Source organism: Ornithodoros turicata, chromosome 1, assembly GCF_037126465.1.
Source record: "Ornithodoros turicata isolate Travis chromosome 1, ASM3712646v1, whole genome shotgun sequence".
In the NCBI taxonomy this organism is placed as follows: Eukaryota; Metazoa; Arthropoda; class Arachnida; order Ixodida; family Argasidae; genus Ornithodoros; species Ornithodoros turicata.
The window spans coordinates 187,192,586-187,336,764 of NC_088201.1; the positions used below are offsets into that span (position 1 = coordinate 187,192,586).

Sequence of the window (144,179 nt, forward strand, 5' to 3'; positions counted from 1 at the left end):
GAGAAATGTCCCCCGTCTTCAATTTAAGGTCCTTAGTGGTACCTGGTGGTGGTTCCTGGTAGTGGTACCTCTACCCACTCTTCACTGATAATTATTACTGATTTTAGTATATTGAATTCCGTTCAGATTCTACTCAATGGCATTACCTCTGGAGCTTTTCGAGCAGCAAGGACTTGTCTCTGAAGCGTCAGCCCACTTCTCATAGCTTTGGTGCAGTGTTTGTTCAAAGGCTGTAGACAAACTGAAGACAAGTGCTCACATAAAGAATTACAATGTAGGCTGACAGCACCTGTTTTTTTTTTTTTTTTGACTCTAGAAACTAAAGCAACAAAATGCTGAGACCAGTATAGGGGAGAAAAGGGGGCAAAAGTCAAGGCCACTGACTCATTTTGGGACTTTTTGGTGCAAAGATGGGCCGATATTGAAGTAATTTGACCAGGGTTCTGTCCGACTTTGCAGGGAAAACCCTATCCTACTTCCAAGGTAGGGAGGTGTTCGACATAGAGAATTTCGTCCCCATGTAGTTTCAATGGGAGCCTGCCCGTGCAATGAAATCATGGGGAGTTGTCCGAGGTAGGGAGGTGTCTGACTTTGGAGGTTTTACTGTACTATAGAGCATTCTACATCATGTAATCTAACAGTTGTTCACGTTTGGATATTTTAACCATGGAATTTACCCTGCATGCACCATACCATGTTCAAACACGAACAACTGCTAGAGAGCAGCATGTACTGTTTCCGTATAGCACTTATGGCTTGCGTCCTGTGATCGGAAACAGTGGTGTCTTTTTTCTGCTACAACCAGTAAACTACAGTAAAGATTTAGAAATACTGTGTCATACCATAAAGCACTATGGGAAATGGCAGTTTGAAAAACTGGAGAAGACTGTCATTAGAATTGGGGATATGTTCTACGGTGAAATTTTTTACAGTGTGTGCTGTACCACGTAATGCACTGCAGGCCTACCACAGTATGGTAACGCTCTGCATACTGATTTGCTCAAAAAAGGAATGTGTGCATTTCTTGTACTAACTTCCCCTTATGCAAGGTTGTAGAAAAATGTTTTCAGCTAATGGGGAGGGAGAGGACATCATTCTGGAGTCTCGTTGACCTACAATGTGTCGTGTGTGAAGGTCATTTTGAAGAGTGTAGGTGGTACAAGACTGTGTTCCCACATTCTTGGCAGTGTTGACTAATAACCATAATAAAGTAGAGGGTACATTTGTTGCTTCATATATTTGTGTCATGGCAAAGTATGTAGAGATACATCTGTCTCAACATGCAGATGACAAAACTACTTTTTATGCCTAAACTATGACAAACAGTTGTCTGTTCAGCACCACTAATCATGTGCCAGCCTCCATGACATGTCTGTGACATTCCAAAGTGATTAACATGTCCCATAGATGTGTGCAATGCTGAAGATGACTGTGTACCTTCTATGGATTCTTGATTCAAGAAAAGTACTGTGTGATTTGCTAACAGCGCCTGGCTGTACCTTCACAATTCTACATAAAAATATGTAAAGTTTGCCAAAGGAAACATCATGAAGGTCCATAGCGAAAAACCCTGAGACGAGGGATAGGAAGGGACATACACAATGTCTCAACATAGCGTGTTTATGTCCCTTCTTGTATCTCCTCTTCAGGTCTCGCCATCATGGACACTATCACCAGCTCGCTTGCTGTTGAACCGTTCTTTCAACGATAAGGGTCACTTTCATGGACTGGATGGCAGCCAACACGCTGTTAATAAAAAGAATGGAAGGAGCTCAATATGATCCTTAGGCTGTGCGTGGTCATTGCTTTCTGACAAATGGTGACTTAGAATTTCAGGACAGTGCCTGCAGTGGTAGTATTCTTGTGTTCTCACCCTTGACGCCCATTGTGTGTCATCGGTCACCTGTAATCTGCTAATATGCACATAGCTAAAACAAAGTATATTTGTATTTCTTTGAATACAGTTGGTACAGCACATTGTTTTTACATGTTCTTTGGAAAATATAAATAAAAAATTATCTACTCTGCAAGTCTCCTGTCAGCTCTACAGAGCAGCTTCGAATTTCACTAGAAGCCACGTGTGAAACCTAGACCAAACTAGTGGTGATGGTCCATATAGGTAATAGATAGATACTATTATTATTATTAGATCATAGGTCAGGCTTAGGTCCTGGTTGGTAGCAACGCATTTGAATCTTATTAAAAATTGGTGCAGGAGGTGACCAACATCACTAAATACACCAACTGACACTCACAAATTTTGTGGTGTTATACTTTTGAAACAACATTAATACGCTGCAGTGGTCTTTTCTCCTTTGTTCCTTTTAACCTAGAAATATTAGGTCTTCGGCATCACCAGCCTTAGTTGCTGAGCATGCAGTTATTTACGTTGAGCACTGCAGTTTCATATTTGTTTCTCTGGACAAGCAAGCCCGCTTCCCCATTTTGATAAGAGTCTTTCAGCTTTGACAGGGCATTTGTTGACAAGGAAAACATTTGGACTATTGTGTATTTTGCTATGAAGTGCACCGTACAAGGCAGAGGACACCATCAACCATTTCTACCAAGGTTATTAAATTTGTGATAAAGTACATATACCTTTTGTCACTGACTAATTTGGTGGCAAAGTTACTTGAGTGGCAGTTGTGCAATTTTAAGCACATGTTTAAAAAAAATAGGATATGGGAAGTGCTGACTGGTTGAACATGTGGAGTACCCAATATAATAATTGGGGGTTTACGTCGCGAGACAACTGAGTGTGGAATACGCAGCACAGTGTAATGTTCCTTATTCTGGCAATGTTAGCATGGTTCAAGAAGTGGGAAATGTTGCACTACCCTTAATAACATCTGTTGGGCCCAGCAAACAGGATACACATACCCTGATCTGAAGACACTATGCCTAACTCAAAAGCAATATGAGATCGACCCGTACGTGGTTATTTGCGAAACTTTTATGAATGAAATATTTGATATCCTGTGCAGAATAGGAAGGCTGTGAAGCACAGACGCTCTCAACAACGCCGCATGAACTGCGAGCAGGGAACGCTGATCACGGCCCCATCCTGAGGCAGAAAGATGTTGAATTGCAGGGAGCCGTCGCTGCATTTTAGTTTCAAGGTGGCGAGCCCAGCGCAAATCCGAGTCGAGTACCACGCCAAGCAAGCGGTGGAAGCGTACCGGCTCAAGCTTCTTTGCACCAACCCAAAGAGGGAAATTGGTCATAGCTTTGCGCGTGAAAGGGAGCACGACACACTTTTCGGGTTAAAGGTCCATCCCAAGGTTGCCTGAGGTACGTATGTACATTATTTAAAGCGAGCTGCAGGCGGCGCTGTATGGCTGGGCATGATTTTCCTAGTGTCCAAAGGGCGACGTGATCTGCATACACGGAAAACGACACTTTGCGAGGAATTACTGATTGTAGGCCGGCCGGACGTACGAACAGCGACAGTTCGGTCCGTAAGGAAGTCTTGGAGCCAGATGAAGAGCCGACCGGTCGAAACACAACGTGCGTTCCCTGACGAAATGGCTAGATTTCGTCGCCGCCGAAGCTCCATGGATCCAGTTCTCGACCTAGTCTCTATACAGTCCAACATGCTCGTGCCCATCGACGGATCGTCCTATCGGTTTTCCTCGACATCAAGCGCCCATATGATACCGTCTCGCACTTTTGTGTGCTGCACGCCTTGAAGTAAAGATATTAAAACACTCAATACCAAAATTCGCGGTCAGCCCGCCCGCCCGCCCCCCCCCCCCCCTCCGCCGTCGCGCTCCTTCACTATGCTCAGCCGCTAAGCAGGAAGTGGCCTTGCAGGATGTGACTTCAATGTTAATGCCAATTAACAGCAAAACAGAATACACATTTAAATATGTCATCATCTAATGCAGAAGAACACCATGCAAAGGACCCTTGAGACATGAAAGGCGCTAGCAGAATATAAACTTTGTGCACCCTGGCCAAATGAATTTTAATGCATTGTGCCTACGGGGATTCCGTCGATTTTTTGCGCAGGTCCCATGTTTAGACTACGATTTTTCGACAAAGACAGTCAAATTGGTGGAGTGTGATCGCCTATTTTTAGTCAGTACGTCCTCCAGGCCCCATGCCAACCACGGCACGGCGTGTGAGTGCTAATGATGCACCCAGGGCCTTCAAAGTTGCGATTCAGACAGTGTTCCCCTGCTAGGCGCTCGACAGACTAACTCCCACTATAATCGTACTACGCATGCGCTGAGACTGTACGGCCCGTCTGAAGGAGTTCGAAAGGTGGACGGTCGTTTTTTCCGGAACTCCAAAGGGTTGACTCAGCTTTGCTTTCGGTGAGTAATACACAAAATTACACCATTTTGTATTTTATATCGCTTTTAAATACATCTTGATCAATTTATCCATTTCGAGGGTCGCTTTGGAAGGGATGTTGTCAAACGCGACCTCTCATGGTGCAACATGAGAACAAGACACGGGGTTCAAACCCTGTGATCTTACTTTCACACATACATATTACAAAATCAGCTGACATCTTTAAAATTGTTGTTGCATCAAATCCGTATCAGTCCCGGAGTGTATGAAATTAGCCATTTTGCCATTTCGAGTGCCGTCTTGGAGGTGATTTCTCAAACGCGACCTCTCAGGATGCAACAGGGGATCAAGGTACGGGGTTCAAACCCCTGGATGTTATTTTCAGATATACATATTTCAAAATCAGCTTGATATCAAATGATATTAAGCTCCAAATTTGATGAAATTGGCCATTATGGTCATTTCGAGTGCCGTTTTGGAGGCGATTTCGTCAAACGCGACATCTCAGTGTGCAACAGGGAAAGAAGGTACAGGGTTCAAACCGCGAAATCTGGATTTCAGGTATGCATTATCTAAAATGAGCTGAAGACATTTTAAATATTATTTTCATATCAGATCATGTTAAGCTACAAGTTTGATTATTTTTCCTTCGCGAGTGTCGTGTCCTCAAACGTGACCTCTCCATGTGCAGGGGGGAACAGACACAGAAAGGGCACGTTTTAAAGGGCTCCATCTGCTGCCGAACGTTGCAGCAGCTTCTGTTACAATCCCAGTACAGGCCGTTCATAGTATCTTTTTGGCACCATGATACAAGTCACTTGAGCCACTATTGTAAAGGTCCCTCCAGTCGCTTTGTCCAAATTTTACGGCAGTCTCCGATATAATCACAGGAGAAGCGCTTAACACAAGTATTTGTGTGTGTGTAATATGTCTTTGGTACCATGATGAAAGAGGATTTCGCCCGTTTTAAAGGTCAGATATGCCGATTTTGAAGTGCCGCAGAACTGAGCGATACTCGCGCTGTGTGTTCATTACCGAACACTGAATATGTGTGCGAAATATCTTGCTCCAACTGTTCGTAGTTTTTTAGAAAACAGTTTTTTTAGTTCCCACGCCCGGCCGTCAGACCGTCGGCAAACCCTGCGCACGGGCGCACCGACGTCGCTGCTCTCGGTTTATCTGTCTTTGGCTTGGCATGGACTCTTGGCTTGGCCGCTTGGCTTCTTTCGTTTCGTCCTCTGTGCATCGTACATAAGCGAACAGCTGTTATGTTGTTGCTAAGCCGGAAACAAAGCATGTGAATATTTTTTTTTTGGCACGGTGTCGTTTGGAAAGTGCACTTCCTTGTTCTGACCTTGCCTTTTATGGGCTGGAGCGATATGATACGTAATATGCCACGGCGAAGTTGTCGAAGATACGACGGTGCTACGCTGTTAGAACAATTCATCGTAGCATTCAAGTGTTACCTATTATAAGCTGCCAAAAGTGCGAAGCTCTTGGCTGACAGTGGTGCCTGCTAATTTCCACTGCAAGGATTTCGTCCACGAACGTTATCATAGGTTACGCGCGTCTCCAGAGGCACTTTGGAATCTCGGCACGAAATCGTCTGATGAAAATCTCAGGTGCCCGACGCACAACGTTTTGAACGTGTCACGGAGGATCAAGGCAAAAAACGAGAGCCAAAAAGGTAAGTCGAGGTTCAGATATAAAAAATAGCAAGTTTAATGAATCGATTGTGTAGCTGTCGTACTGCGCTTACTCTGATATAACCACGATTAGCAACACAATAGTATTGATAATCTAACTTCTGAATTACCACAGGTGCACGCTGAAGGCGGAAATGAAGCATGATCTGGCTTGTATCTGGTGCATCAAGAAATGGCTGACACGTTAGTTGCAGTCTACCTCCACCAACAGGTATGACAATGTGATGTTATAATTTGAGTATTCATCTATGTTCAACTTTTCGTGTGCACTCGCATGCAGACATCTTGACACCACTTTGAAATCTGCCCTCAAAGTTACAACCTGTGCTTTCAGGGTGGAAAACAAAGGTCGCCATCCCGATTAGCTGCTATCTCCCAGTTCAAGCACTTTTGCTGTCTGGACACTGGTTCCTGTGGACGGGGTGTTACAAGCTTCACTGTCTGATATAAAAGGTACGTTACATTAGTTCAGTTAATTTGTCTTTTGCACATTTTTGTTACTGTTAGCTGGATTACTGTTGGACATACAATCTTTTGCCACACCGAAGCCGATGTCGCCTCTGATAACGTTTTAGAATTTTCAGTGTCATCAACGTCCATTGAGGAAGGTGCCTTTACTATCTGTGAATCTTTAATTGAAGAATAGCCCAGAATTCATGTTAACATTGTCTACTCTTATTAATTCACTGTCTGTGTTCTGATAGCTAAGAAAAATGGAAACTATTTATTTGTCACAACTTCACACTGGATGTGGTACTGGCTTGACATGTAAGTTAAAATACCTGGATTCTACAATAATTGTGTTCAACTTGGTGCATTACCGTGGGCAATGCCACATTCACTACATTTTTAGTGGGTCTGGTGCACAAATACTGTGTGCATACTGCATACATACATACTGTTCGATAGGCAAAAATACCTGAGCAGTGCTGTGTAGTCTTTTTACCCAAAGTCCATACTCTTACTGCAAAGTCACAGTACGGAGAACAGCAATGTGCAGGTATGCTGCGATAGAGATTCACAGCAGAAAGAAGACTGTTCAGAGCATCTAAATTTTAATGAGACGAGACGTTCGTGCACAAGGCTGCTCTTGTTAATGTCTAACATGAAGTTACAAAATCCCGGAATATATAAAACGTGTTGTAATGTAGAGAGCGAGGGTTGGTACAGACATAAAAATAATTATACAATCATATATAATAAAATAAAAAGGGGGTACAACTCCCCCCTCAACTCGACTCGACAACTCAATAACTCTACTTATTCTCTACCTTACAACATGTCATATATTCTGGAATTTTGTAACTTGATGTGAGACCTGAAGAAGCACAGCCTTCTGTGCGAAAGTCTTCTTTCTGTTGTGCACAATCATTATACAGTAAATACGAATATCCATTTCTTGTCATTAAATGCTTTTTCTTCTTTTTTTTTCTGCAGTGATGAGCATCCATAAGGACACATGCCAGAAAGGGAGTCTCTTCGGGATGACAAACCCTCATCACCTCATGAGGACACAATGGTTGACGAATGGTTCTCAAGCACATCGAAAGTTCAACAAATAATTCATGAAAAAGCCAGTCAGTGCTAGCACCAGGAATTGAACGTGGACCGTCCTGCTACCAGTCACAGATGTTACATTTCAGGCGCTCATTGGCTTTTGGTGAATTACTTGTTGACTTTGTCCCAAGGTGGAGCTCGCCACAGCTCATTTGCTTATCTGTTGATGTTGTGGCGTGTGTTGCGTTTTTCTCTTTGTGTTCCAGACTCAGAACGGTTAATTTGGATCAGGTGAGGTACGTTTCATTTAGACATGAAAAACATAAAGTGGTGTTTCTCAACACAACTTAGCAGTGGCCTTCATGCATTACTGCTACGGCCATTAAGCGTGAATGGAAAGCTGCACATTATGCATGATGTAAAACCCCCAAGACTAGGGAACACGAAGGGACAGACACAGACACGTCCCTTTGTGTTCCCTAGTCTCGGGGTTTTACATGTGCATCATCTTCACCAGCTCGCTTGCTTCCTAGCCATTTTTTCTGCACATTATGTTCACTCTACTTTTATCGTGTGCTATATAATCTTGTTCAAGTTCTGTGAAACGACGTGTAATGCTATAAAAAAATTCAGTACACTGCTTATGTGGGTTGAATGGTAGCGCATGAATGCAGGAAGGAAACTGTCATGTTATGCCAAGTGTTTACGTATTGTACATTTTACTAATTTTATTGGTTAGCTTTTGCCGGCGTATCATGTCAAGCCATGTTATATTAATTTGGAACATGTTCTTCTTAGTAGCCAGAGCAGCTGATACACAGTGAGAACACAGCCCATGTGTGTTTGTCTTTTCCACAGCAGCCCTTGGGTTTCCTCCCTGATGGCTACACATGTCAGGGATAGGTTTCAGAACCGGTAGCTCCCGCCAAGTGTGAATTCCTTTTCAGGGGATCATCACACTGGCAGATGAACCATATGGTTTAAATTATTTGCAGGACAGGAATTGCGTAGCTTCACACAAATAGTACTACTACGACGTAAGAGTGGTTTCAAATCTAGCTTTTTTTGTGTTCCTGACATTATTGCACAAGATGTAGTATCCACTATGATTCTTTATATGGGGGGTATGTACAGTGCAATCAACAGATGCTATTTACAAATCTGTGGTTTCTACTGTGTTGAAATGGGGTAGTTTGTATCTGAGAGCCATAGTGAAACACAGGGAGCCAAGGGCAGACTTTTGATGCCCTCGAGAAACATGGCAACACATTGCAGGGACTCTGGATGCTGATTAAATTTCCAGAACACACAGCTCAAGGCAGCGGTTAAATAACAAGTGGTTTGAGAAATCCAAGACAGTTGCATGTGTAAGCAGTCCACTGTTGGATTAGCTTCTCTCCGAGATACGTTATCTCAAAGGGAACGCACGGGCACACTCAGAATGATACTAGGGCTGCCTGTGAAATAGAATGAGGAGAGGGGGAGATATATAACCCTTTTTTCTTGTCTGTTATTCTATTGGTTAAATTGTCATTTGCTTAACAGCATATATGTGTATATTCCATAGTCTGCTAATAAATATATCAGTTTGGAGCTAGCTGTCGCACTGTAGATGTCTCATCCTGCCATTGGCTGCTTGTGTTTCACTATGGCCATGCTTGCTATTGCAAAAACAGAAAACGAAAAAGACAATAGAAAAACACGAAAAGAACGACCTAAAAAGCTGCCTGTTCTAGTGCTCACATGGAGGAAATGCAATGAGGTAACATGTTCCATTCATGAACTGTGCATAGTAGTACATATCACAACAGCAACCGATTATTCAGATTTTTCTTGAAGTACTTTGTTTTTTGGAGCTTTGTTTGCACAGTCTATTATTGGAGCTTTATGTGATTCCCCTCTTGAGATACTTTAAGATTGCTGGTGCTGTGCAGTTTGTTAATTTTGAAACTATGCTGTGCTGAGGTACAAAAACATAATTGTCATATCTACATTTGAGCACATAGGAATAATTTGTAAGTACTTTCCTTGTTGACATTAATATTTGCACCAGGTCACAACATTGTTGATTGATGGAAAATGTAAATAAATATATTTATTTGCTTGCCAAACATTGCACAAATGTCTTCTTTTCTAGTGAGATATTCCCTGTTTACCAGACATAAATGCGGAAAAGTTAAAGATGCACAATGATGGTAGAGTCTAGCGTTGCTTTTTGCCACTGCACATATATTCACTGTTATTCGTGTGCACATGTAGGAATAGGAAGGTAGAGCATGTGCTTAAAAAATTTCGTATGCAGCCACACATATGGTTCAGAAGATTAATTAGATGATGTCCAAGCATATATAATTGTACTTTATGTGCAATGGGTATGCTAACGGATTGCTTCCATGAAGCCTTTTCATTTATTTTTATAAGTTTTATTTTTTATTCCATATCAATTTTATATTACTTATTGTATACTTATTTTTTTATAAATCTTATAAATTAAAAAAATCAAGTTACGCGGACCCTGTAGGAGTACCCTTTGCAAATGGTTTGGTAACGTGTCTCTAACTGTAAAGGTAAGAGGCAATCGAGAATGCTGCAGAGAAGGTTGCAACTTACATATTGCTTATCATGTCCTACATGCAAAGCGATTTGTACGATAATTCCTGAGCACGGAATTAATTCTAAGGCTGGCCAGTGATGTCACCCAGGACGACAAGTCACATAATTGCCTCTAACACTTTTACACCCCATGGGCTGCATTGTGAATTGAAAGAGCACTCTACAGAAGGATAAGGTGCACTTGATTTCTAGGATTTATGCTATGCCCTAACTCTTCAGACACCACATTTCTAAAAACACCATTTCTAAGAGGCAGTATGTGCTCTGGTACTTCTTTTGCGTCTGCATAGTGTGCAACCACATGGCTACTGGAGCTTTCGTGTGCATGTTTTTGTGCGACGGTGCTCATTACAAACAATATCCAGATGTTAGACATAAAATGCAGTAGTTTGTAGCGTACCACACAACGCAGCGTGACATGGGAGTGTGTGATTCAAAGAAAGCTTCTGGAAAATGCACAGAATCTCACAAAAAGTTTAAAATGTGATTTGTATTTCGTTTTACGTCTCTCATCGTTACATACCATCGTCGACGCTGTTGCACATTGATAAATCGTACGTAAAACTTGTGCCATAGCAGTATGCGGTTTCTCAAATACATAGCACAATTTTTTCCTGCAGGAATAAAACGCTGTCGGCATTTTCTTGCTAACACGGCTGTCGAAACGTCAGTCTCTACAATGGGCAAGTGCTGTAAAGGGGCTAACGCAGACGCGACTTGATACAAATTGTACGTGCTCACAAAACACAATCGACGAATTCCAGTCACAACATCGCACAGAGGTTGGTTCGCGAATGAGTTCACTGCTGCTGCACTGTTTACTTATCGCGGAACGGTGGAACCCGGCTGTCCGCCATCTTCAAGCACAGATACGTGAAGCCGTGACAAGCCGTAGCTGAAATCCACTGACAAGTACGAAAGCGCGTACACGTCACAATGCCCGTTCGGGTGCATCTACGTCATAAAAATGGCTGCGCCCATGTGTGTTTCGGAATGAATTATCTATTTTTTTTACATGGTACTGTACCGAACTGAGAGAATGAAGGTGCATTTTGGGGAGAGCTGGATGTGGGCTTTCAGAATATGACAACCGTTTCGACTATTTGGGATATCGGCATAGCTGACCTTTAAAGGGCTCTGCTGCAGTCTTTTATGGAGTTTGCGGTCGCGTCCGTTACAATTCCAGTAGAAGGGCAATAGCATAAGCCGTTGCGAATACGTATATGACTTTGCAACTATAATACAGGGGGTATTGACTGTTTTAAAGGGCTCTGCTGCCGCATTTTCCGTATTTTGCGGTAGAAGGGCATAGCACAGGCCATTGATGAGATATTTTAGGCAGCATGATTCAAGGGGTCTCGCCCATTTCGAAAGGCTATGCTGCATCCTTTTCGGATATTTGCGGTCGCCTGTGTTATGATCTCTCTAGAATGGCATAGTAAAGGTTGTTGATAATAAGTTTGTTTGGTTGTTTGTAACCAAAAAAGAGAGGAGAAATTCAACTCGTTTTCCGACTTGTTCTGCTACTCCTAACATAAATAATAAGTCTTTGACAGCATGACACGAGGGGTTTTGTTTTTAAAGAGGGCACTACTGCCACATTTTTCGAATTTCGCGATCGTCTGTGTTACAACCCCAGCAGAATAGCATTGCACAAGCCACTAGCGACTTTCTTCCGCTACATTATACAGGGAGTGTCGCCCGTTTTAAAGGTCTTGCTGCCGCCGTATCCGATTATTGCGGCCCCCTTTTGCGCAATCCAAGTAGAAAGGCATAGCATATAAGTCGTCATGAATATGCCTTTGGTACCATGATACAAGAAGTTTCGTACGTTTTATAGGACTCTGGTTGGCTTTGGCATCTTGTGGGTTGAAGTTCAGTTTTCTATTTTTGTTTCAGATTGTAGACTGAGCAAAAACTCATACACAGGTTTTAAAATGAAATAACTTTTATTTGTCCTTTCGGTGCAGGACGCTTCAAGTTCAATTCTCGTTAGGGTAACTGCAACCCTTGCTGACTAGCTTAACATCTCCGCTTGTTTTGCCCAATCTTTTAAGTTCCTGTTTGAAGGCTGTCTGGCAGCACTTGAAACCCTCGCTTTCGACTTGAGCATGGCTGTGCTTCCAGAGTTCAACGTCTGAAAAACATTGATATCATATTGATATCATACCACCGATACCAGAGACATGTAGAACAAACAACAAAATGATGACTGAGGAGCTTCATATCGCCAGGGGTGACACTCTACCCCAATGAGGTCCATAGTGCAGCATCAATACAGTATATAAACAAAGGGCGTCGAGGTGCCAATTTTTCTTTATCATATTACTATCGCCGCCATCATCGGCGTCTCTGGAATGACCACAACATAAATCGTTGAAGCTGCATTCACGCTTTTAGAACATGACAGCTCGTGCTCCCAAGCATAATGCTTGCACGTGAGGTTGCATGTATCACACCCGGATTTGGCATAACGTGACATAACTGCGGCTCGTAGGTTTTGACGCATCGGCAAAAAATGGGAGGAGTCTAGCACTCGCAAGTGAATAAAATAAGTATCTAAAGAGATTGAAACATTTATTTTACTGAAAAAAAGAAGCTTTCGGACGGAGTTCGTCCTTCATCAGGTGCGATACATTGAACACTTGGTAGAGATATTTATACTAATGTACATCAGGGAAAGGGGACAAAGAAGGTGGTGAGGAGGAAATACAAATTATTATTAGAGAGGACTGAGGGCGCGAAAAAGAAAATACAAAAGAAAGCGATGTACAGTTGGAGCGTTACCGGAGACAAAAACCGTTGAGAGATCTCAGGTGAGCGAACATCAGAGATCTCACCTGAGATCTCTCAACGGTTTTTGTCTCCGGTAACGCTCCTACTGTACATCGCTTTCTTTTGTATTTTCTTTTTCGCGCCCTCAGTCCTCTCTAATAATAATTTGTATTTCCTCCTCACTGCCTTCTTTGTCCCCTTTCTCTGATGTACATTAGTATAAACATCTCTACCAAGTGTTCGATGTATCGCACCTGATGAAGGACGGACTCCGTCCGAAAGCTTGTTTTTTCAGTAAAATAAATGTTTCAATCTCTATAAATGCTTGTTTTGACGCTCATTCAATGCGCCCACCTGTGATCTTCGTGGCTGATGGGTCTACTACACGAAAACTAATAATGCGTAAGTAAATGCTAATAATGTTGTAAGTGATGTGTTAACTGAAATAACCCTTTTATTGCACCTTAGAGATTTATATTTGGCCAGTGCAGAACATTTAAAACTGGTCTTAGAAAAGGTGAACAAAATGTAATAATTAACAGGCAAAAAATGCTAGAAGTTTATCACTCGCACGTGAATAATATCAGTATTTAAAGAGATTGAAACGTTTATTTTACTGATAAACAAACTTTCGGACGGAGTCCGTCTGGGAGCTTCTTTTTCAGCAAAATAAATGTTTCAATCTCTTTAAATACTTATAACATGTAACAATATACGATGCTTTACATAGCTCAATGGACCATTTCCATGTACGCGTCGCTCTTGGCGGCGAAATGACGAAGTAACACCACATGGACGTAGCGTGCATTTTCTGAGGCTATAGGCCTCTTGCACAACGTTTGAGCAACGTTGCGCAACGTTTGAACGTATCCGAACCATATCCTTCAGCGCCAGATACGGCCGAAAGCGCGCAACTTGGTAGCATACCCGCGCTTATACTGCAGCTGACGAAAACGAGAGGCGCTAGTTAAGTACGTCTAGAGATTAGAAATTAGAATTGACAGCGACGTGACACTAACCAAGCGGAAATGCGTCTTGCAAGTGAAAGACAGCGTCTGCTACAGCGTGTCTTTGGAAGTAAGTACCATATCCTCAAATCATTTGCATAAAAACGGGCGTGATCAGTGAATAACCGCTTAGTAACTCCTAAATCCGTATTCCGTTAGGATATAGCGCACCCCTCTCTCTGTTGCACGTACGTAATGCAAACTCCTTAGGCACTCGTGACCTGCGACTCCGACCACTGCATGAGCGTTCGCAGAATTTTTTAAGATGGGACAAAGCGTGCACCCCTATTTTTCCCTCGAAATGGATGCTGTGCACTGGGCGGGTGTAAAGAGGTTCATATTACGGCATCAGCTAACAATCATGGCTACGTACGTCAAGATCCACAATTTTCGCAAGTGATGCGCCGCAGCACCCGTACGTTTGGGAAGTTGCCTTCAATTGATGAGTAATATTTGAGTTTCACAAATAGTACCGCTGAGACTTTTCTTTAGATATTGCTAAGAAGACGCTTTATCAAATGACACGTTTATCACGCTTCTATCCCGATCTCATCGTACGTAATTTTTCGGTACAAAATATGAATTTTGTCGGATTTTCACAACTTCCCGATTTTTTTGCTGCGGTTTACAGTGCACCAGAGGGACTGAGTTTTTCTTGTGTGTGTGTGTGTTTAAACTACAATGCGGGCGGTATTCGCCAAAAAAATTTTGAGGTAAAGTCGCAGATTTTTATATTGTAAAAAAATGTAAACTTACACAAAATGTTTGCAAATATCGTGCATACCACACGCGCCGAGAACGTCGAGCCTAATGTTGAAAATTGTTTACGTACGGTAAAACGATCTCTCCCCCTATCTAAGAAGACACTTTCTAACATTGCTTAAGCCTTACATAGGTAGTATAATCTCTGCTGAACACGACACAGGTTTTGGCTAGACACTTCAGCTTTGGAGGGCTCTGCATACGATAAAGCTCGATAACGTCAGAAAAGAACAGCGCCTTCTTGCTTTCTGCGTGAGAAGGAGTCATAAAAACAATTCACAGGAAATGGTAGGAGTTTAAGCGGCATCATTTGGCTTCGAATAGCCCGATGGAGTAAGGTCTTTTTATTTTATTCATCCCATGGTTGTGTACTTCAGTAAAGGAAATAGCCAAAGGAGACTGCGGTCTGAAAATAAAATAAAAGAACAGGATAATTACTTACGTGGTCCGCCGATACGATCTCCAGAAAGAAGGCCAACATTACACTGCCGGTAGTCGGTGTAAACCAATGTGGTATTGGTTGCTCCAAATACTGTTAACGTCAGCAGACGAAACATACTTTATAATTACGTACAATACATCAAATGGTGATATGCGATGTTGCAAAAGAAAAGGTAGGCATAACTGAAGTAAGGCAGACATCGGAAAAGCTAGACGTCGCCAGGATTTGAACCAGGTTTCTCTCGATTACCGGCCGAGCACCTTGACTAATGGTTCCGTTTACATGGGCGGGCTAGAAGCGTACCGAGTCGGAGAGCAGCGAGATTGAAGCCGGAACTATATAGATTACATGGGTTCATGCAGGAGCCGCTCCTAGCATTGATAGCGATGATGATCCGGTATGACGAAGCGGCGTTCGCGCATCCGCATTTCGTGCCGCTAAATTCAAACCTTGAAAAAGGCTGTCTCTCGTGTAACAGCGTTTAGACTGCTGGGTTGCCCCCGAGTACACTTTTTTCCGCTAGTGCTGTCATGGCATTCCTTCGGAAAGACAGCCTGGACGTTCAAGTATCAGTACCATGAGTCGAGTACAGAAAACAGCAATCGGAATTCGTACTGCGCGCCAACTGCGGAGCGCCACGTGACACTTCCCATGATGCAACGCGCGCAGAAATCCGTAGAGCGCCACCTACTGGGGACGCAATAGGAGCGCTCCGAGGTGTTTACATGAGTTCTCCAAGGGAATCGTACCGACTCGATCCACCCCTCTGAAGCGGACCAAGTTGAATCGCATTTGGGAGCGCTCCGAAGCGTTTATATGAGCGCACCGGGCCGTTAACCCGGTTCGGTTCGCTTCTAAGCGGTCTCATGCAACCGGGGTGTATGACTGCCTTACTTTTGGAGCGCCTGACCTCTTACGATTGATCGTGCTAAACAATCAATTTTATAAAGTTGGTCTCGATATCGCGACCACTAAACGCTTAATAGTCCGCAGAGGAACGTGCTGGAGATAACTATTGTGTGAGAGGGGCAAAATGATGAACATCGGACAAGGCATATTTCCACACTTAGATAGCTGAGTACTTGTGTTACACGTTGAAGAGGATTTTTCTTGTAAGCCGCGCCATTTTTTTTTGTTCCTTGCTTTATTTTCTCTTCGAAAATTGGCACTGCATCAACGAATTTCAATATGTCCTTTTTAGACGTAATATTGTTTGAGGAGTGAATGTCAGTCTTGATGAGCCTGTGAAATTAAATTCCTTAACTAATAAAGCTGCGTTCGTTGGTGCTTAAAGTTGGACAGTTTTAGAGTAGCACGTTGAGGTATGTAATTCGCGTTAATGGACGCCGCCGCAAGCTCCTATGGTGAAATATGAAAGGGGCAAAAACTGATGTGGGTAAAACCGCGAAAACGGTAAGGGGCGAAACACAAAGCCTGAGCGCAAATTTTGAACTCTTTATTCACATCAGCGCGGATCAAACGATAAGCCAGCTCGCTGTCGTCCAATGAAATCGACGCTATCGCGCACCTGTCCCCGCCCTGAGGACAAGAAAAGCCTCGTGGATTCCATAAAAAAACATGCTTTCGTCTGCGTTGTCCCGCTATGCACATCGTCTTCCGCTCGCTGTGCCGCAGACTTAAATGGGGAATTTAATTGACGGAGAAAATATTGCCCCACGACAGCGGTAGGCCAATTGCCTACTCCTGTTGCACCCGTAACCCGTGTCAAACGTATTCGCTTCCACAATGGAATGCTACTTGCCGTCGGTAGTAGCGAAGCACGCCTTGCATAGTGAACATCGCTGCAATTCTGGTCCCTTTTCAAGGAATGAATGGACCACGCCGTGTGTATGGGGACGTCGCCGCTCCAGGATTCCTCAGAATCACTACCTACTACAGGTCGTAGTACTCGTTTGTTAGTACTAACAAAAATGCCGGCGCTGCTAGTGAAACCAACGCAAATAAAATCTCTGACATCACCGCGCTCATCAGTCGCGCACATACCTATTTTGTCTAGGTCGCGTTCTGCTCGTTTTCTCCATGGGATTCGCTCCATACTCAAAAAGTATTGCCCCTAGGAGTAGTTGTTTTGTAGGAGTAGGAGTAGAATGTTTTGCCTCTCCTCACCTAATGGATGGAACGCTACATGTCTGGTTCTGTCAACTGTTTAATTTTTGTATCTTCCCGGAGAAAAAAAAAAAAAACTCGACCCAGCTTGGTCAACGGAATTCGCAACCAGTTTTACCGGCTCGCTACTCCTCAATGTGGGGGACACCCCGGCTTTGTGCTGATTCCTCGGTGCTTGTGGTGATAGTTTGATGATCAAAATTAGAACAAAAAAGTTATAATAATCAATAGTTCGTGTCTTTACGTCACGAGACAACCGCGACGCTACACTGAAGAAAAACAAAACAAATGATATCCACTCTGTTCGGCAGCACAGAGCGAGGGTGCACCACCCATCGCCCATCTCGTCATCACCTGACACATATGTCTGTGTTTGTGACACAGCGAGTGTGGCACGAAAACGGAACACCGCCGGTTGGATGGCGTCTGCTAAAGCTGCGCGGTCTGCCTGACGCTTGCAGATTTTACGTATCCTTCGGACGCGTTTGTTCTCTCTCCTTTCGTTCTCCACTGCACACGTTCGCTGCGGTTATCATTTTTTTTTCGCACTACAGGCCTCGGGGCAATACTTACAACGTGCTCGTTTAATCCACAAACGCAACTCACTTTCATCACTTAAGGAAATCAAATTTGAAAGCTGGTTAGGACAGGAGCATGTAGGCCACATCGCAACATGGTATGTGCAATGCAATCTTGTGGCTAAGCAACCGTCAAATATGAGGCATACGCCTCCAGCGGGATATTTTAACCCACGTGCCTTTCCACGGAAGAGAAGCAACATCCTACATCGCAAACTACGAACCCCGCTTCTGGTGCACTGGCTTGTGGCTTCCGCCGAGAGCGATATGTCTCAGATATATCTTCGTAGAATACTTTTCGACTCCTTGACACACAAGCGAATGCATATTTCCGTTTTATTTTTTCCCCTCCGTATGAGATTTTCCTCACAGTGGCACTGAAGGTAGGAGTGTAGGTAGTCGCCTTGGGTGCAGGAGGCCAGATCCTCGCTACGTGGCCTTGATGGACAGATATTACTGTCCCTTTGTTTTATTTATTTATTTATTTTTGCTTTTCTCAATCTGTATCAGGCTTGAAGAACTTACCTTCATCTTCGTCAATTATGTGTGGCCCTTGACCAAAAACTGACCCCTCGTTCATTTCCCTGCAGAGCAATCGCCGAAAATTGGTAACACGAGGACGAATCGCCAAGTTGGCCTTTCAAATCGGATGTTCAAAATACAGGATTGTTTATTCGTTAGAGATTTTTTTTTATGAAAAAAAAAACTACCAGAGCAAAATAAATGCCGTTTGAGGGTTATACGACCAGGCAAACACAATGTATGACAGCGTATACAACTGCTGGACGACTAATTAGCTAAAATTCATTGATTAAATTCCAGTACTTGCAAACGCCGTCCAACGGGATGTTTGCTGGTTCGTATAACTCACCTGCTAAAGTGTTTTTTTTTTATGTTGCTCTGCTAGTTTTAAATATATTGCTATGCCTGCTATTTTAGTAGATACAAAATTCTGTAACGAATTAGCAAGAAAACACCCTGTATAAAAAGCAGATCGGGAAAATGCGCATTCCTTCAGAAACGAGTGTGTCATTAATCAGGAGCACTAAAATTATATCTTACTTACACACTGTAGGTGGGGGGGGGGGGGGGGGATATGTTTATTAAGAAAAAAAGAAAGGTAAGGAAAACGCACTGTATTGTTGGATTTCCTTACGGTATCAACTCCGAAACAGAAATAGAGAAATAAAAGATAGACGAAGATCGCTTTATTGACACTTGGGTTCGCCTTCGTTACTTTAATATGAGTCTTAAGAATTTAAAATTCAATCCCTTTGTCAGACCCACAACGGCGAACTCATTCGGCATACCACCACCTCAAATACAATGGCCGTTGTACATGAATGTTCCGTATCGAGTTTTTTGCCTCTGTCCCCGCGGATGCCATCCGGAGAGGCTGCTGCTTTTCTAAGGCTCTAGACTAACATTCGTTGCAATAGTTGATATGCAAACGTGCACGCGAATACCAGATCCCGTGACGGTAAAGTATCGCACCTGGCGATGAAACTCTCCATTCCTCATTATGAAAATAAAGTTGTTGAAGGGCATTTCTCTGTTGTTTATTTATTTATTTTAGTGAGAGAGAGAGAGTAGCTTTCTTCTGTTCGGTGGTCAAGGGCCATCGGGCAGAGAATGGCCTAGCTGTGGCGCCATGTTTGAGACCCCTGCTCTACACGTTACTAACCATGTAGCATCGAATACTTCTCGGTACCGAAGCCGTTTTGTGAAAGTATCCAAAACATGGTCGTTCGGAAAATTAGAATATACAGATTATTCAAAGAAAATATACGAGCCCTACACTTTTTTTTTTCGGATGGATCCTACAACCAAGCGGGCACCGTGTCGGTGACCATATGTAGCTGAACGTCTAACTAAGGAGAGGTGCATTAATGATCTCTTAAATTACACGTTTTCGGAGGAATGCGATATAGCTGAATTAGAGCCAGTCATTATTTACATTGACACCCTTCTTTAAATATCCCGAAACGAACATGTACTTTGAGGAACCAGTTGGTAAATTTCGCTAAGTGAATGAGCTGAAGCCTAAACACGATGTTCCCAAGCTCAAAATGACCGTCAGTCGTTCGCGTCTGAGGATCACTTGTTTTGTAGCGGTGCAGGTGATCGGAGTAGGCGTTAATCTGATGACCAGATAGATCGTTTCCCGGGCCTGATAAGCCAGAGGTCATGTGGTTTTTGTGCTCGAGGAGTGTGTAGTTTTGGTTTCTACTTCCTAGTTACCTCTGGGATACCAGATGTGATACAGATGAAAAAATGGCTAGGAAGCAAGCAAGCTGGTGACGTTGCGTAAATGATCGTCCGAGAGAGCATTCACTAAAAGTAAAAAAATAAAGCTCCAAACTACGAAATTGCCAAGCATTTGGAGGAATGCTTAGATTGCTTCCCTCTATGGGATGAAACAATTGCAAAGGCTTCTGGAGTGGACCCTCACAGAAGGCATTTGAGAGAGACCCTTTGCCTAACCTCTTGTGGGAACTGTGTCAGCAACCCATCCGAAATTCTCGGTCCAGCCTTGAGCAGAGTTCTCATTACGCCGAACTGACCTCATATTTTGTCCTCAAGTGGTTGTTTCTTTTCCCTCTGTTTGTGTATATATTTCTTGTATGTGAAGTAAAATTTTCAGTATGATTGAGTTTTCGTGTTTTGTCCCTTCGTGTTCCCAAGTCTCGGGGTTTTACATTATGCGTAATACAGATGTTTGGGCTCTATGTTGGAGGAGCCGAACACTTAGGCATTGTGACGTTTGGGAGATATATTGTTCCCAACATGAAAACGGAATGGAGTAGATGATATTTCTAATGCAGGGGCCACACCTGTTCTCAGGGAAAGGTAACGGTAATGGTAACGGAAACAGAAACGATATATTACCGAAATTGGGGTGGTAACGATAATGGAAACGGAAACGCATACCACTGTCATCCATTACCGGAAACAGAAAAGGAAACGAAAATTATCATCCGGCATTGAATTCGGGTAATGGCTATTCCTGTTGTGCGATGACATTTGAGTGACTTTTGATTTTATTTTGGTATTTTGATGACTTCATTCCCTGTAATGCTCTAAGTACTCCACGAGAGCATGGAAAGAATGCGCAATATTGGATCTCGAGAATAGAAGTGATCTCGAGGGTGCATCCCTCGCTTACTTACTCGTCCCAGTCCTCATAACTCAATGACACCAACACATGAGACTTACGAAACATAGGCTCCACGCACTCTACCCCACCATAGCACGAGGATGAAAGCATTCGATTTTTATTTATTTTCTACTTCTTTTTGGCTATGACAGTATTACTACTGCGAGCGTCCGCCTATGAATGCGACATTGGATGAAGGTCACGCCCATCTTGAGCTGCTGGACTCTGAAAGACTGAAGACTGTGGACATGTTACAACGTTAAAAAGAAAGAAAAATCTTGCAAGATGTGCGCATCCCAACGACGTAAAATTACTTGTGTCACATGTACGCGTGACACCGAAGCAGCACTTCGGCAAAACAGGGTGCTCACAGACCTGGACAGGCTGTCCTCCCGCAGCTCTCCAACAGCCGTTCCATTACCGGAAACGGTAACGGAAACGAAATTGAAAAGCTGGCATCAGAAACGGATAACAGTAACGAAAATGGAAACTGTCACGAAAATACGTCCGTTACCCTTCCCTGCCTGGTCTGTCATTATCTTGACAGTCTTGGTTAGTTTGTGGGATTATACCGCTGTGACCATTCCGGCGAGTTTGAAAGCACAGAGAAAAACATTTTCAAATGAAAAGGACGCAGCTACTTTTCTCAGAAAACCCATGAGAATATGGAATTCTCACTACCCGATTCCTTGAAGTGACAGAGGCCAACTAATTCAAAGAAGAACACTTCTTGCCAACATTTGAATCTTTGATAGAAGAAAACCAGTGGAATACGATTCTCGATCTGAAACTTTAGGCTTCGGTTAGAGAGCTGTACACGTGACTTTCTGAGAGCGTCTTTTGGAGCTGATTTAACGACGGAATCTGTTAAAATCTTCGAGTAAAGTATTTGCTGGTGAGGTCAACAGGAGGCTGTTCGGGACAATTGGAGTGAAAGATTGGAGTGAACGGTCAAAGAATTACACCTTGCCATTGTAAGGAAGTTCCTAAAGTGAACTGCAAGCCCTGGTTGTGTTGCTAAAAGACGGAGACAATTTTTGTGCTCGTCTTATGTGCAAAGAGTGACCTTTACTTGGGAAATTTCCGAGCTCAGTTCGGAAAAAATTCCAGAAATAAACTAACGTTACATGACATTCACGTCAGGAGGTGTCAAAAACCTAGTAAGGACAAATGCCGTTGACCGCATGATTCTAGGTGGTGTAGGTTTTCTATTATAACTCACTGACACCTTCTCCGGGACACCATGTAGATCCGATCGCTAAATTCAGCAAGAAACGTGCACAGATGAACCTCCTTTAAAGATGCAGGAAGGTGTCCACGGTGAGACCTCAGTCATTCTGAAACTTCACGGCACCCTGTTCCAGGATCACATTCTCCACGATGCTGCGGAATGGATAGCTAGCTTTGTACGTTTTGACAGGAAAGAAAATCTGGAGATGGAAGTGAGGCTCTTGTTTGATCTGGTTTCACGAAGGATGACTTATTCTGGGAGGCAAGGATCCCGATGGCATCCTCTCGGAGGGCTTGAGCGGCATCCGAACGCTGCAGGAGGTTCTTGACGGCTTGCATTGCTTGCAGTTCACTCAGGAGCTTCAGGGCAATGACAAGCTACAGTTCCTCAATCTTTCATTCCAACTGTCCCAAACAGGCACCTGTTTGTCTTACCAGAAAATAACTAAAAAGTCGTCACAATGCCTAAATATTCGGCTCCTCCAACGCAGAGGTAAAGTTCCAGCTCAGTCAGATGAAACTTTGTAGTGGATGAGGCAATCGATCAGATTAGATTACATACCTTTCAGACTAAAAGACCTCCCATAGACCAATCCACATGCACTCCTCTCTACCACAAGCCCCTGTTGTACGCCGACATCCCTTTAAGCTTGGTCGCAGGATTGTGGGGGCGACCTTCATATATCGATCCTCCAACGACGTGAGTGAGAGGTCAGTCAACTGTCACAGCTAGAGGTCGCATTCGTTGCCCATGATTTTGCTGACTACAGTTGTTCTGTCGGGTCGCCACAAGTAAAGGCACGGAGAACACGGAAGCAGTTGAGTGTGTTTAAAAGTAATCAAGGGAAGAGGACCCACAATATCTAAATGAACTCGCGCGAAGCGTGCTTCTGGTGCCGGAAAGGTTGAGATGGGGCTGGACGTGTGACGATGAATTTTAGAGCGCTGGTACGCGTCACATGTGCGAGCCCAGTGCCTGACGTCTCTGTTCATTAATGGCCAGAAGAATCTTGACGTGGTGAGTCGTTGGGAAGTTCTGATGCCAGGGTGGGAAAGGTTGTGGATGCTGTGAAAGATGTCCTTTCGAAAGGCTAGAGGGGTGAATGGTCGGGCTTTTCCTATCGATGTTTCGCACACAAGGGTAGTGTTGGAATCTGGAAGAGTGATGCTCTGGAAGGTCAACGTTTCTGGACTACTTGAAATTTGGACGGGTTCTTGGTCATCTTTTTGAGCTTCAGAAATGGCGTTGTAGTCGGTGCGAGCCGGTGGCGTTGAGTTTACAGCGTGTATCCTAGAAAGACAGTCGGCGACGTCGTTGTTATTGCCTTTCACGTACTGAATGTCGGAGGTGAATTCAAGTATGAACGACATCTGCCGGGGTTCTCTAGATGTGTGGGATCCGGACTGGGCCTTCACCGATCTCAGAGCAAGTGTCAGTGGTTTATGATCAGTGAAAACGGTGAATTCGCGTCCTTCGAGGAAGTGACTGAAATGGCGAATTGAAGAATATACTGCAAGGAGTTCTCGTCCGAATGTACTGTAGTTGCGTTCTGTCGGACTCAGCTTGCGAGAAAAGAAAGAGATGGGCTGCCACTCGTCGTTGATGCGCTGTTGGAGGACGGCGCCGATGGCGGTGTCTGACGCATCCGTCATAAGAGATGTTGGCGCGTCCGGCTGTGGATAGGCTAGCAGAGTTGCGTTGGCGAGATGGCGTTTGATATCCTCAAAGGCAGCGTTCTCTCGATCGCCCCACTCCAACGGTCCAATTTTGTCGTTTTTATGCTTTTTGCTGAGAAGCTTGTGAAGAGGCTCGATGGTTTCGGCGCAGTTGGGAACGTATCGGCGATAGTAATTGACAAGTCCCAAGAACTCCCTCAGGCGACGTTTCGTCGTTGGAGCTGGAAAGTCCGTGATTGCCTGAACCTTCGTTGGTAGTGATCGAATTCCGTTGCTGTCGATTTTGTGTCCGAGAAAGTCTAGTGATGACACTATTCGCACTTCGCCGTGTTGGTGACTATGCCGAATTATTCCAATTTTGCGAACAAAGCATTTAGGTGTTCCTCATGCTCTTCAGGTGACGCACTTGCAACAAGAATGTCGTCAATGTACGCGTGGCTGTAGTCCATACCGCAGACGACGTGATCGATGAAGCGCTGAAACGTTTGCGCGGCGTTTCGCAATCCGAAAGGCATACGAACGAATTCGAACAGTCCGAATGGTGTGGTGACTGCCGTCCGCGGTATGTCATCGGGGTGGACGGGTATCTGGTGGTACGCCCGCTTCAGATCTATCCGTGAAAAGATGGTCGCTCCACGGAGTGATGCGGTCAGGTCTTGTATGTGCGGTATGGGATAGCGGTCTGGGACCGTAACTCGGTTAAGAGCACGATAGTGCCCGCACGGCCGCCAATCACCTGAAGTAGCCTTGGGCACCATGTGCAGCGGCGAAGCCCAGGGGCTCGAAGATGGTCGGATGATGCCTAGCTGCAGCATGTGCTCAAATTCGCGCCGGGCGATCTGCAGCTTTTCAGGTGACAGCCGACGGGGTCGTGCAAATGTTGGCGGTCCGTTGGTCTCGATATGGTGGCTGATATCGTGGCTGACAGGTAGCTCAGTGTTTACAGGACGGGTGAGAGACGGGTACTTTTCCAAGATGTTGGAAAACGTGTTTGAAAGGCCGGGACGGATGGTGGTGAGATTCAGTGAAAGAAGGCGTGATAGCGTGTCAGGAGTAGTCATAGATGTCACTGAATCTAGAAGTCGATTTTGGCGAATGTCCACTAGTAGTCCAAAATAGCGTAGAAAGTCCACTCCGATGATGGCGTAGGGAATATCAGCAACGACAAATATCCATCGGAATGTTCGTCGCAGGCCAATGTCCAAGGTAAGGGCACGCTCACCGTACGTGTGAATCGCGGAGCCTTTCACAGCGTAGAGTTTAGGTGCAGCCGGTTTGCCACGGCGATCCGTTGTTGACGCCGGGATGATGCTCACTTGTGCACCTGTGTCGACGAGGAACTGCTGTTTGGTGACGCCATCCGTTACATAGAAGAGTCTGTGGCGGGTGGGTGGGTGACCAGCTTCGCTTACCGCCGTTAGCTGCTGGCCGTCCCGTTTCCCGCTCTCGAGCACAGTGGTTGGCACTGTCTGGCATTGTCACCAAATGTTTGGTGATACCAGCAAAGTGCATTACCATTGTTGCTCGGCGCTGGAGACTGTCGTCGGGCTGGCGCTGGTCGGCGTGAAGCTGATCGGCTGCGGCCTCGCTGTGTTGGGCCGAGCGACTGCACCATCTTGACCAAGTTGTTCATCTCGGTGCAGAGGTCATCGATGGCGTGGCTGTCCCGTGCGGCTAACGTGTCTTTGAGGTCTATGATGTCCCTCCGGAGTTCCGTGATAGCCGGGGGTTCGTATTGGGATCCGACGGCAGCGATGACTGGGGAGCCAACGTCCATGATATTGTCGTCCATGTTGGCGATGTCCGACAACGTCGTGCTCTTCGCTGACGCCAGTATCATACGAACGCTGGCTGGGAGGCGCTGAAGGAAAAGCTCCCGCAATAGAGTCTCATCAATGGTGCTGGCCTTTTCTCCGAGCAGTTGTTGCAGACGACGGAGAAGTTGAGTAGGTCTCCAATCGCCCAGCTCCTTCAACGGTCGGAGGCCCACTGGCCTGTACAGCTTTTCAGCCGCAGAGTGCGGCAAGGGAAAAAGGGAAGCGAGAGGAAGGAAAGAGAGGACGGGAGCGCAGTGTTCTCTGAGAAGGAGAAAAGAGAAAGTAAAGATAAAGAAAACCGTTGTACATCTGGCAGTGCGACTGTACTTGGCGAGTCGCTACACTTCGTCCAAATGCATCGGTCGCTAATCGAACGTTGTTCGTATTTGTCGTACTTGTCTTTTATCTCTTGTCTGTTATGTTATCTGAGAACATCTGTTCCTTTCAGTGACCTGATATCGTAGCCGTTTTCAGAACAAAAATCCGTTCGTCCGCAAAAAAAAATTGTTAAGGAACACCTTTTTTTTCTTTATTTTGTTCACTGCGCCTCTTCGGAGACCCGTCTTTCCTTTGCCCCATTGTGAGAGGGTGAAACACATCCTCGCCCTCTTGCGTCCTGGAAAAATATTAACTGAAAATGCAACACAAGATAAGGGCAGTTCCGATAGCGTCACCCGATACATGTGTTTTTGTTTTGTTTCTGCAAGTTAAAGCTCATCTTCGACGCATGAGGCGGCACTGTGGCGGCAGTGGTGGCACTGTGGCGGCCCGTGTGTGATGACGAAGACGTGCCTCTGCTGCCACGCGCTACGGCGCTGGCACGGCAGCTCTACCGGCACCGTCCTAGCGTGAGGCCACGACCATCTGCCCGCTGGGACATTCCATCATCGCCGGTCAGGACTCATGTAGAGGGATACCACCTCCTCTACATTTGGTGACCCGAACAACGAGCACCATGTTCGGCGTAATTCGGCCCAATACCATCCGAAATTCCTGCAAGCCCACCTCTGAAGTCATCTCCGAAGGTGCGGTGCATCGTTCAACCGAGGAACCGCTAGGCGACGACGCCAATCCACCGCGGCTCTACTCATCGCAACGCCCGGCCGCGAAACACCGTGGTTGTACCCATCTACCCAGCTCACGTCGCAATGGTCCCACACTCCACGTCACGTCGCCACACGCTTCGTGATGGCACTCCTCGGGCTTCCACCAGCGGCACCTTCCCGAGCATCACGCTCCTGTACCGGTCGCGGTACGCCCCTGTCGACCGCCCCACACGCATCTGCTACGCTTGCGGTCCAAGAACCCTGCCCGCCTCGCCTTCCCACCAGGCTTCCATACAAGACACTGGCAGCTCGTCCAGATGCGGTCAAGAGGCTCCGGGACCAACGTTCCACCGGGGACACGCACGGAGGCCACAGTGAGTTTTACTCCCGGTCTCCCCGTGCTTCACGATGGTCCTCCCCGCAGTCTCCTTGGCGACAACACTACGAGCCCAGCGCTCACGAACCGGTCGCGGTTCTGTCGCCCCTCTCTGAATTACTTCGGCATACCTGCCCTCACACCGCCCCTGGAACCCGCCCGGTCAGCGCTTGCCCGCACCAACCATTCTGCTGCTACTGCGATTTCTGAACAAGTCGTCCCTGTTCCACGTGTCGCCCGTCTTCCTCCTCTTCATGTATCGACGCGGACCCCAACCGCTAGCTCTACACCGCGCCGCGTCTGAGGGGGGGAGTGATGTGGCGGCCCGTGTGTGATGACGAAGACGTGCCTCTGCTGCCACGCGCTACGGCGCTGGCACGGCAGCTCTACCGGCACCGTCCTAGCGTGAGGCCACGACCATCTGCCCGCTGGGACATTCCATCATCGCCGGTCACGACTCATGTAGAGGGATACCACCTCCTCTACACCTTCACCATCTCACACTGGTGGTGAAGGAAAGACGCGTCTACGAAGATGCGCAATGAACAGAATAAGGAAAAAAATAGTGTAACTTCTCGAATTTTTTGCGGACGATCTACCGAACGGATTTTTCTTTCTACCGGAGAACGGCTACGGTATCAGGAAACCGAAAGGAAGAGATGTTCTTATTGGGACAACTTCGCAGCTTTTATAATAAAAAAGCTAATTAACGATTTTTAGGGAATTAGTCATTTGACGGTCGAGCAACATATGGCCAAGAACGTCCGCCGGCCCAGATTTGATAGAAATGAAAACAGTTTGTCTATAGCCCTTATAGTTTTTTTTAAATGAAAAATGTGTATTGCCTAAAACACCTGTATAAATTATGGTTGTCTGTGTATTCGGACATATCTGTGTTTGGGACTTGTATATGTGCGTGTCCCTTACTGTTCGGGGGGTTCTCGGAGGTTTACGTCATGGATAATAATAACGAGTCACGATGGACTAACTTCCCACTTTGACTCAATTTTCACTCCCTTCTCCGTCAGTTATTTCGTCGTTCTTCCTGCATTTGTCAACTAAGTCTCTGACTAGAAATAGATATCCCCTTCTTCTCCAAATTTTAATCAAGAAGTTACATGCGACATCACCCTCTTTCTCATATGGAGACCATTCTTTCATAAAGGTGTGCATACAGTGCACACCCACTTAGATGTTGCACTGTCGTGGCTACGTTTGCTTCGGTTTTACACTAAGGCTCTTTGTTGACGGTATTAACTCTTAGGGAAGAACATACGTAGATTCGCATGTGACCTTCTGGCACGCTAATTTCGTTGAATACATATTCCGTCGGTTACTGCGTAGGAAGCTTACTAATGAACGCTGCCGACACTAATCTGATATGGCGGCTGAGTGAAGATCGCATGCTTTCTCTGCGTACTTCTGCAGACTTCTGTATGACTATTTTTATTGCAGAAAGAAATAACTGCACACCCTCCCCCTTTTTTACTATTATCACGCTTCCATTCCTGTTTTTCCTTACCTTTCATACATGAAGTGATCAAGCATGTACTAGGATGCAGCCGTGGTGTCGGCTTGCTCGTAGGTGCATACCGTACCGACATGCCAACTACATCAGGAATCTTGTGTACGATACCAAATGAGGTGCAGGTGAACACGTTTCACGGTGTCATAATGAAACCTGTAACTGTTGTCAAGGGTACTCCTGGAATACGGAGTGAAGTGGAGCTCCCTCTAAGAACGTGTAAGTTTTACTCCTAAAGGGAGTGTTCCGAAGAACAAGCTACTTACTCCCATCAAATAATCATGATATCACTTTTCTCTTGAGAGGTAGGTGCGCCGTGTACTCGACGCCAAACAGGATTCCTTCGAACATTAGTTTTTGTTCTGTATTTCGTGTTGATTTCATTTTTGACACCTGTGACACTCCACCAATGACTACCGTACATCTGTTGTACTCACCATGTACCGTTTTCCTTGTACCCGAACTCGTAGGAAGCGGGGAACTTTGTGCCGTTCATTGGAGGAATCACATACAAACAGGATTTTTCATCTTGATGTGTCGTATTCAACAGATAATACTTGCCGCCGCCGGGTCCGACAATGCTCTAAATTAGAGAGCGAGGACAGTAGTCAGTGAATGCATCTGAAACACAACCCTTTGCTAGGTTCAAGTAACACAGTCGTAATGTGCACTGAGTAAGCGAGAATGTGCAACGGCAGCTCATCCACGGCAATGTATTGAAACTAGAAGACACTGATTAATTTTGCAATTTTCAAAGTTGAATTAAAAAACTATATTTTTCTCAATTAAAAATTGTTCAATCTTGCTTAATGACGGCAAAATATTCCAGAAGGTCATTGCCGAAGGTTCTACGATCGTCCGGCGAGTACATCGCTAGCTAAAATTTTTTATGACTTTACATGGAACACCCTGTATCTGTACAGCTCAGCTCTCTGGAAACATCACACAGACGAGGCGAATCAGTGCGCACCCCTTGATGCGGAGGAGACCAATCATGGAGCGGCCGGAGGGGGCCTGTAGCCTTGGCGACCGACCGACAGGCGGGCGGGTGGGTCGGAATGCTAGGGGACGTGGTCTTCACTGTGATCGGCTAGCGGAATGTTGTTTCTGGTTAGCGTCGAGCGTGTTCGTACAGCCAGGAGCGTAACACCGTGTTTCACGCAACATGGTTACGTCAGGACTCACACGGGTAAGCGAAAGTCAGCGTATTTACTGAGGACTTTTCACTTAGTATATTGCGATGCGAACGCCAAGCAGACTACCTCGGAGAGAATCGCCTGCGTTGCGCTCCCATTCGTGTGTCTCGCTTACGTCATCATCGTGTTGGCTGCAGATGGAATGCGAACCTTTATAACTCGTTTATTTAATATGTAAACAGTTTTCGGAAGAGAAATGTGGCCAAATTGACTCTGATGCGGTGACGAACATTACCCTATCAGTGTTATACATACGTTCCCGGATGCAATAGTCCCTTTAATCCGAAGCGCCTCATTTTCTTTCCCCCATGGTTCAAACAGATGCCACGTTTCCTTTATCTCGATCAAGTGGTGTTTTCTTCGCTTTACACATTAGCGTTGCGTGAATGCACAATGCGTACCGACATTGCAAAGAGAAAAATAGGCAATCATTTGAAAATTAAAAAGGGCAGAATTTATTTTAAACCATAACCTATTTCACTGAAATGCCTGTGAAATAAGATCACGCTAGACAGGTAGGAAACTTACTTTCTCGGCGTCATAGGGACCTGTCTGACAAGTGTTTACTGCACCATGGACGATGCCGACCAAGCAGAAGCCGATGAGGAAAACAATCATTTGAAGCATTTTGAGAGCTGTTGCTGGTCGCTGATAGTAAAACCTGGGAGAGTCACAATTTATACCGACTAAATTAATTTGGAAATATTTACTGTTCCGCGATAATTTACTCGCAGCTCATTTTCTGTGGAATGAAAATTAGTTAATCTCACAAAATCTTCCGCACGATCGAAGCATACAAAAAAAAGAAAAAAACACACATGACGTTGTGGGAATGTGCGGGAATGGTTGGTTGGAATGAAACCCCAGATGAGGTAATCTGGTTTACTACTTTATTGTCTATCTCCAGAAGACTTGCGTCTCTAAAATGGTTTTTGGCTGGGCAGTCTTAACCCCATTTTTCAGAGTCTGGATCTTATTAAATGATTAATCGTACGTTCTTACATTTATCTTCCTTGTGTGTGAAAAATGTCATGTATTCAATCCCGTTATGCTTGCAAGTGTGGAATATCACCGTGTCAAAATCAATGATTAGCTAATCACAGAAATAATACTGCCATTGATTTATCTGCAACTTACAGTTGTGTAGTAACTGCCAACCATTTTCGGGCAATAATTTAGTGATATGTCGGGTCCCTGATACACAAAATCGCCTTCTTAGATAGTCACTTGTCATCCGGAATACAGCAAATTTTGTTCAGAGGCAGTGTCTCTATTGTTTTCATTCACGGTTTTGTTTAGTTCTGTTCACTGTTCACTTTGTTTTCATTCAGCTTTGATTTCAGCTTTCGTTGCCCTTGTTTCCTTATCGTCCTTTAGTTGTGTCCTTCCCCGAGTCAGTTAACTTTTCTTCCCCACACGTCGTTGTGTGTATATTTCTGTAAACGTGTTACAGCTGTGAGTCGTTTATGTCCGGTCGTCGTCATTTCGTGTGGCAAGACTCGGGACTTTTCAGTGGCGTCTTATGTTGCATATGAAGCGTACGCCAGGAATATGAGGTGTGTAATATGGGGAGAGAGTCACGGAGTCACTCATGACCACAGCTCTCTCGCTACGTAAATGGGCGGATAATATCATAATATATAATAATTGTAACCTATCACCCTCTTTTTCGGTGGTTATCGTGACGTTTTATGTTGTCAGGTTTCTCTTGGAATAGAAAGCATATCGATATGTCCACAACCCTGGTCATCTCACTCTCTCATGGTGCCATATACCGCCCATTGGCATCCCTCGGACGGCACGCTCTGGATTCTGGGTACATTCCTACAATCCTACTAATCAAGAGTGAAATATGTGAAATGGACGTCGTGGGAAGGCCATTGTGAATTCTTAGTGGACCTGTTTCGTACCTGTTTTGTTTGTACGTATCTGTTGCATAATTAATGCAGGAATCATAGTCGTCCTCTCCATCAGCGTCGTTGTCGCATTATTGGTCTAGAGGAGACAATATGAAGTTGCGCGACAATATGAATATCTTGACGTGCATGCACCAACGCGAGACTGCACATCGCAGTCTGCGGTATGCCAAAAAGCGTTTAACTTGCAGTTAGCATTACACATTCCATAAGAAAATGACAAAATATTTCAGAATAGTATAACAAAGGGGGTAGTTCGCCTTTCACCATTTCAACCTCAGTGCATGAAAGAACATTTACATATATGACGGTGGTTGACATCTAGCCAAACCAGCACACATCTTCATCCAAAGGGTAATACAAAGAGACCTATGGTTATACACGGTTAAGTATACGGCTACAACATGGAACACGGTACGGTATATAAGATTATACGGTCATGTATGTGAGTTGTGACTTACCTGCGATCTATCGAATACGGTACTAATGCAGAATGCTGGCTCCTTTTATACCCCACTGGCTGCAGCTATTGACCTTTCAGGTTCATGTCTGCTGCAATCAACCTTTCAGTTTTCTCTCTGTTGTAAAGTTGTAAACAACCTTTCACTTTCCTGTCTGTTGTAATCAACATTTCAGCTTTTAACCTTTCAGTTTCCTCTGTATAGCTACCGTGGTTGTGAAATATGCTTCTGAAATGTATCTGAGTGGCAGGTACTGCTAACAGAATTTTAAAGTATCTCAACGATAGCTGCAAGTACCCCGCAGGAGAAAATACGCTGATGCACTTACAGATACTGCAGAAGATGTACACAGTACTTTTAGAGTTACTTTATTCATTAAGTTGACTAGGTTAATTTAGCGATATACTATTGGCTGCATTAGTTGCATTAATAAAGCAGATTACCTTGGTTGAAACGATGTGATAAGACATAATGTTTTTTTTCTTTTTCTTTTCTTTCTTGTGGATTTTGCACACACCAGAGAAATAAACTATTTTTATTCCAACAAAATAGACTAAACAAACACCAGGCAGCATACTAACAATAATAGGGACTACTCAGTATCTAGGTGCACAGACTCGGCGTCTGCTTGGGAGGCCCCAGGACAACAGATATGTTCTCCATCCCAGCAGCGGCGACAAGGGAGGCTGTCCACGTCAATTGGAGACGGAAGTACGCTTTGCATTTAGGCACGCCACCTTACATGGCACCTACTCCACTATATTCGTCGCACTGAAAAGGACTGCCCAGCGTCTGCTTTTAGCAGTGCCATTGCCTGCTTGAAAATTTCCTTCCCCACTGTGTTGAAAAATGCTGATATGTCTTCATACTAAACGGATGAGCGTGCTAACATGCTAGCGCGTTAATCCGTCTAGTAGCTTATGCATAAGCTCGGCATATAAGCCTGGTATGGCTCAAAACAGTGGAAGACATACCGGTACACCCGGTTGCTGCGTCATGCAGACAGGCTGGGACAAGATGTTCGGACGCGTTTCGAAAAAGCTTTAAAAGTTTCCATACACACAAGCTGCAAATTATACGGCACACATGTTACGAGATGTAGCCAAGGAATGTCGGGGCCCGTGCATTTTGAATACCGTATACCGCTGTCGCTAGGCGTAGTTATGCCGTCTCCCGGCTTTTGGAGTATTTTTGCTGCTTCATTGAGCTTCGGTCAAAGTGAAGTACCGTGCTTTATTATCTTAGGTACAGAGTATGTACTGTCACTTAACTAAATTTGTTTCCGTTTCGTTTTCGAACATAGCGTTCCAACACATGTTAGGGCATGAAACGAGAAGAGCTGCTCGTGTGCTAGGTCTAGGACGTCGGTATACGGCATTGAAAATCCACGAGATCCGTATTCTTCGGCACAAGTTAGCCGTAAAATTTACAGCTTGTGTCTCTGGAAACATCCGTAATAACTACGTTGGTGTGCCAAATTTCATTTTTATTGGACATGCATACCATTTTTAATGCGCTGTCGAAATGTGTCCGAAGCTCTTAGTCCGCCCTGTATAAGACGCAGTATCGTGCTAGTATAACCGTTGCATAGCACCATAGTATGGCTCATACCAGTGAACGACATACTGGCACACCCGATTGATGTGTCATGCATACAAGATGGGGCAAGATAATCTGTCGTATTTCGAAAAAGCATTAAAAATTGTATGCATGTTTAATAACAATGACATTTTATACCTCACAATATATTATTACAATAAAATATATGATGACAATCTATTGACATTCCCATACATGACAGATGACTGATATTCGTTACGTCAGCAAATGACGCACTCGTACGCCGGCCGGCCGAGCCTGCTTGCAAGAATATATAACCACTTATTGTAATTTAAAAATTAATTTTCGTGTTTTTCAAAAATTCGATCTATAATTAACTGGCGGAGAAAGAATGAGCAAACTTCGTAACGCGACTTTTATACTTCCTTATTTAAGGCCGACATTTGGCAGGAGCTTTCGTGTGCGGCGGAGTTTGCTGGGTGCTGTCAGGTGTCAGGGTATACGAGCGATCTAATATATTTTATTGGCGTGCTACATTGAAAGAACACAAGAGTGCTGTTGAGAACGCTGCGGCATATGAAGTATATGACACTGCAGCGGAATATAAAGAGATTGACGGGTGGGTCAATTAGAAATGCTATGATTAATTCAAAACAATATTACGCTGAATTATCTGAATGTGCAACACATTATTGAAACCTGGGCAATAATGCAATCCATGATAAGTCATACCAATATAGCACCCAATTCAATCACAAGATACTGCATATCGAACCCTCACACACGTTGTGTTTATCATAAGAAGACCTGATGATGAAGGCCTCAGCGCCATAGAAGTTCTTCTCTCCACTTTCCACCCGATATTCTCGGCACATCAGCTGTCATCTCACTTCTAAGGTGTCCTGTGTTCCTGTCCAAATCCAATGTGCAGCAATGGGTTCCCGCGTATCCCCGAACTACACAAATCTATTTATGTGTCAGTGCGAAAGGAGATCTTTAGACTCATTCCTCGTAAAACCACTAGCATTGCTCAGGTACATTGATGATATTCTTGTTATCTGGCCTGCTAACGAATCTTCATTACTTTCCATTCTTGACCATTTCAACTCTCTACACAATTGCATCAAGTTTACCTGCAATTACTCTAATACATCAGCCACCTTCTTAGACGTCACTGTTTCCATTAAGTGTGGTTAACCGCTGCGGATCTATAAAAGAAGCTCACCAACAGACGACAATATCTCCATTCCAACAGCAACCACCAGAACACCCAAAAACGAAATATTCCTGTTGTCCAGCTCACACGTCTCAAATGCATGTGTTCCAACACTGGAGATTTTCTTAAACATGCGAACGAAATGGGTAACGATTTAAAGGAACCGTAATTATCCCAGTAGCCTCGTAGATAATGCCCTTCGTTTCTCAAGCTATTTCCCTTGACAGAGATACGCTGCTTTCCCGTAAACCTAGGAAGTTGCCTACCAATAATAACTTCTCCTTTATTACACCTTACAACGAATCACTCAGTAACGTGACATTGTCTTTAAACGTCACCTCAACTCACTGCACGCTGACGAAAAACTCAGACTTTCCCTCATGCTCTTGGGGTTACATTCCGTAGGACACGCAATATGTGGACTTACTCACCTCCTCCGGTTGCGGTCAGCTTATTTCTGGCTGCACACCTTACAACAGCAGTCGCTGTCACACCTGCCATTTTATTCTACCATCCACCATTGTCTCCAGCTCCGTTAATCTTTTCCGCTTCAAAATTAGGCAAGCCTTACACTGCAATTCCTCTAATCTTTGCTATCTAATTGTACACGTAACATGAAAAACAGTTAAGAGCAAGTAAGATTTATTTGAACAAGAACTTTCGTGCACTAGACGTGGTTGATTCCCTGATCGCGGGCTCCTTGACAGTGTTTCTCTTTTTTTCCCCTTTCCGACCTATCTAATTGCGTGTAAACTATGCAACAAGCAATACATAAGCGAAACACGCAACATCATTCGTGAAAGATCCTATGGTCATAAATGAGACATTCTTCATAATCGTCCGACCCCAATTGCTATACATTTCAACCTACCGGGACATTCCCTAAACTCTCAGTTAACTATCGGCACGTTAAAATCCGGCTACGACAATGACATCAAACGAAAAACCGATAATCTTATGTTGAATTCCAATGGCAGATTCAGAGCGTCTCCGGAGCAAGTTTTGTTGCTCCGCCGAGAGCAAGTCTGTTCGGCCTCCCTGTCCCGCACTCCTTCCTGCTGTCCTCTCTCCATCTGTCCACATCTGTACGCCGCTCACAGCCACAGTTGCTTCGCGGCGCTAACACGGAATCAAAAAAAAAAGTCTGTTCGATTGACAGATTGGGAAAAGTTCTGTAGTCTTCCAATGGGAGCTTCGGAGTGGCATTCGAGCCAAGGTCACTCCAGGGAGCAACCCAGACTGCTCCGCCAAAATAGACAGATTCAACCGGAACTCTATGTGACGTGTCGCTTGTGCTTCCTGTTTCCTGTCTCTGCTTCGCCAACATGACCGCCTCGCAACGCGTCTTCGCCGTGACTAGTCTTTCGCGTCGTACTTTGGCGATTTTTTTTCATGAAGGAAGCGATAAGAATTACAATGGCAACGTCAGGAGATTAGAAGGACCTTTATGTTGCAAAACATGGCGTTATAATGGAACCTGAGTATCTTCATGTTCTTCTTCTTCTTCCTCCTCTGCCTCTCGCCGTCATCCACCAAGGGAGACTGGCCAGGGCCAAACTCCAAGATGGGCGCGTAGATTCGGATCACTTGCTCTAGGCCTAATCAAGCCGCTCCATTGCCGAGTCTGCCACTTGCTCCAACTCTGCCATTGCAATTCAACATTACTTTATTTCTAAATTCGCGACGCTGCGACCACACCGGATAAACTTTCTTAGAGGCCCTTTACAGTCCTTCAAACTGTAGCTTGCATATCTGCTCTCCCCCCCCCCCCCCCCCAACATAAACACATAGCCGTTTTCTGTTTCGTCTTCCCCTTTTTTCGATATTTCCCACCTTTTGGTCACTGCATCAGCGATGTACTCTTATTTATTTTTCTCCTTTCATTCCCTACATTTCTGATATAACTGCTCCGTACCAACCCCGCATGGTCAACATATTGATGAAACGCCAGGTGGGTTACGTGTCCTCATTTCCACACCCTTGAGTGCTCCTTTTCCTGCATGTCACCCGTGAATGAATTTTGTACGAAATACTGACCTCGCCACCGTGGCCATTGATGTATTATGCTACAGTGTATTGTAACTTGTATTGTAATGTCAACTCACCTCGTGTCGTCTCTGCCGGTACCGCCGACTTTCATAAGCCTTCCGAACCTTCTGGAAATAAGAGATCAGGTCCCCCCTCAAGCCCTCCGAGCCCATTTTCATGCTCTGGTAGGCGAGAAGTTTTCTACGTTTACGGCAGCATATACCGATGGCGCATCCCGAAACGACAAGTCCGCCTCAGCATTCGTCATACCATCCGAAGGCGTAGTGCACGGACAAGGCCTTTCACATCCAACCTCCTCAACCGCTGCGGAACTATATGCCACCCTTTTCTTTCTACAACACATCGCTTTAGTCCCTATAAAAGTGATACCACTTGAAAGGCAATAGAATGATCAATATATGGTATTTTTTTCGAGAAAATATAGCGTGGGGTTTTCGATAAATCGATCGGTGAAGCCGGCGTATTTTTCGAGGGTGATCCCGGTTGGCAACCTCATACCGCCTTAACTTTATCATTCACAATCTTTAACAGCATATCGTTAGAAAGAGCACTTAATGCGCTATCTTTCAGTATAAAATCACTTCGGTGTAATGTCCACTTCTCTGACAGGAAGGGTACAAAATTCCCGCAAAAACGCGCTCTACGGCGTTTTTGCGATTTTTTCTCAAGCGAACGGGCGGCAGTAGGTATCGGGCTATGCCACAGAGTTACAGTCCGGTACGTAGAGATCGGGTAGAAAATTTCGTCCCCGTCAGTTGTACGTAGAGCGCATAGGGTTGTCTCGAACTTCGGCCCGAGTGCTCCGTTATGCACTCCGATGAGGCACCGTCGTGCGCGCTTCAATTTTTTTCCCGGCATCCGCGATTTGAAGTCCGAAATTTGCGCCAATGTTCACCACAAATATGTGGCTTTCACGCAAAAAAATATGTAACGAAATCGAATGACCTTGACGGACGGCCTTGCCTGAATTGAGATGAAATCACCCCGGTATCAGTTTCCCTTGAGGATGACCCAAACAAAAAGGTGACGTGGGCCGCGCTCACTCCACGACACTTGATATGGTCACCACCTTAAAATGGCGTTGAAAAGCCACCTCTTGTGTGTCTTGGGACGTACGTAGACCCCACATCATTATCATTCTCTGTCTGGGGGATACTAGATATATACTAATTCTGAGCGCGAAGGTTGTGTGTCACTGCTCATTCAGGACTATTACGATAGTAACGAAAATCTGCAACCAAGTTACAGGACGGGGATACCCGACGTTTCGGAGCCAGTTCGGCTCCTTCCTCAGGGGTGACTGTAGTGGCCGTTGGCAGCAGCGTTCTTGCCGTGGTTCGAATTTCGTGATGCGCCGGATTGTTTTTCAGTCACGTGACGGAGGCCGTTGACGTATACGCTGGGTAACGCTCCAGCAGATCGGTTAAGGTTTCCAGGTGTGGATTGTATATGCCAGGACTCTACAAACATTCTTTTGATTTGATTACCCTCAAGGTCGATTATGCAGGCGTTGTGAAAGTCGATAGGATGGTCTCGAACTTGACAGTGTTCAGCGAGAGCGCTTCGTTCGATGTCCGACTTCCGTACATCATTCTTATGTTGCCGTAGCCTTTCGGGGAAGTTCTTTGTCTCGCCGATATATGATGCGCTGCATTTGTTGCATGGAATTTTATAGACTACACCTTGTGCTTTTTCTTTCGGTGGGCGATCTTTCGGCCGCGGTATATAGTGTCCGATTGTTGAGACGGGTTTGTGAGACACATGTATTCCTTCCTTCGCTAGTATACGTGTCAGAGACTCGCTGATTCCCTTCACATATGGCATGGTGATTCGTCTAGTCTGACAGGTCTGGTCGTCAGTGTGACGTGGTCGGTTTCGGAGACCGCGAGCTTGACGACGGGCGACTCTCTGAACAAAGCTACTTGTGTATCCGTTCTTTTTTAAATCGGAAGTGATTGCTGCTTCTTCTTTTTTCCTGTCTTTCTCCGACAAACAAATCTTCTTAGCTCTCGAAAAAAGGGACGAAACCACCGAAGCCTTGTGACACGTAGGGTGATTGGAATCAAACCTTAGATATCGTCCCGTATGAGTGGGCTTCCTGTACACGGTGAACTTTAGGTCACTTCCTTCTCTCTTTACGAGTACATCGAGAAAAGGCAAAACGTTGTCCCTCTCGAGTTCCACGGTAAACTGGATGGATGGCTCGATGCGGTTTAGGCGTGCCAAAAACTCGTCAAAATCGGAATTCTTCAAAATACAGAAGCAATCGTCTACGTACCGTAAGAAAGTTTTCGGTTTAATATCGGGGGATTGCAGGGCCCTTTCTTCAATTGATTCCATCACCAAGTTCGCTGCGGTTACAGATATTGACGCACCCATTGCTGTTCCGGTAGTCTGCTTGTAGTACTCTCCGTTGAATGAGAAGTACGTTCCGCTGAGGCAGAAATCTAGGAGGCGGCACACTTCGTGAACACTGAGGTTGGTTCTAGTCGCCAGGTCGTTGTCCCTCTCAAGTGCCATCCTGGCAGCGTCCACTGCCAGTGGGACCGGCACGTTCGTGAAGAGAGACACAACGTCAAACGAAACGAGGCACTCGTCAGCGCTGATGGTGAGTGGTGAGACGCGCTCCACGAAGTGGGCAGAGTTTCGTACATGAGTTGGGGTGTTTCCGGTGAGCGGGGATAAAACCTTGTGTAGGTAGCAGGATAACGCCCGAAGAGGGGACGATCTGAAGTCTACAATGGGGCGAAGTGGGATACCGGGCTTGTGGATCTTAGGGAGACCATAGAAACCAGGCGCGTTACCGTTCCTGCAGATAAGTCGTAAATAGAGGGCTCTTGCATCTGGGTATTTCTTGAATATATCAGCAAGAATCTTATTAAGCTTAGTCTGAATCTGCGATGTCGGGTCTTTTTTGAGATTTTCATACGTACTGTTGTCAAGGAGGTCTCGGATTTTGCCATCGTAGTCCTGCCGGTCTAGGACGACCGTTGAGTTTCCCTTGTCAGCAGGCAGAATGACAATCTTCGAGTCTTCCTGGAGGCTTCGAAGTGCTTTATGCTCTTCCCTGGTTATGTTGTGACATTGCTGTTTTTGGATTTTTGACATAATTCCAATCGCTTTCAGTCTTACTTGTTCTTGAATGCTGCAATCCAGGTGTCTTATACCGTGTTCGACAGCTGCGACCATCTTTGCCAGAGGTGGTCGTGCCGTTGTAAGGTTGAAGCCGTGACCTTTCGCCAGCACACTTGTCTCGATGGGTGAGAGCTGTCTCGAAGAGATGTTTTTTACACATCCGGCGACGTCGGCGCTGGGCTGCGTCCTGTCTGCCTTCGTTAGCGACGTAAGTTTTCGGTCCTGAGATATCCGCTGTTTTTTTGCCACAGTGTAGGCACAAGTCCTGGCAAACCTGTCCAGCGAATGAAATAAGTCTGGGATGCGATGTTCGAGTTGCCGACGAATGAAAAAGAGATCAAGAACTTTTCTTCTCAATGTTGACCTGCACTCGTGGATCCGGGCAATTACCAAACGGCGTTCGGCTTGTGCCAAGATATTCTGTCCCTCCGCAGTGTGGACGAGACGTTTGATGCGTAGGCTTCGGGGGATCAAGTCCATGTCTCGGCAGTTGGTCGTAAATTGGAGGTGGGTTTTGAAGATTGAAATACTGCGAATCACATTGACGTAACGCGTCGCCAACTTTGCTGTTTCTTGGCCGTAGTCAAGGCGTAAAGACTTGAAAGTGAACATATTCGACACAAGCGTGTCTGGTTGGGTGAGAACTATGATAGTAACGAAAATCTCCAACCAAGTTACAGGACGGGGATACCCGACGTTTCGGAGCCAGTTCGGCTCCTTCCTCAGGGGTGACTGTAGTGGCCGTTGGCAGCAGCGTTCTTGCCGTGGTTCGAATTTCGTGATGCGTCTGATTGTTTTTCAGTCACGTGACGGAGGCCGTTGACGTATACGCTGGGTAACGCTCCAACAGATCGGTTAAGGTTTCCAGGTGTGGATTGTATATGCCAGGAGTCTACAAACATTCTTTTGATTTGATTACCCTCAAGGTCGATTATGCAGGCGTTTTGAAAGTCGATAGGATGGTCTCGAACTTGACAGTGTTCAGCGAGAGCGCTTCGTTCGATGTCCGACTTCCGTACATCATTCTTATGTTGCCGTAGCCTTTCGGGGAAGTTCTTTGTCTCGCCGATATATGATGCGCTGCATTTGTTGCATGGAATTTTATAGACTACACCTTGTGCTTTTTCTTTCGGTGGGCGATCTTTCGGCCGCGGTATATTGTGTCCGATTGTTGAGACGGGTTTGTGAGACACACGTATTCCTTCCTTCGCTAGTATACGTGTCAGAGACTCGCTGATTCCCTTCACATATGGCATGGTGATTCGTCTAGTCTGACAGGTCTGGTCGTCAGTGTGACGTGGTCGGTTTCGGAGGCCGCGAGCCTGACGACGGGCGACTCTCTGAACAAAGCTACTTGTGTATCCGTTCTTTTTTAAATCGGAAGTGATTGCTGCTTCTTCTTTTTTCCTGTCTTTCTCCGACAAACAAATCTTCTTAGCTCTCGAAAAAAGGGACGAAACCACCGAAGCCTTGTGACACGTAGGGTGATTGGAATCAAACCTTAGATATCGTCCCGTATGAGTGGGCTTCCTGTACACGGTGAACTTTAGGTCACTTCCTTCTCTCTTTACGAGTACATCGAGAAAAGGCAAAACGTTGTCCCTCTCGAGTTCCACGGTAAACTGGATGGATGGCTCGATGCGGCTTAGGCGTGCCAAAAACTCGTCAACATCGGAATTCTTCAAAATACAGAAGCAATCGTCTACGTACCGTAAGAAAGTTTTCGGTTTAATATCGGGGGATTGCAGGGCCCTTTCTTCAATTGATTCCATCACCAAGTTCGCTGCGGTTACAGATATTGACGCACCCATTGCTGTTCCGGTAGTCTGCTTGTAGTACTCTCCGTTGAATGAGAAGTATGTTCCGCTGAGGCAGAAATCTAGGAGGCGGCACACTTCGTGAACACTGAGGTTGGTTCTAGTCGCCAGGTCGTTGTCCCTCTCAAGTGCCATCCTGGCAGCGTCCACTGCCAGTGGGACCGGCACGTTCGTGAAGAGAGACACAACGTCAAACGAAACGAGGCACTCGTCAGCGCTGATGGTGAGTGGTGAGACGCGCTCCACGAAGTAGGCAGAGTTTCGTACATGAGTTGGGGTGTTTCCGGTGAGCGGCGATAAAACCTTGTGTAGGTAGCAGGATAACGCCCGAAGAGGGGACGATCTGAAGTCTACAATGGGGCGAAGTGGGATACCGGGCTTGTGGATCTTAGGGAGACCATAGAAACCAGGCGCGTTACAGTTCCTGCAGATAAGTCGTAAATAGAGGGCTCTTGCATCTGGGTATTTCTTGAATATATCAGCAAGTATCTTACTAAGCTTAGTCTGAATCTGCGATGTCGGGTCTTTTTTGAGATTTTCATACGTACTGTTGTCAAGGAGGTCTCGGATTTTGCCATCGTAGTCCTGCCGGTCTAGGACGACCGTTGAGTTTCCCTTGTCAGCAGGCAGAATGACAATCTTCGAGTCGTCCTGGAGGCTTCGAAGTGCTTTATGCTCTTCCCTGGTTATATTGTGACATCGCTGTTTTTGGATTTTTGACATAATTCCAATCGCTTTCAGTCTTACTTGTTCTTGAATGCTGGAATCCAGGTGTCTTATACCGTCTTCGACAGCTGCGACCAATAAGTGGTTTACAAAACGTGACACCAACTGCACATAGCGACAAGAAAGTTGAGGAACTTAGGAAGTGTTTTGGCGGCGATTTAGACAAGGGGGCGCATTCCCTCCTAAGCCTTCAACTCAACGTAGCGCGTATTTTACTCGCCCTGCCGGTGTCGCGTGCTTTCCGCGCCCCGCAAGTGGGTTAACCTGAATCCCCAGCCAGTGGGAGTTTTACACAAATTGGGGGAATGGCAATATCCCCACCTTGTAGGGAGTGCACAGGTAAAAGGTTAAGGGGTGTCGAAAAAAATATTTCTGGGGTGTGGGGGGTGCAGGGGGCTCTGGATATATCACTGGTCCTCGACTTCTCATACTTTATGGTCCGAAACAGTCATTCTGAAGTAACAGTAATTCCTGGGAAATAGCATACCTGTTAGGATTAGCGTTATCACGAACCGCATTTTATGCATCATAGGGGCACACACTGAATGATCCCAGACGTCCTCTTATCAAAACATTTATTGTCTTCATCAAGTATGGCATTCAGTCAGTCATTCAGTCAGTCATTCTTGCTCAGATGTCTCCTCCAGTATCGCCCTTTCTCATTCATTTCATTTTACTAGCATGCTCCACTCCCCCGCCGGTACCGGCACAACCAATGCAACAAGCTCCATCCGAAATCAGAGCTAACCTCGCGGTGGACACATGTTGTAAAAGGACCTTTACTGGAGATGCTTTCTGCCATTCGTGCACTTCGCTGGCACATTTCCGAACGGGTAGAATACTATGCTCCATCATTCCGCGATGGATGAGCAGACGCACGACCATGGGTGGGACGAGACAGCGCGCTTAATTAATTGTTATTTTGGTTTCATCACTGATCATCCTTCTAAACTTCGAAGCCAATGAAATCAACCTTACGTCTTGAAGAGAAAATCTCATGCGTGACTTTAAAAGAGAGATTAAAAAAAACGCAGCAGTGTAACCAGTTTTAAGATTGCAAGTACAGTCAGCCAGACCAGACGAACTAAGTGAAACAATATGTGGGTTACGGCTACGGTTACGGCAACAGTTATGTGGGTTGCGGCATATCTGCACGTGTCCGATCGCAGCTGGTTCTAATGCAGAATACTGGCTGGTTTCATACCTGGCTAACTGTAGCTATTGACCTTTCGTTTACATGCCTGTTCTCGTTAACCTTTCAGTTTTCTGCGTGTTCTCATTAAACTTTCACGTCCCCACCTGCTCTCATTAACATTTCAGTTCCCTGCCTGCAGCTATTCTCGTTTCACTTTCCTCTCTGCAGCTGTTAACCTTTCGGACTGCGGACAATGGCTATAGAGACTGCACGCTAAGAGTGGAACAGTGTTGGAATACTAAGATAGCCAATATTGGCTCACTACACTGGGCACAATATAGCACTAGGATTTTCTCAAATCGTTCATTAATACATAGTAAAAATCAAGTGAGAGCTGAAGTGAGCCTCTCCAGGAATATGCGTCTATCTTTTTCTTGAAGTAGCGTCTCCATGTTAGCGAATTATTCCACGGTAATCGGTGGGATATTGAATCTATGCTGATAGATTCAGCCCCAGATTTATTCCCACTGTGTAATGGGAAAGTCCATGATAGATATCGAGCTGAATTTGTCGAAGGTTCTTCAGCCCATCAGGGACTTCTCCTTGCACCCGCTTCACTTCAGCCAGGTGTCTCAAGATGTGATGTTCAACGAGACGTAACCGCAAACCGCTTAGAACACAAACAGGACCTTTCTGGAGCCTGTCGCGTCGTCACCGTCCGCGGGCCGCCACAAGTTTCTGCAAGACAATTCACCAGTAATAATAATAATAATAATACTAATAATAATAATAATCTTTATTAACATGCCAAAGAACAACCAAAGCCTTGGTATTGGCTTTGCTTACCAAGACTTTGGCAGACAATACAGTACTTCCAAATATATGTACATATGTATATATATATATATATCTATATATACTCATGGAACGATGCGGCAGCACCAGAGGACACGTGTTTCGCCGTGTTTGCGGCTCGTCAACCCTGGGTAGCTCCGCATCGTTCCGAATTGGCAAACCAGGGGTCACTCAGCGAGCTGGTTTGCCAATTCGGAACGATGCGCGGCTACCCAGGGCTGACGAGCCGCAAACACGGCGAAACACGTGTCCTCTGGTGCTGCCGCATCGTTCCATGAGTATCTGTTTCTCTGCGTGCAGCCATAGAAGCCATGTTAATCTGTAAGTTTGAATTTCAAACACGTATAGTATCATTTATTTGTTTCTTTAATGGCTTTTTTTCCTGCATTATGTATATATATATACATAATGCAGGAATATATATATATATATATAAAGGTATTCAATAAAGATCAGAAGTGGAGACGGTGCTTCTACAGGACAAGGAATAAAAGGGGAACTTTATTAAAAACTAAGAGGGAGTATTCGACGTTTCGACAGCAGCGCTGTCTTCAACAGGAATGGGATCTTATGGTGACGCAAGACAATTGCAAAGAATGAGAGGGGAATATGTACAAGGGGAGAGGGCAGCACACGTGCTTTGTCAAACAAAGGTAAAAGGGTACAATGAATCACAGGCAGTCATATTCTTCGCCGGAGGGCAATGATTTCATGGGGTGACCAACCGGGGAGTCTGAAAGAGATACAAAAGAGTGTATGTATTTTGAGAGAATCAGGAATTTAGGTTGCGAACTGTTGAGAGGACGCCGGGGTCTTCGTTAATCTGGCTTTTAAATTTGTAGATCAGGAACGATTCTCTTTGTTCTCTAAGGCGTTGGGATGGAAAACCCGATTGCAGAACGAAAATGGCTATGTCGTTAATTGAGTGGCCGGGTTTACTAAAATGTCGAGACACTGGCAGATTAGGTTTCTTTGATACGTCGGACCTGTGGTTGTTGAATCGGATTCTGAAGGATGTAGCTGTTTGACCGATATATTGGGCCTTGCACTCATTGCATTGAAGGAGATAAAGGACGTTAGAAGAGTTACAGTTACAGTTAGTTCTAACGTCCTTTATCTCCTTCAATGCAATGAGTGCAAGGCCCAATATATCGGTCAAACAGCTACATCCTTCAGAATCCGATTCAACAACCACAGGTCCGACGTATCAAAGAAACCTAATCTGCCAGTGTCTCGACATTTTAGTAAACCCGGCCACTCAATTAACGACATAGCCATTTTCGTTCTGCAATCGGGTTTTCCATCCCAACGCCTTAGAGAACAAAGAGAATCGTTCCTGATCTACAAATTTAAAAGCCAGATTAACGAAGACCCCGGCGTCCTCTCAACAGTTCGCAACCTAAATTCCTGATTCTCTCAAAATACATACACTCTTTTGTATCTCTTTCAGACTCCCCGGTTGGTCACCCCATGAAATCATTGCCCTCCGGCGAAGAATATGACTGCCTGTGATTCATTGTACCCTTTTACCTTTGTTTGACAAAGCACGTGTGCTGCCCTCTCCCCTTGTACATATTCCCCTCTCATTCTTTGCAATTGTCTTGCGTCACCATAAGATCCCATTCCTGTTGAAGACAGCGCTGCTGTCGAAACGTCGAATACTCCCTCTTAGTTTTTAATAAAGTTCCCCTTTTATTCCTTGTCCTGTAGAAGCACCGTCTCCACTTCTGATCTTTATTGAATACCTTTATTTTTCGTGGTCAACCGCATTCGTTTATTTCAACTTATATATATATATATATATACATAATATCGGCTTGCTCATAACAATGAGCAAGCCGATATGAATGAGTGCTGACCCTTCCGACGCCACTCGCTCAAACGTCGCCCACCTACGCATTGCTGATGAAGGCCCAATAAGGCCGAAACAGCTGTCCAATGCTGGTGTTGCGACGTTTGAGACTTATAAACATATGTTCAACCTGCAGCCAAAGAGCCTCTGCTAATTTTCTTCCCTTAATACTTTACTGGCTTCGCACTGGGCTTTCAGAGGTGAGTTTCTCACCCTGACGGGAGGAGATCACGTTCCATGTGACCTTCCGACGCCACTCGCTCAAACGTCGCCCACCTACGCATTGCTGATGAAGGCCCAATAAGGCCGGAACAGCTGTCCAATGCTGGTGTGTCGACGTTTGGGACTTATAAACATATATATATATATATATATATATATATAGAATGTCAGACGGCTACGAAGTTGAATAAAAGTGAAATAATAAGACTTGGACTGCAGATTACAGGAACGTTAACAAAAACTAATTTATTTAATGGGCCATTTAACACATAGATTTAAAAAAGAATGGTGGACGTTTCGACAGTGGCACTGTCTTCGTCAGGACAAAAGAGGTACAAGGGTTGCATATTGCTTAAATAGGTTTCCTGGGTGTCGTCACAATCGGTGCAAGTATGCCACGTGGCAGTTGTCTAGTCATATTCTGGAACATTCCGCAAGGTCAAGTCCGGGTGGTGATGTCATCTTTCTTGGGGAGCCAGCTCAGGGTGAGCTGTACTGAGGCCATAGCTGAAAAGGAAAAAAAGGAAAATAAAAGGAAAAAAATGGGGAAGTATATCCCATCTAGACAACCAGATTCCTTACCGTTGAAAGTACACCGGGATCTTCGTTAATGATTGATTGGAATTTGTAAATGAGGTAAGACTCGCGTTGTTCCCTGCCTCTATCGGAGCTAAAGTTTGATTGAAGAATAAAAAGGGCAACGTCATTTATTGAATGACCAGGCTGGTTGAAATGACGAGAAACAGGAATATTTGACTTTTTATTAACGTCCTACCGGTGGTTGTTGAACCTGATCCGAAAATATGTTTTGGTTTGACCTACGTATTGTGCTTGACACGCGTTGCACTGAATGGCATAAACGACGTTGGATGAATTGCAGTCAAAGTCACCATGAATTTTGACGAAGAAATTAGAATTTGTGCTGTTAAGCACGTGGGCACTTCGCATTAGTTTGCATATTTGACATCTGCGGCCATTGCACGGGTGGCAGCCTGCCGTCGGACTTGTTGGTCGGTTGACTTTGGAGCTGACTAGATTATCGTGGAGGTTTTGCGAGCGCCTGTAAGTCACACGTGGCGGTTCCGGGAAGATTTGTCGCATGCGCTCTGACTGACAAAGAATACGGTGGTGGCGATTAAGTATACTGTTCATGTTGGAAACATTATTGTTGAATGTTACAACGAGGTTGACGGAACCATTGTCTGATTTGCGGTTGCGGTTTTGGAACAGAGCTTTGCGATCTGCCCTGCGGGCTTTCCTTATTGCGTCCTCAACTAAACTGGGTGGGAATTGGCGACTGATGAATGTTTGCTTGAGTTGGTTCAAATTTCTATCCAGATCACAGTCGCGTCATTCTGGACCCACAGCCAACGCCACGGCGAATGTTAAAATAGTATTGTAGACAAGTACTTCAAGTTGAATGGTCGGTTACGCAATTGTAGCGCGACGTCAGCAGTGTGTCAGTCAAAGTTTAATTGTTCTTAACAGTTGAAATGGTTCATCATCTTGCGAGATCTGTCAGTCAGTCCGGTCGTGCCTTCGTAATCACGCTGTACAATGACACTGGCGTCCAGGTTTCGAGCGATAGATCTCGCGCAAATTGAGGTAAGTTGAAATGATTTTTACCGTAAAATTTTAAAACGACGAAATATACGAATAAATTTTCTATCGTTTGAAGTCAAGATCCCTTATGTGGACTGCTTGACGGGCAACAATTCGTGGACTTACATAATACGTCGTGCCGTCCGCAATAAGCGTAGCACGTCAGTGGCGGGCGACGAGGCTAGAACCAGGTGTATTTCCAATCTCCTGACCAAGTTTCATCAACCTACAGCAAGAAGCGAGCGAGAAATGACAGTTCAGCGTACTCAGAATTTTCGTTGAGAACGCGTGGAATACGCACTGCGGAAGTCACCTTGGCGCGCATTTTTCGCGGCCGACCGTGATACTGCTCGCTTGCATTTTACTTCCATGTTCATTGATGTTTCGGGTGGGTCCGCCCGTAACAGCTGACGATGCAAAATACGAAGTTATTGCCAAACAGACGAAGTGCATGTTTGTTGTTCAAGCTCACTCTGCACGGTCATCCTCAAAGAGTGTTTGGATTGCGTGCAAAGCAGTGTCAAAGTGTGTATCTTCGTAAGCCGGCCTACTAAAGACCGCTAGTGCCTCCCCATGGCGGCAAAAGGTTCGAGGAATTTGGGACGTCACATTCGGACAAAGTTCCGTCTCATTACTTCTGCTCCGCGACGACGAAAAACGAAGAACACGGCATGCATGGCGGAAGAGAAGCACTGCTCTGAGGAAGCTGGCGCATTCACGTGACCGGGACCCAACCGTATTTGGCAAGCGCATCGACGGCGTTGACGACGCAGCTCTAGAGCTCTCCGAGTGGGAGGAAAGAGCTCCAAATGAACCAGTCGAGTGCAGTGAGAATGGTCTGTTTCGACCAGTCAAAGCTGAAACGTTGCTCCAGAGTGTTCTAGAGCAATTGGAAGCAATCAATCGAAGACACCCTTAAAAAGCCAAAGCAGAGCATTAACCTGATTTCTTTGTGTTCTATAATGCCGTTTAAGTGCCTCGTCTGTCTGTTTTTACGTAGGAGCTTGCCAAATATCATTTCCCGCGACTTGCGCTAGAAGAGCATTTAATAGCCAGTGGTCTTGTCTATGGTGTTTTCCCCCCTGAAATACAGTAATCTTAGGAGAGCGATAAGACCCCTGAACAAGGTCAACCATCTTATCATAACCTTTGATTTGGGTGTTACTTCTGTCAAAATATTCCACTCGAAGACATTCATTGACTTAACAACAATCCTGCCATCAACGTTTTTGAACGAATGGAATCTGAAGCTGTAGAGTGCTTCGAAAGAGAGATCACAGATATAAACACGAATTAATGGTCCGCTATTTTTTGAGAGATGACAGAACAGTTCACAATCTCTGCACCTTACGTTGATGAGATCGATGCAAGAAGTCGTGGCGTGTGTTAGGCAGGATTCCTCTCTTGGAATCTCTTGAAATAAAGCTTCAACACCAAAATCGGCTAACACATTAAGATAGCCCGTATCAATAGAACAATTGGAATCCAAAATAGCAATCTTAAGGTCACCAAATAAAACCAAAGGTGTGGTACAGCGTCGCTGAACAAAACATATTTCTCAATTGAGACAAGAACTAATGTTTGTAATATTAACACACAGGTAATGTTGATAATAATAATAATACATAACAAATTTGTTTGACAGAACAATGCACAAGCCTAACAGCCCAAAAAGGCAACAATTGGTTCCGTGAACAACAAATGGTGACTCGCACAAGATACGTTTTAAGGGGCTGCGGAAGCAAATTAGCTTGGACTTTGCAGTGGTTAACAACAATGCAATTATCGTAGAACCAATCCATGACAGAACAGGTTATGCACAGCGGAAGTCTAACAGCCTCGTTACAGCCTCGTTGCTACCAAACTGGTATCATCAGCATACTGAAAAATTTGCTTGAGTTTGACACAGCTACTTTTATGTTAAATACGAGAGTTGCGAGACATCAGGCTTGCTGCATTCTCTTACGTATGGCCATTGAGCTACTCAGGCTTTTGCCACTGGACAACGTTTGGTATCGATTGGAAAGGTAGCACTTGAACCGATTTTAAAAAGTGTCATGGATGCCGGTACGGTACACATTTATTAAAATGCGCCCATAATATATCGCATCAAATGCTTTCGTCAAATTGAGAAATAAAGCCAATGCCACAAGATTCCCATCAGCACAAATTTAGGTCTAATAGATCCTCAAGCGATTGCTTTTCACAAAACAGTATTCTGTTTCAGGCAGCCAGCTGAACCTTTCCAAGAAACCAGTAGCAACTGTGAAAACATAGTTTCCTATAACTAACGAAAGAGTTGGCAGGATTGATACAGGACGGTAATTGTGTAGGCAACCTCGTGTGCCATCTTTCTGCAGAGCACGAATAAAGGCCTCTCAAAGGTGAGTGGAATGCAACCGCTTTTGAAAGTGCTGTGATATCAAGTAGTAAGCCCTCTAAGGAGTCGGAATTATATTTGAGATCACGTAATCTAATCTCGTGTACAGGAGGATATGTGCTATCTTTAAAACTAGGCATTTATTTATAATATAGATATTTATAGATACACAATAGACCATAGGTCTTCCTCATTCATGGTGAGGAAGCTAGGCGGAGGCGATACTCTTATGGCTGCCATAACAGACAATTGGGTGGCCGGCCTTGCCATTAAAGTTATCAGTAAATTTCTGCGACGTTGCACCAAAGCCCTTCAGCAACATTTCGTCTGAGCTGGCAGCCCTATCTATACGCCCCGCCATGCGTTCTGTGAAAATGTGTCGGTCGCTGTGAAATCTGCTCTCTCGGTCTTCATTTTGTGAAAGCTTGATGCCACGTATTTCCATGTTGCGATTCCTGATGCGTTGCTCATTCTTGGTAACAGCAGGGTGCAACGTATCATATTGACTAAAAAATGTTCTAATGACGTCTAGGTAGAGTCAAGTCACAATTCAACGCTGACAGCCGTTACTATTATTATTATTATTATTATTATTATTATTATTATTAAAGGCTTTAACTGGAATGGAATGGAATGGAATTTTTATTCAATACACACACATCAAGGAAAGTCATGTAGGCCCGCCTAAGCCCGAGGGCTTGATACTTGATACTTGAACTGTTCTTGGGCACGATAATAAAGACATTTATTATGATAATAATAATAATATTTTTTAATTTTCATTTTTAATTATTTTAATTTAATTAAAAATTATAATTTTTAATTAGATAATTTTTAATTCAGTTCAGTTCGTTGCGATGTTCTGCAAGCAAAAATACAGAAGTCACCCGCCTAAGCCTAACAGGCTTGTGAGGCATGCGAGCAGGACAGACTGACAGTGATGAACGCTAACACATTTAAAACAGGAAACTCGAAAGCTCTAGTTTGTAGCTGTAACTGAAAGCTCAAAAGGTGCTGGCTCGAGGAGAGCGTGGAAGATACCCTCCGTTCCGGAAGGGTTCTGAGTCGAGATCGATTTCTGTAGCGAGGAGCGAGGAATCTTGAGGAGCACTTCGAGTTGAGGGCGGAATGAATGGTCGTTTAATAATTCAGCAGTAATCAGCTGCTTTACCCATCCTTTCGTGTCTCTTTGAATGCGTGGTGTAAATGAATTTTGTCAGTTCACCGTAAGCAACTGAGTTTCAATGCGTCATTTGCCTTCCAACGCATGTATTGAGAAGCGCCAACTACCCCTATTATGATGGAATGATTCATAGCGTCACAGTTCGAGTCGAAGCAGTTCACAGGCTGAAGACTTCGGAATACCCTTTTCACATCGCCTTTTCTTCGTCGCTCTGCATTAAGTATTTCATTACGTTCATTTATTGAATTCAGTATCGATTGGACAGTTTTAAGAAGTGCCTTTTGCATCAGCTAAATTGTAGAAGGTTTGCCAAATGGTCAGCTTACGTGCGTTTTGATTATGTGAGTATTGACGCATGTCGAAGCAAAACACTAAATGCATACAAACCAAAACAGAACAAGCAGAAACGTTCGGGTGTACTTCATTCATGGGCAAACGTATATGATCTACGCGGGACAGTGCAACAGAATACGTCCTAATATTTTGAGGGGAGTTATTACGCAGTTCGGAGTTGGTGTTTGTGCCTGCGAACGTGCAAGCGGATGTTTATATGTTCTCAAAAGTCATTGAGAGTGTGATCAATAGGTGTTCAGTGTCTGGATGTAAAATAGGCTTCTGGAAATGCTTTTCACGAGTGTGTGTTTTTTTTCACCAGTGTGCTTTTCTCGCGACATCATGCGACTGTCCAAATAGGATCTGGCGCATCGACTTGTCACGATTCGTTTCATCGGTCTGCACGACCCTTTTAAAATTGCTGCAGCGACCATCTGCTGTACTGGCCGCAGCTTGCTGTGTCTGCGAGAGCTTTGTATTCACTGACGTGTATAAGATAGTTTGCATGTGTTCTCACAACAGTAGACACCATATTATGCGAACAGTGAGACAGAGATAATATCAATATGTGGTGCGTCGTTTTTCTCACCCTGTTTCTCTTCAAGCCTTACAGTACAGCTCGACTTTATGATTCAGGCAAGTTACCTCTGTTGTTATAGCAATTGGTTTGACGACATAGTTCAGTTATGGTACTAGTCACCATGAAAGCTTATTATAATTAAGTGCCGGTCCTGATGAGGGAAAAAAGCGCAGCTACATTCGATACAGAAGTGTGTGCGTTATTGAAATCATCAACTTGCGTATAAGTGTTCTATGAGCATCATATGCATGCTTCTGTTTGAGGGAACATAGACATTGCATTCTCTTTAGACGAAATCGACAACAAGGTGACTACAGTAAGGTGTTGCGTGGGGAAATGTACGGTGGCGGCAAAGTAGCGGCATAGTATATACGTTACTTTTATTTTGAAGCGGTAGCTTTATGGAGATAATTCGTCAAATTTGTAGCGACGCTAGTATTGCGCTATTTTATTGTAGAGTAGCGGGTAACGGGGTTTCAATACTTCGTTTTTGTAGCGGGTACAACACTGCTTGGCTGTGATGTGTAGGAATACAGCTCTAATTCCGACATACGAGGGAACTGGAATGAGATCAGAGCCTCAACGTGATCAAACACCCAACGTTTGAAAAACGACGCTTTATACGACACGCGGGCTACATAGCCACCGCAAGAAGTCCTACCACTGCGAGCGAAGCATTATATACCAAATTGTAGATGTGTGCGCCGCAGAAACTAAAACTGTGCTGGGACGGTTATAATAGCGCGGTTCTGAGTCATGATGTCCATCACGTGATGGACGCTGATTCGATACCATAACAACGCAGGGAAGTGGTTTAAAAAGTATATACCCAAGCTTTTCAGCACAAACCCAATCAGAGCAATTTGTCATAGCAATGCGTGTGAAAGGAAGTTCAACACACTTTTGGGCCCAAGGGTCAAGTAGCGTCAGCTACATATATGTGCTATTCAAAGCCAGCTGCATGCTGCGCTGATTGGCAAGCCTCGATTTTCCTACTTCCAGAGGGCAACGTCACCTGCGTACGCAGAGAACGCCAGCATTTGGATAATTATCGTTTTTAGGCCCGCCATTGACCCATTAAAGGGTGTTGGACTGAGTATTCTTTCTTGACGGACACTCCTTGATGACCATGATACTTAGGGTTTCCATATTGGGATGTTCGGACAGCGACAGTTCCGTCCATAACAGAGTCTTGCAGCCAGCTAAAGAGTCGACCGCACACTCCAAACAAGCGCAAAGCGTGTGTGATACAAATATGTGAGACGGTATCCTATGCGCGCTTGATGCCCAGGGAAATTGACTCGACGATCCGCCGATGAGCACACGCATGTTGGACTGTAGATTCTAGATTAAGCACTGGATCCATGGACCTTCGGTAGCGCGGAAATCGAGCCATTTCGTGAGGGCACACCTTGTTTTCAGAGCCACCAGTTGAGGCGATGCAAAAACATTTTCTCCGTCAGTTTTCCCATACAGCTTATCGGGCTCACGGGTGACAGGATGATAGGGCATTTGTAGCCTTGCCTGGTTCCAGGATGGGAACAACTAATGCCTCCTTGCAGCTAGGTGGTAGAGGTCGCTGTTGTCAAGATGCATTATACACGTGAAGAAGAACTTGGAGTGACCACCCGTCAAGGCTTCGCAGTGTGCAATAAGAGGTTTATCGGCTCCCGAGGACAAGCCTACGTTCACAAGCTTCCAAGCTGTCTTTAACTCGATCAGTGCAAAGTCACGCTCTGTAACCTCCAGTGGGCTGGGCCGGTGTAGGTGAATTTCAGCCGTCAAACTCTGGACAAAACTGCTGTAGAGCGGAGGCGTCGAGGCAGTGCTGCCGTTAGTACCACACATAAGTCCGTCGCTAGCGTGTTTTCGTCTACATCCTTAACCATAGCGAAGTCCGCGAGAGGATTCTGTTGACGGGGCGCCTCCTTCAGACAGCAGACTGTCCTCCAGATCTCTGTGGCAGTGTCAAACTGTGAAATGTGTTGACAAAACTTATGCCAACGTTTCTTCTCTTCTTTCTCAAGCTTTCGTGTTCCTCGACTTTCTATCCGACGGTATGCCATAAAGTCAGTAGTTACCCAGTCCGACGAACCGTTCTTTCTGCTCAGCCTCAGGAAATCAGTCCTGGAGTTGGCTGAGGGGGGCAGTTTCCTGTGCGGAAGGGGAAAACAATGGCTGCTGCGTAGCAGAAAGCTGTACTTTTCAGATGATGCCGTTCCCATGGAAGGAAATTGGACCGAGTTGCAGAAGTTGAGGCCCATCCAGGTCTATTTTGTGGGAGATACATCGTTCAAGGGTTATTCCCTTGAAGACATTCGTCTCTACGGAGATTCCCTGCTTCTTTACGTATGTATTATTACCACGTAGAGTTTTGTTATAAACCGTACAACACCGCGATATAAAAACACACCGAGACAAAAATAAATAAAATACGAGCAAAAAGTGTGACAGTTTGCGGCTCCACGAGTATATCAGGGTCTTCCGTCATGTACAGTAATCCGCGTTAATTCTGGTGCTGGTTGCTCGCTGCTTTCACAGATAATGAGGATCAGCTATTTAAGAAGCTTTTCTCACGAATAAAAGAGTGCATTCTGACCGCTGGAGAGCATGGCGTCTACGACACCATCCTTCTGAGTAGAGTCAGGATAATAACAGTTCATCAGCAATTGTCCCCAACAAACCAATACCGTCTCAAGAAGCTGGGATTAGTGAATCAATGTAAATAACGCATGCGGGGCGGTAGGACCGAGGCACATTGTCCTGTGGAGCCTATGTGTGACTTCGTGTGCAGATCCGTATCGCCGAACTAGTATAAGACTATTCTAAAAATATAACCCTTCACTCATGACTCATAAAGTGGTTGCTACATATTATCAATGCACCCCTTGCAGTGAACATGTCTAGTTTTTGAGTGCTGCTGCACAAATTATGCGGCGTTTTTTGTTAACTTCAGTACCCATATTTTGTTTTCCCGTACTTTCATTTGGTAACCAAACGTAAAAAAAAAAACAAAATTAAACGAAAAATCAGTGTAGGCGGAACGTCAGGAAACACTTTCGGGTACCAGCCTCTGCCGTGCTAAAACCGTAGCGATGCCAAATCAAAGACTGAATGTCGTTTTAAAACGACGAAAGTTGACTAACCACAAGGATTGTGAATATCATGTGTTATGAGAAAGGCCCTCTATATGAAATCTACCTTTCGCATGCCTTTCGCATGTAGTTGGCTGGGACACGTGCATGAATGCAATCATGAAGTACACTATATTATCGGTGTAATGGGAATCACCAGTGTCCTCCTTTCGGGTGTCTGTGGGTACACGAATCCATTCCTCAATGATTCGCGCAGTAACGCACGAATCAGTACTGACTGATTTCACGTTGAGCACGCCATGAAATGCCGCACATATTCCTATTGAAACGCCTCAATCGACACAGACACACAATATGCTTGGCGCACTATAAGCGATGACTTGCTGATCACTGTTTCGAACTTCTCGTTCAGGAAGTTCCCGAGAGCAGGGCGTGCCGTGAAATGCTGTGCAAAACGACAGCTATTCCCTATCGCCTGCGATCGTCGCCGCCGTCGTACTGGGGTATCCACCGTCGCTGTCATTTTGCACGGCATTTCCCGGCATGCCCTCACAGGACCTGAAACGTGATGATCCACATACGACATGGAATTGTCACTGGCTGTCACAAGCAGAACATACTATTGAAGCCATATTGGCTGGTTATAGGCGATACGGGTCTAATATGGGACGCGTTTTGCCAGGATTTCCATCATATTGGCTGAGACTTGGCAACATGGGCTTCCAAGTTTGAGCCAATATCGCGAAGACGTCAGAAATGTAGGCCCCGCATTGCCCGTGGGCACCCCGTATTGATTGAACATGCAGAAAATGGTACGTACACATGCTGGTACATTCGTACTACAATGCTCAAGCATCGTACTTAATCCACGAACCTCCCGCAGATGATACACATTATTCGAAACAGTCAACATATCCTGCAATCCCACTTAAACATCCCCTGCAACTCAACACCTCAGCATTTCCACTTGCAGCAAACAGCCCGCTAGTTGCTTCACGATGCGAATCAGCCGATCTAATTGAGAGTGTGGTCGTTTGACCGGAATGACGCGTCCAACATCTAATGCGCATGCGCGACACTCGGATTGGCCGTTTCATTCTGGTTAAAGCGTTGCTGGTTCCTCTAACGACAACGGATTAGCGGCAGGTCAAGTGAAAAAAAAACAAAAAACACAATGTTTGATGGTAAACGATGTAACGATAGCTGCTTTCAAGTTACTGCCGGCAATGTGAGTTGCTGAGGCGTATGTTCGTCACCGTCACGGAACTGTTTCGTTCCTTTGTACTGTAGGAGCCGGTTGGCTAATTTTGTTTCATGCACTATTGCGATCCCAAAGAAGGCTTCTGAAGGATCTTTCACATTGGCTGTTCCGTGGCGCTGCCTGGGCGCAGCACCTGTTCTTCGTTTTTAGGGCGATGCGTTGTTATTGTAACGCTATGCAACGTGGATCAATAAGATCCTGAGAAATAAAAAGAGGAGAGAAGCAATATGAGCGGTGAATATTATTCCGGAGAATGCTTTGCTATTACGCGGACTCACCGTTGGCGTAATCGCGGAAATATTGGCGAAATGACGTCAAAATAGGCTTGTCAATATAGGAAGCCCATACTGATCCAATATGGAGCCTGGTTGCACTCTCAGTATTGACAGCCCGTATGGGTCCAGTATTGCTGGTTCCCTGCTGTTCGGTCTGCGTTTTTTCACTGAGGCGTGTCCTGCAACCAACAAAGTGTGAAAAAATGAAGAACACAGTTGATCTGCAGCACGCTCAGAAGACGAGTGAAGGGACGTCGCTGATTGTGCGGTCTTCTCGCCTGTCACTTGTGGTGCGGGCGCTGCAGCTCAAGCTGACGTAGGTAGCGCGTGAGCTGAGAAGCACGAAATAGCAAAGGGAAGCACGAGGGCATTTCAGCGTCACGAGAGGATCGTACCGGCCGTGAGCCGTTAGCTTCTACGATTGTACTTTTCTTCTAAATTTGACTGGATGCGTACGATACAGAGTATTCCGGGAATGTTTTATATGGTGACTCGCACTGAAGAGCTTAAATATTGAGGTAAGGTTCGAGCCACTTTAAATATCACGTTATTGTTGACTACGACGAAACATGAATATGTACAAAACGAAACACACAAAAATATCGACGAAACTGTTTAATCATATATGCAATCGTGCCCTTTGTGTGGGACGCGGGACGACGTGCCTCTGCATTTTATGATTATGTTCGCCGTTGTGTGCTGAGTCATTCTACCGGCTACCTACATCTCTGATTACTTCACTGTAACAGTGCTTTGCTTGAACGTCAGATTCGTCCAATGTGTTCGGCAGTAACATATCTAATTTGCATGTTTCAGAATATTGGTAGCAAAGTCCCAGCTCCCAAGGCAAAAGCAGTCGGCGCTGCTGTGGTACGTTTTCCTACAAGACAAGTGCATTACTTCAGTACTAAGAAGCAATTTAGCTTTCAGAAGCTCAAGAGCAGAAGTACCTGCCCATCAGAGAAGGGCTGCTCGCTGGCACGAGCTCACAGGAGGTCGTTCCGGGAACAGATCTCACTGGTTATCTGCAGGAAAATGAGGCAGCACTTTATGCGGATCTTGTTGTTTTCATGACCAGGTAAGCATACCTGAAAAACGGAAAACAGCTCGAAAAACGCACTTTATAATGACGCGTTTATAATGATGCCTGTCTTACATCCAACGAGTAAGCGTGCATATGTTTGCGCCGCACCTACGTGACTTTCGGTTGCCTACTTTCGGCGCCTACGTGCGGTTACTCTTACGCACTACCAGGAGTTTACTTTGAAGCCTTGGCATTATGTGGTCCGTTTACAACTGCGGAGAGAAGTGCATATTTTTCTTTTGTAATAAGCTGCACTTATGCGGCGCTTTCGGGTGTCGGCGATACTGGGTGTCACACTTTTTTTTTCTGTCACATAATTGCCGTGTACAATTTTCTTATCACACATCAAACTTTTGGCTTGAAATCAGTCGCACAATTGGTGTATACAATTTTTGATCATATATAAGACTCCTCTTGTGAAATCGTGTTGGTTCCGACGGTTTCGCCGTATGGCATTATAGGTATAATTCAAAGCAGTAATGGCGCAACGCTTCTCTTCTTTAGATTGCGTCTCATTAACAACTGTCAGTCACAAAAATGTGTATACGGCAGAATGGTAAGGGCGTAGGCGAGCTGGCACGTAATTACGACAGCAGAACGCGAGACACAGAATAAAAACAGAAGGACACAATCTGAAACATAGAAACCTTTTAATGACGTGAAACTAGGTGTCCAGCAACTTCATGAGAAGTGACAAGGGGGGAAACCGAAAGGTCACCTATGCAATGTCCTCTCGTGACAATTTCTTTGAATTCAGCCAGAATGGCCTGCGGGTCTCTAATCTTCTCAAGCTCGACAGTCTCTCTGAAGTATGTGGAACGGCTGTCACCGAGCTTGAAATGGGCCACCAGCTCTGAGTTTCCATAAAGGGAAAGTGTATTCCTTTCTACGAGTAACAGACGAGTATTTAGACAGCGTCCGGGGGAGGTAAACATTACTTGCTGCACCGTGTGCCGGAGATTTTCGGTGCACGTCAAAATAACCCCAAGTGGTCTAAATTATCCGCAGTCCTACCCTGCGGCATGTCGCCACACTGGGCAGACAAACCTTATGTGTAACATCACAGTACCATTAATAAACGGCGACAGGCCACAACTCCGGACCTGTGTGAAACGTTGCAACAAGAGGTTTTTGAAGGGAAGGGCTGCTTAATCGTGCAACATTAAAAAAAAAAACGAATAACAAACCTACTTTCAGCCAATATATTATGAGAAATCCCGCGATAATAAGGCATACAAACACGAGTACGGTCAGTGTTTGATTTGCCGACGCGCCACATATTACATTCAAGCACCATAACACTATGTCATGCATAAGGTCAGGGGAATAACTAGCTCTTTCCAACCGGCGGCACTGAAGATGAAGATTGTGTGATATGAAGTGGGAGCACGACTTCCTCAGGGCATATTGAGGCCCTGATGTCGCCACTCCTGTCTTGACCAATTTTATGTGTGGATTATTGTCGGGGACCAAGGATTTGCCGCGTGATCTACCGTAGGTGAAACAAAATACGGGATGGACTTGCAGACAGAGGTCGAGAAATCGTAGCTTCCCGTCTGCCGAGCGCTCAAGTAAGAACTTCAACTTTGGGGGGAACATGTGATCGCATCTACCGCTTTAGACAGATACTTCTACTCAGTGGATAATAATGGAAGGTCTTCAACGTATCATGCTATACTTACAGTGGATGAGTTCACTGAGGAAACAAACTTACATGCAGCAGCATCTCGGATATTCAGGTAGATTTCCGAAAGGATCGGGGCTACCGAAGATACACCATCAGATTGTACGAAGAGATTATTGTTGAAAGACATGGCAGTGAATTTTACGTGCAGCTCAAGTACACGTAGAAACGGAATCAGTACCATTACAGCATTAGATTCAAAATGGACCAGTTGATTCTCAATAACAACAGACACGTGTTTGAGTAGTACATTAACATTGAGGGAGTAATATAGGTCTTTGTGTCCTGAGCCAAGTCATGACACCCCGGTTGGCAGTGGAGCCCGGAGAACAGCAGAATTAGTTCATCAGAGCTTTTCAGTGACACACGGTTGGGAAGAACAAGGGGACATAGCGCTTTTTCCAAAGAGGTATAATCCAGAGTTGCGAGATGGGGTCACCCATTCCATTCCAATTCCATTCCGAGGAATGGAGATTTGTGGTAATTCCATTCATTTCAATTCCTCGGAATGAAAAGGTATGGTCAATTCCCTCTCCTGGAACGGCTTGGAATGGCCTCAAGAAAAGAAATGCACTGATAACGGTGCTGGCAAGTCCAGCAGTGCCATAGGAGATTGACATTACCAAGCACGGAAAAGCACAAAGACAAGGTTATTTTACTCTGGACCGTGTGTAGGTGCGGTGCAAGGGGCGCGAAGGCAGAAAGCAGCACGTTGAAAGGAGAACTGCCACCGGGACACCCAGACCATTCCATCCCAATTCCTAGGACAGTTTCCGCCATTCCATTCCGGGTTCTGCTAAATCTGGAATCATTCCAACTCCGGAGTGGCAACATCGCAACCCTGGTATAAACCATCTTTTGCGATTTGCTTACTTCACTAGTAACGACCCTAAATGGCATATCAACCTTCTGATCCTTTAGAAATAAGTTCCCCGCTACTGCAGAGCACTTGCAGTCCCTGATTATCTTTCCCAGTGGAATACTCAGGTCCGTGAGTAATTTGGAGTGATTTGGCTGAACACTCGTTCAGCTAAAGCGAATGACCGGATTCCCGTGTTATATTGCACGAACAGCCTCTTGACTGCTGGGAACCCGTCGAGCCAGTCTAGGCTGTGATCCTCTTCGAGCCTCCACCGCTCCAGCTCATCAGCGGGACTCACACGTCTCCTCTGCACTTTAGAAAAGTATCATCTGAACAGGCCACGTCGGACTCTATAGTGTGATTCAGCTCTGATGATGGCGGTGTCTCTCGTACTCATGCCGCGGACATCCAGCCATTTCTTCGTTGTCATCATCAATCCAGCACAACCGGAGCCGCCGTTCCCCACGGCGATCACGTACTCTAGCTCTACGGATTGCTTTGCGAACCTACAAAATTAAACGGGTTGTATGAGTATGGTATGCATGAGATTGGCAGACCTAGATGAATGACCATTATACCTTCTGGCAATGGGGCACCCTTAACCACATCTGCTAAAGTAGTACAGAAACTCTCAGTTGTCTCGCGATGTAAACACCCAATTATTATTATTATTAGTACAGAAACTCATGCGCGGGAGTTCGTGAAACGCTGTGCGTAAACACCACAGCGTGGGGAGGAGCCCCCATATGTACATGTAGTCCTCCCATTGCACAATATCCAGCGCCTTTGCTAGTGACTGCATCACCTGGTTTAAAAAAATCTGACATTAACTTGGCACGCAACAACTGCCGCGTATGAATCATGCCTGCGCAACCAGACTGTGTCAGTAAAAATAAGGGAACTACTATTGCAGAACAATACTTACATTTGTGTACTCGAAAATGAAGGTGATGTCTTCTTCCTGGAACATCTGCACATTAAGCGCGTCGCACATACTGCCTACACTCTAAATCATTTTACACCTTAAAGGGTGTAAATCAAAATGTTCATGGCGCACACCTTTTAAGGTGTATTTTAACACCCTCATGGCAATTGGGGTGTAAAGGGTGTAACGCCGAATAAAACTGCTGGGTTTATGGCAATAAGTTGGTAACTGTGTATTCACAATTACCAGCATATTGCGTATAATCACATTGAGGTCCACATATGTATGCACATCAAGGTGATTAAATATGTGTATAAACATGCACAGCCGACATACAGACAATCATGTATATGGCGTGGCAGCTGTGCATGGCAATCAAGCATGGCAGCTGTATATAGCTTTTCGTGAAACTGTAGACCTTCTCATGCGCAGTATGCATGTTCATATGCATGTTCATTACTTAGAACGCTGCATTTATTCGTTTCTTCAAGGCTTTGCAGTGTTGTACCCACAAATATCTAACCCCTGTAAAATGCATTACGTCGTTTATTATCTGCGACTCATCATGATGTTTGGTCTTTTCCTATCTGTATGGTTGTATGCGTTTCGAAGGGAAACACCAGCATTTTAAAGATGTTTGCAGAAAAACTCGACATTTTAAGAACATAACCCTTTCATTAGCAAGAAGACATCAGTTTTATCAAATATATGTGTGGTCGCAGCCCTTCATCAGAAATGCCACATCTACTGATGGTTCCAAGGAGATTCACGCAGAATCTTTAGTTTATGTGAAAAGTGCAGTTGATAATGATAACACATTTGCTGTTGGCTGTTGTTGCCAAGGAATCTTCAGAGGAGGACTTACCCGTGTTACATACATGTTATTAACTCTGATACCATTTTTCTCATACAAACATTAACTACAGTTGAGTATGATGAGCACTATCATGTATTTGTTCTGTCTTGCAATGAGGAGCAACGTGTTTTAAGAACTTTAAGCACTATCTCAACAGATCTTCTAAATCTGCATGCATTACCAGATGGTAGACTTGTTGCAAATCCAGGCCATGCACTGTCGTAATGTAATTTCCTGTTCCCTGTTGTTGTATATATTTACTTTTGTTCATGTGAACGAAAACAAACACACTCCCTTTCTACACCCGGGCGACACACTATCACCATATTTCACCTGAGGGTGGAGTACACCAACGTTACACACTCAGGAACTTCCAAAACAAAGTTGTAGGGTGTGAAAGGGGTCTGATCTTTGTTAATACACCTATTTTACACCTTTAAAGGTGTGAAACAATTTAGAGTGTAGGCTTCCGCGGGGTGCTTCCCGTATCCAATGCAGAGCATTGTAAAATGAATTTCATCTCGTCAAGCTGGGTTGAACCAACTTCACGCCCCATGTGCTGACCTATGACTTCGGATGCTACTGTGGAGTGCTGCTGCTTCCTCCTCCACATTATCTTGCATTTCGCTACAGCATTCTGTGATGCCCGTCTGCGCATGGGATCACTGGGCGCTGCATCACCGTCAAAAGTGGTGCGCGCGCCATGCTCATGCTTCGGAAGGAATGGCACCATGCCGACGTCTTCTTCCGAAGGACAAGGCTTGCGGCTAAGGACGCTATTGCATGTCTTCGCCGATTACCTCGTCGTCGTCACCGACATTCCCTTCATTATGCTACGTTCACACTACATCATCGAAATCCGTGAACGCGGGCAACTCATTCACCGCTTTTACGGCATTCGCGATCCTCTCGTTCACACTCGGCTCCGAACGCCCTGAATGCCGGCAAGTGATGCCCGCTTCGAGCAGCAGACAACGCATGCCTCAACACAGTCGACACACTTACTTCCTCGTCTTCTTTCAGCAGCTGCTATGATGAGGTCTTCTACATTTCAGCTCCTCTTGCGTGTGGTGCCGTGCAACATTTAGAGTCTTGATTATAATTTCGTAGACCAAGGTTATGTATCCGCCATCTTTGTTGCTCACGCCGCTGCTCTCCTTTCCAAGCGTTCTCGGCCACAGAGCGCGCTGATTGGTCCAGACTCGCGTCTTTCCCGGCACTTCCGGCAAAAGTAGAAGCAATCTCTACTCTCGCGCTGCGGCTTTCAACACCTTCGCGGCGTCCGTGGGATTCACGCATTGCTGTGTGAACGTGACAAACTCACCGGCATCTCCGTCGTTCGCGACTTTCGCGGCATTGACTGAATGTGTGTGAACATAGCCTTATGTCCGCCGAATATCCTACATGAAACCAAGGGGTCATAGACAAATGATCTCACACGGAATTATTAGCAGCCTGAAGTTAAAATCACGTGTAGTTATACAACGTACCTGACAGCGCTTTTGCAAAATTTGATGCATTGCCGGTGACGGTTCAGCATACTTCGTTTAGTATTTTGTTGAAGATACCATGCAACGCGGCGGCTAGGACGCCGAAAGTGTGGCGTCCTGGTATCCGCCTGCACGCAGGCGCTGCGCTTTTTCTCTATTGTTTCGCTTCCAGCCAGTGCACCGTCGCAGTTATGATGCTCCTACGGCGAAAATAATATAATTAATTAATAATCAATTAAACGTTAATTGGTATAGCTGTAGCGTTCCCTTTGCAACATAACCACGACGTGACGGAACAACTTACCTGCGCAACGATGTCCTACAATCGGCGGAGGAGCAAACTACACCCACTTGCTGCAATTCGTCCCGTACATTCTGCTGCATGCTGAGGAATGCTGCAGAAATACGCTCGGCCAGAGTTTTGCTGGGCATTACACGAGCACCAGGTTGCAAGGTATTGATGAGCCGGATAAACTCTTCGTTTTTGACGAGGCAAAAGGGCTGGAAGGTTCCAACCTCGAAGGCTGTAATTGTGGACTCCACTTGAGCCCTGAAAGTCTGCCGTGCGATCGGGACCTGCTGCTGGCTCTCAGCTGTACTCGCCTGCTTCAATCAATCAATCAATTTATTGACCTCCCAAAAGTCCCATACGGGCGTTACATGGGAGGGGTGGGTTACAGGAAGTGAGGAAATAGATAATACATAGAAGAAAAAAGGCAGTAAAACAGCAACAACAAATGAAAACAACAACAGCAACGTTATACAAGTAGGTGACAGAGGGTATCATAAATGACGCAAGATTTATTAACTTGAGATAGAATTACGAAATTGAAACGGGTCAGTTATGGTAACGATGTGGGGCGGGAGGTTATTCCAATCAATGGCGGTCTTGGGGGAAAAAGGAATTTGAAAATGATTGAGTGTTACATTTTAAGCGGGCGACTTTGAGTCCGTGGTCGATGCGAGATGATATTCTGTGAGGAGGATTGATATAGGATGACCTGATGGCAGGAGAATGGTAGAACTTGTGAAACAGTGATAAGCGTGCGGCCCTCCTACGGACGTGCAGTTCGGCCAGGTTGATGTGTTTTTTTTTGTTTTTTTTTTATGGAGAGATACTTGTATATGGTGAGTAGTTACTAGTGATGAACCTCGTTGCGCTGCCTTGAACGGCTTCGAGGTCGCGCACTAGGTAAGCAGTAGATGGTTCCCATACGGCAGAGGCATACTCCAGCTGAGGCCGGACTAATGTGATGTAAGCCAGGTGTTTAATATTAGGGGGGCAGACGATAGATGCCGTTTCAAATATCCTAAGGTGCAGTTAGCTTTGTTAACGATGGAGCTTACATGGATGTTCCAAAAAAGATCGTTTTGCAAATTAACACCCATACTTATATGATGTAGCGGACTAAATTACAGAACCAATAAGGGAGTAAGAGTGGTTGAATTTTGGAGTTTTCCTTCAAAATGGGACGTGGCAACATTTATCAATATTGAGTGACATTAGCCACTTACTGCACCACTGATCGATGAGATGAGGTCGTCTTGAAGGATGAGATGGTCGTCGGAAGAGGAGATGCAGCGATAAAGGACACAGTCATCGGCAAAGAGACGTATGTTTGACTGTATGGACAAAGGCAGGTCATTAATGAACAGGAGAAACAGGACAGGTCCTAACACGATACCCTTCGGTACACCTGAAGATACTGGGTGGGCATCTGAGAGTACGCTATTGGTGAAGACAGACTGCGAACGGAAACTCAGGAATGCAGAAATCCAAGATAACGTCGTGGAATCAATATTAAAGCTCCGCAGCTTGGTCATTAGTCGGCCATGAGGAACCCGGTCGAAGGCACGAGCGAAATCAAGGAATATGACGTCTGTCTGAAGTCTGTTGTCCAGATTAGTATGAATATCGTGAATGAACGAGGCGAGTTGGGTTTCGCAGGAAAAATGTTTGCGGAAGCCATGTTGACAGGGCGAAATGAGGCCATTAGACTCGAGAAAGGACATTATGTTTGAAAGTATTATACGTTCGAGAATTTTAGATGGCACACTCGTTAGTGATATTCGACGATAATTGTTAGAGTCGTGCTTGTCACCTTTCTTGTAAATAGGGATGACTTTACCCACCCACCAGTCCTCCGGGACGACAGCAGAAGATAACGACTGCCGGAAGATAGCAGTAAGATAGGAAGAGGCGATGATCCTAGTGTCCTTTAATATTTTACTGTTGATGCCGTCGAAACCACATGACGAAGAAAGCGAATCGAATCGATTAGCTTTAGGATACCGCTTTCATATACGACGATCGGCTCCATGGGGGGACAAGTCAAAGGTGGACAGCTTGGTATGTCAGACGGACCTTCTGTTGAAAAGGCCTGCGCGAAAGTATAGCCAAGCAATTTTGCGCACTGGTCAGGCGGGACAGGGCCCCTTCCTTCATGAAGTAATGTCTCATTATTCTTAGCTCTGGCTGGATTTATAATGGACCAAAATTTTTTGGGGTTCTGAACAAGGAGCTTCGGAAGGTTGCAGGAAAAGAACTTGCGTTTCGCATCTCTGACTGCGTGCTTGTAGGACTCGGCACATGAATATGCCTTTCCCACAACACGGCGGAATTCCTAGTGCTCTTCTGAACAAGTCTTTTTTCTTATTAAGTAATGTTTTGATGGACTTGTTGTACCATGGGGCGCGGGAAGAAGTTATAATCGACATAGACGGCACGTGGGCCCGCACTGTACACACACCCAGACAATCTCAAGAACAGACAAGACTGGTATCAGATATGAAGAAAAAGTGTTTCTTACGGCAACGAACACTCCCCACCCCTTCTCCCACCTCTGTCTTTACGATATCAAGTGAAATTAGTCAAAGACGGCATTATCCCTGAGTCATTTATGTCGGAATTCAACCATGTTTCAGTGACAACAACAATATCGGAACAAGTGGATATGACAAGATATTCAAGGTGATCTCTCTTGCCAAGAATGCTACGAATATTAGTGTACAGGATGGAGGGGGGATAAAGTTTGGGCGTGGGAATGTTAGGCACGCCGGGCTATCTGTTGGAATGTGCAGCAACAGTCCCAAGATCGGCGTCGTACTCGAATATCTTTCCCTCCATTAGCAGCTTGTCGAAACTAATCTTATATGGTTTCCCTTGCGCTTTGGCATATTGGATTAGATGCTTACGGGCAGTTCGGACTTGAAGCGAATAGTCGCCACTCACGGAATACTGACAATTCTTGAACAAATGACCTTGACTAAGAATCTCTTCTTTCTTTTTGAAAGATGTGAATTTGACAATGATCGGTCGGTTAATACCTAGACGGTATCTACCCAAACGGTGAGCGCGCTCGATATCGTCAGGTTTAACGGTTTTCCTGAGGTTTTCCTCGCAGACGTTGATGATGTTTGTCTCAGACTGCGCCCAGGATTCATTTGGATCATCTTGGATCCCGTGGAAAACCAAGTTGGTGCGTCGCATTCTGTTTTCCAAGGCGTCAATTTATCGGTTAAGAAGATCGACGCCGGCAGATACGATTTTTGTTGTTTTCTTTAGATTGTGCATTGACTCGTGAAGATTTCCGAATGAAGCAATCTTGGTTTCTATTGACTCAACTCTACACGATAATGCAGGAACTTCGTTCTCGGTTGCCCTCAGATCCGCCTTAATGTCTTTCATATCTTTTAAGATAGTACACTGACCAGCTTCAAGGCGCTGAATTGAGGACATCAGGGAACTAATTTGTTCATTAGTGAAAGGGCCTGGGTTAAGTTCGACATCCCCTGACTGAAGTAGTACATGCATCGTAGTGTCAACAATCTCACAGCAAAGAGCGATCAACACTCTAGGGCCAGGCAACAGCACCAAAAAATGAGTTCGCTAAGTTCTCTTGGCTTTGCGCTTTATTCGTTGTGTACTGCTTCATCCCTGTTGGGTGGACTGCCTACACAGCAGAGGCACATAAGAGTTTTTACAATGCTATATAAATTCTCCCTTGCAACCAAGTTTAATTGCAAAGACATGCTGTCACGAGAAACCGGTTCCAGAACAGAGGCACACACTGAACTTCAAATACACTCTTACCTGGGGATGCCTTTTCAGGTGGGAAGATGCTCTGACACAAGTCAAATATGTCTTCTTTGACGAGGCACATAATTTGCACGAAATTTCGATGAAGTTTTTCCCATTGCAACTCATTGGCAGGAAATATGCACGCAGTTCGGGCCACGGAAGAGCTAAGTCTCCTTCAGCCGTCTCCATGACGTCGTGAACAGAGGCTGTCCTTCTTCTAGGCGCCGTCCTCATCATTCGCATGGTATATAAAGGCTTAGGTATAACGTGTTAAAGGTTCATGCGAATTGTGGTTGAACAGTCCGGGGGGGGGGGGGAGAATGGGTCCATTCAAGCTTCTACGGCCAAAGTGAATGACCGCTTCGTTGGAGTGTGGAGGGACGTATGTGAATGAAGACATCTTTGCTCCAGACTGGTTAAGAAATGCGAGGTTCACAAACAACGAGGCAAGACGGGCAGGAATAGGCAAGCATTCGGGAAGATAAGGAGGTTAGTGGTTAGGTGGGGAAATTTCCCGAGCAAGTAATTTTTTTTTTGGTGTGTAACATATATTTATATCTATTTGTAATACACAGTTGTGGCATGCAATAAAGTAAGTAAAAAGTAACCAAAAATTCCCAACCCGCTCCGAGAGTACAAAGGAGCGAAACACTCCGGTGGCGGTGACGGACATACGCCAGAGCAACTCACACTGCTTGCAGCAACTTGAACGCACCTAACATTACAGAAGGGCCGTCCCTTCCTATCACACATTGTGTTTTTTACTTGACCTGCCGCAATTCCGTTATCGTTGCAGGAACCAGCGACATTTTAGCGCGTACGAAACGTCCGATCCGACTGTCGCGCATGCGCGTTAGTTGCAGATCGCGTGATTTCGCTCAAACGACCCACTCGCTCTCAGTCGGCTCGACCGATCGGCATTGGCTTGGCGAAACGGGCCCAATATTGACGGGCCGTATCGCCAATGGTCAGTCAATATGTGCCCAATATTGTGTGCTGCTTGGGACTATGGCCTCTGGCGATGAAACATCCCCATTCATCACCTTCAAATAAAGTTGTCGTTGTACAGTAGAAGACACGACGGGAATCATCTTATTCGGCCTTTGGAGTTCTATGTGTAGAAATTGAGCTCATTATTATTGGCCCATAAAAGTTTCCAAAGAGAGTGAACATAATATATGTGCTTTTGCTGTGAAAACACTTTAAGTGGTCGAACGACTGAGAGTAGCACAGGCGCTTTTTCTAATAGTTCTTCTACTCGTTAGCCCAAGAGTGAAAGTAATTTGTCAAAGGGACTCTGAGCAGAAGTTGTGGGATCTGTTTCGTGCTTGCAGTCGATAAAGCACCCAACAAGGACTCTCCATGCGAAAATTCACGCATTAAAACCCCACGGTTTTTCTAAACTCGAATTTTAAACATTCGACTTCATCCGAGTGCAGCACTCCTAGCCTCAAACCGAGAAAACATACGTTTATATAGCATATCCACCCCAGCCCACCATCAAGGTGACGTCAACATGGGTGCCACTAGCAACTCCCACAACTGGGTAAAACGCGTCACGTGGTCACGCAATACCCTGTCAATTCCCTTTATGAAATGACATTTCTGTGTTATGTTTCTAGTCTCTTTTATATGCTAATAGTCTCAATAAGAAAAATATACCCTGCATTTAACACGTGCAGTAGGTTCTACGATTGCCTTTTCAATTTGCGTTCTCTTGTCTTACGTTCCATATGGTTCCGTATCCGGTCAGTTGTAATGGTTGCCATATGACGAGTTTGCGAACTTGTGTGATACCCGGCTCGCGTCCTGCCTTTTTCGGGTCATTGGGTTCGTGTTGGAGCTATTCGCCATAGTATGCACTTTTCACATATCATTGCGACGTACTGTTTTACTGTATTGTTATCTGCTGCGAAGCAACGAACCGCAACGGTCGTGACTCGCCTCAGTGAAATTCTGTCTGCGGCATATAAAAGGAGCATCAGGACCTGATGATATACTGCAAATGCTGAAGTTCAATTCTGAGAACCTTCATCTAAAGAGAGCAACTGTGCTCGCGTGTGGCTCTGACTGAAAAGCAGTTTCAACAAGGTTAGCACATTTATTTTGCAGTTTCAAGTCTACGCAATCCAAACCATGCAAGTGCATCCGATAAATCTCGTAGCTCTTTTGTAACACGTATGCTTTCTTACGTATCCCACATAACCCTCCGCTTCATGAACCCAGTTACACTTTATGTGACCCTTCTGATAGCTCCTTACTAGGATATGCCGCTCTGAAGTATTGAGACGAGAGTTCGTGGGGGCTGCACCTCTGCTTTCGAAAGATCAATTCATTCCACACCGTGCTTACTTGCTTTGTATCGGGTCGGACAACTCCAACAGACCTGGGTTCCCTTTTCCAGGGAAGTTTGAAATGTAAGTATGTGTTATATTGCTTTCAAATATCCCCACCACGTAGCGAGTGTGTATATCGCTGTATAGCATGTCTAGCGGTCATTATTATTGAACACCTAATGTGGAAAACTCGACAGCAGCCACACAGTGCCGACAATTGTTTCTGCCTTTTCTTCGACTGCTTCTTTTTATTATAATATTAATTTAGTATAAACATCTGATTTTTCATCGTCTGATAGACTGATGTGCTCGTCTTTGGCCTCTGTTGTACTGATGATGCCACCTGAATAGGCGGCAAAACGTTTGCGCTCTGTTTTTGATATTTGTGTGAAGCGGTGTTTGCAGTAAAGGATGTAACATTTTGAGGTCGTCACCCGACATTTGGAATATATTTTCAAATAAAGTTCTTGTTTTACGAAGCTCATTACATTGTAGCAATCATTCTTATTGTCTATTGTTTAGGGGATGCCGTTCTTGCAGTCACATGATGCACTGAAGGGCCAATTTCGAAAGCACAGACAATCTGATTTATGGTCTTGCAGATATGGCACAGCGTACGCACGAGGTAGCTCCATTTCAGGAGCCTGAGAACACTCAAAGCAATTAGTGTACTAGCATTAGATATTGTGTGCAGCATTACATATTTGCTTTCGCTAGGGCAACTAAGAATGGTGAATAGAAAGACAGTTACAACCTGTTTCCACAGAAGACATTCAGATTAATTAGCAATTTCCTGCAAGAGAGCTAAGCCTTTTGCAGATTACTAGAACATGGGTACCTGATTGTAGATAACGAAATCCCATACACCAGACGTCAGTGTCACACACACACACACACACTGCTTTCTATGAAAACTGTTAGAAGGCGTGATCCCCCAAACCTGCACAGAATTCCTGGAGTGTCTTCACTGGACACTGTCGCTGTTCCTCTCATAAGGTGTTGTCTATGAACCTGACTCCCAGTTCTGGATGCACTGCCTGAGGTAACTTCAGCATGCTTTCCCTACATGAATGGTCGCAACTTTAATGAGCAGTGTTGTACTCACTGAAAGCAATCTGAAATGCTATGCCTTGGCAGGTTATGTTGATATCCTTCTTAAGACGTCATCGAATCGCCCCCCTTGCCGCTCTGTGTTCACGGAGTGGGCCAAACACTATACCGTGCCGTGAGCACGGTCGTGTGCGTTGATAGCGCTCGAATTCATCCTCTGCGCGAAACCATGCAGCTCATGAGAGCCATGAGAACATGGCTATTTTGACCGCAGAGAGATGTTCCTTGCTGCCTTTATTCCAAACCGCACTATCAAACGCAAGCCCTCTTGCCACCAAGCCAATGAGTATTTCCTCACAGTCAGGGCAATCAAGAGAATCAATCACTGAGGCTCAAAAAAGCTGTTTTCTACGGAGGTCTGACCCAGGACTAAGACATGAGTGGCCCCGAGAGAGCACCCGCGCTTCTTTGAATTTTAGATGTGCCAGCTTTTAATTTCTTCCTTCTCCCTTTTTTTTATATAGTACCTGATTACTCAAGCCCTCTACAGCTTTGGAGATTCAGGATGTGGAGGTGATGGAATAGGTTTAATTAGGCTTTAGATACAATGAGGCAAAGTGTAACAACATACGTTCGGAGAATGTTTATATATCATTCACACAAAGAGAGGGTAGATATTACAATAGATGTTACATCTTTTTCTGGCTTTGGTATTTATTTTGATTCTGAATATACCTTAAAAGCCCTTACAGGCATTACATGAGGGGGGACATCAACATGGGTCACTTAACAAATACAGAAGTTGCAAGGAGCATGTATATTTGAAAGACAGACTCTGGTTTTCGTTTCTTCATCAGTCTTGCTAAAGAAATTGTTCAGTGTAGCAACGGTACACAATGTCACGAAAGTAGTGCTCGTCTATCGTTCCGCAAGACTTATTCAAAATGACTAGTGTTGTGTGTGTGTGTATTGAACTCATGAACCATTCATCATCGTGAGAGCTATAGATGCTGAATTATTTAAAATGCGATATACGAGCTGTTTCAAGAGGAACCTCCACTTTGGATGTTGGGTATTTGAAGCCTGTGGAGTTTCTTTGTGGAAGGCTCGCCAGATCCTGTTCACTGCACAGGCTGGGATGAACATGCTCTTGTTTTTCCCAAGCTTGTGGTAAAAATACCTTGCAAACTGGCGATACGCTGTATATCCATATTGTCTACGCAAGTGTACATAAAATATAGTTTAGGAAAATAGGTAACCGGTCAGAGTACAGGATGTGTGTCGTGACATTTCCACATGTACTTGAGAGCGACTGGAATTTATCTGCACACACCTTAATATTACTACACATGGTGCATTCTTCTAGAAACCGACATTTGTTTACTTTTCAGTGAATCGAAAGTAAGAACACTAAGCGCCTACGCAAAAACCTTACCACAGGAGTATTGAGTTGGAAATCTTCGTGAGTTGGAAATGCACTCATATTGCTGTCATTCGCTGTCATTCGAGCTCCTTGCAGCACAAGCACTCGAGCTCCTTTGGCATTATGACACACCAGCCCCACCGGCACCTTAAACAGCAAGTAAGCATTAAATATGAGGACACGAAATTTCAGAGAACGTTTACATGTTCGATCACAGTGTGCGTTCATCGCTTACCTGTCTGTCGAAGACAGGCGACTGATTCTGTTTGCTTGTTTGCTTCATCTCTGACCGATGCTCGTAATTCTTTGACTTCGGCTTGCATTTGCGACATGGCGACGTCTCGAAAACGAGGCTCCCGAACTGTTCAGCACACAGAAGTTCCTTCTCGATCGCGGAAAGGTCACAAAAAGGTCCCGTGCTCGAAGTTTCCGCATTTCTTGCTTCGACGTCCATATTCAAGATCGCTTTCCGGGTGCCGCCGGTCTCACACTCACTAACAACAGAAATTCCGGTCCGGGCGCCCAATGAAACATGAACCTCATGTTTTCGTCACGCACACGGAAATTGTCGGATATCCATTACAAAGAGGCTAGAGTTCGGCGCTGATGGCGCGAGTTGAGCAGGAAAAGCCAAGCTGTTTTCCAGCTCCCCGTTTGGGAAACTTTGCAGCCGCGCAGAGCCAAAATATTTCGCGTGTGGCTTGGAGGCATATTATGCCTTCAATAGATGCAGACGAAAGATTTGTTGTACTTCTGGTCACAGTCCCTTTAAGAAATGTGTGATCAAGTCACGTTCATAATTCATTCAATGAATACTATGGACTTGGGAAGGTCTCCTGTCCGCATTGCTCTGTCATGCTGTGTCTGCTGCTGTTGGCGGTTGAGGTTCCAAGTACTGTCTGAGACAATAAGAGGTAGTGATTACGTCACGCAATGGTTGACGGGAAAATGCTTCATTGTTACAGGAGAAGATGAGAGGCTATTGTTGTGGCGTCAATGCCCTCCCCCACTGAATTTCGCTTTAATATACGTATTCCTGTATAGTGCTGATCATTTTTGAGTGATGTCATAAATTCGTTAATGCGTTCATCTAACAATAGAGGGGGCTTTGTGAAGACCTCCTGTCTGGAGCGCATTGCTCAGTCATGCAAGCAAGAATGGCTTCTGGAACGGATGACGTCACGTCCAATGACAGCGCAGAGCTCCTCATGCCCTTGGCGGGGAAACCACCTTTCTTTATCTTTAATAAACATACCACCCCCCTCACTGAGCGTGTTATTGCTTCATCTGGATCTCTCGCTGCCGGAGAGTGTTATTTTTCACTTTCACTGTATTTCCTTTAGGCCTAGTTCTGTCTTAGGGTGTTTTGTTGAACCGTCTAGCGGCCGCTCGCTTTGTGTTTTTCTTCATGATATAGTGCCCATTCGAGAACTGCCTTTCTTGTTGTAACCTGCCCAGACCTGATGCCGTGATGGTGATCCTTAGACCCAGTCGGAGGAATATATCGTGTCTTGTCTGTGCATGGTTTCTGGTGTTGACAAGTCTCGCCCTTGTTAGCTATCTGCACTGTATCTAGCAAGCGCACGATGAGTAGTGTTTGTTCGCGATTAAAATTGAAGTGTATTTACGATGTTTCGATTAGCAGAGCATGCTCGCGGTTACCTACGCCTTGTTGTTCCGTATGAAAATTTTTCTAGTTTGTATAGCGGTCTTATCCAGCCTATCTTATCCAGCCTATTCATTTCCAATTTAGCAGACAGAAATTTGGTTCAAGCTGGATAGATTATTGAGCGAACAATATATTTTCTAAACAGGTATTCCCAACCACTTTGTCAGCACCCCTTATCAATTTCTGTGCCAAGCACACTACATACCAGCTTTTATAGGGAAGTAGTAATAACCTTTCTGTCCGTTTTGTAACTATTCCGTATTTAGTCTCTATTCAACAGCAGTATTTTAATGACGTTCTGAACCCGACCATAATATACGCATGCAAAACAGAAGAAAATAATTTTGGAAAATGAATTTTATATAATTTCTTTAATATGCCATGTCATTGGCCATTCTTTCACGCGCCGTACGTTGACAGAGATTTCAAAATCGTTCAGCATTTCTCGAAACACCCTGGAACCGCCACAAGCTGAAGAGATAGCCCATTCTACCGTCGTCATGTCTCCTCAGCCGAGCCATTGAGCGGAGACGTCGGCTCCATGGCCATTTCAACAAGTGCTCGCCCACGCGTCCTTGCTTGTCATCAGCCAGTGCTGTCTGTCGCGCATGCGCGGTTTTGTTGGGTTCGCTTTCGCTGCTGTAATTGACGTTTCTTGCCGCCGCATGTAGTTGGCATAATTTCGAGCGTTCCACTAAGTGTCCAGTGGATTAAATGCTTTGTACTGTCGTTGTTGTCGTTCTAACATCCCGTCTGACATTGCAACTGTCCGTAAGTAGAAGCGTTTCTTACAACCGCAAGCAGACCAGCCAGTGTGGTCTGAAATGTCAGAGTGAAGACGCGGATCTGAAGCCAAATCGCTCTTCGCCTTCAGGATTTTTGCCATTTCAGGTGTGTAATCAATATAACTGTGAAGTAATATGCTCGACTGCGCCATGCATTCCCATTGTCTGTTTTACTCTATTTGCAGGCGACCTGCACAACGACAGGGAGATAGATGAAACCGTTAGCGACTGTATGATTTGTGCAAACGGTATGTCATATGTCTCTACACTGCTCTACATGGGTATCCCGCCATCGTGGTTTCTGGAACGATATTTCTTGGGGGTTGAGCGTATATGAAGCAGCGGCCTCTCGCAAGAGAGACGCCAGCATCGTGTTTAGTGTGGTGGAGACTCCTGCTTGTCATGACATGGTTTACCTGAGCTTTTGTCCTTGAAAAAAGTTGGACCGGAAACCAAATGGGTGCGCTCTTTTTCGTTGTTCGGCCTTCGATAATTACCAATTTTTTGCCCCCACGAATTCAACGCTCAGCTATGTGGATGATAAATGGATATGCTTTGAAAGATATATATTCGTGAGTGTTCAATAAAGTGATTTGTTGCTGCAATCTACTGTTTTGTGTGGGTTCTTGCGGGCACTCATCTACCGCAGATATGAGGGGCTTTCTCTCCCTGTTTATAGCTTAAATAGGATTTATGCATATAATATGTATACATTCTACTGTGTACAGCCAGTTTAGAAGCTGGGGCTAACAAGCCTACAGTTTCTAAACAATATCCTTTTGTGTTCGTATACGTTTTGGCTACCTAATTTGTAACCACTTCCGCGCCCATTTCTTAGAAGAACCATAGAAAAACGAGATAGGAGCTGTATACATGATTTATCTACCTTTAATCCACCCAACCCAGGATTTTGTTCAGTTCCTATACAATCTGGAAAACGTTTTTCATAAGGGTTTTCTTTTCCCTTGCCTGCCCACATATGTTTGCATTTAGCAGTGTGTGTGTGTGTTTTGTCACGATTACCTTGTCTGCAGCAAGCAGTGTACTCTTGTACTAGTCTTCATGTTGTAATTCTTGTTCATGCACGTTTTTTCCTGTTGTAACATGTTTGTGAGTGGTTTCACACGCCAGCAGTACTCTCTGTTCCATGGAAGCCGCGATGAGGATGAGGAAGCTGGATGCTGGTGCGGTGCTTTGCTATTACGGGACCCACCAAATGTGATGCCTCACAACCTGGAGTAACCGTGCGAGGACGATAGATTCGTGCAAGTCAGTCTTGAGTGAAGGAATTGAGATTTAATAATCAGTGGAATCATTAAATGAGTTTAAAGAAAGTAATCCTGTGTATGTGCATATCATTTCGACCACAATTTCGATTGTGTACTCCATTAATGAACCCCATACCACATTGTGCCTCATTAACAAAGTAATTTCAATATGTATTATTGTACCACCAGAGACGTTTTCAAGTGATTCAGAAGATTAAACATTCAAACTTTGCTTAATAGTTGAAATTTCAAAAACTTAAGATTTGTCCTTCAAGTTCACTCACTCTCTCTCTCCCTCTGCATATCATATTGCTACCATAATGCAAATTGCGGAATACTTCTAACACAGAGGCAGATGGAGCTATTACCCAAATTCGGGTTGTATAACTATCCTATGGTTCTTTTTTTTTTTCTGTCGTCTTCGGCACGTATTTTCTCACACATTTGGAAGCTTGATAGAGTGGTGTCACTTCTTTCAGATTTGATGCCCACGAATACGCAGGTTGGCGAACAGGTGAGGCAACGTCTTCTTTTCTCTCCGACCAAACGTAACCGAATCCTTATCAATTGTTGAGCACAAGAGGGCCCGATCAGCCAATCTCAGTGGAACTATTACGGCAATAGGCCTATCACAAATTTGGACATTTCCAGTAGCACTTACGGCTTTGCGGTCCGATGGAACCAGTATGACTTAACTGTCTAATGGCCTTAGATGTTTCGATTAGAGCCCTGCACGGGCCGACTTTCTATCTGCCGACTATCCGACTATCTGAGGAATGTAGCTGGAACACAGGTATTGCCGATTAGGCAGCAGCGGTTTTTTTAATTTTCACGATTTATCCGCAGAGTAACAGACAGGGCGGCATTATGGACATAAAATTTGGAGGGCATGATACATCCTTTAACGTCCCCATTAGCTTTCCGACACTATTCTTGTTTGTTTTATCTTCGTTACAAATCCCGAAGTTTATCTTGACGAACACTGTACATAAGGAATAGCCCTGGTGGTTCTCCGCAAAACGTCAAGCTCTCTTTCACAGTTTACCACACTACCGATGAACTCATCACTCGTCATGTACAATGTATTTATACAGAAAATCTCTACCCAAGGCTTTGCAGCAAGCAGAAGTTCGGCATCGTGCATACTGGCCTATTCGACTACAACAATTTTGCTGACGACTCTCTATATCTGATCGTAACAGAGGCGTAAGTATGTGACAATTACAGCAACGAGTGTGTACAAATACATTGGAAGGATATCCTCTTATTGCAAACACTTGGTAATATGTACACAAAAATTAAGGGTAGTGGGTGAGGGCGAGAACCGCCGATATTTCGAACAGAGACTGTTCTCGACTGTTATCGTCCTGAATAAACACCGTGAGGAGCGAACGTACTTCGAGATGTAAATTACCAAATTTCGTTATGCAAATGAGCCGATACCGCAAATACGCGCGAGTCGAGCTCTGAAACGGCGGCAGGCAATCCATTTGTGGCGACCATGTGCTTCGAGGCGATGGAGCTGATTGGCGTACGCGCTACCATGTTGGGTAGACAGACCGCTATCGGGCTCAGATATGAAGAACATCCCGTCGTTTCCGTGCTCGAAGAGTGTGCAGTTCTGGTATCGGCTAATTTGCATAGAAAATTTGGCAATTTATTGTGAGCATGCCATGGCTGGAGAGGCACGAGGCGAGGCAAGGGAAGAACAATGGGGGCAGCGAACTGCCCTTTTAATGACGGAAGGCGAAAGCGATGCAAACAATACAACGAACAAGCGAACCGTCAAGTAGACTGGCGAATGACGGTTGACTGGTGGCATGGGAGTTTCCAGTATTTCAGAGGCGGCGACGGCGTGCCACAGCTCTGGCGTGAGCAAGGGGCGACCTATGTTGCAGTCCAGGGGAAGTGCGGCGTAAATGAGGAGGAAGTAAGACCTTCACATCTCACCCTCTCCCGAAGACCAAAGTCCTATTTGAGAGAATTTTAACATTTGCAAAACTATATCACAATACAAACTAAAAAAAGCATGGCTGTGAAAAGACGTGACGGGCGAACGTTGGTGGTGAGGTAAACAACAGTCCAGTTGCAACAAGGCGTAATTTTTGGCGTAAGAGGTAGTGGTGGAACCTTAACGTAATCGTCCTGTTGTGATTGTTTCGATCCCTTTTTTGCTAACGTTCTTGGTTTCAGCGAGTTAGGGTACAAGGTGTCAGTTGGACAAATCCGCCACACGAAGCGTTGCCTTCAGTAGAAAAGTCCACCAAGCGCCTTGAGGTACATTCTCGATACGTACGAGGTATAGGGGCGCTAGTGACTTTACGCATAACATTTCCTCCTCTTCTACTATGTAAGTTTGTTAGGTGGCCTCACAGACCTCCCTCTACGGGTTAGAGTCCCTTGCTCTTGTGCAGCCGTGTTACTAGGAGCGGTTTCTTGCGATGGTGAGTTGCTCTGGATTGGGCTAGCGATCGTTCCTGTCTCCAGGTCCCTGGAGGTTGTTGTCAGTTCACGAGTCCCTACGTTTGAGTCGACCCACAGGAGAGCTGACATTGCTATGTCAGTTACCTCATCGTCTAGTTTAACCTGGCCACTAAATGGGTGCATGTGATTAATGTGAAGTTTCCAGAGTGCACCTTTCACCCTTACTACGTGGTGTCAAGGTCCAAAGCACTACACAATCTCAGCTGCTCTCGATTCTTCCCCTTTCCATAGTTACGCAGGAGTACCCTTTGGCCCATATTATACTCATGCTGTGGAAAGCTCCCTTGCAGTGTGTGAATGCGAAAGGTGTCCTTGATCTACGCCGTGTTGGGTAGTGCTCAATGACCCAAAATTCGCACTGCAAGCTACTGAGAATGCTGGCATACGAGATTCATTCGCACTTTTATTGAGTGATGTATTGGTGGTGTACCACCACGTGTTCGAAGCAGGTTAAAGGCTGGTCCTCCGATGGGTTCCAGCTCAATGTGGTGTCGTGGCAAATTAACGGGCTGACAGCGTCGCAGGAGCAGCTCTCTCGTATCGGAAGCAGACCTGTATTGCACTGCTGAGAGGAGATTGTCGTTCCATTCTTCACGCCTCGTGGCACTCCTGGCTTCCCGCCAATGGACAAGGGATATTCTCCGCCAATCTGTGCTGAGCAGAGTTCATGAAACGCACGCTTTCCGCACGCCACGAAACACCCTGCGTCAAGATTCTGCGGTCATTCACTATAGGTCATTCACCATATGCGTCTCGATGTGGCTTTTACAGCTCAGTGGTTGTTACCACTTGGGAAGAGTTGACTCTCCCAGATGCTTTTAATGCGGTGCTCTAGAAAATCTAAAGCACTTTTTTTTAATTGTCCATCCTACCAACCTTCACGAACCGCTCATGGGGACTCTTAATCAGCTGGACGCTCACCCACTATCTCTATCCAATGTATCTAGACCATTGTGAAATCCAACCCACCAAAGCGCTCCACTAAGCTATTTTGATCTTTTTGGGCTCAATAGGACTTCGATCCTTATTGTTAATTGGCTCATTATTTCGATACACCTCCATCACCACCGACACTGTGTCAGAGTATGTGGCACCAGAAATGTGGTAGTATCGCCCCTTGCGATGAAACTCCGCATTCATAATTTTGAAATAAAGTAGTAGTTGTTAGTGGACGATCAGAATCAATTACGCACCATGCGTTAGCTTTATTTAGTTTTTTTTTATTTCAGTGACAACATAAAAGTGATACATTAAAGCTGAAAGGCCATCCGGATCATAGCCGAAGCTAGTGCGATCCGTAGAAACATGTCAAACAAATATATGACAGCAGTACTACTACTACCAATACTACTACACTAAAAATATGCAAGTCACAAAAATCCTAAACAGTGTTATCTATGTTGATTCAAGACCAGTACTGTGAAGTAAGTGCCTATGTAATGCTAATTTAAAGTTCCTAGATGAAATTACAGATAGTGGTAAGGAATTCCACTTAATTACGCCTTGGTATTGTAAAGTACGCATCCCATGCTCATTCGCTTGTTGTTGTGCTAAGAGATGATGCCCTAACACGGAGCGGCTGGTGCGAGTTAGAGAGGAAAAATGAAGACCTAGAACTAGCCCTTCAGTAATAATACATTTCCTTATCATCAATACAGTCCTTTCAAAACACAATGTGTTAAATGGCAGAATGCGTAGTGTTTCATACAAAGGCAGACATGATTGCCTAGGATGTGCATTCAATATTGTGCGAATTATACGGTTTTGAAGAAGTTCAATGGGTCTTAAGTAAGTTCTATAAGTGTGCCCCCATCATTCAACGCAGTATAAGAGGTGACATTGGACTAATGAGAAATACAAAATTCTTAAGACAGCCAGAGGGAAGATTTTGCTCACCCTGTACAAAGCGCCACACGAGTGAGATAACTTAGAACATACTTGTGAAATATGTGGCTTCCAGTTAAGATGGAAGTCTAGCACAACACCCAGGTACTTAATACTATTAAGGCGTTCGATGGGTAAGCCCTTGATGACAATATTAAATTTTGATAAGTCAATACTTTTACGATGCAACGAAATTCTATGTATTTTGTCTTCGATATATTTAACTCAAGGGCATTGTTTTCTAACCATTCGAGAAGCAATGGCATAAAATAATCAATGTTCGTTCGAATTGTATCTATACATTTGCTAGTGAAAAACAAGGCCGTATCGTCAGCATACATAATGCAATTTGAAGACATTCCACTAGGAAAGTCATTTACGTACAAAATAAAGAACAATGGTCCCAGGGCCGAGCCCTGGGGGTCGCCAGTGTGTATTGGGAGTGACGAAGAGTGGTGCCCGGCAATAGATACAGTTTGTGTTGTATTGCTGAGGTAACTGGAGAAAAACTCTAAAGAGTGGCCTCTTATACCATATTTAGACAATTTAGCGATGAGTATATTGTGTTGAACTGTATCAAAGGCCTTCTTTAAGTCTAAAAAAATGACAACACAGTATTCACCTCTATTAATAGTACTGTTGATAATTTCAGTTGCTGAAAGTACAGCAGTAGCTGTGGACTTCGACCTGCGAAACCCATGTTGGTTTGGGCTGATTATATTGTGTTTTTCAAAGAAAGTTGTCAATCTAGAGAACAGTACTTTTTCGAAAATTATGTTAAGCGCGCTTAACACGGAGATTGGGCAGTAATTAGTTAAATTATTATAGTCGCCATTTTTATATACTGGTACCACTCTAGCACTTTTCAAGATAGCTGGATAGCGAGCCTCAGCAATAGAAGAATTAAAGACTGTAGCCAGCACCGGACATAGGATATCTCTATTCTGCCGTATTACCTTCATAGTGATATTGTCACTGCCATGCGAAGTATTATCAGAACACTTATTTATAGCCTCGAGAATATCGTCACATGTAACACCGAACAGTGCAAACGTATTCTCATTGTCACAATGAGTGTGACCTGGGACACTGCCAATGTAGTTTCCACACGAAGAGCCCAAGTTAACAAAGAACCCATTAAAATGCTCGCACAATAAAGTCAGATCATCAGTCGTCGTAGGCAGTACTTGCTTTGGTAATTTCTTTCCCATAGCCTCATTTATAATCCGCCATACTAGACGGCGATTACTGCTTGTCCGTATTAACTGACAATAATATTCACGTTTACACTCTCGGATCATCTTAACCGAGATATTACGATGATCCGAGTGATATTACGATGATCCATATTACGATGATCGGTAATTAATTCCTCCACAACTTCAGCGTAGTTCTCGCTACTATTATCGTCAGATATAATATAGTCAATTAAAGTGGCAGACCCTGAGACTACGCGAGTGGGCGCTGCAACTAAGTTTCTGTACCCGTATGAACTTAATAATAAACGGAATGCATTAGAAGACCCCACATCTAACCAATCAATATTAAGGTCACCACAAATGTACGTGCGGTTCCCGCTTGAGTGAACCCGGGCAAACAGCTCCTCAACTTCTTCAAGGAAACATTGGTGACATTTAGGCTGGGAGACTTGTAAATAACTCCCACTACAATTTTATTCAGTAACTGTATAAACAGAGCCTCACAGCCGTTAGTTCTTCGTGTGGAAAGCGGCAACCCTGTAAACTGACCTAACAGCCACAATATTGCAACACAAGAAACACGTTTCTTTTCCCTATTTACCTTTCAGAAGTTTGTTTCAAACCGCCCCGAAGACGTCGAGCCAACATGAGCATAATGTTAGAACCCGAATCCTGTATTCTTGTTGCTGAGCATACAGGGTGTCCCATAAAACGTGTCATTGAATTTTAATAAAAAAAACTACACCGCATAGAATCACGCGGTCAACGGCATTTGTTCTTACTGGGTTTTTGAAAGCTCCTAATGTGTATGTCATGTAACCTTGTCATGTAAGTTTAATTATGTAAAGTATTGCGAACTGAACTCGGAAATTTGCCAAGTGAAGGTCACTTTTTTACCTCACGAATGTGAAGGGCGTGCCAAATTTACCCAAATTAATGATGATTGACAGGAGTATTGTGGAGCTATCGCATCAGAAAAAAACAGCCGAAAATCATGCTCTTCGGGGCTCGCACAGGATAGCGCGCGACCCCCCCCCCCCCCCCCCAATGTTTGAGCGAAATGATTCTCACTCCGACGAAAACAGGTTGGGAACCCACCCCACAGCAGCATGGTAGAAAGAGTTAACACTGTCATAGCTTATCGCGCCCGGCTTCGGCTGCGACGATGCCTTCCCTCTCCCAATTTGAGGAGGAAAGTCACTTTTTCACTCTGTGGGCTGGATTCCCAACCTCCTTTCGTCGGACTGACAGTGATTGCGCTCAAAAAAAGTCACCGCGCGTTATATTCAAGTGTCCCGTGAAGCATGCTATACGGCTATTTTTCCCGATAGGATAGATCCTGGAGAGCATTGTCAATTATCATGAATTTTAGTAAATTCAGCACGTTCTTGATGTTGGCGGGGTAAAAAAAGTGACCTTTACTTGGCAAATTTCCGAGTTCACCTCACCAAAATTTACATAATTAAACTTACGTTACATGACATGAACATCAGGAGATGGCAAAAACCTAGTAAGAACAAATGCCGTTGACCGCATGATTTTAGGTGGCGTAATTTTTTTTATTAGTATTCAAAGACACGTTTCCTGGGACAGCCTGTATACCAACCATACGAGAGTTTAAAACGTCGTCCTAACATGAGCACAATGTTTGAACCTAAAACACATGTTGTTTGGGAACATTGATCCTTTTCGATCGACGAACAATTTCTACGCTGGTAACGTTATTCTTGTCATATACAGAGGTAAACTTGAAATGTATGCTCATTGTCTGAGGCGAAAAGTGCCGCTTTGGCTCTTCTCGGGCGTTAAAATGTGTTCTCATTGCAGCCTCACATTCGTTGAACCATACGACGCTGACCTAGGCAAGGGTCGGAGTGACACTTCTGGCAATCGTGACGGAGTAGTCATTGAATACGGCGAGGAGGCATACAGGTAAAGGAATATTTCAAGATTTGCAGCTGTAGTTTATCGCTAAAAAAGAGAGTAGCTCTATTACCTCCTTGTCAATTTTTGTTAGCAAACATGGCCGGTTTATGCATGAAGCATTGGAGTATGGCAAGGGTGTTCCGCAAGAAAGTCTTGTTGTGCAATGGGGATTGGATTGCTGTTACTTCAAGCGTTTTCAAGACCAGGTTCATTTAACTGACCTACACAGAGCTAAGAACAGAGCTTCGCCGCATAGTACACTCCTAACCAATCACCATTCCGAACCACTGTTGCCACTTTGTCTCCTCTCGGAGTAGGTAAATTTTGTTTAGAACGTCGCTGCATCACGACAAAGTTGGACAAAAAATAGCTGAAAATTGCCAATTTTAACATACGCTCATAATAACTGGCGGACCCAGGATTGGGGAGGGCAACCGTCGCTCCAAAACGTGAGTGTATGCATTGAATTTCATTCTCATCCCTCCCCGCTACGTGCTTCAACAAAGAAACCAACCCTCACTCATGTCGAGGGTCTGAATCCACCACCGCGTGTAACTCAATCCACAATTACTGTCATTGGTAACTTTACACTCTTTAAAAACGTGTGTTGTAACTTCGTCTTGGGAGTAAGCCCTTGCCAAAATATGTAACTTCCTTTACAGTGTACATTTACTCTGAAAAACAAGTCTTCTCATTCCTTTCAGAGAGTAACAAGACCCGCGAACTCCTTAGTGGAGGATATCTGTACACTCCAGAGGGAGTGATATATGTGGCATGGATGTACCAGGGTAGATCTAAACAGGTAGCGCAACTCGCATAGGCCCCTGTGTCTTCAGAATGACACCATGATAGAGACGGTCACCGCAATTCATCCATTGCGCAGGCTACTACGATTGTAAATAAATGACGTCAGAGATCACTTCAGCAGTATGAATAATAAGTTGTGCATAATTAGCAATGCACGTTTAGATTCGCGCACTTCGTTTGCGTTGTATTCCCTTTTCCTAGCCCAGGCAACGATTCCAGAGGAGAACACACAAAAATAAATCATATTAGGTTTAATGAATCATCAATTCGAAATACATACAGTTATCACAGATTTTGACATCTTCAAACAGAAGGGCATCGTGATGACCACAGAGAAATCAGGAAGGCTCACTTAAGGTCCACTTCACACCTAGAGCTATACGTACACCTTGTGATTAGACGGTTGCATTTATAACAATGAGTGGCCATTATAGGTCCACCGCAACAAAACATGACATCGTTGATGCACAGTTGATTCCTGCTAACACTCACGCTATCATGGCCACTCGTCCCATGATGATTTTTTTTTTCGCGGAGCCAGCAACAGCGGATGCACTGTATTCATCTGTTCACACGTGTTAAGCTTGGTCTACAGCTCCAAGAACTCCACATTACAATGCACGGACACACTGCACGGATACAGAGATGCACAGATAAACACGCCCAGTCTGACACATGCGCAAAGGAGCAGGACACGGAAATGTGCTCGGGTGGCAGGGGATTTCGTATAGGTGCACGCGTGGGGTAGCAGAAAGTTTTTCTATATTGAAATTATGAATAGCCTATTAGTACATACAAAAGCTCCTCACGACGGTAGCCTTGGCGATGGGTATGACTTGGTACTACTATGGGTAAACTACCAGTTTACATATACCTTGGATGTACTCCCCAAAAATGAGTTACTACACACCCTTCTTTTAGGATTGTAGATGATGTGTATGTGACGTCATTTTTATAGAACTCCCGGATAACCACGAATAAGCAACCCAACAAAAACTATGCTCAATATCGCAACAGAAATAATGAAAAAAAAAAGTAAAATTTCCGCTTTAGCCCAGCCTGCTCGGTTTTGCAAAGAAGCGCGTGAGTTTAGAGGAGGAATTGCCCTGCATTTTGCCTTCGTCGAGATAAGACGGTTGTTTGGATTTCTTTGTGGTCAGACGGTTTTCAGGAGCATCAACGCCAAAGCGGGGGAAAGACAGGCAAAACAATTCTCAAGCACCACAATGTACTGAAACACGAGTGCAATAGGGTTGGACGGGTAGGTGCAAGGCCTTGAACAGACTCGGGAGACTAAAGAACATTAATAAGACACTTACCGTCGACCCCTATTGCACTCGACTTTCAGTATATTGTGCTGCTTGGGAAGACGCTGAAACACTTCATCCTCTCCCCGCCTCTCCGCCGCGCGCACTTATTTGTCACAATCGAGCAGGCGGGGCTAAAGCGGACTATTTTTTTCGTCTATTGTTTTTGTTGGGTCTGTGGTTATCCGTGGAGAACTTGGCAATTTTCAAAGTTCAATTGACTAAAAATAAGTTTCCCGCAATTAAAAATTGTCCAAAGCCCTCCTCAATGGTGGCAAAAGTCTCGAGAAGATAATTGCCGAAAGTCCTACAATCCTCCGGAGAGTACGTCACAAGTTTGAACTTTTTGTGACGTTAGGTGAAACACACTGTATATGGATAGGTTGGATACCTAGCACGAATGAATTTGAAAAGGAAAAAAAAATGAACAGAAAACTACAGACTTGTAGCCTGTGGGATTTTGTGCAGGACCGGGTATCAAATACTTGTCATTACTGCAAGTGGGGATGCGCACCAGGAAACCGTCCCCTAAGCCCCCTTTGACTAGTCCGCCCACTCACATTCATTCGCTTGTTCAGAGGAATGAATGTGAGTTCGACATGCACTTTGACACGGGCTAGCTGCAAGCAGAGCACGCACCACATTGTCTGGGCGTTTTGTTATGTGGGGCACTTTTTATGCCCCTTTCAGCAAATCAGGGCAAAGAACGATGTTACTGGGCATGACAGTTTACTAGAAGCGCGCTATGTGCTGAGGTTCATTCTCAAAAGTGCGAGCACTAATCTCCTGATATGTACATGGCGACTTTCAATAAAGAATTGCAATTTCCCTACACATCAAGACACCTCTTTGCATATTGTGAGCAATTTGAAAACTAGATTTTGGACTTGAAACTTCATTTTCAGGTAATGATACTAGTTTAGAACGCTTCCAGGAAAGTAGTAATGAATGTGACAGTGACCTTCTCCAGACAATGTGCCCATTCACTGCACAATTATAACTCATTAAGAGGTAGCCAATGGCATAGGCAAGCAAATGGGTATCAGAACAAAAGTAACACTGGAAATTCAAACGCATATTCAAGTTGTTGATGCAGATCAGAAAACCATATATATATGGTTGCGAAAAATTAAATTTGTAAATCTACTCCCAATTCGATTTTTTTTTTTTGTGTAAGTGAAAAATGTCAGTTTACTTTTCCCTTAACCGTAAAACGCCGCCGCAGCGAACGTCACCTAGATATGTTGAATGTCCCAAAGAAGATGGCAGCTCATTACATCATCGCTCGCGTCACCATCCTTGGCCGCTACCGCGCAATTATAGCTCGCTCATTCCTTCACTTGCTCTTGACGAACAGACGTCGCGTCGTCATCCCTGATCGCTGTCCTGTCTTCCACAAGCTGGTGCCGTGACCAGGATTCATACACAACGAGCGAAGACGGAAGGCTACGGTAGAGCTACGGGGTGATACAGGAATGGATATCGCACGACGATGGACAAAGCTTAGCTGATCAAGAAGCGAAAGGTTCTGCGCTCTCAGGTGACCAATATTGTTATTGAACGACGCATCACCGATTGAGTCAGCGACTCTGGATGAGCTAGAAGAACGTATGAAAGTAGCTCACACGACTGAGTCTCAGGACACTTCGTCGCCGCCAACAGCTACTAACGCTCGAGAACAAGGAGGGGTTCGACTCCTAACCTGGACCTGTTAAAGTCTGACGGAAAACGACATCTTCGGCCAGCATTCTAAAGTCAGTTTCAGTCCACTGTTCATAATACCCATCAGTTGTCTTCAGCTGACAAGATGAACTACCTGATGAATGCGCTACAAAATGAGGCGGCTAATGCAGTACAAGGCCTTCAGTTTACTGCTGGGGCATATGAGACGGCGATTTCGATCCTCCGTGAACGTTTCAGGAATGAAAACCTCTTAATTCAAGAACACTTGAAGACCCTCGCAGACATTGAGCCTGTACGTTCCAGTCGACAAGTGCCTCAGCTCCGAGGACCGTACGACTCCGTGCAAGCGTTCAACCGGGGTTTAGAAGCTTGGGCACATCTATGGAGTCTTACTGTTCCATGTTATATCCGATTCTACTTCGGGCCATTCCGTCAGATATGGCGCTGCAGTTTAATCGCGTGCTTGCAGACAAGACGTCGACATCCGCGTCCACCATTTCATCATGAAGCATTACAGTCATTGCTGACTTTCTTGAACAACGAGATCAACTACCGTGAGGAGTTAAGTGCCCGATTCGAGCAGAGCGCATTTAATGATCGTGCAAGGTCTCAGCTCTCCAAGGTTGCAAAGACTCCAAGCGGTTTTCCGGTCACAACATTGCAGAGCCAGGCGAGGCCTTCAAAGGGAAGTAAGTACTTATTCTCCAGCACTACGGAACAGAAAACATCAGAATGTATAAGGTCGAGGCAATTGGATGATAAGAAATTACTGGCAGGGGGCGCAACGTCTGTGTTTCCAGTGCCCCAAGTCAAATCACCCGGCGGAACAGTGCCGAGGTTTCCTGAAGCGTCGATCTCGGCCCGGAAGTCATGCATCCAGTATGTGTGACCTGACTTACAAACCGCCTCGTCAAGATGCTGCGGTTCCGTCGTCAGAGCCAGTCAGACTCAAGGCAACAGTTGCCAGCATCGGTCAATCCAGCTGCATCGTACTGCTTCAGACCGTCACTTTTGAGGCTTGAGGAACGAAGCAAGAGGTCTTTACTCGTCTAGTCTTCGATGAAGGCAGCTAACGCACCTTCATCACTAAAGCACTGTCTGACGCACACGGCTGTTCGCGGCTGCGATCTGAAAGTGTGCCCATTGGTTATTGTGGGCACTCCCCGTGACCGCAGTTTCTCGATACCGTGGAAGTATAGGTGTGGTGAGTACAGTTCGCCGAGGAGTATCACACCATCTTAGCTATTGTCATTGAGCAAATCCGTGCTGAGGCTCTCGCGGTTCTGTCCCTATTGGAAATTCCTACTTGACTCCATATGGTATTATGACACCAGGTCCTACATGATGAAGGAACCTACATACAAATAGGATCCTGTTTAATTGTGGGTCCTACATGCAAATGCGATCCTACATATAAACAGGATCCTATTTGGTTGTGGGACCTACATGCAAATGCGATCCTACATATTAACATGATCCTATTTGATTGTGGGACCTACGTTGGGTCTTACATGCAAATAGGTCCAAGTCTCTCGTGGTGATCCTGTATAATTTGTGCACCCTATTGTGCTCTGTATATTAGGAAATAACACATCATGCAGCTTCTATTTTTTTATTTTTTATTGATATCATTCATCATCCCTCTGACATGTCTGTTGAACAATCACACTCTTGCCTGATGTACAGCGTCTTCAACACCTTTACAGATCATGCTAGATGATAGCTCTAAGATATATTTCTTGTAGGCATCTGAAACAATAAAGTGAGTTAGGAAGCTAGATTTAACAAGGGATAATACATTATGTGTCCCATACATAAATACATAAAATATGCCAAAACGCTTGCACAGGTTAACCAGACTTCCCACATATGCTTTTACTTGAGGTCCAAAGACAATGGATTTGTTTGTTAGCAGTAAGATCAATTAACTATGACAACTGGGGCTACAGCAAGGGTGTCAGTAAGGCATTACCTGAACAGGGTGAAAACAATGCACGTTGAGTTATAATATCCGCAATTATTTACATTCTGTACATATTCCTTCCACACTCGGGGAAACTATGCATGACCCAAGCTGAGTTATTATGAATTAATAACCAAAAAAGGAAGATCTGTATCTTGAGAGCACCGGTACCCTGTAGCAGGGCCGCTGAAGCATCACACATGATATCAACCTGATGTTAAGTGACGATACAGGTTAACCAACAGGGTAAGAGCACAAGATTACAGATGGAGGATAAGGAAATAGGTAACAGTAGGGTAATAATCGCACTGAGCGGATAAAGTTATAGGAACCCACACGATAGGAAGAATACAAAGCAAAAGGTGCACGAAACATGGCATTGCGTGCACACAACTAACCTTCAATTCACGAAATCCAACAGCTTTCGGTCTTCCAAGGTACACACACAGAAACAGGTCCAGATACCACTAGTAAGGCATGAAATACAGTCACAGCACTGCGGGGCACCAAAACCACCAAAACTACGATGAAAGACGCTTCCCGAACGAGAGCTCTTTGGGCATGCGTCCGAACGCTTCTATTATTTCCCTTCCAAATGAGCTGGAGGAATTCCAAGCTCCAAGGGCGCCGCCTGGCTGTAACGGCTCTCCGCCATGCTCTCCTCGCGCTACATCCAGAAAGCAGGAAGCCGCGCGTACGGGTGACCAGTGCCATTGGAAAGAGGACGTTTTTCCCGTCAAAATAAGTCTTCAATCACATTTCTACGCCAACAAACAACTCACATAGAAAAAAATGCCCCCAGCCCCATGTATAACGAGCCGCTTTTGCCATGTTGTCCTCACTCGAGAATGAAGAGAGATAAAAAGGTCCCGCAAGTTTCTAGCCGTTCGGTGTTCGGAGTGCACGAATCCGTTAATAGGTGATTCAGATCTCCCACAGGGTTCAAACCTAAAAACAGGGACGAAGGTTGCAGAAGGAGAGTCAGCCTAAGGAATTTCGGGAATAACGCCATAACCTGTAGTAAATAGACGGAAGGTGCGAATTGAAAAGTTGTAGAGCAAAGAACCGAGAACACGCATCCAAAATTTCCAGTAAATTGGACGTTAGGTAAGCGAGATTACGGCACTAAAGGAACGGCACCCACGGAAGCGTCTCCGAGCGGCGTCAGCCAGACTTGCTGGCGCCAGTGCCATGACCTTCCAACTCCAAAGCCCATATCTGGGGAACGGAGAGTCGCGCGCTTACGGGATTAAAGCGGTTGGAAAGAGCACGTCAAGAGCTTCAAAACTATGTCAAACACGACTCTGTAGGTGCGATGGAAACGGTTTTAGGGAAAAAACAGCCGGCAGTCCCACGTATTGGGAGGAGTGTAAACACGGAAACCGGTAGCTCGAGAACCAGAAGACTGACAGCTGTAGTAAATTTTGCCACGATCACCGAGTTGACGCGAGTACACTCTAGAAAGATGAAAACTGTCCGACGCGGGCTTCCGTCCGAAAAAGGGCATGAAAGCTTAGAAAAACAGTTACGAACGCGTCTCTGCCCACAACCCCCGAACCGCTAAAGACCGACCCATGGTTCCATTTGACCGATGGTAGAGCGACTCAAGTTCTACTAGGACGGAAATTCTGGCGTCGACATGACCACCGGGGCGGATGTTACGGAGCTCCGAATGTATCGGAAGTGCAGACAGAGGCCTGGAATTTTCAAGTATCTCGACTTCTCTTAGAATTCCCTGCGAGCCGTGAGCGTGCACGTGAAGACGAACGATTGGGGAATCCGTCACAACAAACCGCGTCCTGATAGAACCGGTTTAGTCCTAGAAATTAGACCGAGAACCCCATCGACACCGCAATGTCGCTCGATGGGGTTCAACCGCCACCTCGACCTGTTGCGCACTGTTGTCGAAGTTTGTGCTTAAATAGCACTCAGAGGAATGCACGCATCATTGTATGCTTGATGTTTCGTCGACTAGTAGTGGACATACTCTATGCATGTTCCATAAATGAATGCAACCAGTCCATTCAGTTGTTTTCAACCTAAAAAAATATATTCATTTGCAGTGGTTCTAATAGAATTCGCACTTGATAACCTGCCGTATATGTGCGCGTTGGCAAACATGATTGAATATGACTAGTTCGTTCTGTGCCCCAGTTTTGAAGGATATATATATATATATATATATGCAATCAAATAATGTTTGTTGCTGTGTTAATATATCACTTCCATATCTCAAAATAATTCCCCACGTCCTCCTCACATGAAACCAAACAGGCCACGTAAGATCTCCCATAGCTCCTTTTTGATGCCTTGTAGGATCCTACAAGTCATCACGTAGCCGGATATAGGCAATGTAGTGTCCTACAACTCTCCTGTATTGCCGAATATGGGACAAGTAGGACACCACAACTCTCCTACATAGCCTAATATGAGACATGTCGGATCCTATGACTCACCTATATGTGAATGAATATAGGACATGTAGGATCCCACAACTTCCCACATAATACAAAATAGGACATAAAGGACCCTACATCAATTTGTATAGGATAAATAGGATCGCATACAACCTATTTGGCTTTTTTTCAACAGGGGTGGGAAGACGTACAGAGTAAGATGCAATGGTGTGGGTTATCCACGGCTGGCACGTCGCTCGATTGATCACAGCCAATTGATCCAATCCTCGCCAACAGCCAATCCTCGTCGGGGCTGACTGCTAATGGCAGTTCGGCACTGGGAATTTATGCAAGCTTACACAGGGCGTGCAAGCGATAGAAACAACGGTGTGATGGACGATTCATGTGCCATACGCCGCCATCAACAGTGTACGAACAGCTGCTTGTAACAATGTCATCGTGCTGCACGTAGGCCCAGTGCGCCAGCAGGAGGTAAACGGCATGACGGACTGCGTATGGAGCCTCGATAGCTTCGGTATTCGCAGCGACGAGACCGATGATCCCGTTCACCACCCTGTCATCGAAGCTTTCGAAAGTTCAATCCGGTTCGACAACAACAGATACTTGGCTGTATTGCCGTGGAAGCCCCAATCGCCAATGGCCACCAACAAATGCACTGCGGAGCGTCGTCTGTCACATGTGACGAAAACGTTGATGCGAACACCGGAAGCACTGCACCGCTATGACGGCGCCATTCGAGAGTATTAACCTCACGTGTGGCGGAAAAGGTCAGAGATGAAATGAACGACAATGCGCGTGAAGGACATGCGTACTACATGCCACATCATACTGTGATCAAGGAAGAAAGGTTGACAACGAAAATAAGGTTAGACTTCGGCGTTACTTCTCATGAAGATTCCGCCGCATCACCGAAAGACAACTTGAAGTCCGGTCCTAATCTGAAGATGTACATTTTAGCTATTTTACTGAACTTTAAACTGCATCCCGTTGCCTTAATCGCCGACGTTAAGAAAGCGTTTCTCCAAATAGCCATTCGACCTGAAGACAGAGACGCGCTGCGATATCTTTGGTATGAGACGTCGCCCCAGGAGGGGAACCATTGCCTAAGGTGGAAACGTGGCGAATGACAGGGGTGACATTCGGAACAGCTCCAGGTCCTTTCCTCTTGGCTGCGACCATGTTACATCACCTCCAGATGCTTGCTAAGGAATATCCTGAGACCACTCGTCTTCGTCAGGACTCCATCTACGTCGACGACGTTATTCTGGGAGCCGCAAGCCCTGAGGAGGCAGAACAGGTGTACCTCCAGGTTCAGCAGGTCTTGCACAAGGCGTGTATGAATCTGCAAAAATGGGGATCAAGTTTTCCCGAAATGCGCACCAGATTCCGGTCTGAGAAGGAAGCAGTGGTGATTGGGGCCATTACTGGAAACTTATAGAAGTCGTCGGGCACGGGCCGGATGCGGGCCGTAGCAGCCGGGCACGGTCCTGAAAATTAGGCTCGTGCAGTTCTCTAACTCCCACTCTCAGACGCGGAGCGGTGAGAAAGAAGAACCGTGTCTTCACCGGAAGTGAGCAAGAGCAACCGTGGACGACGCGCACTGCTGGGCGTGTTCGTGGCACGGCACAATACCCGTTGCGGGAAACAGTCGATGGGCGGGCAGGAGATATACGGAATGAGGTTGGATGAGAATGAGGGGCAAAGTTATTAGGGCGTAGGATTCGTGGCCTGGGGTGCCGCAAACGGCACGGGAGGGAGACCCGCTCGTAGGGGCCATCCCAGGAATAGCGAGGCAGTCGAGACGCCGGCTGGTAGCGTGCCAGGGCACCGGCTGCGGCGACTGCCAAAGCCGGCAGTCAAGAACGTTGCTCTGGTGTCGCGACCGGATGCGCGTGGAGACGCATGAAATGAAGCGGTGGCACTGTGCCGGGTGCCGGAGGCCACAGGGTGCCGGAGGAGCGCAGGTCGGTCCCTGGAAGCCGTGAAGCGGTGCTCGGTGGACGGATCAGGAAGGGATTCCCTATCTACCGTCCGCACGGAAGAACTGCATTGAGAGGCAGGAATAGTGCCGGCCTTTGTGAAGAGGTCCTCACTTGAATCTTCCTCGAATGCACGTCCGTTCTCGCTCCAGGGTCGTCCAAGTGCACCATGGCTTTCTGCACGGGGCGGAAGCTCTAATCCGCCCGGTGGCCGTTTTTTACGCGTCCTGGAAATAAAATTGACCACGTGATCACCAACATTATTGACTTCAAACTAACTTACGGAGTTGCTGCATGCGACATTTCAGACCATGAAATTATTTACACTGGTGGTTGCTGTGAAAAAGCGGAAGTAGCCGGACATCAGATACGCAGCCATGTGACTACAAAGCTATTGAAATATCCCTTTCGCAAATGATGTGGGGCTTTCATCGCTTTTCAAATGTGCGTGAAAAGTTTAGCTTCTTTATCTCCACTATTTCTGACGTAATTAAGCAGTATTCTACTCAAACCATATCTAGTCGGCGCACAGCTGTGAGGCAGCCTTGGATTACGAAGGCAATCCTAGGGAGCATTAAGCACAAAAACAACATGTATAGGAAACTTCGCTTGAACCCGCTGAACACACGTCTTCGTGCTAGATTTTCTAGGTACAGTAACGTGCTTAGAGATACCTTGAGGCTTGCAAAGCGAAACTACTTTTCTTCAGCTATAGACAGCTCTGCTGGTGACCCCAAATTGATATGGCGGACAATAAACTCTGCGCTATCAAGAAAGCTTAATGTAACTCCCACTGGTGCACGCCGGCTAACGCAGAACGGAACGTCTACTACAAACCCGAAGGAAATTGCAAATCAGTTCAATAACTATTTTTGTAACGTCGCAACTCGTCTTTGTCCGCCTGTAGACCCACTTCCAGCGGCCCCTATGCCTGCTCGAAATGACACTTCTTTTTTCTTGACACCGATAGACCGTTCTGAAGTCATTTCTGTTATTAACGGGCTGAAACCGCTTAAGTCATCCGGACATGACAACATTTCTCCCATTTTTCTCAAAAGGTTTTGTAACTATCTCGCTGATCCTCTTTTGGAGCTATTTAACGAAATATTCACTGAAGGTATTTATCCCCAAGAATTAAAGACTGCTAAGGTGTTACCTATCTTTAAAAGTGGGGATCGTACCGACACTTCCAACTATCGACCCATTTCGTTGCTCTCAGCCGTCAGTAAGGTTCTTGAGAAACTTATCCTACGTCGACTAGAGAGATTTTTCGATTTCAACAAGCTACTTTCTCCATCTCAATTTGGTTTCTGCAAAAACAAGTCCACCATTAGCGCACTGATTTATGCCACAGAAAAGATCAGAATGAACATTGAAGAGAAACTTTTAACTATAGGTATTTTCGTCGACCTCTCTAAAGCTTTTGACTTAATCAATCATAAAATTCTACTACAGAAGCTGGAGCGCTATGGCGTTAGAGGAACACCATTACAATTATTACAGAGCTTCCTGTGCAACAGGGATCCATTCGTTATCCAGGATGAGAGCTGCTCTGAAGTTGGGTCTATAGGAGCGGGTGTGCCTCAGGGTTCGATTTTTTTGGGTCCGTTCTTATTTCTCGTTTACATTAACGATCTACCTAACCACCTTTCTACCAGCTGTTTTCTCTACGCGGATGACACCAACATATTCATAGAATCCGATAATCGTTCATCTCTATTCTCTAAAGCAAACAGTGTCCTTGACAGGTACCGCTACTGGCTACTGTGTAACAGATTAGTTATTAACCTGGAGAAGACATCATATATCGTCTTTCAACTTCCTCAGAAGCGTCTTGACTTTAGTGACAAACAACTTCATTTCGGGAACTATGCTCTTACACGTGTTGCTTCAGTGCGCTTTTTAGGTGTAATTCTACATGAACATCTAAACTGGCAGCCACATATCACTTCGGTCCGTAACAAAATATCTGGGGGGGCTCTACGCACTTTCAAAACTACGGCACTTAGTTCCGACCTCAATGCTCCTGAACGTTTACTATGCGCTGGTGCACTCGCATATAAACTACGGACTCGAGGTATATGGCCTGACGTACACTTCTCATCTTCGTCCCTTACTCGTAGCCCAGAAGCGAGCCCTGAGAATTATGCTTTCTTTGAACCCCCGGGACCATGTGTCATTTGTGCTTCCTCTACTCTCTGTGCTTAACATCTTCGACCTCCTGAAATATAAGATGTCACTATTGATGCATACTTTTTTCTATGGGACAGCCGACCGATTCGAACTGCAGCTGCACATTCCTCACACATCTTACTCCCTTAGGAGTCTACAACTTTCTCTCTACAGCCCCACCTTCCGCACTAACCTTGGATTCTTCTCTGTTTCTGCTTTTGGCACTCGTCTGTGGAACGAGCTTCCTATTGCCATACGATCCATCGATAAGTATGCAGCGTTTAAACACTCTTGCCGAGCCTATTTTCGAGGCAGTTATGTTGATCCTTGTGTTTAAAAATGTATAATCATGCATAGGTTATGTACATATCCGTTACCTTTTGCAGTTTCTGTGTCTTCTCTTTTTTTTTCTTCTTTTTCTTCGAGGTATGTTATCGAATAGGTTATGTATGCATTTTGTTTTCTCTGCTTCCCACAAGTCATTTGTGTAAAATTATGCACATGGGTATAAGGACCGTTTTACAGGGTTCGCCCTCACGGTCCTCTTGTACTTTGTAATCGTAAATTGCACTAATAAAAGAAACTTGAATCTTGAATCTTGAAATATTTCACGTCGTGCATGTTCATATACACGACAGCCTCATATTTTTTTTTTCTCGGAAATCGGACATGGTCAGGTCACGGGACTGGAAGCATTGAGCTGCAATGTCCCACATGGCAAGAGCGACTATGGATGTTGAGTCTATGTCAGAATTCCCTCTTTCTAAATTGGGTAAAAAGGCCACACGGAGAACTCCAATCAGGGAACGCCCTTTGGCGACCGACTGATGAGAACAGGCGTCCGCAAGTTGTCGCGAGAAGCGTGTGATCGGCTTCTGGAACAACTCGGACGTGTTCCAGGGTAACCACATCGTGTGTCACGCAACATGCCCCCGTTACACCTCACACTGAGGAGCGAAAGGGGACGCATTTACGGAGGACTAAGGAGAACCCGAAGCAAACGAGCTCGTAGACAATTGCCTGCCCTGTGATCACATTCGTTCGCTGGGCCTACGTGACCCGGATGTTACTATCGCAGGGGCTCCCTTATATACAGAAGCTATACGAATCTAACTGATTCAATAGGTTTTCCTGCCAGCAAAGATTAAGGAAGGCAAGACGCGCAATATCGGTTAATGTCACGATGCAGACACATTAGGCAAAATTCCTGACGAATATCAGCGCAATTCCTCTTCAAGTCGACCCAGGACGCACACTAACCCCATGCCTCCCACTCCTTCCTGCTATCCTCTCCCCATCTGTCCACGTCTGTACGCCGCTTATAGCCACAGTTGCTTCGCCGCGCCAACACGGAATTAAAAAAAGCATCAGGTAAAAACACCTGATCATAACATTGTTGTACACACGAGAAAGTAACACAAGGATGTTTTCGCTAATCTGACATCGGTTTTGTGTGGCTTAATTTTCAAAATAGTGACATTGCTTTTCAGGAGAATATTGAAAGGAAACGAGGATTACAAATGCTACTACTCGTCCGACACTTGGTCACCGCCCCCGGTCTTCGACATTATCAAAGAACGGTTCACCTTTTATGAATCTCGCCAGGCTTGCTTTCGTCACGGTGGACCCAAAGAACGTAAGGTACGTGTCCTATGGATGAAGCGTCACATGAAGCAGTTGCGTGTGACTTTGTTTTACCCGTAGAGATCGGTGTAGCTTGTATCTCTTCGGGTGTTTCTGTAAGAAAAGTGAATGAAAATTCGAACACAAGGACAACTTACTGCTAACTCATTAAAATGAAACAGATGGAAAAACGCGTATGTAAATGCATAGAAGGAACCGTCGGTGTTCGTAGAAAGTATTGTTTCTGAAGTGCGCATAGCTCCGGATGCTACTAACGTTTTGCTGTACGACATACCAAGAAGACACTCCATATATAAAAACATCAGAACGAGACTGTATAATTTATACTCTGATGTAAGACAGATTTTCTATAAAAATGAACCTACGAGAGAAGGAAGGCAATGGAAACTTCCTTTGTGTTGTGTCTGTGGCGCTCACAACAAGGTTCGCTGTGTTAGCAATACAAAGCTCAAAGCAAAAGAAAGGAAGCTTGCATGTATTCTCCTGTTTTTCCATTCATCATATAATGCTTATAATTAATACAACCATTTATTCAAATGGCAAATCAATCATTCATTCAAAAGAATTGTTCATGGTAAAACGACATGATTACACTGAAAAGTAGAAATGACAATCCGACAGAGCAGTAACATCATGACATTTGAACACAGAACAGAATAAAACATAAATTTGCGGTGTTTTCTATCGAATTGCATAGCGTGTGAATTTGGAAGCTTTCCCAATTCCACTTAATTCTACACTCTTTTCGTGACTAATTCAAGCAGCGTTTCCTTCCCGCAAAATGGTCAAACAAGCTCAGAAATCATTTAGTGATGTGATCTCATATTTTCTTTTCTTTTTCATTACAAGCTGTGTACTTGAGCATCTGCTAGAAAAGTACCGAGCGAAAGTTCCTAGATTACAGTAGAAACGACTTAATTTCATAATTAATTGAATAAAAAGTACCCAGAGTGCCTCACAAGTAGCTCACGAACGCGCAGAATCCCTGCTTTTTTTAAATATGCTTAACTGTTTCCCTGTTTCAGGAGATAGTGGTAGAAGCTTCACGCACAGCAAATATATCAACTGAAAGTCCATTAAAATATTGTTGTGCATGAGCATTACTTGGCCCTGCGTGTTCTTCTCGTCGTGCTCTCGCACCAGATATTTTTAGAAGTCTGCGCCCTGTGACAAGCGTTGCAACGTTCTTTCAGCGTACATTCTACCACGTGTATACGTAACTACGGGTCGACTTATGAACTGGATACAAATTCTAGACTGCGCTGTACTGATGTGAAATCACATCCGAAAAACAGCATTTCGATTCTCCACACACAGCTTCACCTTATACGTATCTGCAAAATCAATAACTGCAAACATCTATCTTGCTCGAGGTCTCCTCTAACAGCTTCACACACCTCTCTTGCCGCCTGCTTTGACAGACGAGCGTGAGAGACAGATTCGTCGTCAGATAATTAAGTAAATGAGTTTCTGTGACGACGGAACCAGCATGTTGGCCTTCATCAGCGAGCAGCGCGTAGATGGCAGCCATTTTCACGACGCATGACGAATATATTTGCGTAGGCCATCACCCTCTCACAAAACCGTGACCCGCGTGCGTCGACACTACGAAGCCTGACCGCCGGGAACCGCGATTTTCTTCTCCGCCTACGAATAACACCACGTGGTACGGCTTGCGCCATAAAAACGACGATATAGAGCGGGAGACGATGTTGCTGGGAGCGCGCCACAGTGCAGCGTGCTGCGAGGTCCTGATTGCCCTTGGCGACCTTGCACGTGCTACACTCTCTGCCGCTGGAATATCGAGAGCACTTTACTCTGACGCAGGCTGCGCGCACTTGTCTGTGCGTCGTCCCCTCGCGATCCATTATTTAACCCACGTTCTTTGACGGACATACCTTGTACCGCGATATGTGCGTCCTAACATCATGATATATCACATTCCAAAGTCCACGAAGATGGCTCTGAATTTTCATCAGTTTGTTTCACATCGTGCAGTTCTGCGAATGGTAATCAAAATGAATAACAATACCAGTTGCAGAGGGATTCGTGGGAGGAGACTACCGGACGAGTCTGTATCCACTGCAATGATTGGAAAAAGGTAGAAGTGCCACCAGGAGTATTCTGTGCTCTTTGGGAGCCGGACGTAAGTAGATCACCAAACAATAATAAATAAACTAGATATTATGGAGTTGCAGTGCAGTGCCCATGCAAAAATGGAATCTCGGCTGGTCTCACTACTTGTCGATCCTGAAGTACTAAGAAATCTTCAAGGGGCGAAAGCAACGACAAGGAGAGAAACGAGAGTAAATTATGTCGTTTCCGTAGAGCGTTCTTTCTCATCCGTAGAACACCTGTTCGGCATCGCGCCTGGTGAAGTAACCGGGATAGGCTGTGGTATTGTCAGTTTCAAAAGCAGTTGTTCCAACGAGCTAGCAAAGCTTTTCGCTATTGCCATTTTCAACTTCACGCCTTTCCTGTTTCTTTCTTAGCGAATTCTAACTGTGAAGTCAAACCACCTCCGTATTTAATACCCTCTCTTAAATAATCTGTAAGATTGCTGGTAGTGGTGATGATGATGATGATGATTGGGATTTTATAACACACAATGAACTAAGACTATAGTGTGTATACACCATAGATTGAGAAGTTACCCGTCAAAAAGAACTCATTACAAGTTAAGTTACCGTGTGCAAAATGTAACTAAGTTAACAACGAAGTTCCTCAGCCTGAAATGTAACTCGCAGTTACTAAGTTACTCAGCAAAAAGAACGAGTTACATCCAAGTTACTTCGGACACAAAATAGCATTACGCAGGTGCAGCACGGGGGAGCAGTTGAGTTAGACCTTGAGTGGCCTGCGGAGGAGTGCAACACGCTTAGATATGAGAGAACCGATGTTCTAAAACTCGAGGTTCGAGCCCTACAGCTGGCTAACCTTTTCAGTGACTTTCATCTTTCATCGTTAACGCTTAGATAGTTTTCGTTTATGTCCAACAATAGAGATATCCCTGTTCATAAACAAATGAGGTCATAGTGTTCGACAGCGCCACAAATTTGGTAGCGCTGAAGTACGCTCGACGCTAGAGGTGAACAAGGTTGCGCCCGAAAGCCGCGGCCTTGAGGGGATTACGATATGGTCCCATAAAGGGACGCGACCCTCGGTCCTGCTTTTCTTTCAATGGGAGGCAGCGAACAAGTGTACGTCTGTGGAACCCAGCCCTCTCTTTCCGATTTGTTTCGGTTTCAGTCTGTCTACCAATGTGATGATGACATTTCTCTGGTAGAGGTCTATTGGAACGCCTTGCATCTTACTGCTTGAGTGCGCACAATGGTTCAGCTTCACTTTTTTCTTTCTTCCTGAACGAAATACTGTCATTGATTGAATATCACGTTTTATGGCAAAAAATACCATGAAAGAACCGGAGAGACAGCAAGAAAATATGTGGATATGAGTGAAAAGTGAGTTAAAAGTAACTTGGAACTTAACTTTAGTTAGTTTGGCAAAGTTACCTGATAAAGGAACGAGTTCATCTGAAAGTTACCACGGCGTAAAAGTACCGAGTTAAGTTACAAGTTACCAAAAAAAGGAACTTAGTTACAGTAACGAGTTACTTGTAACGAGTTACCTCGAACTCTGGTATACACCTCTAGTATAACGTAGTTAAATGATAGCAGTTGAGGAATTACAGGGTTACATGGAATACGTAATATTTCACGTTTGGTTGGTTCCTTGCTTGGCTGCTTTGTGGACATCTTGAATCGTCCAACAGAATATTTACGACGTTCGTAACAGCACACGATGGATCGATGTTGTCTATTCAGCCCCAGCAGGTTAAGTTTTCCAGAAAATTGAAAAGGCACAAGTAAATATGCACGTAATTTCAACATGTAATTGTCGTGTGTGCCTGGACAGTCACTATGTTCGTGCAGTCGTGGCCTAGGAACGCACATGAATCTTTCAACATTTCCGTTGTGCAGTAGCTGTGCATTTCAACTAGGAGAATTTCCCGGTTTTCAGGAGCAATGACCAAGGGCATGGGCCTGGCTCGCTGTGCGGGTTCAAGAACATCCGGCGTGAAGGATCTAGAAGGAACGAGTGCCGTAGAGGGATTGACATGACATAACATAACATAACCGCAACATTAGCACACACTGGATGTTACTTGTAAAACAGCATGCAGCCACAACGTTTGTTTGTCTATTATACACTCAAAGCCCTCACTACGTGCAATGTGACGTGGAATAAAGGGAAGAGTTTCTAGTGGAAGCAATATTTCGAAATGGTACACATGGAAAAGCACTTTAGAGTAGTACTCACGATAAAGCGGTCTCCACAGTTGTAGCGGAGATGTAATCCTGTCACACCCGTCCGGCCGCACTGAAGCCGCTGGGGCTCATTGTACTGTCGCACTGTCGTAACTTGCAGACAAATCCTTTAGATTATTCGAACAACGTCTATGTCACGCATCATGCTAAGCGCATAAGGAGCAAAAATCTCAGTTCAGGCGTGCTAAGGCGAACGTAAAAAGTCGAAACACGTCAGGTGATAACGAACGCTACTTGTCAGCCAGTTGGGTAAAATTTGGGGAAACTGTCCGTGTTGTGAGTTTTTCTGCCGCATTGATGGTGGTCACGCATGTGAAGCTCACACTTGTTATTATAAAAGTTGTAATTGTGGTTAGATCCTGGACAAAGTTAACTCCCACATTCTATCTTTAATTGTGTCCACAGTTTAATACGCGGTTACATCATGAGCTCAGAGGAATCAGTGTAACATACACGTAAGATATACGCGCGAATCTGTGGCACTGTCCTGAATATCAGCTTGTAAATTTTAAGTCAATAAACTTGAAAGCTATTGGCCTCAATGCATGGAAAAGGACCAAGCCAAATCAAAGAAACGAACCTTGAGGTGCAGTTCTCAAATAAAATCAAATGTGTAAAGTAAGCACCTGTTGAAGATGAGAGAACTGATGTTCTGAGGCTGGGACAACATAGAAGGGACAAATACATACAAAGCCTCAAATTACCGATTAAAGAAATTAACAATGAAAGATAAAAGTCACTGAAAGGTTAGTCAGCTGTAGGACTCGAACCCACATCTTCTGAATTACCGGTCCAGGGCTTTACCAATTGAGCTAAGGTAACACGCCTTCTCCGCGACTTCCAGGGTGCGTCGTCTGAAGGGACAAACCAGTCACTCTCTCTCACTCATCCTCATTTCACTCCTACATTTTTGCTCACTCATACACACATTCATACGACAAGGATCGACGAGGAGGCAACTGTTTAACATGAGAGAACTGATGTTCTGAGGCTGGAACAACATAGAAGGGACAAATACATACAAAGCCTCAAATTGGCCAAGAAATTAACGATGAAAGATGAAAGTCACTGAAAAGGTTAGGCAGCTGTAGGACTTGAACCCTCATCTTCCCGATTACCGGTCCATGACTCTACCACGCACTCTGGAAGTAGCTGAGAAGGCGTGTTAGCTTAGCCCAATTTGTAGAGCCCTTGACCGGTAATCCAGAAGATGTGGGTTCAAGTCCGAAAGCTGACTAACTTTTTCAGTGACTTTCGTCTTTTATCGTTAATTTCTTAAGAAATTTGAGGCTTTGTATGTATTTGTCCCTTCTATGTTGTTCCAGCCTCAGAACATCAGTTTTCCCTGCGTCGATCCTTGTCGTATGAATGTGTGTATGAGTGAGCAAAAATGTAAGAGTGAAAGGAAGATGAGTGAGAGAGAGCGACTGGTTTGTCCGTTCAGATGACACACCCTGGAAGTCGCTGAGAAGGCGTGTTAGCTTAGCTGAATTGGTAGAGCCCTGGACCGGTAATCCAGAAGATGTGGGTTCGAGTCCTACAGCTGGCTAACCTTTTCAGTAACTTTCATCTTTCATCGTTAACGGCCTGTGTTCGTCTCGTCCCGTTGGCCCTGGTGTATTTGGGCTTTAACATTCAGCAGTGCCAACAATCTCATGCCTACATCCTTTCCAGTCACATGTCTGATGCAGTAGATGTGAGCGTCTCCTTGCGCTGCCGATGAAGAACTCTTCTTACTGTGCACAGTTTTCCCACAGATGAATCAATACACCATCTAGTATATTCCTAATAGAACGCTGTTCATTCTTTCAGGATGAAGACGGCCTGTGCAAGGGAAGAGACTACCCAGTAAGTAATGTACCGTGCAGAAAATCCAGACGCTACATTAATCTAACAGCGTTATACGCAATCTGCTGCTCAAACTCAGTAAATACGGTGCAAGGCAGAATACTGTACAACGATTTCTTTCACAAACTGGAGACTTTTTCGTGCGGGCCTCAGAACATCTGTGCACACCGGTATGTCCTCAGAGGCTCTCTCTCAAGCCATTACCCGCGGTATTTAGGAATGTGGTCCGCGGTGGTCATGTCTAAAAGGGTAACAGGCCATGTCGGTCATTCCGCAGCAATTAACCACCTTAGAGCATTACGTCGCCGAGCAGAAAGAACTGCTCGTCGGACAGGGCAACTTACGGGCATTCTGGAATACCGCCGGATGAAAGCTAAAGTAACACAAGAACTTAAGAAAGAGGACAGGAAGCGTTGGCGTAAGTTTTGCAACCACCTTTCACCGTTTGATCCGGCCACGAAGATCTGGCGGACAATTCAGTCTCTGAAGGAGACGCCCCCTCAAAAGAATCCTCACGCGGTCTTGGCTATCGTTAAGGGTGTAGATGAAAACACGCTAGCGACGGACTTCTGTGTTGTACTAACGACTCCGGCGGCTGCCTCGACCACGCCACTACCCTGCAGTTTTGTCCACAGTTTGACAGCTGAACTTCACCAAGAGTGGCCCCGTGCACCGGAAGTTATGGACCGCGACTTCACACTAATCGAGCTAAAGGCAGCGTTGCAGCTTGTGAACACCGGCTCGTCCCCTGGACCCGATAAAATCAGGTATGCCGCCCTGCGAAACCTTGACGGCCGGTCACTCCCAGCTCTCCTTCATGTGTCTAATATGTCTTGGCAACAAGAATTTTTACCAGATACATAGAAGAAGGCATTGGTTGTTCCAATCCTGAAACCAGCCAAGCCCCCAAATGCCCTATCCTCCTTTCGCCCTGTGAGCCTGGGGGGAAACCGATGGACAGAATGGTTTTGCATCGCTTCGACTGGTGGCTCGAAAAACAACGTGCGTTCCCTCAAGAAATGGCAGGATTCCATCGCCACCGAAGCTCCATGGATCCAGTTCTCGACCCAGACTCTGCAGTTCAACATGCTCGTGCCCATCGACGGATCGTCCTATCGGTTGTCTTCGACATCAAGCGCGCATATGATACCGTTTCGCCCATTTGTGTGCTGTACGCCTTGCGCTCGTTTGGGGTATCCGGTCGGCTCTTCATCTGGCTCCAAGACTTCCTTACGGACCGAACTGTCGCTATCCGTACGTCGCAAGACCAAAGCCCTCAGCATCCTGTTCCACAAGGAGTACCCCGAGGAAGCATTCTCAGTCCGACACTCTTCAACGTGGTGATGGCCGGCCTACCATCAGTAATTCCTCGTAAAGTGTCGTTTTCCGTTAATGCAGATGACGTCGCCCTTTGGACAGTAGGCACATCACGCCCAGCCATACAGCGCCGCCTGCAGCTCGCTTTAAATAATATCCCGCGCAAAGTTATGGCCAAATTCCCTCTTTGGCTTGGTACAAAGAAGCTTGAGCCGGTACGCTTCCACCGCTTCCTTGGCGTGGTAATCAACTCGGACTTGCGCTGGGCTCGGCGTATTAAACACCTTGAAACTAAAGTCCAGTGATAGCTCCCCGCAATTCAACATCTTTCTGGCTCTGGATGGCGCTGTGATCAGCGTTCCCTGCTCGCGGTTCACGCGGCATTAATGAGTGCGACTGTGCTTTACAGCCTTCCTATTCTGCACAGGATATCAACCACTTCATTAAATACACTTCGGTCCTTCTTTGCTCGAAACCTTCGTCGATGCCTCGGAGTTCCAAGCATGGCTGAAACACGGCAAGTACTGGCTGAAGCTGGTGAGCTCCCGATTGAGGTTCTCCGTGAACGTGAAACGGCTCGGCACTTCCTCCGTTTGCGTGCTCACATTCCCCGCCACCCGCTCCTCAGGAAAATTCGATAACGCCTTGAAAGCGACTTCTATCGAGTAGCGCAGAGGACACGCCAGACTCTCACTGGCTTCATAACTGAGGACACTATACCGCCGGAAGCCCCCTGGTCTCTACCGGTACCGCCTACTTTTGTACGCCTTCCAAACCTTCTGGAAAGAAGAGATCAGGTCCCTCCTCAAGTCCTCCGAGCCCATTTTCATGCTCTGGTAGATGAGAAGTTTTCTAGTTTTACTGCAGCATATACCGATGGCGCATCCCGAAACAACAAGTTCGCCTCAGCATTCGTCATACCATCCGAACGCGTAGTGCACGGAAGACGCCTTTCACATCCAACCTCCTCCACAGCTGCGGAACTCTATGCAATTATTTACTTTCTACAACACATCGCTGATTTTACACCGCGGGAATAGGCAGTCTTAACAGACTCCAAATCTGCACTTCAAGCAATTGAAAATTCCGACGTACGAAGCCCATCCGCACCCCTAGTCACAGATGTGTTAATGGCTTATCACACTATCTACGCAGCAGGCCACAGGCTAGTTTTCCAGTGGGTTCCAGCCCATTGTGGTGTCGTGGGGAACGAGCAGGCCGACGGCGCCGCAGAAGCAGCACTCTCGTATCGGAAATGGACCAGCATTGTTCTGCTGAGAGGAGACCGCCGTTCGATTCTCTGATTCTCGGTTGTCCTGGCTTCCCGCCAATGGACAACCGACATTCATCCCCCGTCTATGTTGAGCAGAGTTGATCCAACGCTCGCTTTTCGCATGCCACGAAACACCTCTCGTCAAGATGCTGCATTAATCCACCGAATGCGCCTCGATGTGGCCTTTACAGCTCAGTGGCGTTACCGCTTGAGACAACTTGACTCTCCCACCTGCTGTCACTGTGGTGTTCTTGAGCATCCGGAGCATATTCTGCTTCATTGCTCCCACTACCAACCTTCCCAAACCACACTCTCCGAATCTCTTCGTCAGCTGGGCTCTCGCCCCTTCTCCCTATCGAAATTGCTTGGTTCCTGGCCTAATCCAGCCCAGCAACGCTCTGCGCTCAAAGCTCTTCTGACATTTCTGGACACCATCGATCGTTTGATCGTCTGACCTTTCCCTCTTTCTTTATCTTAATAAACATATCCCCCCCATCAGTAAACACCACGAAGGGATCCTGCCATGCATACATGAATGTGCAACATTCGAACACGCTCTGCTCGTTATTCCGTTACTAAAGCTGGTTGAGATTGACTCATCAAGGTTAGCTACCCATCAAATCAGTCAACAATATGTGGGGTGCATTGACATGCGCCAGGTCACCAGAAAGAGGGAAAAAGCACGGGTGAAGCTATGATGTGACGTCATATGCACGCCACCTATACAACAAGATATCAAAGGTTTCTTTCCACTGTGTCCCTGCTGCTAGCAAGCTACTGACTGTTTGCATATAGTGCTTTGAATAGAATCAGAAACAGGGACAGAAAAGTACGTGCAACAAAGCTGCCTGTATTATTACTGCCATTGATGATAGACATTTAGGAGAAGCATGCACACCACAATACAAAAGTACAAAAAAGTGCAATGTTATTTCTTCTGCAAGTGTGAATGCACCACATGCGGTACAGTTATAATTTAGAAAAGCATACTCGATCGACTCCTCCGTCACATTTTTCGTCCTCTCTTCTTGTCGTCCATATCTAATGAATAATCACAGCACACATGATGCCAGACGAAACGCACATTCAAGGACGCCACAACAATGACGACCAGTCTTCACATCTGCCCCGAATGCATCGCTTGTATTTTCTCATACTTGCACAAGTGTACAGGTTGGAAAGCAAACTACGACACGTAATGTAGAACTTCCGAAACACATATTCAAGGTTGCTCCCATTCGTGCGCGGTTTTTATGTTGAAAACCAGGAGGGAACGCTACCTCAACCACCTCGGCGAGCCCGTTGAGTTCAAAACAGACGCTAATGTCGATGGCGCTGGCGCTGTCTTTGGTGATAATGAGAGTGTAAAGTTTCGTTTTCAAACTCGAGTGAAAGCAACAAAAGCGTATAAATTTCGACACTCGAGTGAATTATTTGCGATGCGAAATATCACTCCTTTGAAAAATAAGTTGTGTTAACGAACTCATGATCATTGTAAATAGCGGTTTTCATGGTAACAACACGTAGTGTGGGGCCTGTAGGTGTATATAGTGTCTGTGAACAACGTCAGACCGCTCTAATGGTCACATTAAAGCACTACATCTGTGTAGTGCGCACACCAAGCATTGTAGGAGGCACCAGAATCATTCTGCTGCCTTAGCAGGCCACTCTGGTGTTGACATTAGGAGAACTCGACAGCACCAGAATCACCCTGGTGTCACGCCAGATATTTTCGATGTGCACATTACAAACACCAAAAGGGTCTAGTGTTAACGCCAGAAACATCAGGAAACATCAGAGTAATTCTGGTGATTTTTTCAATCGGGCATTCTTTGCGTCATATATTGCCTAGTGATGTTCAACGCAGGGCGGAACATCATTAAATCAGAGCAGAGTGCTATGTGCCTGGTACTTAATGCATGTAACGAAATTCCAAAACATATGGCATATTGTAATGCCGTCACCAACGCATTATACGTATCGCACCATACCGGTATCGTTTATGAACATTTCTAAAGACATACCCAACGCTTCGGAAAAAATATATTTCGTCAGTTGCCCAAGACATTTCACGTCTGAATAACTACTTACACAAAATATTTTGGCAGTTACCGTTTTCCGGTGAGGCGACATAGTATTTTAATTCACCGCATTACCACCAGCACCGGGTAGAGTATGGACGCAATAATCCCCCCACCCCAAATAATTATCATGAAAATGAAGCTGTTGCTATTGCCATTGGCCGGCCTCACCAGCAGTACGGTTGCAAAACTGGTAGCTGAAAATCAGAGCTGAAAGAATCAAATGTATTTTGGAGAATATTTTAGTGAATCCAGAGAGAACTACTGAAGATAAAATACTTCGGCGAAATACTGAAATAAAGTTAAAACCCGGGCGGGTTGGTGATGCGTATTAAAAGCGACAAAACCCCCAGCGCGAGGGGACAACAAAAAGAACAAAGGACAGAAAAAAAAACGCCACTGTTGCTGTGCTACAGTGCTGTGTTTGTCTGTCCTTTGTCCTTTTTGTTTGCGTTTTTAGCCCTATTAACAAGAGATAACATGTACCCTTTGCCTCTTATAAGGAAACAAGACATCGAATATCTGGTACAAGACACGCAGCTCATCACGCTCGTCCTCCTCCTCACATACTCCCTCATGCTCATACTCCCCCTCAATGTCTCTTTGACGTCTTCTGCCAAGGGATGTTTGGCATTCGCAGAGTTTAAGCAAGGTTTCTCACAAACACTTTTTAACTTACCAAGAAACGTTTGCACCCTGTAATGACACAAGGTATTCGTCATAAATGGCTGGTACAGTCCCGTCCCCGCACACACGAATGAGTTGATAAAATCATTCATTCACACCACGCTCACTCATTCAATTTGTTATGGTTTTCAGATGACTGACTTTGATAGCAACTGTAACATGTACGTGCATCAAAGCATGCTGAAACGAATGTTGGATGCCTGGAGCCCAGGGGCCTATGACAGCCTTCCTCGCTGCATAGTATAAAGCCCACATTCTAGAGCATATCATTTAGCAAACTGAATAAAAAAATGTTTCTTCAACGGCAGGAGTCCTATTACCAAGTGGTGACACGAACCGCCTAAGCGATATACGCGGAAACCTTATTCCCGACCATCCAGCAGCAAAGCCACCCTCAGTGAGAAACTGCGAATCTGCCAAAAGATCAGGACACAGAGATCTAGAATATGTATAAGGAAGGTGCTCGACAAGAGAGCTGCTGATTGAGAACAAGAACTTCTCTTCTGAAAAGAAAGGGAAAAGTAACGGTGAATGAAAAGTAAAGATCTGCAGACATTGTGTTTGTGAACTATTTCCAGAGTGCCTCGTGTCTTGTCACTGCCTGGTGTGTGAGTAGTATTGAGCTTGTATATGAGAGATGCGCATATAATACTGTCAATATGATCTATTTCTTCAACCAATGACCTAGCTACGATTGAGTGCCTGCATACGCTTTCAAAAAGGATGCCAACCAGGCCGTATAACGCGCTTGTAGAGGTGGCATCGGTGCTGCTTTCATTATTTTTTTTTATTAATTGTGTATGGGATAAGAACAACCTGCATATCTGTAATATACTTGCTTTGAAACGACAGAAGTTTAGAATGAAGTTCAGACGGTGATACAAGCGCACACATCACTATGCTGACAGCGTACGAGCACAGCACCCCCCCCCCCCCCTCCAAGCACCGTTTACGTATAATATACTCGCATAAAGAGGTTTTGAGCTACGTGAACACTTGGTAAGGAAGAGATAACAGGACTCCCCACACAAGAATGTGCACTGTTAAAAGGGCTCTTCATTGTTCACATTTTTAGAAAGCCTCGTTTTAGCAACTTTTGCTAGCAAGAAAGCCACGTTAGAGAATAACGTTTTAGGAAAAATGGCGACGTGTTATGTTTTGTCGAAAGGGGGGTTACAAAATGACGTTTTCGCGAAACCCTTGGCTTGGGTGGCTTTTTTGCTTCTTTCGTCTTATTCTTTCGTTTCCGGGGGTGTCGGTCCTTGTACAATCAGTATAAAATCGTCCGGATGCTGCTGCAATATATTTGTTCGCAGATTGAAATTGCATGCACAAAAAGTTGGCATTGAGAGTGATATTTTCCGATTATACACGCGATTCCTTTTTTTTTTTTTTTTCGAGCGCTACTGGTATATTTTCATTCCCATATACGTGAGGGGCGTACAGTATAAGATGAAAACTAGGACTACTAACGCAAACCCTAATAAAAAAAGCGCCTATCCCGGGATTTCGGGATTCGGGATATCCCGATTGACAACCCTAGTCCTGACGTAGAGAAAGCGCGCATTATAAACGAAATATCGATAGTTCTCTACCAGTGATGTGTTCAGTGTCATGCGGAGACAGCGGCTATTGGTTCCTGAAAAACAATGCCATACATAGAATACACTCTCACAGCAGAGATGATCAACTTACATTTTGCTCCATGAAACGCCTCGCGTCGTGGATGGATGCCCCTCGTGGGCTTTCGATCAATCGTCGTAGAACCAGCGCACCTTTTATAGTCGCTACACCGCTCTCCTCCTGGGATCACTCTGGTTTACACTTCGCAAAATAAACTTCGAGAATAAACTCCTCGAAATAAATCATGAAAAAATCCACGGTGTAAAGATAAAGCCGTAAAAATCAACTTTTGCGATACAAACGCTTCAGATTCAAACTTTCAAAATAAATCGTCTCTAATTGGTCGACAGGCACGGCAGCCTCAGAGCAGCGAAGGCTTTTGGCTCCCGCGTCTCAAAATAGTTCCCCGCAGGGTGAGGCTTTTTGCGGTGGGCTGGGAACGAGAGTGCCGAGTCTGGACGAATCGTTTACTGTATTCTCCGCCGGCTATCAGGATTCTGTTGACACTGCTGTTAATGATTTGCTCTGCTGCTCGCCTGTCAAATTTGAGTATGTCGAACTCTGAATTCGTGTGTTGTCACCGAATGAGTTCCCGGTGTTGGTCCCAGCCGTCCCAGCTATGGTGGACACCTGCTATATTATGAACATTGTCGCGAACATCGCCATTCTCCTGCAGCTGCCTTGGTTGTGAAGTCGTAGAGTTGAAAAGTGACGGTCGACGAAAAAGCCTGATTCCGATACCGTGTGGATGTGTTGTGTTTATCCGTCTGTATGTGTTTGTGTGTGTTCCAGCCTCAGAGCCGTAGAATCGTGAAATCGGAACCTGCCTGTGGTTTTCCTTGTGAGCCTACGTTCTGATTAACGCATGGAACATGTACTGGACAGACACTCGAAATGCATTTCTGCAAATAAGCTGCATATGAATGTGAAGAAATTGTGTGTTTGTTTGCAAGAAAAAACTATTTTCTCTCGAATGACTAACTTGAGTCAGCAGAGGTCCTAATTTTTTTGTAACCAGTATGCGGTAATCTCAAAGTGTAACGAAATAAGATTCAATTTCAGGAACATCCACATTGATTCGCGCACCTCCCTAGACAACGATTTGCCATGCAAAAGCTGCAAAAGATGTATCTAGACATAATACTTCAAGCACTTTGTTTTCACTGGTCTTTGAATACACTGGAATCGAAGAATGCCATTTTCAAGGTCTTAAAAACCATGAAATTTTCTCACAGGAATTTTTGCATCTTTTTTATTCGCGTGGACATACAGTGTAAATTCTGGTTATCAGATGTCGGAACTGAAGAAAACTAAGAGCAATGAAATAACTGAAATCAGAAGTGTGAGAAATGAATGGCACCCTCTGTTGTATTTGTTTGCCTTCCTTTCTCTCCTATGATCTTCGCATTCAGAAATCCCCAAGTACGTTTATTAGCAGTCACTCCTTATGCCAAGAAGAGGTCTAAAATTTACCGCACCAGCTACTTCACTGTATGGTACCCTTGCACCCATTTTTACAGCTTATAAATATTGTGCTGAAATATGAAATCGCTGTAAAACTTGCATCCTGTACGACATTACATTAAATGTGCTGCTTGCAGTTCTGCAGCGTTGTTTCTTCCTCACGTTCAAGTGAAAAGGCAAACAGAACGTTCCGGGACTTACTCTCACACAGCCATTATTTCGGGGCCATGTCCTCGCACTAAATGGTCACGAGCATACTTTGGAAAACTATAGCGGCACATAGGGAAACCGACATTGCATTTGCACAGACCTTCTGTTTCTAATAATTAAACGAGACCTAATTAGTACATTCGCTTCGGATGTAGAACATGTTGTCATCCTTTATAACTGCAAAAATATTATTTCTCTAAGAATAAAAAATCAGTTCATGGCCATGCTATATGCACCGCACCTACTAGAAATTAACCAGTGCTTGCTGAAAATATACTGGTATTTGTGTTTTATGTGATGTATGGCCCACATTTTCTTTTTGACCAGCTATGCCAGTGTGAGAGCTCCTACGCCAGACTAGCTAATTCCTCCTCTTTGTCCTCTATGTGGTCACATATATGTTATGCTACAAGGAAGCTACCTGATACCACAGTACCAAACAGGTGAATTTACATGAAGACAATCACATAACAGAGTGAATAACAACCACCATTATTGACTTAGTTTGCTTGGTCGATGACAACTGAAGGTGGCATATTTCTTTCCTCAGATTTTTTTTAATTTGTTTGTTCCAGCTAAAAACAGAAGCCATACACTGAGCAGCAGGGCATAATAAAACCCTCAATAAGCATCACTTTGCCTCTTTGGCTTTGGCAAGCGTGACTTTGCCTCCACAAGCATAACTTTGACATAATTGCTTTGTGCCGTGATATAGGGTACTATGACTGTGTTCGCAGTACCATTTAAGACGTTGGCACCTATAGGGCTAGATTGTAGCCCCCTATAGTGTGCAGGTATTCTGATGCCTGCAGAGCTGTAAGCTGTTCTTCCGGGTGAAAGAAAGCTTGAAGACTGCCTACGTTGTGGCTCACTGCCAAAGAGATACGGTTGGAGAAAAAATTACTGGACATAAAGCACAGTGAGGCATGCTCCACCCAGGCCACAAGGAGGTACACAATTAATTTAAAGCCACCTTCTGTTAATGCAGCAAAAACACCTATTTCCACTGAAAGAAAGACTGTTTTTTTTTTCTGTTGTGGTTGAAGGGCACACGAGATCATAATAAATTGTTTCCAAAAGCTGTTACGTCGCATTCTGACATGATCTGAGCCAATATGGTCAGCTGATGCTATAAGACCTACAGAAAACACATGCCAGCAGATTCTGAACATGCTATAGGAGAGGGTATGCCCTTGAAATGATGAGATTTGTTCACTTTCCAGATGACTCCAGGTATGTGAAGACAATCATAAATGTTGACAAAGCTGTTATGAAGCAGCGACTGCAATTAATCTGTAGAACTGGGCAGAACGGTTGAATTCAGAATTTGTTCAAAGTGTGCTATAGCATCATACAGATGGGATATGAATGAGCTGACGAAACATTTTTCGTGTGTAAGAGCAAATACAACTGTAGGTTCTCAAAATATTTTTTTGCTTCCTAGATGGCCTCAACTGACGAACAAGCTGCAGCACATAATGGTGCCAATTTTTTTAATTTTTTCTGGAGAAAAATAAACCTCTAGATTTTCAATATGTTGCAGGAGAGGACTAGTTATACAAATAAGGAAAGATTTCTTTTAGACGACCTATATGTGAATATACTATCTGAAAAAAAAGTAATTTTTTGCAAGTGCTTGTTATTCTCAAACACATGGTTAAACAATGAATATAGATCAGCTTGATATTTTTATGTGAAGCTAATCACAAGCAATCAGTTACAAGCATAAATAATCTGGGGCTCCTTCAAGAATGCTAATTTGTCAGAAATTTACTGTAAACTTGACTCCAAATGTGCTCCTTTCTCGAGTTCTCACCACGTCACCAGATTTATTCTCGTTCTACATACCCTTTGGGATGGCAGAGCCGTGGTTCCCCTCTAACACCAGGCAAGGAAAGCGCACAAATGATGCATATGTAGATGTCAGAAGGAAGCTCGTAAGGGACAACTTCATATTTCGGCACAGTTTAATGTGCCCCCATTGTTCAAGAAAACAAAATGAGTTACATTCGATATATGCATCGTCTAAAAAATGCACACAATTTTTTTCAGTGATATTTAACAGAGTCAAGCTACATCTCTGGCTGGTTTTGGCTGGAATAGCCCAGGTTGACAGTTATACAAGCTGATGTATGTCAGCACTGAAAATATAAAGGAAAAATGGCAATTTAAAATGCCTCACTCAACTTACTACTTTTCATAGCTTACACCTTGACAGGTGTTTTTTTTATCCTAAAATGGTTTCATTGCCAAAATCAACGAGAATGACCGTCATCACATTAACAAGTTTCAATTGTATGCCAAGTAATAACAAACATGTGCTTACTTTTTCTGCAATCAAGATGTAAATTACATCGTTGACTTGCAGGCTTCAGTGAAAAATCACTGCTTGTGATGTCACTGCTGAGTGAGTACGGCACTGCTAGTGACGCAACATGTGATTCCGGTGTCTTTCACCCCACCCCACGTTATTTCATGAGCAGTTGGCATCAGAATCAATCAGCTTGCATGATGCACTTATGAAGGGTAATTTCATCTGTGCCGATAAACATACTGCAGTGCTAATTTACAATGTAGTTTGTGGCTGTGGAGCACACTCATATTCAGTCTGCCATGTGAACTAGGGGAGCATTTTCTGGCATAAACATTAGATGAGTGAAGACCCCCAAAAAATGTAACCACTGTTTACGTGCATTTGACAACCTCCATTTTTATTGCTGAGAGGCTCTCTTCGTAGCAAGAGGGAAAGGGTGCTGGCAATGTGGCACATGTTCATAAGATGTAGAACCAGAGACACAGAAAAAAATTATACAGATAAAATGGTTAAAAAGCAAATGAGCTGGTTGCTAAGATCCATGACGAAAAACCCGAGACTGGGAAAAAGGATGAAAAACAGACGACACAACACATCGTCTCAAACACAGCTAAAGTTTAATCGACAACCGCACACTTTTAACAAAATCAGGTGGGGGAGGAGGGACAGTGCCTCAGTCGGAGGCTTTTGAGAGAAACGTTGTCAATTTTGGGGGCTGGGAACTGTGTCAGCAAAGCGTCTGAGACCTTCGGCCCTGCTTTGGCGAGCATTTTGCACTGTCCCTCCTCCCCCACCTGATGTTGTTAAAAGTGTGCGGTTGTCGATTAAACTTTAGCTGTGTTTGAGACTTTGTGTTGCGTCGTCTGTTTTTCGTCCTTTTTCCCAGTCTGGGGTTTTTCGTCACAGAAAAAAAATGACAGCATATCATGATCTCAATCATGTCATTGTGTCCGTGTTTCTGTCTCCTGTTCTGCATTTGTTAATCTTTTTGTGTAGTTGCTGAATTTTAGCCCAACAGCAGGGGTCAGCAATTAGAGCACATCCAGAACATGCAAGGCATACATTTCCTCATTCCTCATTCAAGTAACGTTGAAGAACTAACCATGCGAAGAAACAATACACCAGTGAAGCTGGCTTCAGTACACTACAACATGTAACAATATACAGTATGCCTCAGTGTTTCCCAAACCGTGTGTCAGGACCCCCATTGAGGCGCGATAGCCCAAACGGGGCCCAAGAGAAAGCAGATGAAGTGAGGGCAATATGCCACAAAACCAAGGAAACTATCTCGACTGCATTATATTGAAGTTGTTTTACAAAAATGCAAGTTCAGTTCAGCACACAATCAGTCGGGAAACAAGCTAACTCGCAGCAATGCTTTGAATCAAGTGTGCCGCAGTATTCCTCACTGTATCATGACGAGACCGTGGACCTACATCAGACGCTATTTGCACGCACTAGTACAACATTCGTATTTCTTTATTTATTTCGAGAACCCCAAGGATCCGGAGGACATTACATGGGGGGTGGGAACTGGAGCGTAAGATACATTTACAGCGACTTGATAGAAACAAAGAAGCAAGCAGAAAAGAACCACACAATTAGCAGTAAGTGAACAGGAAAATAAAGAAACGACGACAGTACAATCTTATATGAAAACAAGTATTAAAGCGTGAAACAGGGAGTTCATTCACATAAGTACAGATAATTAACAAATATGATAAAGGGGAGCTGAAAAATTTCATAGCAACTGACATACAAGCGTGGTGGTCTTGTTGGTGGAGTGAACGGGAGAGGGTGTTACAAAATACTGTATGTTCGATAATAGTTGCGAGAGGTGATGGGAGGTTGTTCCATTCGATGGCAGTTGAAGAAGAGAATGATCTGGATAATGCATTGGTATTACATGAAAGCATGTGACCTTATTAGTTTGGTGGATGCGAGGAAAAATGACACTCGGGCGGGTGATGGGCGATTGGTGCGGTGGCAAGATGAAAAAGAACCAATGGAAGAGGGCTAACTTGGCAAGACGGAGACGATGTTCGAGTGAGTCCAGATTAAGATTTGATTTTAACGCGGTTACAAGAGATCGAATTAGTAGTCGTTGGAAATGAAACGGGCAGCCCGATTCTAGATGGCTTCTAGGGCGTCGCAGAGATACTTTTGGGGAGGGTCCCAAATAGGTAATACATATTCCAGCTTGCTTCGTACAAGAGCCGTGAAGGTTAGGAGCTTAAGATGGTGCCCGCCAACCTGAGGGTGCGTCTACAAAGCCTAGGGAGCGAGAAGTGTTAGTTATTATGTGGTTGATGTGCTCGTTCCAAGTTAGGTTGGAGGAAAGGTGGATTCCAAGATATTTGTAAGAATCTGCTCGGGTTAATGTGATATCACTTAGAGTGTAGGGGAAGGGAGGAAGGCAGGAGACCCGTCCTCGAGAAAACGACAAAATGCGACACTGTGCAATGTTCAGAGGCATTTGCCGCTCATTGCACCAACGCCGGATTAGTTAAAGGTTGCTTTGTAAGGTTAGTTGGTCAGAAGGAGAGAGGATTTGCGTGTACACTACACAGTCGTCAGCAAAGAGACGAATCGTGGAAGATATGCCCGAAGGAAGGTCATATATATAGATAAGGAAAAGGAGAGGGCCGAGGACTGAACCCTGAGGGACACCAAAAAACACAGGTACATCTGGGGATAGGTGGTTGTTGCAAGTAACAAATAACGTACGATTAGTCAGAAATTGAGCTATCCAATGGACGACATACGATGTCGAGGTTAAGCAGATAGAGTTTGTATAGAAGCTTAGAGTGCGGCACCATATCGAAGGCCTTGCAAAAGTCTAAGAAAGCGGCGTCAGTCTGATGATTATTGTCCGCGTGGAGAAAGATGTCGTGAACAAAACTGACTACTTGAGTTTCACATGAAAAGAGGTTTCGAAACCCGTGCTGCAAGTGATAGAAGAAGCATTTATCTTCAAGGTACTTAACTACGTTGGAGTATGCGTTCGAGAATTTTACATACTATAGAAGTGAGTGAAATGGGTCGGTAGTTATTAACGATGTAGCAGCTGCCTGATTTGTGAATAGGGACAATCTTCGCCATCTTCCAGTCCTGCGGTATGGCAGAATCTTGGAGTGACTGAGTAAATATGCAACATAGAATCTTGCTGGAAATAGATCTCGTGTTGTATAGAACCTTCGGGTTAATAGAGTCCGGACCAGCACTCGACGACAGCTTACGTTACTCAATGATTTTACAAATGCCATGAGTGCTGATATGAATCGGGACCATAGGTGACAAGGCGATTACTGATAATGGAGTTTGGGTGTACCCGTTATCGGTGTTGAAAACGGATGAAAACAAGGAAGCGAAAGCGTTGGCGCAGTCGCTGTCGGCGGGTGTCAGTTAGACTGATACGGTGGGATTTTGGTGGAAATAAGATTTTCCAAAATTGTTTTGGTTTATTCGTCAAGAGAGACGGGAGGTCGATGGTAAAGAACTTATGTTTCACTTCCTTGATCGAGCGCCTGTATTCCCGTTCACAGTAGTGAAATTTAGCCCATGATACGTTGTCGCCAAGACGCTTTGCTTTCCTGAATAAGCGCTTTTTCTTGGTTAGCAAGATTTTAAGACTTTTCGTGAACCAAGGATTGTGATCATAAGATTTCACTCTTATCTTTGGAACATTGTACTCGGTAAGGTAGTTTATGTTGTCACGAAAGAGGGAGCAGTTATCCTCAATGGAGTGAGGCAAGGTGCCATGAAATGAATTTTCATACAGAGCTTCAAGACCCTCGTTGATGGCTTTGAAGTGAGCTCGAGCATAGTCGTATATGGTTTTATCGTTGAATTTATGAACATTTGGACTACTTGAAGAGATATCTTAGAAAATGGTCACTGAGACCATCAGTGACATGCAAAGAAGTGATGTGCTCAGGATGGGAGGTTAAAACCAAGTCAAGGGTTGACTGCGTGGCATGAGTTATTCGGGTAGGATGTGGAACGGCATGCGATAGATTAAATGTAAGGCATAAATCCACAAACAGTGTCTCTTGTGAACTCCGGGAAAGATTGCCGTGGAGCAAGTCCCAATTTATTGACCGTATATGTATCAGCGTATATTGAAGGTGTATATTACTGTATATATATCAGGGCAGATTTCAAGCTTCCTGAGCGCGCACAGACTGTGATCTCAGTTGTCTCGCGACGTAACAGACGGAGAAAGACACCGGCTGACACACACAGACATCCCGAAGGCTATGCCCATCTTTGTTGATGCACCCACGAATCCACAGGAAGACTGCCGAAGCTCTCCCACTCGTATTAAGTACCTGTAGCTTGAACTACAAACAGTTTAGTGCACACTCCACGAAACGAGAACAGCTGATTGCTGCTTTCATGGGTGCGGCCATGCGAGCGGCCATGCGAGCCGAGAAGGACCGTTCAACAGAGGAGCAATTTTAGGTAAGTTCGAGCGTGGCGCCAGTCGTCGGTGCAACAATTTCCAGAGTGAACCGAGTTCGATCAGCTCAGATAACGCTTTTTTCATTCTTTTTCTTTCTAGTAATATTTATCATTCTTTTTGATTCATTTCCAATTCTAATTCCAATTCCAGCTCAACCGCTCAGCGCGCTGACACTAGTGCAACGTAGAGTCAATAAATCTTTCGCTTCCTCGCTTCCCTAAGGAGAAGAGTACTTGAAGTATATTCGTGTTGTGTGATTCCTTTTTTCCCTCTCTACGTTCCAGAAACATACGGTTTCTGAGCCAAGACAGTATAGTTGCGAGCGCAGTTGACTTACAGAAGTATCCCATACAGATCCCGTACCGTGGAGACCACCACCCCAAACGTGGTTGCCACGGTTTCGGTTTTGGCCATTTGTATGTCAAAATTCAGGGATTGATATTTTATACACGTACGCGTTTCAAAATTTTTAAACGTGGATTTTAACTAGGACAGTCTCTCATATCGGTATCTGGCTTTTGTTCAAGACGTCCTTATTAGAGTTAATTGATTAGTCATCCTTATTAGTCATTATAGTCTCTCTTGGAAAAGATACGCGCCCGTAGAACTCAACTGTGAAAATGACGTGCTCTCGTGACTTTTTTATAAAAGTCTGTCCCCCCCCCCAAGCTGAAACACACACACACACAAAATAAACGGGGTGCCACAAACGCATACTTCGTGGTCGTAGCCATTTTAATGGAGATTTTTTTAAATAAAATAACTATAGGACTATGTGTACATTAGTTTCGCACGTACGCGTACGCGAGTGGAGGAAAACCTTATCTGCAAGGTATTTTGGCATTCTAATTTGCATAATTCACTAAGATGTATTTTTGTGTGTGTGTGTGTGTATGTGTGAAGCTCTTTTTCTTTCTTCGAGCACCAGAAAGAGCAGAATTGCTGGCAATCGGTTTAGATATGAGATGAATCCTTCATCTATATGCTTGAAATTATTATCCACAGAGGTGACATTTGTTTTTAGTGCACCGTTTCAGATTTTCCATTATCGAGATACTTCGCTCGCACTAACTCGGAAGTCGGCAAGGGGGAGCGAGCCCTAACCTAACCTAACCTGAAGGAGAGCACTGATGGACATGGAGTTAGAGATTGAGAAGTACGGGGGGGAGGGGGGCAGAGCCAGCACCGTGAAAACTCGAGGAGCGGTGGACTGTTCCCCCTGCCCCCACATTCCGATTTATACCCAAACTAAACAGGAGTAGCTTTCCAAGCTAGGGCTTCGGAACGAACCGACAACAGTAAAAAACAATAAAAGAAAAAGAAAAAAAACAAGAAAGAAAAAAAGAGGAAGGAAGCACAAAAAAGATATATTCGCTTGAACCCCAACGGGTAAAAAAACATTGCAAACTCGTTTTTCTTGTGCCAGTCATCGGCATTTTTAGCAGCTTTTCTGAACCGTGATGTGGATTACAGGCCCAAATAATCACAAATGACCAAGCACGCATCCTCGCTGCTTAATTTTTGGTCAATTTACTTCGTTGAAGTGCAAATTGTTGCGCCTACCACTAGGGCCACATTCGCGTTCAAATTGCTCCTCTGTTGAACTGTCCTTGTCGGCTCGCATGGCCGCGCCCATGACATCGGCATTCAGCTGTTCTCGTTTTCTGGAGTGTACACCAAAGTACAGTGTACACCAAGTGTGTTCAAGGTACAGATACTTAATCCGAGTGGGAAAGCCTCGGCGGTCTTCCTGTGGATTCGTGGGTGCATCAACGAAGATGGGCATAGTTTTCGGGATGGCTGTGTGTTCGACAGCTGATATCTGTGCGCTGAACTAACTTCTATTTTTTAAAAACAACTTGAATATATTGCAGTTGTAGCGTGATAGTTTCCTTGGTTTTGTCGCATATTGCGTTCACTTCATCTGCTTTTTCTTTTCGCCAACTGGTGTAACCCCCGCTTTGACTATTGCGGCCTCCCTAAGGTTTATATGTCAGTTTTGGAAACACTGATATTGTTACATGTGACACATTGTAGTGTACTGCAGCCAGCTTCAATGTTTGACTGATAATTTGCACGGTTACTTCTTTAATATTATTTGGATTACTTTCATGTGATACTGTACCATTAAATAGGATAGGAATCCATTATGGTTCAGAATTATTTTTCCTTTGCAATGTTCCCACACTGATCTTGATGACAAGTTGTCTCTCATTAAATTCCTTTTGGGTTGTATTTCACACTGCTTACAGCATAATGTGAGAATGAGAAAATGTATGCTTCACATGTTCTCAGCATCCTCTACAGCAACTGCTCCTGGGTTTAAAAACTACACACGAAAAAAAAAACTGTAGAACAGACGACACATAAAAAAGGACACGACAGAATGATTGGGACTGTGTTATGCTATACTTTTTTTTGTGTGTGTGTGTCTCTGGTTCTGCATTTTTGTGAACATGAGCCATGTTGCCGGCACCCTTGCCCTCTTGTCACAAAAACACCCTCAGACATAAAAATGCAGACAAAAAAGTAGAGAACTCCAACTTAACATAACAAGAGAGAACAAAGATGGGGACACAGGAAGCTTCTAGAGTCTCGGAACATACGCAGTGACCCCTCGGTTTTTAAGAAAAACCGTGGCCTTTCCCCGAACAATACTCCCATCTCCTTAAATAATGACCGGTTGTGCAATCGCTCATTCAGTTTGGCACTGATGATGTCCGTCGCATGACGGATGAAACGTCTGAGTAAACCTTGTTATTTTGTTATGTTAAGTTGGAGTTCTCTACTTTTTTTGTCTAGTTATGTCGTCTCCCGGCTTTTGGAGTACTTTTGCATAAAGATGCAGGTTGTGAGAGGCACATAAACACTGCTTACATTGCTAACCTGTCTATCACAAGACATGTGAAAAGATTGCAAAATTAAAATTCAGTAATACAAAAATGATTCTGAAATACATAATTCCAATAGAAGGGAGAGTAAACATTGGAATAACAGGTAAAGGTAAAGCACTGAAGTGTTGACATTCTTCTGATGTGTATGATATACTGCTCTATTTAACCCATGACATATATGTTGTCAAACATTAACTTCTTGCATTCAACATCAAGATGCTGTACCTATTCCATCTAAGCGACTCGTCTTTACACGGACGCGTGGCACACCATTTTGGCACAAAGATTTGATATCTCTGCTTGTTGGACATATCAAGCAACTACTGTGCCAAAATTGTGTTACCTACATGACATACTGCTTTGCTGAGATATGTTACGGAAGAAATACTCCTGAAGCGATTAAAGGAAGTGCATACGAGTACATATGCCTTGCAAAGCTGTTCCAAAGTTCCAAGTGTTGAATTGGCAAAGCATTAGTCATCTCATAACAAAGTGATGAAAGCACTGTTGCATGGCCATGTTCACAATGGGCAATGACGCTTTTCACTTTGCGTACCGCGGACTGACTATGCTCAATGAGCGGTTTGCAGTATCTATGATTGATGTAGGCCATGTCAACTACCGATGCACTTTGCAGAGTGTGCAATGATGTCTTTTGTGAACGAGACAAACCTCAATATATTCCCACGTAATTTTGATCCTACAATTAATTGAGTTGAGGGTTTCAGGTATTTAAGTGTGCACCTCTCTTCTGATATTTAGTGGGAATCACATACTAGTTACGCATCCTCTAAGCCTCTTAAAAAAATTGTCTTCTTGAAGTGGACATGGAAACTACCTTTCGCAGACAGTACACTGCTGGCATACAAAACCCTTGCACAAAGTGCCTTAGAAACGGTACAAATGACATCATACCGTCCATCATAAAAACAAATGACGTCATACTGTTCAACAGTGCCACCAATTTGGTACAGTTGAGCTACGCTCAAAGCTAGGGGGGACGAGTTCGCATCAAAAAGGCAGTCTTGAGGGGACTATGGTGGTCTTTGACAGAGCACGCGACTTTCGGTCCTACTTTTCTTTCAAGAGGAGGCAGTGAACAAGTGCCCATTCGTGGAACCCAGCCGTCCCCTTCCGATTTGTTTCAGTACCAGTCTGTCTACCAATGTCATGATGACATTTATATTCTGTTGAGTTTCTTACATGCTGTCCAGGACATATATGTAGGTAGGTAGGTAGGTAGGTATGCCAAGAATTTTTTTTATTACTAACCTTTTTTTGTAGTCTGAAGCCCTCGAAAAACCATTGCACAGCACCAGAACACAAAGGCTACCCAGTCTCACCAACCTTTTCAGCATCTGAACTAAGATGAACGGTCATTAAACTATCTGCTTCACCACATCACCGATGGAAAAAAAGAAGTGTCTGTTAAGTGTCTGTTCGAGGATTGGCAACCCTTGATATTGGTTCAGTTAACCCGAGTTGGTGAAACCGGGCCTATGGAAGTCACCGAAACATTCGTCACATCACAAACCAAAGTTTGTAAAAAGAATTGAGTGCTGGCATGAAGTTTTGGCAATTCTGAGTAGCATTTTAACTGCTGCCTATGTAGCTGCTGTATAATTACAAGTAATTCAGAAAAAGTAGTACAAAATTTGAGGGTACTCTACTCTATCTTCCTCTGCATGGTATTGAAAACTGTGATGATTCCAAGTGCTCATCGTCTTGGCCCAGATTCTGTAGCAGATTTATCAGCCATCTGTGTTCCTATTTGTGGTACTGTGGCAAACTAGTCACCCCACCCACATACCAGCATTCCTAGGTTACACATACCATGTGGTCGATATACGAAGAGGGGAGTCAAGTCCTGTAGATCGCATAAACAAAATACAGAAACCGACACTGAAGATTTTTGTTTAGGTTTAATTTGTACAAGGTTTCGCATGGAGGTCCACGCTTCCTTAGGTCCTACCTGAAGAAGTGTCGGTTTCTGTATTTTGTCTGTATCATGTAGTTATAAGAGTGGTTTAAACCACCTCACAGAAGTTGCAGATGCTGTTCATCAACTTTATTTTGAGATGGACAGAGAGTTTCATTGCCTGGGGCGGTACTCTACCCCATAGCTGCTTGTGGTGTGAGGAAGGAAATACTGTCCCATGGAGTCCAAAATTGCCAAAAGAGCTTCGAGAGCAGGCATTTGTGGGCTCGATTTAGCTATAGGCCAAGAAATTTTAGAGAGAGGGGCAGGAGTTCAGATTATTGAGATCTGAAAATGGCAGCTTGGAAAGCTCAGTAGTGTGGGCAATGACAAAGAATATACTCTGGATCTTCTACAGCACTGCAGTGACAGCACCTGAGAGAGTCAACTTGCCTCATGTGGTAATGACACTGAGCTGTAAATGCCCCATTGAGTCACAGTGCACCACATTGGCGAGAAGTGTTTTGTGGCATCCAGAAACCAAGCTCTGGGCCAACATTGCTCAGTATAGACGGGACGAAAACGTCAGTTGTCCATTGACAGGAACACTACTTAAACAATCCATTGATATGTTGGTGAACGAGATCTGCTTTCTACATGACCAGTAACATTCCTTTGCTATCTTTCACTGTGATTTAATTAAACACATCCCTCATGTGACGGCGTTCCCGGCACAGTTTTACCTTGCTAAACCACTTTTCGCGGCGCTATCAAACTTATCATTAGCGGTTCTTCGTAGGCCGAGGCCGAGGAAAGCAAGAGACGTTTCCATGATGTTCACCGTGATGTACGTGATTACCGTCGTGACAAATGGTCGACACAGCAGTTTTGCGGTACGTTTTATATGTTGCCTATCGTGGACATTTTTCGCTACCAGATTGCCTGTCCAAAACAGCTACGACTGCATCAATGTCACCTCACCAATGAATTCCTTCATAAGTTACACGCGCGTGTTAGCACACCAAGTCGTTACACGTCTGAAAAATACCTGACGAAATCGGCAGAAGAAACATATGCTTTGTTAGAGCTTGCAGTGATTATCCTTTTTATGCAGCACACCACGCAACACCATACAGCTCCGTCGTTACTCCATTTTCTCTAATACCCTCGTCCCCAATGGTAGCCGAACGGTCGAACCTCTGAAGCGTTGTTTTCCTAGTATTCATACGCGTAGTTATTTTCGCCTCTAACTTATATAAATTAATGAATAATTGAGAGATATATGCTGAATACCACACAGAATTGCATAAAGACTCGTTATTCTGGAGTGTGACCTTCTTAAACACTGATTTTCTCACGTAAAACCATGGTTAACACTGGACTGCATAGACCCATTGTGATTTATTTTGACAGTTTGAATTTGAAAGGATTGGAATTTGAAGGGTGGATTTCTTTGCGTGGATTTCAAAAGTTTTATTATTAAGAGTGGGTAACTGGGTACACCCCTCCTCCTCCTCGCATTGCGACGGTGTCGTCTGAACTTTGACCACCCCGCCTTCCGTTTTTCGCGCCTTTTTGCGATGTCGCATATGACAATGATACCATCGACGTTGAATAAAACATTACACTAATTTCTAGCTAACACTCTGGGACGACTTGTATATGACGACGAGAAGACCCAGTGTGGGATTCGAACCCAGGATCCTTCTACACTGGGCGCGACACACTAACCACCAGTCTAATTTGTACTGCGTGACGTTTTTCGTATTGCGGGGTTCGTGTCTACACACGTCACAACATGTTCAAAGACGTCCAAACATGTTCAGACATGTTCAGTGACGTCACAACATGTTCAAACACGTCCAAACATGTTCAGACACGTTCAATGACGTCATAGAGAGGGTGAGAGGAACGAGTGTGTCCAGGGGCGACTTCGACGGTTCGCCGCCCGTGTCTGAACACGTCCAAACATGTTCAAACACGTCTTAACATGTCCAAACACGTTCAATGACGTCATGGAGAGTGAGAGGCAAAGCTTTACTATAAATGTCGAAGCGAACGTTCGATCGTCATTCTCGTGCCATCATGATCAGCTTGGTTGATCCTCGTAAGTAATACCCATGACGTCATCATCGTCGAAATGTTTGAAGAGTTTCGTTTCCAGTGTACAACACTTTTGCTGCGTGTGAAGTCGGTTTTTTTCCGCCTCACATATTTCGGGAGATTTGTAGCGCCCGCTTCTTCTGCACCAACTGCGGTGGATTGTGGTCCGAAGGTACGCTTCCTCGTTATTTTTCTTTTTAAATACGTTCTATAATCGTTCACATTTTTTCAGAGCAAAAGCATTGGACGGACCGATTGATTCGCCCGTTTCTCGGCTGTCGGACGGTACCGTTCGACGTACGTTGCGAAGGACTTCGACTATTGAAGGAAGATGGAGAAGATGGACCATCAGTGTCACTCTGTGACTGAAGAAGATTGTACGTGTGTGTGTTTGAGATTTAAAAAAAACAAAAAAACACGCGTTTCTCACGCTCTTTTCGTTGCAGATTACGGATGGCTACTGACGGGAGATCTACCCCTCGTCCTAACCTTCAAGCCTCCTCCGAAGACCTTCTTTTTGCGGATCGGCGATCAGTTGACCACCTGTCGTTGCGGTGGACTCTGGTCGAGAAACCCCAGCCATTGGTTAGACTCGAGCCTTCGTCCGTATTTGGGCTGCCTTCCCGGCTACGAAACCAAAGCTGGAGCCTAATTCATGTGTAACCTCTCACGAGAAATAAAAAAAGTTGTCTACTCTCATTCCGTCTCAGTTATGATGACGCCCGAGCAGAGGTTTGCAACCTTTGTGCAAACGCGAATGTATCGGGACTTGCTGCGATTACGCGATTATATTCCCGGCGATAGCTGCGAGGGAGACTTTCGCTCGATTCTCAAGACGATACCCTTACGTCTGTTCACCGTCAGTGGGAAGATTGCAAAGAAAATGAAGCGTTTCGTAGATTACAAGCTCGAGCTGTTGGAAAAGTATAGACGAGGAGAGACAGTCGACCCGTGTCTCATCAACGCGGGTTTCAACCGACCTATCGTCCGTCTCTACTGGCTTCTCCACACATCCCTCGACGTCACGGTGCAGACCGGCGACGACGAGCGTCGGGTCAGCACGTTGGAAGATCGTCTTGCAAGGGTCTTGTGTATGTCGTGAAAAAATAAATAGTCTATTTTTACGAAACGAGTTCGCTCACGAGGAGACGTTTTATTGTTTCGTCATTCTCTTCGAGGTTACAGGAAAACATGGATACACAATTTTTCAAGCTGTAGCGTTTCGACATGCGCGTGGCTACGTAGATACAAAAAAGCCCGCAGTAAGGCGAAAAAGGCGATTGAATACACTTGTCGCTATACTCGTTCACTACAGGTAAAGTCCTTCCACGGTTTGCTTCGATGGGGGGAAGTCCGTAGCTGTCGAAAAACACGGCAGACTCGTCGTAGTTTTTCAGGTAGAGCACCCAGTGCTGCCCGCGCCTTCTTCGCTCTTCGGTATTGATGATTAAATAGCCGGGCTTGCGTAAAACGAAGGCTTCGTCGGAAGCGCAAATGCCTCTCAGCATGGAGGAAGCGAGTTCAGGGACACTCAGGGACATTCAGGGACACGAGTTCCAAGATGTCGCTCTCGTACATCTTTTCTTATGAGAAGGTGACCGTACGGTCCTTGTCGACGCACATGAGCTTGGGACACTCGGAAATCAAGAGGACGGTGACCGCGTGTGGAAGGGCTTTAGCTAAGCGTAATTGCAGGCGAACGTTTCCTTTTCGCCACTCGTTCAAATGCGAAGGAGAAGAACACTTGTCCACGTCCAAGTTGAAGTAGAGAAGGAACCCGTTCGTTTTGAATCGCTCGTAGCTATACTTGAAATGTTTCTCTCTCTCCCAGTTCTTGCAAGAACTTAAAGTAGGGAATTTTGACGAGGTCGTTCTGAAAGTCGTACTCGGCTCGCACTTGCTGGCCATCCACGGAGAGCATCGAATGAGACAGGTCGTAATGGCGGAATTTGTAGGGGTTCGATTGGATGTCGCCGAGAAAGTCGGACGTGGCGAGCAGGGCGACGCATAATTTGGAAGGCACCCTTTCGGGGTAAACGTTTTCAAAGTGAGCTTCCAAGCTCCCGGCACTCAAGCTCCACACCTTGGTTTCCAATCCGCGTAACACGTGGATGGCTGGCGTGGTCTGAAGCCGCCGCTAGTATTCCAAGAACAGTGAAGGTGTCAGCGTCACCTTTTTCAAGTGTAACGTCATTTCTTTAATGTCCACCTCGTAATTGTACGTTTTCTTGTCGTTGGGGGCCGATATGAGTTTAAATTCGTCGTTGTTTAATAGGAAAACGACGCGAATTTCGACGGCAGGTACCACCAGGCGCGGCTGTTGAAACAGGTCGGTATTGATCTGTCCGACCAGGTTAAAGTATTTTCCACCCTTCGCCGCTTCGTAACGTTGTTTCGGACCGCGAGACGAGACGTCGTAATCGTTCTTTAAATGTTCGTCGTCCTCGACATAAAGTCCGGCCGCGTGCACTGTTTCTTGAGCCGTGGGCGTGGAATGAAGCACGACGTCCAAAATACTCCTGTAGGCATACAACTCGTTGGAACTGACGAGCTTGTTGTTTGCATAAACGGTGACCATCTTAAACATGCCGCTCAACAGGTGGTTTATTGGGAAAACGACATCTTTCTCGTCCATTTCTTCCCCGTCGTCGCGAACAATGCGCACGGTCAAAGACACGAAACTGCCGTAGAGATCCAAGTGCGCCCTTTGCAAATTTTGAATAGAAAATTCGATCACGGAATTATTTACTCCATTGACAGGATAAAAGAGTTGGTACGAAGTATCTTCCACGCCATATTGAATGGAAGGGGGTTCGAATATCATCACGTCACTCGTAAGACAATGCGGTGACCGTTGCGTCTGTATTTTTGCTTTCGTTGACGTCATGACGGAGCGCGCGCAGCGGATGTGTGACCTTCACGGCGTACCAAAGATATCTGCAGGTGCGTCGTGTGTCGGCGCCTTTTGTTGTCTTTTGCGGCGTTTCTCTCCATTGTTGTTGTTTCCAGAGCCCTCCATGGAATCCAGCACGTCTCTCCCCATTGCTATGGCCGTCTTTTTTACTGCACGCGATATTCCTTCGCCATCGGCCAAATTCCGCGCCAAGCGCTTCAACGTTCTCTTGGCGATCGGTTTTATTTGCTGCAAGATGGGAACGATAAACTTGGATATGTTGCTCAACACATCGCCCCCTCGTTGGAAAAGGGGTCCTGTGTACACGGGAATTATTTTGGGGGAATTACGGTACATATTTGAAATGCAATGTTAGATTGGTTCTGCCTTTGGACCGCAACGGCAAACGTCTTCCCGTTTCGTCCGCGAGAACGATCGTCACTGAGGGAATTTCGAATTGATACAGGTTAAAATACTGGATGTTATATAACGTGTAGGTGACGACGTGCTTGTCTTTCTCGTAATAAAAGGGTAGTATTTTTAATATCGTTTTTTTCCCGCTCCCCACGTACGTGGGTTCCACGATATCCGTGTAGACGATTATGTTGTGAAACGGGGGTTCCAGGAGTACCTCGACGGAGCTCGTGGCATCCTCCTCCTCCCCCGGGAACACGGTTCGCGATTCGAAGCCCAAAAGCACGGCCAGGTACTCGGAAAGTCTTAAGGTGGAGGTGCCTTCGGAGAGCCGAATTTTACATTTCTGTTCGGTTCCGTCAAAGCTGAAGCGCGCGCGTACGCCTACGCGCTGGTTAATCGCATCCAGAAGTGCTTGCGGCGTCGCATAATAGCCGGGAGGCAGATGTACTTGCAAAGATCGAGGAATTTTCCTCTTGATCGTGAAAGAAAATCGGCGCGCTACGGAGAGAGACGCGTAGCGTTTCTCCGTGTCCCTCGACGGGTGTGAGATGTAGCAGGTTGACAAAGGGTTCCGGTACGTGCAACCCTTTCGGCGTTTTCAGAGAGTAGAGGTTATCCGTGAATTCTAGCGAGGCGTCCAGCTTGTGCGTCTGGAAATACTTGTTGAGTGTGTTGAGTGTGAATAAGATGGAGGTGGCTTCGCGTTCGCTCAATTTGGGAGGCTTGACTGCACGACCTGCTTCGCGGGACGCTAGCGAGGCGTCGAGCGCCTGTGCGAGCCGAGGGTCTAATTCCACGGTTTTCACGTCCACGGGTAAGACGAAGTCGTATCGCGATTTATTGTACGCGAAAGAAACGTTAAATTCCGAAAGGGCTTTTCCCAAATCCCTCTCGAGATCCGAGGTGACACGAAAAGTTCTCCCGGCTTCGACCGTGTCCTCGAAAGAAACCTCGATTTTCGCATCTTGCCTTTCATACCCGATATTTAAAAAATCGTTGCTTATGCTGAGATCCATCAGACCGACTTTATAGCGGTTCGAGAGCTGAAGCGGACTATCAAAAGCTACCGTGAAGGCGTTGAGTTTATTCGAGGGAAACTTATCCATGCTGGCGTTCGAGAGCAGGTGGACGTCATTTCCCAATCTTGACCACGTCGCTGCTCGGAACCCAACTGTCGTGTTCTTTGTCGTAACCGAACCAGCGAACCAAGGAGAAGCTCTGACCGTTCACTTGCTTCTTTCTCAGCACTTTCGTTACTGGCCAAGGCTGATTGGCGTCTCGGGTTACGACGAGTACCTCCTCCGGGTAGAAAGATCCGTCCACTTCCTTACCCCGGTAATCTTCCAGGTGCACGACGGGAGGGGAGGTGTCTCTCAGGCGGGAGACGGTGAAAATCTGAGAGGACCAACTCCCTTCCGAGCTCTTATGAAAACCTTTTCTGTGTAGTAGGACCCTCACTTTATCCCCCACTTTGAGCTTCTTTTTCACGGAGGGTACGACGGACTTCCCATTTATCTTATTGAACAGCTCCAATTCGTTTTCGGGTGTCACTTCGGATGGGCTGATGCCCAAAGTCCTGTGTTTGGTGTTGTTGTAGTCGCGCACGCTCTTGGGAAGCGCGGTAACGAAGTGGTATTTTCCGGTTACTCTAAAATAGCGGAATATTCTGTCGCGTAAAGTGCGTATCACGCGTTCAGCCTGCGATGCTTTGATTACTGGAGAGAAGGTAGAATACATGTGTACCTTCTTTCGTGAGAGATACTCCTTGACGGTCTTGTTGTAGAATTCCCCTCCTCTGTCGCAAAAGATGCGTGTAGGTACGTTACCTCCCTGAAAAAGTCTTATCATGGCCCTTTTCATTTCGGCGGGGCGCTTCGTCTTTAGCGGGAGGGTGCGCAGAAACCGGGAGAGGGAATCGATTGCCACGAGAATGTAGCTGTGGCCACCGTTGAATCTCTTGTATTTTGAAAAGTCGGCGAGATCCATTTGCCACACGTCATTGATCTTGAGCGCGATGATGCGTCTCCTATGAAACTTTCTTCTGACCGGATGGTGTAGCGTGTAGGCATCCAGCTTTCTGAGAATGGCGAGAGCCTTCTTTTTGGTGAAGTGATGCGCTTTTCTATAGCGTTCCACACACCCCAAACCACCCTCTGGTTTCTCATATCCCTCCATAAGTCGTCCACGCAATGGAGGCCTGCTGCTGCTGTTGAGGCTCACGAGATTTGGGCAGAGAAATCAGGCGCAATAGTTTCGAGACTTTGGGGAACCAGGAAGGTTTCTTTCCCGTCTTACGTTGCAACAAATAATTGACGAGTTCGTAAACGGAGGAGTGTCTGATGGGCTTGCCCGACACGAAGACACAACCCTCGCGATTCCAGGAAAGAACCTTCTTTAATTCCGAGACGACCCTTTCCGCTTCCTCTTCGTCCACCTCTGGAGAGAGGAGCGAATAGTCAAAGTCATTTGTAGCGTCGGACGCCTTGTTTTTATTGTCGTAGGGGTCAAATCTGTACTGCTTGAGTATGCGATACAGTGCTTGCAGTATGAGTTTCACTTTGACGTCGTCACTCTCCTTCGAGGAAAGAATGTTTCCGATGGAGGAGGAGGTGGTCACTTCAATTTTTCTTGGCCATTGGCGAAAAGGTTCAACACGGCGGAAAGCATGAGAAGAACCACTGACGAAAGAACGCCCTGTCCTCGATGCTGAGACAGAGAGCGCTTCAAACGTTACGGATTCTTGTGAATCTTTTTGTAGGCGAGCCGTCGTAAAAAGCGTTTGTGCTTCTTCAAACGCGCGAACGTATCTGGAGCTAGAGCCACCTTTCCGTTCAATACATCGAGGCAAATTTCGGAGAGGTGTTTCATGTCGGACGAGGACGAACGTCTCAAGACGTCGCGGCGGCGTGGAGGGGGTAGAGTGGAGAGTACTTTGAGTAAAGTGAGGTGAGGGCGGAGATTCATTCCGGAGCGTAGATATATTGACGTTCTCCCGGAAAGATATTGCTACGCAGCCTGTGATCCTCGTGCGTATAGTTGTGAAAATCCACGAGTAAATATGCGTGGGGCGACGACATCGCTTGTTTATACGCGTCCAGAAAATACTCCAAAGTTTTTCTGCCAAATAGCTGTTGGCCGAAATGTTCCATCTGGTGCACGCTGCGCACGGTGCTCCACAGGACGACGTAACTGGCGTTGTAGGATATTGTTCTAAAATGGCTACTGTCGAAAAAGATGTTTTGAATGAGTAAGAAGATCGACGCGTTGGCGTGGTGAGAACCCCGAATGAAAAGATCGGTCACTTCCTTCAAGGAACCGGCGTCGGTCATGTGATCTTCGACGGCGATCAGCGTAGCGCGCGACGTGTCCCACTCTCGCGGTAGCTCCTTGGTAAATTTTACGGAGTCCCCGAATTCGTCCTGCATGCTCGGCGAAGCATATTTCTGCACGTAGAATATTTGTGACGGAGGCTTGTCCACCACGTTGTTCAGGTTCCTCAGCACGTTAGCAACAAAAGTAGATTTGCCCCACATGAAGGGGCCGCTTAAGATACAGCGAAAAGGATGACGGAAACGAAAAGGTTCGGGGGAAGACATGTTGCGTGCGTACACATTTCACGAAGAGAAAGAAGAGACTGAGACTCGAAGAGAAATGCATCGCTTTTATTTACATGTTGTCGTCGTCGTCCTCTACATCGGAACTGCGTTCCCAATACAGATTATCCAGACTAAAGTTGGACTTCTTTTTCGCCAGTCTGTCCGCCGCTAAGATGCGGTCGAGCGTCTTCATCTTGTCCTGACACATTTCTTGACGCGCTTGCAACCATTCCAGGCGGTGGACTTGAAAGGCTTCCTCCACGATGCCGCGTATAAATTCGCGAAGTTCTTCGTTTTTTGTCTTTTCCTTGCGACGACGAGAAACGCAGGAGAATAAACCACACATGGCGTTTTCCACGTATCGGTCAGAATGATGACGCAAGCGCGGTGCGCGCTGCCTTTATACAGATAAACGCGCACGCAAAGAAACGAGAGTGAAACCGAAACTCTGAAGCCACCCGTCGCCGCTAGGAGCGCGCGCGCGCGCAGCGGAGAGCCGAAACCGAAAAAACCCGCGGGCGGCGCAGAGGGAGCTAGGAGCGCGCGCATGCGCGGTCGGGTGGAGCAGAGGGCGCTAGGAGCGCGCGCGCATGCGTAGCTGCCGCGGCGCATCGCCTCAGTCAGTCCAGCTCTGGCTCTCGTAGGGAGAAGACGTGCGGCCGGTCGCTCCGTCGTCACTTGATCCCTGGCTGTCGACGAGAGCGGACGCTCCGTCGCAGCGGCGAAAAAGGTGAGTGATTTACCGATGTTTGCGCGTTGTTTTACCGTGCTCGCGTTAAGCCTTTTCTCGCCGTACGCGAATGTTTAGACTTGTTTAGCAATGTCCAAGCCTGTTAATCTGTTATCGTGTGGCTAGTGGTTCCCGCCATGTGTTAGCCGCGTAGTGTTGTGACGCTGTGGTTAGGCCTTGTCGATTGCCTTAAGCCTTTCCCCCCGATGTGTAGTGTTTTCTCAGTGCTGTTTAGCAGTAGCGGTTGGGCCTTTTCCCCGCGCTCTGGCATGGTTAGACTTGTCGAGCAGTGTTGCCATTTTTACGTGTCGCTAGTACTTTCTTGTTCTCTGTGTTTCTCGTATAGAGCTACGATGCTGGCGCCATCTGGTGTGATGCCTTGGAACTAGCGTGCCACCTGCATCTGCAACCGTCGTGCTCCAGTCGCCCGCACCGGCGTGATTTCTTCAAGATGGCGTCGTTGATTTTCAAATAAATCATTTCCCACTGTCTGCTTCCTTTCTATCTAGTTTTTTATTTCCTACAACCCGAGTTTTACATAGAAAATCCACGACAAGTATTGCACTGAGTCAGATTTTGCCCAATTTAAAAATTTTAAAAATTTAAATTTTTTAAAAAATTTAAAAGTAAAAATTGCAATACTTGCCGTGGATTTTCTGTGTAAATCTTGGGTTGTAACATTACTACTAACAGCCTACTGCACACCTGTTGTATCTGGAAATAATATGATTCAAGTCGGCCCAGGTTGAAAAATGGCGAAAGTCGGCGGCCCAGGCTGAAAAATGACGAAAGTCGGCGGCCCAGGCTAAATGGTAAACGCGCACACAGCCCTCCGGCCACGCGACGCCCACCACAGCAACCCTCCACCCGAGCACCGCCCTGTTACAGGTGGTGAAGGTTTTTCGGCTGGGTTTTTCTCCTTCACCTGATTGGCATCACAATTCCCAGCACTATTGGCTTTAATAAATATATCTCAACTTGATTGGCATTAATAAATATATCTTGATTTGTACTTTTTGTGTATGACCCTTCTTTGCATGTCTCTGCATGTAAACCGCTCACCTGTTGTATCGGAAAAATATGTGAATTCGGCCAAAGAAGTCTGCCCAGGCTGAAAAATATGCTACGATGAGCGCACGCTCAGCCCTCCCCCGCCGATAATCACGTGGACAACCCTCCGCACACGCGCCGCGCAGGGAAAAATACGCGCAGGGCTCAGGGCAGGGGTGCCGTAGTTTCTCATTGTCTTAGTTTCTAACCCACTACATACTACAGTCAAACTCCTTTATAGCGAACACCTTTTTAACGAAAATACCACTACAGCAAATTTTTTTTACGGTCCCGCTGGAGCCTATAGGTCCAATAATAGACATCCTTTTTAACGAAAATACCTTTACTGCGAATTTTTTTGCTGTCCCCTGAGTTTCGTTGTAAAGGAGTTTGACTGTACTCTCAAATTGATTTCATCTCGGAAGAAGTGATAGATATATTTTTTTTAAAATATGGTCACATTTAGCTGTGATAATCTGCATACAGGGTAGGTGAAGTAAGACTGAATGAATATGATGAAATCCGAGAATGACTTTCTCGCAAAAGTCGTTGAATATATATATTCCGTACGCGGCCAATTCAAAGGTCGTGGCGTATAAACAAATAGTGCAGCCGTTAACTAACATTCGCGATAAACCATTATAATTAGTGAAAACACGTTGACTGCGTACTTGCAAAGATGTAGAGCATAACCCTGAGGGGCCTACGCCGCAAGAACCGAAATCACAGAACCTTTTTGCGCTTTAGTAAAAAAAATGTGCGAACATACAAAATAATTCAACACTGTTCGGGTTTTGCGGCAATTTCTCCTCTAAGTGACTCGGTGTCACCACTTCTCAACTGACAACAGGTTGTTCCTGAAATCATGGAACAGCCCGCTTTGTCCCTGGAGAGAGGGAAATAGCGATGTTGTTTCTCAGACTACATTATCATAAAACGTCCCGTACTTGATTTTCTTTCCGCGTTATCTCGTTTGATCTGCACAACACAGTTCGCGATGTGATGTGATAAACGTCACGCAATAAAACTACAAATGCATTACTGTAAAAACCTGGCAGATAACAAAAAGGCAATCACCGATTCCGCTGCTTAATAAATGTCTGCGTTGTATCAGATTTTAACGAGAGAAAAACAACAAGGACGCTAGGAAGCGGGGGCCCCCATGTTTTCAGGAACAGCGTGATGTCAGTATTGTCAAACGGTGACAGTGAAGGTGATAAGAAAGAGCGGCTGCCGAACTCGCGGCAACTGTCGACGATAGTGCATTTCCGCTCATTTTTTAAGGGCACCAGAGAAGTGTTACTGTTTCGATTCCTGCTGACTAGACTTCTCAGGGTAGTGTTCTCCCAATTTGGAATTGCGCGCTCAGCTTGTTTTCAGGAATTATGAAGATTCATTACAAAAATAATTAACGGCCGCACTGATTACATTGATAATACACATACCGTCCACAACTATTGCACTCGAGACATTGTGCTGCTTGGACATCTCTCTTCCTTTTGTCTTTGATTCGAGCGCCTATTTGAGCAACACCTACAGGATATGGAGAAGGTCTGTGCCTTGCGTCGCATTGGAAGGCCTGCTGTTACTATTGTGGATGCTGCCATGAAGTAAATGAAAGAACGAACGAGAAGAAAGCTCGAAGCAGGTCGCAGGCCTCCATATAGGTGACGTAAGCGTGCATGCCCGACATTATTTAGGAAGTGTGGGTTTTCCAATCACTTTTTTGTGCCGAACGTGACTCTGCTTTCACCTCTAGATGTTCTCAAAATAAGCAGTCTTCCGCTTGTTTATTTTCTTATTTTTATTTTTCTAAGGGAGGGAGTTGATAACCGACAAGCATTCTTGATGGTGCCAGGAAGAGAGTAAGACGCAAAATTTGGAATTCAGCATTGAAGCGTCCTCATGATAAGGCCAAGAACAAACGGAAGCGTACGATACAGTGATCACTGTGTAACAAGGTGCAAGCAACAAAGTGAGGTGCGGTTACTGAATTCGCTTTCTTAGCTTATAGAGCATAATTTCTTTTCAGCATAATGTAGGATAATTTATGGGCTTTTCCTCAGACGCTGTCAGACATACGTCGGCACATTTCCCTCAGAAGTCGCCCCAGGACACACATTAGTCATCGTCGACGGCATCCCCATTCCCCACAGAGAGAACAAAAAAATGGACCAGGGCTAGCCTTACAAGTGGCAATCAGCCCGTTCCACACGCTACGAGCAGCACCCCAGAACTCTGAGCAGCAGCACAGCGAAGAAAAGTTTGGCAAAGCTTATCAAAGCTGATTCATCACGTTTTCATTCTGCGCTGGGCAATTGCTGCTGATAGCCGGGCTCCGCGCGCGATATCTGATGTACAAATCACCTTTCTCGTCTGCCCACGTCTCATTCCATCTTCCTTCCTCCTCGCCGTATACTTTTCTTTCAAGTTGGCTTTCTTACACGTTCTTCTGCTATCAGGCAGAACCTGCATCAGAGGAGGTGTCCCTGAATTCTGGTCATGTAAGCTGTATTGCAAACTGATTTGACGTCTTCCTGGACGTATCCTTGTATTGCCAACTGTAGGATGGGACAAGCGAAGCTTGTACACATCACGTTAGCAAAATAAAGCGCCACCTGTGGCATGGGATGGGACAAGCGTATCAGCTTGCGTATGATCTAAGAAAAGATCCCGGAACAGCACCGGAAGTGGTACTGCCCCGACAACCTTGTTATCGGCCGCACATTCAAAGACACGGCCCACCCGGGGACGGACCGCCAGTATATGAAGGACCGGCTCCCCTTGCATTGCCAACTGTAGGATGGGACAAGCGAAAACTTGCCCACATCTCACTTCAAAAATAGTACTGCTCTCACCCTAAAAAGGAAGAGCAGGATCAAGACCACTAAGCACCACAAAGCAAAAGGTTTGTATTGTTTAAAACTGAGAACGCACAGAAGAGAAATGTTGCGCATCCAAGTCCGTCAAAACTTGCAACTCGAAATTGTCGGTGTCCGGGAGAGCATCACTGAAGGAACACACGCCAGGCAATAGACCTTTTTAGAAAAGCAAGCAACACCTGCGGCACGCAAGGACTCATGGGAACTTAGAGCGCCTCAAAACATTACGAGACTGCCAGAGGCGCACGTAGCGGAGGAACAATAACATTCCCGGTACAAACCATAACTGAAGCAGACGACTGTGCAGTGTCCTTCAAAGTTTCCATGCTGCCTTGCGCCACGCGCTCGGTGGCGCGCGCATCTTTTTAAAATCGTATATTTTTATTATCGTGCGGAGCGCCTACACAGGCGCTGAAGCTGGGTTTTGGAATCGGTGCAATTTCTCGCCGCGCCGCTGTATATTTTATTGTGTCTCAATGACCTTGCATAACACTTGCATACTTTCCATTGATGTTGCCATTGTTACTGTATAAGAAGTCTGCCAGTAACACTTACGCGCTGTCATCAAAATATTTCTGTATGCTCTTTCATGCCTTCGAGTAACGTTTTGCTGCTATTCCAAATTAATTCCCAGTTTCCCCCCTGATCAGAAGCTGTGCCCTTACAACCTCTGAGGTGCCCGTCACACAGCTGTGATGGATTGGAACATTGCCTGGGGATTGAACACGATGGAACATTGCCTGGAAATTAATGAAGCACAGCAACTAGTTATGGCAACTAGTAGTTCTTATAATTGATGTACATTATGAGATTTTTGCAAAGTCTCAATCTGTATAAGCTATAAACAGTGATTCTACGTTAATGTAATAGTTAATCAGTTAAGCACCAGGACTGTATACAACGTTAACGGAAAGAAGGTGGCGACCAGCAATGCCGCTGTGTCCTCCATGCAGGATGCCCGACCATGAACCCTTCGATCAAAACAGAGAATGATGCAGAAATTTGGAGGTCATCTCCTGTGAATATATTATGGTAGGATGCATATGGGCCTCTCCCTGCTTCTGCAAGTAAAGTATTTTAAGAGTGAAATTATGAAGAGTGCCAGGAAAACAATACCACATTGTGAGATAATAATCTAATTGCATAAGTTCTATCTCTTCCGTGGAAAATGCATACCATAATTCAGGGGTTAAAATTCAGTTCGTATTTACTGCCGTGAATGAGGATGGTTTCTCATCAGCACTGCAGTGATGTGATTGACCCAAGCCATTTCAGAGAACCTACTGCAGCAGGAAACATTTCCACGCAACAAAACGGTGCTTTTGAGCAGATATGCTATATCATCACTTTCAAAACAGTGACGTACATGTGGTCAGCGAAGCCGAAGCCCATCTCCTTGTAGCGATTGTCATGTGCTGCAATCAGTTGAAGTAGGTTATCTGTAATAACAAAGATTAGACCAGTGTTCTTAACAGCGACAGAGCGGTGCCAAAATTCGAAAATTCCAGGTGAAGTACAGTAAACAATTGCCGCCATCCTTAGCCTCCCTTCGAGGCCGACAATAGCAGCATCTTTCTTTTTGCCACTTATTGTGGCGGCGTCTGTGGACAGCACCACTGGCGGCCTGTAGAAGTCCTACACGTTGCACTGATTCCATCCTCTTGACGGCTTCAGTGCACGTATAGATATTCCTATGGGACCTACCAACGACCCGCTTGAGTTACCTGTAGTAAGCAGGAATATTTGGAGGATATAGAAATTGTAACATATATAAAATATACACAAATATTACACATTGCACTAAAAGGATCTGCAACACGAGTGCGCGATAGCGATACTTCGAATGACACTCACAAGCCTCTTGCACTCTTGCCAATAACTCGTCAAGCTTTATCTCCACCATCCTTAGCCTCCCTTCGAGGCCGACAACAGCAGCATCTTTTTTTTTTTGCCACTTATTGTTGCGGCTTCTGTGGAAGTCCTACACGTTGCACTGATACCATCCTCTCGACGGCTTCAGTGCACGTATAGATATTCCTATGGGACGCACCAACGACCCGCTTGAGTTACCTGTAGTAAGCAGGAATATTTGGAGGAAATAGAAATTGTAACATATATAAAATATACACAAATATTACACACTGCAGTAAAAAGATCGGCAGCACGAGTGCGCGATAGCGATACTTCGAATGACACTCACAAGCCTCTTGCACTCTTGCCAATAACTCGTCAAGCTTTATCTCCCCCATCCTTAGCCTCCCTTCGAGGCCGACAATAGCAGCATCTTTTTTTTTTTTGCCACTTACTGTGGCGGCTTCTGTGGAAATCCTACACGTTGCACTGATTCCATCCTCTCGACGGCTTCAGTGCACGTATAGATATTCCTATGGGACGCACCAACGACCCGCTTGAGTTACCTGTAGTAAGCAGGAATATTTGGAGGAAATAGAAATTGTAACATATATAAAATATACACAAATATTACACATTGCAGTAAAAAGATCGGCAGCACGAGTGCGCGATAGCGATACTTCGAATGACACTCACAAGCCTCTTGCACTCTTGCCAATAACTCGTCAAGCTTTATCTCCACCATCCTTAGCCTCCCTTCGAGGCCGACAATAGCAGCATCTTTTTTTTTTGCCACTTATTGTGGCGGCTTCTGTGGAAGTCCTACACGTTGCACTGATTCCATCCTCTCGACGGCTTCAGTGCACGTATAGATATTCCTATGGGACGCACCAACGACCCGCTTGAGTTACCTGTAGTAAGCAGGAATATTTGGAGGAAATAGAAATTGTAACATATATAAAATATACACAAATATTACACACTGCAGTAAAAAGATCGGCAGCACGAGTGCGCGATAGCGATACTTCGAATGACACTCACAAGCCTCTTGCACTCTTGCCAATAACTCGTCAAGCTTTATCTCCACCATCCTTAGCCTCCCTTCGAGGCCGACAATAGCAGCATCTTTTTTTTTTGCCACTTATTGTGGCGGCTTCTGTGGAAGTCCTACACGTTGCACTGATTCCATCCTCTCGACGGCTTCAGTGCACGTATAGATATTCCTATGGGACGCACCAACGACCCGCTTGAGTTACCTGTAGTAAGCAGGAATATTTGGAGGAAATAGAAATTGTAACATATATAAAATATACACAAATATTACACATTGCAGTAAAAAGATCGGCAGCACGAGTGCGCGATAGCGATACTTCGAATGACACTCACAAGCCTCTTGCACTCTTGCCAATAACTCGTCAAGCTTTATCTCCACCATCCTTAGCCTCCCTTCGAGGCCGACAATAGCAGCATCTTTTTTTTTTTGCCACTTATTGTGGCGGCTTCTGTGGAAGTCCTACACGTTGCACTGATTCCATCCTCTCGACGGCTTCAGTGCACGTATAGATATTCCTATGGGACGCACCAACGACCCGCTTGAGTTACCTGTAGCAAGCAGGAATATTTGGAGGAAATAGAAATTGTAACATATATAAAATATACACAAATATTACACATTGCAGTAAAAAGATCGGCAGCACGAGTGCGCGATAGCGATACTTCGAATGACACTCACAAGCCTCTTGCACTCTTGCCAATAACTCGTCAAGCTTTATCTCCACCATCCTTAGCCTCCCTTCGAGGCCGACAATAGCAGCATCTTTTTTTTTTGCCACTTATTGTGGCGGCTTCTGTGGAAGTCCTACACGTTGCACTGATTCCATCCTCTCGACGGCTTCAGTGCACGTATAGATATTCCTATGGGACGCACCAACGACCCGCTTGAGTTACCTGTAGCAAGCAGGAATATTTGGAGGAAATAGAAATTGTAACATATATAAAATATACACAAATATTACACATTGCAGTAAAAAGATCGGCAGCACGAGTGCGCGATAGCGATACTTCGAATGACACTCACAAGCCTCTTGCACTCTTGCCAATAACTCGTCAAGCTTTATCTCCCCCATCCTTAGCCTCCCTTCGAGGCCGACAATAGCAGCATCTTTTTTTTTTGCCACTTATTGTGGCGGCTTCTGTGGAAGTCCTACACGTTGCACTGATTCCATCCTCTCGACGGCTTCAGTGCACGTATAGATATTCCTATGGGACGCACCAACGACCCGCTTGAGTTACCTGTAGCAAGCAGGAATATTTGGAGGAAATAGAAATTGTAACATATATAAAATATACACAAATATTACACATTGCAGTAAAAAGATCGGCAGCACGAGTGCGCGATAGCGATACTTCGAATGACACTCACAAGCCTCTTGCACTCTTGCCAATAACTCGTCAAGCCTTATCTCCCCCATCCTTAGCCTCCCTTCGAGGCCGACAATAGCAGCATCTCTTTTTTTTTGCCACTTATTATGGCGGCTTCTGTGGAAGTCCTACACGTTGCACTGATTCCATCCTCTCGACGGCTTCAGTGCACGTATAGATATTCCTATGGGACGCACCAACGACCCGCTTGAGTTACCTGTAGCAAGCAGGAATATTTGGAGGAAATAGAAATTGTAACATATATAAAATATACACAAATATTACACATTGCAGTAAAAAGATCGGCAGCACGAGTGCGCGATAGCGATACTTCGAATGACACTCACAAGCCTCTTGCACTCTTGCCAATAACTCGTCAAGCTTTATCTCCCCCATCCTTAGCCTCCCTTAGAGGCCGACAATAGCAGCATCTTTTTTTGTTGTTGCCACTTATTGTGGCGGCATCTGTGGAAGTCCTACACGTTGCACTGATTCCATCCTCTTGACGGCTTCAGTGCACGTATAGATATTCCTATGGGACCTACCAACGACCCGCTTGAGTTACCTGTAGTAAGCAGGAATATTTGGAGGATATAGAAATTGTAACATATATAAAATATACAGAAATATTACACATTGCAGTAAAAGGATCTGCAGCACGAGTGCGCGATACTTCGAATGACACTCACAAGCCTCTTGCACTCCTGCCAATAACTTGTCAAGCTTTATCTTGCCCATCCTTAGCCTGCCTTCGAGGCCGACAATAGCAGCATCTTTTTTTTTTGCCACTTATTGTTGCGGCTTCTGTGGAAGTCCTACACGTTGCACTGATTCCATCCTCTCGACGGCTTCAGTGCACGTATAGATATTCCTATGGGACGCACCAACGACCCGCTTGAGTTACCTGTAGTAAGCAGGAATATTTGGAGGAAATAGAAATTGTAACATATATAAAATATACACAAATATTACACATTGCAGTAAAAAGATCGGCAGCACGAGTGCGCGATAGCGATACTTCGAATGACACTCACAAGCCTCTTGCACTCTTGCCAATAACTCGTCAAGCTTTATCTCCCCCATCCTTAGCCTCCCTTCGAGGCCGACAATAGCAGCATCTTTTTTTTTTTTGCCACTTACTGTGGCGGCTTCTGTGGAAGTCCTACACGTTGCACTGATTCCATCCTCTCGACGGCTTCAGTGCACGTATAGATATTCCTATGGGACGCACCAACGACCCGCTTGAGTTACCTGTAGTAAGCAGGAATATTTGGAGGAAATAGAAATTGTAACATATATAAAATATACACAAATATTACACATTGCAGTAAAAAGATCGGCAGCACGAGTGCG

General features: G+C 45.1%; 2 protein-coding genes and 1 long non-coding RNA gene across 6 annotated transcripts; 1 reads left to right on the forward strand and 2 right to left on the reverse strand.

Moving 5' to 3' along the window:
• Nucleotides 1-12,045: 12,045 nt before the first annotated feature.
• LOC135378878 (uncharacterized) lies at nt 12,046-31,818 on the reverse strand. The gene is made up of 6 exons (XM_064612027.1): nt 31,741-31,818; nt 30,359-30,491; nt 29,072-29,217; nt 18,332-18,390; nt 15,102-15,191; nt 12,046-12,252 (listed from the first exon to the last, which is right to left on the reverse strand). Exons 2-6 carry the CDS (start codon nt 30,455-30,457, stop codon nt 12,098-12,100), a joined length of 549 nt encoding a protein of 182 aa, XP_064468097.1. The 5' UTR covers nt 30,458-30,491; nt 31,741-31,818; the 3' UTR covers nt 12,046-12,097.
• A 20,916-nt stretch (nt 31,819-52,734) lies between these two features.
• On the forward strand, nt 52,735-110,367 carry LOC135374171 (uncharacterized). 4 transcript variants are annotated; one of them, XM_064607186.1, is made up of 11 exons: nt 52,735-52,908; nt 55,062-55,201; nt 58,300-58,353; nt 58,407-58,561; nt 77,476-77,510; nt 78,091-78,202; nt 84,391-84,495; nt 98,308-98,458; nt 100,497-100,607; nt 104,602-104,637; nt 110,128-110,300. In XM_064607186.1, exons 1-11 carry the CDS (start codon nt 52,839-52,841, stop codon nt 110,239-110,241), a joined length of 1,083 nt encoding a protein of 360 aa, XP_064463256.1. In that variant the 5' UTR covers nt 52,735-52,838; the 3' UTR covers nt 110,242-110,300. The 4 variants fall into 4 exon arrangements, with proteins under 4 accessions (XP_064463256.1, XP_064463265.1, XP_064463268.1 ...); XM_064607195.1 differs by lacking the exon at nt 110,128-110,300 and adding an exon at nt 110,304-110,367 and having other exon boundaries at nt 52,736-52,908; XM_064607198.1 differs by lacking the exon at nt 110,128-110,300 and adding an exon at nt 105,273-105,364 and having other exon boundaries at nt 52,736-52,908.
• LOC135374163 (uncharacterized) lies at nt 89,889-90,753 on the reverse strand. Its single transcript, XR_010416791.1, has 2 exons — nt 90,648-90,753; nt 89,889-90,035 (listed from the first exon to the last, which is right to left on the reverse strand). It is a non-coding gene; the product is annotated as an uncharacterized LOC135374163 (long non-coding RNA).
• Nucleotides 110,368-144,179: the final 33,812 nt, after the last annotated feature.

Coding starts and splice junctions, on each gene's coding strand:
- LOC135378878 (XM_064612027.1), bottom strand. CDS start 30,457: ATGCTTCAAATGATTGTTTTCCTCATCGGCTTCTGCTTGGTCGGCATC. Junction 29,218..30,358: donor GTCCCTATGACGCCGAGAAA/GTAAGTTTCCTA, acceptor TCTCTAATTTAG/AGCATTGTCGGACCCGGCGG. Junction 15,192..18,331: donor CATAATTGACGAAGATGAAG/GTAAGTTCTTCA, acceptor TGACGTTAACAG/TATTTGGAGCAACCAATACC.
- LOC135374171 (XM_064607186.1), top strand. CDS start 52,839: ATGTGGTGCGTCGTTTTTCTCACCCTGTTTCTCTTCAAGCCTTACAGT. Junction 55,202..58,299: donor GAGATTCCCTGCTTCTTTAC/GTATGTATTATT, acceptor TGCATGTTTCAG/AATATTGGTAGCAAAGTCCC. Junction 77,511..78,090: donor ATACGCAGGTTGGCGAACAG/GTGAGGCAACGT, acceptor GTATTTATACAG/AAAATCTCTACCCAAGGCTT.